Source organism: Xyrauchen texanus, chromosome 44, assembly GCF_025860055.1.
Source record: "Xyrauchen texanus isolate HMW12.3.18 chromosome 44, RBS_HiC_50CHRs, whole genome shotgun sequence".
In the NCBI taxonomy this organism is placed as follows: Eukaryota; Metazoa; Chordata; class Actinopteri; order Cypriniformes; family Catostomidae; genus Xyrauchen; species Xyrauchen texanus.
In genome coordinates, this window is record NC_068319.1 from 22,665,589 (window position 1) to 22,809,767 (window position 144,179).

A 144,179-nucleotide genomic window follows, 5' to 3' on the forward strand; every position below is an offset into this window, starting at 1 on the left:
GTTCTATGACCAGTTTCCTTGAAAGTTCCATTTATATAAAAATGCTGTCGGTTAAGCCATTAACTGATTAGACATCAAGTCAGCTGCCTACGTTTTCAGATCAGCCAGTGAATGTAAATTCATAAAAGTGAATGACCACTATATTCTGTATTGTCTTCAATCTACACGTAACTTATCCAACATGTGCAACATGTTAGTGATTTAATCAAAATTACTTCCAGATATTTACAATGTGTTTTACCCTGTTGTATGTCTATAGCTAGTAATATTTACTATAAAAAATGCAGACTGTCAGGCTTTTTAAGGTGTACAGCTGTGTTAATGCAGCAAACACAGAATGTGAAGTGGGTGAGAAGACAGGAGGGTAATGTGTTAGCTGTACAGGGGTTGGTTGGTGGGTTGCACCTCCTCTTATCAAGGCCTAAATCACAATGAATCTCTTTATACCAGTCTGTCAGTAAGAGCACTAATGATCTCTCACTGAATCAATGGGCACCAGGGGACATTTCAAAAGCATCTTTGTTAGTTCTCCCAAAAATACAATTCTGTCATCATTTAATCACCCTAATTTTGTTCCAAACTCATATAACTTAAAATTCTTTTGTGTTCCATAGAAGAAAGAAAGTCACATGGGTTTGAAACAACATGAGGGTGAGCAACATGAGAGTTTAATTTTTGGGTAAAGAATTTTTATTAACTGAAAAAACAAAAAACAACAACAACATTTCTTTTAGAAGGCACTGATCATTATCAGTTGCTGAAATAGCAGAAAGAGAGAGCGACAAAAGGTATATGGCCTCGTGTTGGTTGATTATCAAATGCTATATTTCCTGTATGCAGCTTTGGCACTTACTCATGCACTGATACAAAGCTCCTGATTACATTTTTATGCACCAATGTTATGTGTCACTGCTATTATTTTAATAGACATCAGTTTGAGTTGATGTTAATGACTGAAGTGAGATCTGTGAAACATGTAGATTATTCCAGTGACATTTTCTCTTCCTGTTTTTTTGGTTACATGAATGACTTAAAAGTGAATTTACTTCAGGTCAGGCATCTTTTATTTGCAGATGACTCTTGGTTTGGTTAAGGTCTGAATATATATATATATATATATATATATATATATATATATATATATATATATATATATATATATATATATATATATATATACATATATACATACACACTGGTGGCCAAAGGTTTGGAATAATGTACAGATTTTGAGCTTATGGAAAGAAATTGGAACTTTTATTCACCAAAGTGGCATTAAACTAATCTCAATGTATAGTCAGAACATTAATAACATGAAGCATTACTATTACAATTAAAAAAAGAAAGAAAAAAGAACAAACTAACTTAAGAAGACTGTAGTGTAAACTCAAAATCCTCCACGTGCAGCAATGACAGCTTTGCAGATTCTTGGCATTCTTGCTGTCCTTTTATCCAGATACTCAGGTGATATTTCCCCCCACACTTCCTGTAACACTTGCCATAGATGTGACTGTCTTGTCGGACACTTCTCACACACCTTACAGTCTATCTGATCCCACAAAAGCTCTATGGGGTTAAGATCCATAACACTCTTTTCCAGTTATCATGTTGTTCAATGTCTGCATTTCTATGCCTACTCTAACCTTTTCTTTTTGTTTTCTGTTTCAAAAGTGTCTTTTTCTTTGCAATTCTTCCCATAAGGCCTGCACCCCTGAGTCTTCTCTTTACTGTCGTTCATTAAACTGGTGTTGGGCAGGTAGAATTAAATGAAGCTGTCAGCGGAGGACATGTGATGAATCTATTTCTCAAACTAGAGACTCTGATGTACTTATCCTCTTGTTTAGTTGTACATCTGGTCCTTCCACATCTCTTTCTGTCCTTGTTAGAGCCAGTTGTCCTTTGTCTTTGAAGACTGTAGTGTACACCTTAGTGTGAAATCTTCAGTTTTCTTGGGGGCAATTTCAAGCATTGTATAGCCTTCATTCCTCAAAACAATGATTGACTGATGAGTTTCTAGAGAAAGCTGTTTTTTTTTTTTTTTTGCCATTTTTGACCTAGTATTGAACTTAAGACATGCCAGTATATTGCATACTGCTCAAAAACAAAAACAAAGACAATATTAAGCTTCATTTAATGAACCAAATAGCTTTCAGCTGTGTTTGATGTAATGACAAGTGATTTTCTAGTATTAAATTAGCAATTTAGCATGATTACTCAAGGATAAGGTGTTGGAGTGATGGCTGCTGGAAATCTAGATTTGATAAAAAAAATACTTTTTCAAATAGTGATGGTGCTGTTTATTACATAAGTAATGTCCTGACTATACTTTGTGATCAGTTGAATGCCACTTTGGTAAATTAAAGTACCAAATTCCTTCTGAAACAGCAAAACCTGCACATTATTCCAAACTTTTGGCCGCCAATGTATATATATATATGAAACCTAAATTAAAACCTTGCCAGGGACTGTTGATATAAAACAGGTTTCTGTAAACACACAACTAGCTTTAACACTGTGGTTAACTACAAAGTTAAGATGTCTGGCTTGAGATAATTTCACTTACCTTGAATATAATGTTTTTGTTCGTGTCAAATGGGCACTCTGGTTACCAGTCGGGGTGTGTGATAACACTGTACAAGAAGTGGAAAGTCTACATCCCCTCGGAGAGCAAAGATACTCAACAACAGACACGCAAAGGATTCGAGACCAGCAAAAATAACAAACAAAGCACATGGCAACTCCAACAGATGCATACAAACCAATGTTCAGTCATATCAAATGATCACAGAGGTTTACCACTAGATGTAGCATATATTACTTCAAAATATTAACCTGAAATCCACATCCTTTGTAGCAGCCCAACCTGAACTGCGTTTACAAAAATCGAGTTCATGGCAAATTTGCCACTCAATATTGAGCATATGAGAATACTCATTGCATATGAGCTTGTGATTCTCCACAAATGTTTGGCACAAGTTTGCAGCTCTTCACCGGTAGTGGTGAACCTGCAGCAAACCTTTGGTAACAATGGACAATTTGTTGCAAGTTTGCAGCTAAACTCATTTGCATGTGTAAATAATCATTGGCGAATTTGCTGCAAGTTTTCAGCAAATTAGCCATGAACTCTCTATTTTTTTAAGGGTGGGGTGTGTCTCATTCCACTCCCAGGTGAGGGCACTAGCAAGGGCCTTAATCCAGTAAACACTGATGACTCAGTTACCTTCGACATGATTATAAAGTTACACATTAAAGGTTCACTCAGTATTTTTTCCCTCATTTAAGAAGTTTGACTTCATTTTTAAACATATGTATAAAATCATGACCACTCATGTGAGATGAAGAGTTCAGTCATATAAGTAACCTTATAAAAGCTCTTTTATTGTACATGGGGCAGGAGCGCATTATCGGGGCTGACATTTTAGAATCACATGATCAGCTGAATACTACTCTATTAATCTAAGTAACTGCCCTGTTACTGGAGACATTCATTCATGGACTAAATTAATTCTGGCTTAATGTGCATAGTGAATTTCTACAATGGCATTTGTAACTGAAAACTACTGTTTGAATGATGCTGCATACAGGCCACTAGGTGTCAGTGTAAGCCAATGTAAGCCACTTAGACATACTTAAAAAAAATTCTGAGCACACATTTAAAACATAGTGGGTACTTATCAAAAGCATCGTTGTATAAAACACCATGCCTCATACCCTTCCTTTATCATTTGTTTTCTTTATTGTGCTTCTTTATTGTAGCTGTTAAACAGTACAGTGCTATTATGAAATCCTCTATTTATGATAACTTGAAGATATGCAGTGTTGTATAAAGTACCCAACTTTCATCCTTAATTAACAGTAAAGATACCTTTATGAAAATGTACTCATTCAAAATAACTAATATTAAAGGTGCTGTAACCGACTTTAGCCGATCTACTTCTACAAGACTGAGCCCTTGAATTAGCCACGCCCCTTCAAACCCTGCACTCCAAAGATTCCAAATGAGCTTTAATGGGACCGACATCATGCAGAAACTGTTTACAGAGTCTAGAGTTGTCACAGAGATTAGTGAGATATCTCACGACACTTCTTTCATTGATATCTTTCAGGGAGTAGAACATTTTTTCATACCTTTCCATGAAGAAAATTGCTTACAGCACCATTAAATGTACTTAAGTAAAAAGTACATGTATGTGGCATAACGAGTTGTCTGAGGTAGCCATTGTGATTCAGATTCGTGAATCGATTCATGAAATTGGAAATGGAAGAGGATGGGAAATGGTTCAGCAAACCTGTTTGAAAACAGTAACATTTTTGCTATTCCATTTGGTTTAAACAACAACAGTAGCTCTTACATTAGTCTGCATAAACATGAGAAATCCAATGGCAAATTTAAAAAATGCAGTAATTGTTACTTGTGATAAGGCCATTAGAACCATTGTGTCTGGGCGTTGGTGAACTGCTGTCAGGAGCTCATGTGCCGGGGCTGCAGGGTTCTGTGGAATCCGGGTGAGCTGACACCGAATCCACCGTTGATATAAGAGCCTGATCAAAGCCACCCTGTTTTGCCTGACCGATTTTCACAGGATTACCGATTAAGGAGACAGGAAGCAATGAGAGAGCCACAGAGACAGAAAGGGAGAGGGGGAAGATGCAGAATGAGAGAGACAGACAAACAGAGCATTAGAAGAAGCTATGATTATATGGAATTAAATACTGACTGCTGAAATGTTGTGTAAAATAATGGTGAAATGTGTATACACTTTTTTTTTCTTCGATTCTGTTGCATTCTGTCTAGCTGTTTTTGAACACAAGAATGCATCTTATGGTCCCCAAAGAAACAAATAAGGATCTGGTGAACCCGAAACCAGCTTATTTATACAGGGCTTTCTTTACCGAATCATTGTTTAACCTGTTTGAAAACAGTAATTATTTTTGCAATTCTGTTTGGTGCCACGAGTGGGGCAGAAATGACATATTTTACCTTCAAATCCAAACAACTGTAACCCTTAACATTGTTTGAAACATCCTGTGTTCTATAAAATCATAATGGATGGTGCAATATCAGGAAGCCATGGACTTCTTGAAAGTATTGCCACAGAAGGCATTTTTCTTGGTTAAGGATCATTGCTCAGTACAGCATCTGTTTTCGGCTGGAAGAATTTCACAATCATTATACTTAACACAATCATATATAGCTTCATAATGAGATGTGTTGGGGAACTACACTACGGATTTCTCAATGTCGGTCTTCACTCTGCTCAATCTGATAAGACACACATGTGCATGTGGTCACGTCTTGCATCTGCTTCCCCTGAAACCCATGCAGCATTGTGAACCTTTATCTATCATGTTAACAGCACTACCACAGGTTCATTAGAATTATGATGCATTCAAAACTGGTAAGAAACTATTAAACATGGTGCAGGCAACTGAAAACCTGTGCAATGAATGGCTCTAATTGAATAAAATGCTGAATGAAATGGAATTGAACCAGGTCCACATTCAGAGTTTCTTAAAAAAACGCATCAAAACATGCATGAGGAGATTATGCATTCAATTTCTCTTTATTTGTGATTGAAGAAAACACAAAAAACAAGATAATGGTTAGCATATTGTGTGTTCTCTTTGCATGGTCCACATGAATAATTTATGACACTTGAGATCAAATTGCATGTGTATTCATATGTACGAACACATCTGATTTGCAGTTACAGTAGAATACACACAGTAAACTAGAAAGATTTACCTGCTATTTCATGGAAATGCAAGAGCCAATGCAACACTATAGTGTGGCATTATGGATTGCAAATAATTTTTCATGTGCCAGACTTTTAATTTCGCCTGCATGGACTGACTGCACATACATCACAACTCCCACAAGAGAGCTGTTTATAGAAATGTACCATAAAATCACCTCCAGCAAGTGAACAAGCCCAACAATGTGTGCCTGGTTAAAAAGCATTTACAGTTCGATAATCTTATACCTCAATTAAGACCCATTCACACTAGACTAATTTAATCAAGCTCTGTACAGTGATTACAGTTGCACACTTGTAATTGTAATCCTACTTAAATTATTCATGGCTGTATTGTTCACGTCTGCAATGTAAAAATTTCAGGTCAATCCTCACCTCCACTTTCTGTTTAGTATGTTGTGGTTCCTTGATCCAATCTGGCTAACAACTAATGCATGTTGCTAAATTGATGACACATTACTCTAGTAAGCATAAAATACTGTACATTGCACACTGACATATTTTGTACACTACAATAGTCTATTTTTAATTTGATTTGATTTTTAATTAGAAATAATATTTAGCAATACTTCTCAACTGAATTAATTATATTTAAAATGTACAGCTCTCTTGCTTCGTCGGCCATCTTGGAAGGACTATTATTTTACTGAAATTTACGGAGTGCAAACTGGATATAAAGGATTGTAAGGGGATTCAGATGGGCAAGGAGGAGGCGAGAACCGGCTTGTCAGTATAAATGATGTTTAATTAAACTAAAAACAAAAAGCACAAACATAAACACACACATGACGGACATGCCCGTAATTCTCTCTCTCTCGAACCGTCATCACCGGCCACCTTTATCCCTCGCGCGCCCCATTAGGCCGATTGGAGATTGAGCGTGCGACATTCCAGCCCGGCCTCGCCCCCCTCCGCTCCACACTCCTCCCGGCGTTTCCTCAGGCCGGGGTGCCACCGGCATGACATACACCCCCCCTTTCCCTGGGGAGGGGCGTGCTTTGCGCCCCGTCCAGTCATCCCCGCCTTCCTCGACCTGGGAGGAGACAGGAGGGGAAAAGAGAGGAGAGAGAGAAGAAGCTCACTCAACCGGTTCTCTGATGTGCCATCGCGTGGTCCTCGAGCACTCCTCCACACTCTTCGGCGGACGACAGCTGCTCCTCCCGGGCGGACCGGAGTCAAACCTCCGACCCCCAGTGGACAGAACGCCCCTCCGCTTTTATGCGCTCCAGGCGGTCAGGGTATCCAGTCCCCAATCACCCCACGGACAACGGCCGTTCCCTATGTCTGGGAGGTCGGGCTACTCCGTCACCCCGCAGATGGCAGCGGCGCTCCCCTGGTGGACGGCAGTGTCGAGGACTCTGCGACGGGCATCCCTCCTCCTTCCTGGGTTTTCGGCACCAATGTAGAGGAGGCGAGAACTGGCTTGTCAATATAAATGATGTTTAATTAAACTCAAAACAAAAAGCACAAACATAAACACACACATGTCGGACATGTCCGTAATTCTCTCTCTCTCGAACCATCGTAACGGGCCGCCTTTATCCCTCGCACGCCCCATTAGGCCGATTGGGGAGCGGGTGTGCACCCGGCCCTGCCCCCCTCCGGTGCACAAGGATGCATTTTATACTGCTAGCAATATTAGTCCTTTTGGAATAAAACAAAATTTTGAAAAAGCCTTCATTTTGGGAATGCTCCTCCGTTGCCTTAAAATGCTGCCAATGAAGGCAGCTCAGTAGGTTTTGCAATAGAGCCAATGAAGTTGTCTAGATTAGATGAATATATAGATGCAATATAACACAGTTTAACATCTCTGACTAATAATATCAGATATAGCAGTGTTCTAATGACAATTTTGTCTAAACCATGATATTTCAGATGACTTCCCTGTTTAAGCTTTAATGAATGACACTCAACATGAAATCACGATGCTGTTACCGAGTGCTGGAACAACAAGTTTGACAGCTGTATACAAGAAGGTCCACTTTTTCCATGTTGTGTAAGGTAACAGGGCAGCGGCGGAATCTGATCAGATCAAGTGTCTGAGTTTGTTCATTAATCATCAACTGCTGCACACACATGGCCAAAGACTGCACGACAGTCCTCATTGGCACTCATAGCAGTCACTTACCTGTCCGGTAAGACCTTTACAAATGTAAAGCTTGGGGTTTATTCTTGAGGTGAATATGAACAAGTTGTGTGTTCAAGAATACCATGTAAGCCAAGACATGACTTTACTCCCCTTTGTATGCGTTGTCTAAATGCACCTTTCCACCATTGGACTCAATGGTTCTCATTGCATAACTGCTGTTCTGTAACAACCTGGGCTCATTGATACAGTTACAGTTTCTTTTTCCACTCTGGCACTGCTGAATCAGGATTAAAATGGACTGACTAAGTGAACAATTGTGAGTCGCCACACACTAAAGCTGTTCCACCAGCACAGTTGAGTATGGTTAGCTGACCATGCTGAGATAGCTGGGCAAGGAATGGTTTGTAATTTTACCATACCAACATGCTCAAATGGAAATGCTACTAGAACCATTACACACCATGCACCATACTCATGAAAAAGTGCTTTAAGTTGACATGTAATTCAGAGGAAAAAGGATGGGTTACACCTTACTATTTCAAATAACCCTGTAAAGGTCTTGCGCAAATCTGCACTAGGACTATTCAAATCTGTTTCAGTTCCGTTTGTGAAGGGTCGTGAATTTCCGAAACGTAGAATGGCAGGGGAAGTGTCACTTATATTCATGAGAAAAGTGATACATGATTGGACGATTCAGTAATATTTATCAGGAAAGTCCTACCTGTTTGGTCGAACAATCTGTAAACCAACCCTAACCTAACCCTAACCAATCAGGTAGAGCTTTACTCGTAAATTTGAATGACTCTTCCTCTGCAACCTTATGTTTGGGGAATCTGCTGAAATGCCACATATCCAGAAAAGTTTACTTCCATCCCTGCTTGTAATTTTTAAGTTATCCTGAAGACCTTTATCAACTGGTTCAGGTGTGTTTGATTAGGGTTGGGGCAAAATTATGCAGGATGGTGGCCTTCCTGAAATGGAATTTAATAACCCTGGCCTAGTGCACCTAAAATTGTGTGAGTTTGTAAGTGTTAAGTGATGTTTGGGATGCAAGTAAATGCACTGGATGTGGTCCTCAGCTGCCTGGGGTGAGGCAGAATCTCATTGTCTCAACAGGGGGGGTGGGAGGTGAGAGGTAGGGTGTTCCATTGGTCCAATCACCCACAAGCTATTGCTGGATATTTTATTTGTCAGCACATCCATCCGTATAAGATGGGGACCAATGGTTGCAGAGGAAATGGTACTTCTGTCACAAAAACAGTTGGCACAAAAGCAACATATTACAGCATTATCCAACCCCCTCCCCGTCGCTTGCCGTCATCTGCTCCCGCCCCTTCCACTCCCTCCTTTTGCTCTCTACCGCAAGCTATATCAGCTATCAATGAAATCGCAGCCAACCCTGTTGTGGACCAACTCTTGCAGCTGTACAATTGCCACAGCACCGCTGCAGAACATCTGTTTACACTGTCATATCTCCTGCTGACACAGATAACCCTCCGTATTCTTCATTCCTATCCATTTCTTTCTTTCCTGTACGGCTTGTATGTGTTTCTCTCAGAGCCTTTTGACAACCCCTTCTGCTTTCTCCTCAGAATTTAATCCTGGCTGTTTTCCCCTCTCCTCTATCCCCATAGACTCCTCCCTCTGTTTCTCTCATGCTCCCTCACTCACTGACGGACACACTCAAACACATACACACACACACACACACACACACACACACACACACACACACCCTCCTCCCCTATTGCTGCAGTGTCTCAGAACTGCCTTGGAGCTAACAAGAGGGGAAATAGCACACCGACAATTATTAGAGGAGGAGAGAGAGCGCAACACAACGAGTGAATGAGTGCATGTGTGAGAGGAGATTCGGGCAGATTCGAGGATGTTGGTGATTCAGGACTAAAGGGACTGTTTGCTTGCTCCCTCTGCCTCCCAAGCGAATGTTTGTCTGCAGCATTGCTGGTGAATGGACGGCAAGCAGTGAAACGGTGAGGCACCTCTTTCTTTTTTTGCAATTCCCTTTGCACACACACACCTTATTCTAGCTTTTGCACCAAGGCTAACTTGCCTGTTAGTGCCCTTGCATTTGTTTTTGGTTGAGATAGGTAAACGTAAGCATTTGTTTAATGCCGTTCAGTGTCTTGGGTAGCAGAATGGTATTTTCCTCCATTTCGGTTAGATGTTGAGGGATGATGCTAAACTAGTTATACAGAGCCCTAGATTGGTTAGCAACTGTATGTTTAAGGACTAAACATCTTACGTTTCTTGCCCACATACCGAACGCCCCACATCAACATTATCCCTAAGGCCGTACCCCTGCTAAGCTTTGACTCACACCGCTCCACGTTAACCAACGACACGTTCACTCTCCATCAATCACTGTCGACCCATGCGTATGCATATGTGTGAAAGGCATGCACGGATTTGTGGTTTGCCCATAGAAAGGCCCCTGCTCCTAAAGTAAGTGTCATATAAAGCATTTTTGCTAAAAATAAAATTGCTGATCATTTTTGCAACTAAAATTCCTGGTATTGTTAATATGGCAGCAGAGGGCGGTGTAGGTTGCGCGTTCATATGTGCATGTTGTGTGTGATGAAACCTGCACAGGGAGGGGTTAGGTGGCTGGGGTGGGGGGTATAATGGTGGAGAGATAGTAGGGAAGAGGGGCGGAGGTTGATGCAGTACAAAGAACGAAAAAAGGAGAGAATGATGAAATGTATCCTAAGAGAGCTTTGCAAAAACCTGCCATAGGCAAAGGAACAGATACAGGACTGCGCACCAAAAGGGGGGTTACAACTTGTTTCTCCTAGACAGCAATGAGAATATAAAGCAAATGGAGATTTTTGTTTAAGACTCTTGTTTCTCAGATATTTTTTTTTTTTTTTTTTTAGAAAAAACTCAAATGTTTGTCCTCTAGATTCAGTTTCAGAAGAGATCCCAGCCATGTCTTAAACTGTGCTTAGATTTCTCATAAAATCCTGTAAACACTGTAAAAATATCAACTTAAATGTCCTCATGTGAAAACATATCAATTAACTGGTTTAGAAGCCAAAATATTATTTAATAGGACTGAATCAACTTAAATTAATTAGGTTACACCAAACGAAAGTAATTCTTAATGGTCAGATCAAGTAGAAAAATCTTTATGGTAAAAACAGCATATATCCACTTTGTATAGTGTATTCACGTTCATTTTATAGCCCTATACTCTTACTGTATGTCAGCAATGGTCTCATTTATATTTCTCCTAAGAAATGTTAAGAGAAATATCTGAGACAAAGCTGATACTTATACTTCAATGAGTTATAAAAGAGTAACCAATGAGCAATATAATTTTTCTCTTGGGAGGGTTGGCAAAGATGGCAGGCATACGAATTGTTATGCTCGTAAACATTTTTTGAAACACAGAGGCCCTTAGTACTGCTCAGTAGAGCACTAATACAGTAAAGATGCTGTTGTACTTACAAAGACAATAAAACAGAATACAACGATCAGCCACAACATTAAAACCACCTGCCTAATATTTTGTAGGTCCTCCTCGTGCCGCCAAAATAGCACCAACCCGCATCTCAGAATATCATTCTGAGATTATATTCTTCTCAACACAATTGTTATCTGAGTTACCGTAGACTTTGTTAGTCCAAACCAGTCTGGCCATTCTCTATTTACCTCTCTCATCAACAAAGCGTTTCTATCCGCAGAACTGCCGCTCACTTGATGTTTTTTGTTTTTGGCACCATTCTGAGTAAATTCTAGAAACTGTTTTCAGGAGTTTCAGAAATTCCAGGAGATCAGCAGTTACAGCAATACTCAAACCAGCCTGTCTGGCACCAACAATCATCCATGCGATTATCTAATCAGCCAATCATGTGGCAGCAGTGAAATGCTTAAAATCATTCAGATACGGGTCAGGAGCTTCAGTTAATGTTCATATCAACCATCAGAATAGGGAAAAAGTTTATTTCAGTGATTTGGAGCGTGGCATGATTGTTTGTGCCAGATTGGTTTGAGTATTTCTGTAACTGATGATCTCCTGGGATTTTCACAAACAACAATCTCTTGGACAGAAACACCTTGTTGATGAGAGAGGTCAACGGAGACTAGCCAGACTGGTTTAAACTGACAAAGTCTACGGTAACTCAGATAACCACTCTGTACAATTGTGGTGAGAAGAATAGCATTGGGGTGGGCCCTGCTTTGGCGGCACTAGGGGGACCTACACAATATTAGGCAGGTGATTTTAATGTTGTGGCTGATTGGTGTATGTGAAGACTTCAGCACTCCCCTCCTCCCACAGCCCACAAACTAACTAAACTGCAGGATGGTTGTGCAACATCAGCTGAGTACCAGTTCATATTTGTACATCCTGTGCTGTCGTCTGATATGATGGCCGTTATGGAAGGCTTACCCTCATTTTGATATTGCTGCTCATTTGCTTATAAGGACGCATGGAAAAATGGTGCTCGTAAAAACACAGACGTTAATATCAGTAATATAACTATAACAATTGTTAAAACAATAAGTGAGTAGAGCTCATAAAATGATGGTTCAAAATAAAACCCTCACAGGAAGGCTTTGATATCAAAGTAGCACGTACATCAAGTATGTGCTGTAAACAAAACCATTAAAGCAGTGAACCACAGATTGTTATGCATTTGGGTCATGTTTTAGGCATAAAAATACCTAATCATGCATACACATGGAAGCCATTTTAATAATTTTTTTACAGAACGAAGTTTGAGCTTTATCATTACACCACATTACATTTATTATTCATGTAGGCTGCTGTCACTGGCAATATATCAAATAGGTTAGGATCTAGACCAAACTGGATTATTTTATTCAGACTTTTGTAGACAAAGTCATTCTATCGATGTTATCGAGAGTATGCACAAAGTTTCTGACACAAAAGCCGAACACATTTTTATACCTGAAAATAATGTAGAGAGTAACATTTTGAGTCACTGTTTAACACTGATTGGAAAATTCTTAAAAAATAAATGACAAAAGATAGCCTACACATGCAACCTTTAGAGTGAATACCTGAACAATAATAACGATCGTGTTTTCTGACAGAGCAACAGTGGTTTGGCAAAACACCTCACCGGTGACCTCGCATGCACTTATAGTCAGCTACTCATTAATGCTGACAAGTTAATTGTTTTACCTGACATATTGTTTAGTTTCTGACTGTTTTGAAGTGACCTGGTTCTCCCTATGTGCACCCCTGAACCTGTTCAAACACCTCAAATCATTGGCTGTTGCTGTTTTTCTGCATTTATTGTCAGTATGATTTTTTTTTATTGTTGGGTGAACTATTCTTTAAATACAAGTTAAGCTCAATAAACAGCATTTGTGTCATCATATTGATTACCACAAAAATTTACTGTGACTTGTCCTTCCTTTTCTTTAAAAAAAGTAACAATTTGGGTTACATTGAGGCACTTACAGCGGAAGTGAATGGGGCCAATCCATCCATCCATCCATCCATCGTCAACCGCTTATCCTGTGTACAGGGTCGCGGGGGGCTGGAGCCTATCCCAGCTAACATTGGGCGAAAGGCGGGGGACACCCTGGACAGGTCGCCAGTCCATCGCAGTGGGGCCAATCCGTAAACGTTAAAATACTATATCAAAATTATAGCCACAAGATGTTAACCATATGCGTGCTAACATGATTTCGCTTAATAAAATCGCTTAATAACCTTTCATGTGTAGAGATAACACCAATTTTACAACTTTATTGCCATGATGATGTATCCTCAACAAACCCTACAATGACTGTAAAAATGTTGATTTAAACAACTTTACAGCTCAAAGAATACATGAGTTTTAACAGAAGAATTAATGTAAGTGCTTTTATAATATTATTAGCTTCACAAAGTGCCAAAATAAGGAAAATAAACAACAAACATTAGTATCTTCTGATGATTCAAATTTACTGTGAAATTCTGGTATTACACAATAGGTAATTAGGAAATAACTAGAAAATCTGATTGATCACTGGAATTCCAAAAATGAATAATAATAATCATTAGTTTCAGCTGGAGTGTCCCTTTTTAGTGATATCATAATGAAGAAATGCAGCATGCGCATTGTGCAAGACTTCTATCCTGACATAGATTGGCTGAAATGAGAGTACTGGATGAAGTCAACTGAAAGGCCTTTTTTTAGTGAGCACAAGGAAAATCTGACACTCTGACAAGTTTGGGGGTCATGAGGTGACCGGGCCCTTATTTTGTGAAAACAAAAAAAATGTGAGAGAAGCCCGTATGTTCAGTTGAAACAAATCATTAGTTATAATCAAGTGATTCATTTGTATGAAGCAGTATGGAATTCTATATGAAATAGATCATATGCAGATTTTCAGTTGGTTGCATTAGGGTGTAAAGGTAAAAACAATAGAGCTTATGCTTATACGGTTTAGGAGGAAAATCGAGGACATGCAGGGAGATGTTTAGTTAGAAAATGATGCTGAATTTTGCTCATAGCATTGCTATAAGTGGAGTAGGCATGACTTTATGTTACTGTGAGATAAAAAATAGAAAAAAAGAAAGAAAAGAGAACAGGTCTTTTCTAAGAAACCATACCACATCTGAGCATTGGACAATTATATTTACATCTGAACCAGCCTTCCAGAGAGGATATGAGCTGTAGACTAAATTCATTCTTTGTGAAACAAGTCTTTGACAACTGAAAATCGAATACAACAGCGACTAACATTGCTAGGATCTAGCTTGTTTTCACTCAGTAATGTGTTCAATGTGAATGGTTGAGTAAGGTTGAACCCACACTGCTACCTACAATCCAACATTTTGGTCTTAACTGAACTATATTAAATGAACAACCCTTATGTTGTGTTTTGACACAGACGACTTTTACAAACATTTTTTACTTAAGCCAACTGGAATAAAAATCCTTGTTTTTGTTCACATATGATATCTGAAAACACACCAAAATACAAAATACAGGAATGTTAAATGCTCAGGAGCATCCCGATCCTTTAGATGAGCACATACGTGGATGTATGTTTGCACACACAAATTCCTGGAACATATAATTTCTACATTTTCAATAAAACGTAGTTTAGTATGTTTTTTTAAGCGATTTAAATTATGGGGACACTAGAAATGTCCTCATAAACCACATTTATAGCATAATACCATTGTAATTACCATTTTGTAACCTAACCAAATGTCCTCGTAAACCACTTAACCCCCCCAGCACGCGCACACACACACACACGCACGCACATACACACACACAGGTGTGTTGAGTGCCCTTTTGTGCATTGTCTTTCCATGTACAGTACACTCTTTGAGGACTATTTCAAGATATATTTATCATATTATGTTGTTTTTGGGCTCGTTTGAATCGTGATAGTCTGCTGTAAGGTACGTTATGTCATTGTCTATGTTATATGTATGTTTGAGGAAGTAATAAGGAAAAACATGATGAAAGACACTCCTGTTTATTATATTTACGTGTGTCAGTGGGAATTTCATACACTAATACTCACTGCAGTTTGTCCTCTGAATGAAACAAATTTGCTCTTTATATTTCACTAATAGAGATCTTTCCAACGATATACTGTATAACACATGGCAATCTTATCTTTTTTATGTTTTTACCAACTCTATGTCTAAACTATGTTTTTTCTTTGTTGCAAATGATTAGATCAAAACTAATTTGTCAGCAAATTAAAGTCCAGATTTTAAGCTTTAAAATGACACCTATAGATCAAGCAAGTGGTTAATAATTTAGAACATAATTATTATTTTTTTATTTTTTATAATAATAATAATAATAATATTTTTATATATATATATATATATATATATATATATATATAATAATTATTATTATTTAATTATTGATAGAATGATTTTAATGAACTTTTACTGGGTTAGTGGAGGGCAAACAACTGTTGAAAAAATGACTTGTGGCATGCACAAAGTAAAACTATAGAAAAAAATAAAATGATGTTTTTGACTCCTTTTCCCTTTATACATATATACATTTGTTAAACGTCATAATTACAAAAAAATAAGAAGCTGACAAAAATATAAAGTTGAAGTCAGATGTTTACATACACTTAAGTTGAAGTCATTAAAAAATTTTTTTGCCACTCCACAGATTTAATATTAGCAAACTATAGTATTGGCAAGTTGTTTAGGACATCTACTTTGTGCATGACACAAATAATTTTTCCAGCAATTGTTTACAGACAGATTGTTTCACTTTTAATTGACTATATCACAATTCCAGCAGGTCAGAAGTTTACACACACACTAAGTTAACTGTGCCTTTATGCAGCTTGGAAAATTCCAGAAAATAATGTCAAGCCTTTAGAAAATTATCTTCTGATAGGAGGTGTTCTGAATGTACATGTGAATATATTTTAAGGCTTACCTTCAAACACAGTACCTCTTTGCTTGACATCATGGGAAAATCAAAAGAAAAGACCTTAGAAAAAAAATGGTAGACCTCCACAAGTCTGGTTCTTCCTTGGGAGCATTTTCCAAACGCCTGAAGGTACCACGTTCATCTGCACAAACAATAGTATGAAAGTATAAACACCATGGAACCATGCAGCCATCATACCGCTCAGGAAGGAGACGCATTCTTTCTCCTAGAGATGAACGTAGTTTGGTGCGAAAAGTACAAATCAATCCCAGAACAACAGCAAAGGACCTTGTGAAGATGCTGGAGGAAGCAGGTAGACAAGTATCTATATCCACAGTAAAATGAGTCCTATATTGACATAACCTGAAAGGCTGCTCAGCAAGGAAGAAGCCACTTCTACAAAAACGCCATAAAAGCCAGACTACAGTTTGCAAATGCACATGGGGATAATCTTACTTTTTGGAGAAATGTCCTCTGGTCTAATGAAAAAAAATTTAACTGTTTGGCCATAATGACCATTGTTATGTTTGGAGGAAAAATGGTGAGGCTTGCAAGCCGAAGAACACCATCCCAACACCATGTATGTAAACTTCTGACCCACTGGGAATGTGATAAGAGAAATAAAAGCTGAAATAAAACATTATCTCTACTATTATTCTGAAATTTCACTATCTTAAAATAAAGTAGTGATCCTAAATGTATAAAAAATTACAAAGTTAAACAAAGTTTAAATGTGTTTGGCTAAGGTGTATGTAAACTTCTGACTTCAACTGTATAATGCTTTATCTTGGTATAATATATGCAATATGAGAGATTTATTAACAATCTTAGTGGGCGGGTCATTTTGGTCCAGGAACACAAAAGATGTTACGACAAACACAACAAAACAAAAGGGTTTAATGACATCACCCTCTCGTTGCTCATGCCAAGTTTGTGTATATACTGTATCACCTTTACAGGTTTGTTTACTACACATTTATGCATGTCCATTCACAAAGCAATGTGGTTCGGCATCAATGCACTATTGTCATGACATCAGCAGAATGAAAAGGATCCGACTGTTAAAACATCAGTCTGGATAAAATTTTGCTGTAGGATGTACTCCGCATCAGCATTTTTGTACATTTATTGTTATCAGCAGAGTTTGTTACACAGTGCAAGGAATGGTCTATTAGCGTTGCATTGAGGTACACAGATCAAGGAAGAGGGTTTAAGCTTTGAGAACTGACATTAGAGGCTCTAATTTGGCTGTTTTAGGAACAATGCTAAATTTGTTCCATCACAAATAGGGGATGTATATGCATTTTATTTTAAATTAAAATGGGTAGTTGACAAAATGATTGTTATAGTCAACTACCCATATTATTTAGTGGCATTTAAATTTTAGTCACAGCCAAACATTTTATCTTTCAAATACACATACTTTGGTTAAAATAGAAACTATACACATCAAACTAAAGGTGTAAAGGTGAACGAGTTGCATTCATCACATTCATTGGTCAAGCTTGACTGCGTGCAACGTCTGCCTCTATCACTCACAAATGGTGCTTACCAAGAAGAGGGAGGTATAGTGTCTTATCTAGGTCAGCAGGTACGGGAGAGGGACCCAGAGGTGTGCGTATCTGTTTGTGTGCACATGCCACCAATGGGAAGGGGAGTTAGGAGCTTTCACAATAACTGGGGGAAAAAAATCACATCAAAATGGGTTCATCACATAATAATGTAATGCATCACAATGGCATGTTTGATTATGAAATCCAGCATATCAAATAGCGCATTCCCTGTTTTTACTTGAAATTATACACATGTGGTCATTTAATAACATTTTCTGCTTGCAAAAACAACATCCAACTTTAATAATGTCCTAAAGCAGATTTAGATGTATCAGTTTGATGAGCATATAGGTATTTATATACAGATTTTATGGATTTTAATGATTATGACTTTTTTTTTCAATCTTGCTTTGATCTAAAGTATTGCCAATATACATATACATACTCATTTATAAAGATATAGATCTCTTTAATATCTAAATTGTTCTCATAGGCAACGATTGGATTAAATGGAGATGTTTGCCTTAGTCACTTGCTTTCTAGATTTTTCTAATGAGACAAACCCTAATAATCTCACATATGTCCATTAGAGTTTCAGAAGAGATTCCAACAAAGTCAAACTGTGCTCAGATCTGCCAAGACGTCAAAATGAACAAAATATTTTTTAAATGCTTCTAATGTTGCATCATTATGTTACAATAACATTTTGTTTCCATCCATTTAACATATTACAATTTCTGTAATTTCGACTCAATTTTATGAGTTTTCAAAGAACATTTTCTACATCTCTATTTAAAAAAATATTCCAATTAATGTATCACTGCAGGTTGGAACCAATTGGAACCACCTTGATTTTACTTTAAAATTTAAGGCAGAAATTAAACATAAACTTTGAGCGAGTCCTTGCGCTAAAAAAAAGCTAGACACGGCATGACAAATAGAACAGAATGCACGTGTCTCATGTTACGCAAGTAACGCTAATGCACAAGATACAAAAAAATCTGCTAGATGTGGCACAACCATCAAATATGTCCAAGGCTGGCATATAAAACAGTCACTGGGTCTGCTCCAGCATACCTAAAAACATTTATGCAGAGCTACGTTCCCACCAGAAGCATGCGGTCGACTAAGGAACGTCGCCTTGTCGTACCAAAACAAAGAGGCACCAAAACACTTTCCCGGACTTTCAGTTTCATCATACCACGGTGGTGGAATGACCTTCCCAACTCAATCCGGGAGGCTAACTCACTCTCTATCTTCAAAAAACGGCTAAAAACACATCTTTTCCAAAAGCACTTAACCGGTCACTACAAAAAAAATATATATATATAAATAAAAATTATTTACATTTCTTGTTGCACTTAAATCTGTTTTGTATACTATTCTGATGATAGTGAAACTTTGTAATATGGCACTTTTTGTACCACTGTCTCCCTAAGATGATTCGCTGATGTTTTTCCTCTTTTGTAAGTCGCTTTGGATAAAAGCGTCTGCCAAATGAATAAATGTCTTGTGCATATTTACATGAACAGAATTGCAAATCGATACAAACCAGACATACATTTTTTTGCTACCCTCCTATCCAATAGTTTATTTTACAGCCTGATCTCATAAAATGTATATGAGATGGCAAAATTTTTGCAAACCAATCTTACGTGCTAAATTATATGTTTGGCTACAGTTTCCCAGGAAAATGTCCAGCGAGGGGCGCCAAAAGTGAGTGAAATGTTGTTGTAATCAGACAACATTTTTAAGGTGAATATTAGATGGATGTTTTAATGCGTAAAACGTACCTTCCTAACCTAAAACTTTAATTTAAACCTACCCACTAGTGTTCTAAAAGATAACTGAGAGGTAAACAAACAGACATCCTTACCCTAAATCAAAGCCTAAACCTAACCGACAGTGCTTTAAAAGCAAATTCGACATGAAAATCACATTTACTGAAGAAAACACAAAATTCTATTCTGGCTTCTATGGCAACTTCACTTCACATTCATTTTCATTTCGAGCATCCTTAGCTGGGCTCAAGCCTTGGTCTCCGAGTACAAAGTCCAACACTCTATCAGGTGTGCTAGAGCAGAAGCTAATCTAATTGGAATAAGTGTGTAAATGTAGGTGTGTCTGTAATATAAGCATTAAAATGCATATCAAAAGTGTTTTGATATAGTAATTACATAGCAGTAGTAAAAGAGTGAAAATAAGTCTTTATAAAGTCACAATCAGCTGCTGTAGTCGTGAATTGTGTAAAAGTGAATAAAAAGCACAGTTTTTGTAGCAAAGAAACTGCAGCAAAATGGTTAGGTTAAGGTTTGTGTTGGGGGTTGCTTAGGATAAATTTTCATATCATTGTTTGTTCGTTTGTTTTTCTCTATGGAAGTAAAAGTTGTCGTTTTTATACAAACCATCTTGTACTATTATTAGAACTTCTCATGAGATTGTGTTGTTTGAAAAATAGCGCAGGAGGACACAAAACGTTAGCAATGCTCCTTAAACCCTTGAGTATTCTACCAAATGTAATGCTACAGCTCTTTATTCTGACTGTAGGTCAACAATTGTCTCAATTGTGTATATTTTTATTTTCCCTAAGGAAGGAGGAAAAAAGTTTTTTTTATGAGAAACCTCAAACGAATCATACAGTAATTGAGATCTCATTTAAGTCTCCCAAATTATTAAAGAGTGACCTCTGAGCAATATATTTTTCTTCTGGGACTATGTTAGAACCATGCTACAGTATTTTTGTACAGGTTTAACCTCCACTGTGGGGACCAAATGTCCCCACATGGATAGTAAAACCTGAGATCACCTACATTGTGGGGCCCAGCCAGCGGTTCCCTCAAGGGAAATGGCTTAGTAAACATACTAAACAATGTTTTTTTTTTTTATGTAAAAATGCCAAAAGAATTCTGTGAGGGTTATGTTAAGGTGTAGGGTTAGGGGATAGAAATTATTGTTAGATCTGTATAAAATCCATAGATGTCTATGGAAAGTCTCCACGATGATATAAAACATAATATGTGTGTGTGGATGAGCTAAGTGGGTCCTCTTTTCTGTTCTCATTACGCACAGAGCATCTTTTTGTTCAGCTGAACAGCCATAACAGCAGTCATATGACTGAGGGGAGGTGGAGGGGTGCCAGCACCCCATGATTTCTCCCTCAGTCATATGACTGCTATACTAGTTCAATACAAGTTAAGCTCTATTGACAGAATTATGTCGATTACTACAGCTAAAAATGAAATGAAATGGGTTTTTTTTCCTGCACGGAAGTATTTGCTGTTTTTCTGCAGAAGGAAGTGACGTTTCAAAGCATTTCTGCTAGCTTTGGCAAATTAGCCAACCTCAGTACAACACTTATCTTAAATAAAGTACAAATTCACACAGCGTGACATTATGGTGAAGCATTCAATGCAAATAATTAAGGTGCTGTCTTCACAGAAGTTTTGGTAGTTGCCACATTCGCTGTGTTGCATGGATGCATGTACATTCCACAAGTAGTCTTTTTAAGAAGTACATCATCAGCATACTAGCAGTACTCTGAGTCTCGTTGCATTTTGCAGTGTGAATACACTATTAACACTACAAAATGGTATAAAACAATGCAGAAGTGTTCGATTTGGGTTGAAGCTACTATCTTTGCAATTCCATTTGGTGACACTTGTGGAGTAGAAATTACACAATACACCTTCAACCTTGCAACCTCACGTCCACATACGTGGATGTAGTATATTGGCTTTGTTATACGCAACGCATACTTTAAATTTAAATAAACGAACTGAATACTATTCACAAGACTCTAGACTGTCATTTATGGGTTATCTTCTGGCGAACCGAGTCACATGACACAACAACATGATATCGAATTTGTGAAGACCTTCTACGGGTGCAGAGCCAACAAAAGTGCCTCTGGTAAGAAACCTCTGTTTGGGTGTGAAGAGGAGAGTCTCTAGTTTTGTTTGATATGCCGCTTTAAAAAATACATTCATTGTTTTTGCTTCAGCTCGCTGATAAACATGATGTTCACATACGTATATTTTGGGACATTATTCCCTCAAAAGTTGAAAAAAACATGTTAGTTACATTGAATAACTTTCAACATGAACACATAACTTCATTTTAATATACATTTTGTTTTATTTTATTTTGTTATCACTGTACAATACGATTCTATTCAATAACTTTAGTTTTTAATTTAGTAAATGCATTCCTATATACAGTATACTGTGCATTATCACATTGGGAGTCAATGGGTTCATCCAAAAGCTGAAATATTTTGCTTTCAGAGTCTTTATATGGAGTTAGGATAAAAATAAGGTGCATGTCAAACTGTTCTGAGACCAGTGCAGACAGACAGCACACTGGAAGTCTTTCTCTAAATAGGGCATTCACTCCTAATATCCAGTCAAGTCAGGGACAACAGTAATCGGTACATATATTCAGAATTTATAATGTTTAATTTTATTTTAACATGGTTGGCAGTGATTGGATGATGTTGACCATTATTTTAATTAATAAACAGAATTAATGATGCTAATTTCTGATGAAATGTCTGTAATGTCTCAAAAACATGTATAACCAGCACTTCTGGAAACATAAACAAATTGCTGATTTTTTTTAATATTTTTTTTACAATCTATAGTATCTAAATGTCACAACTTAGTCCTGCTGTCCACATATGTGGACATTTATTTTTAGGAGAATTATTTCTTCTTGTTTATGTTATGTTATTTTATGTTATGTGCTACTAGTGCCACACAGCAGTCACGCTCATGTCTCATGAGGTTAAAGTACACAGTTTAAAAAAATGGCTACAAGATTTCAAGTCATGTGTGTCAAAATGTGACTATGGAATTGTTTAATAACCTTGTCTGTGCAAAGTTAATTTTGGCAAACAATTGATGTAAGAGATTTAACAACTACATAAACTTAACAGTTCTTCACATTGCTTTTTAACCCTTGAAGTGGCTCCATTTACTTTATAAATACTGAAGGTGTTTTACTGTAACCATGATTTTAGTTTTTTAAAAACAGAGAGATGAGTTGATGGTAACAACATTATGTTATCAACATTATGCAACAAATTTTGGCACATCTTGTATTGACAACAGAACATTCCTTTAGCATTACTGTCTTGTCTGACTACCCCTCGTAAGCATCTTCACAGGCCAGTTTTGAGCTGACACTCCCCCTCATGGTCTGTGTTTACAGTGAATAGTGAAATCACACCCCAGCTAAGTGCAGCATCTCACCCTAGCGAGAGAGATAAACTGGCCCCTCCCTTCACCATCCAGCCCAAAATGGCTCATATCTTATCAGAGTCTGAATTTCAGCAACGCACAACCACAACAGTGCTAGACAGATTAGCAACATGTCACTCTTGAGCTTGATCAGACCTCTTTTGTATTCCTTTATTTGACAGCGATTGCAGTTAACGGCTTATGCACTAGATCGAGCCCAGACAGGCCAATAGAACTCACATTCTAACAAATAGGAATAGCAATCGATTTAAGGAATTTAACGATTCTGGTTTAAATTATGATATCAAATCATGCCATTGATGATAATTTTTTCACTTTTTAACAAGCATCAAATAATTAATCCTAATTAATACCATATACTACACTTTAAATATATTATAAAAAAATTATAATAAAAAAAACTACTTTAGTAAGATTGTTTAAAGTAACAGTAATTACAACCAAACTTTGTTTCCAATGCTTATCTTCAATGTTTATGTCCTCTAACATACTGTATGTCTGAAAACATTCATACACACAAGTGTACACAGACATGCCATTGTCAGGACAAGCAGCCCATGTGACTGAAAATGACACATTTAACAGGGTGCTGGCCATGTCCCTACCTCTCATGGGACAAAAACAGATTTACTGTGTGGTTGCCCACCATGAGCGGTGGTCCAAGCCAACTCAAAAGTCCTCTGTTTTGGGGTCACTGCTGAATGAAACACTGCCACTCATTGTTTGCCTGATGTTTGGACCATTGTATAACAAAACAGTGTCCTTTGAGTGAGACATGCAGGGTCGGTCTTGGGCCATGAACGTACAAAGCCTTGGACAAATGTGATTGTTTGAAGCTCATCATGTGATGCCCTGACACTCATTTACTGTATACGATTCCTTCATCTGGACGTGATGACATGCACAAGCCTGGAACATTCTGAAATTCATTAAAGGGATAGAGCAGAAGAAAGAAAGTCATACACATCTGGGATGGCATTACGGTGTGTAAATGATGAGAGAATTTAAATTTTTGGGTGAACTATTCCTTTAACATCTTAACATTTTAACATTTCTGCTTTCAACCTTTTTTGGCACAACACTGCTTAAATGGCCAGCTTAGAATACATTTTTAGACTGGTTTATAAGTCTTGCTAGTTAAGCCAGTCAGAGCACACTATCATCAGAAATGCTTGTCTTTTAAACAGGGAAGTTACTTTCAATAAACTTTTCACTCTGTGTCCACTTGGTAGAGAAACAGAAGTGAAACCACACCTCTTGGTTCAGTTCCGGAATCTACAGACAGCCATGTCAAAGAAAAATAAGTAATTTATATTTTGAGTAAAAAGAAATCTCCCCAATTTGGAATGCCCAATTTCCAGTGAACTCTAAGTACTGGTGGTGGCATATTGACTTGCCTCAATCCGGGTGGTGGAGGACGAATCTCAGTTGCCTCCGCGTCTGAGACCATCAACCCTTGCATCTTATCACATGGCTTGTTGAGCACATTACCACGGAGACAGCGCGTGTGGAGGCTTCACACTATCCACCGCAGCATTCACGCACAACTCACCACGCACCCCACCGAGAGTGAACCACATTATAGGGACCACAATGAGGTTACACCATGTGACTCTACCATTCCTAGCATTTGGTTGCATAGGAGACCTGGCTGGAGTTACTCAATAAACCCTGGATTCGAACTTGTGACTCCAGGGGTGGTAGTCAGTGTCAATACTCACTGAGATACCCAGGCCCCCTTGAGTAAACATTGTTTAAAATATTGTATTTACATTTATGCATTTGGCTTACAGTGCAATTATTACAAGGACAATCCCCCCCAGAACAACCTGGAGTTAAGTGCCTTGCTCAAGGACACAATGGTGGTGGCCATGGGGTTAGAACCTGTGACCTTCTGATTAATAGCCCTGTGCTTTAACCACTACGCCACCACAACCAAAGGTGGTTAGATGGTCTCCCACTTTGACCAAGCTGGTAAGGCTTGTCTATTTTAATGGTTTTAGGTGGGTTTTGAACAATTTTTAGCTGGTCAGGCTGGGAGACCAACTAGACTGGCTCACCACTGTAGTCTGCTTTAAAGGGATAGTTCACCCAAAAATGTACACACCTTCATGCATCCCAGATGTGTATGACTTTATTTCTTCTGCTGAAAACAAACAAAGAGTTTTAGAAGAATATTTCAGCTCTGTGGGTCCATGCAATGAAGGTGAATGGTGATCAGGCCTTTTGAAAAAAGTGCATAAATTTACATTTATGCATTTGGCAGATGCTTTTATCCAAAGCGACTTACAGTGCACTTATTAAAGGGACAATCCCCCCGAGTAACCTGGAGTTAAGTGCCTTGCTCAAGGACACGATGGTGGTGGCTGTGGGGATTGAACCAGCGACCTTCTGATTACCAGTTATGTGCTTTAGCCCACTACACCACCACCACCACCACTCCTCCCCAGTAATCCACATTTTCTGAGAAACAGATTAATACTCAAGTCATTTTTTACTATAAATCTCCATTTTCACTTCCACATTCTACTACTATTTTTTTTTCTTCACCTACTGGTCAAGGAGGAGAATGTATAAACTTAAAGACTTAAATATTGATCTGTTTCTAACCCACTGTCATAAACATCTGGGATGGCATGTAAATGATGAGAGAATTTAAATCTTTTAAGGGAACATTCCCTTTAACATGTCTTTTCTGCAGAGTTATATATCTGCCTTATATTGGCCTCTATGCGCTGTCTACATAAGGCATTGGTATTGGCCAGTATTTTCCATAGCGTACAGTCTCAAAACTGCCTTTAACATAAAGACTGAGCATTGATCATGCTTTAGCTGATCTAACATGGAGACATATACCTGATGAAGACAAATAATGCTAGGATTTCCAGTGGTTTATTGAAATCCCATGACATCAGATAGAGATAAATGAGAGAAACATTAACCTTCACTGATTTTAGGAATTAGTCATGATGCTGAATTCATATATCCTTATAACCTGGCGTTCTGTCTCTCATAAAGCTTTGTCCCAGTTCCCAATTCGCATTATGCTCTCTGGCAATCTCTACAGTCACTCATATTAAAATCTTTTACCCACAATTACTTACAGTAAAGGGCCTCAACATCTCATCTATCTCTTTGTCTCCTTGATCAAGTACTCTCATCCAGGCCTTGACATGTCTTCAGTCTAAGCAAGGCAAGGTCTTGGAATGCCTAATGTCTTGTCACAGCGAAAAAAGAAAGGAAATTAAGTAGAAGCATGTCATAGAAATTCTATAAATAATCTTAATAAAAGATTGTACTGGTCACCCAGCAGGGCAGGACTTCACTTCACCCAAAAATGAAAATGTTTTCACCCTCATGTCTTTCGAAACCAGGTTGACCTGCTTCTTTCTTCCGTGGAACACAAAAGGAGAATTTCTGAAGATTATACTGGTCGTATTTTCCCCAAGCAGTGACAATGAATAAATACTTTCAAGCTTCAAAAAAGTATGCAAAAGCACTATAAAAGTATCATTAAAGTTAACCATTCGCTGTATTCTAAGTCTTCTGAAGTCATACAATAACTTTGCGTGAGGAACAGACTGAAATTTAAGTCATTATAATCTTCCCCTTCAGTGAGCTGTTGATCGCTGCAACCGAATCATTGAGTCAGTCCAAACTGTGAACGAATCATTCAGACTGGTTTAGAAAATCTGACTCAAAAGAATGATTTGATAATGAATTGAATTTTATTACTTTACTCATGAAGAAGAGCTTGGACAGATGTCAAGATTTCAGTGAATAAAGACTCAAATTTCAGTCTGTTCATCACACATACTCCCTTACAAAAATGGAAAGTTCATGGCAAATTCGCCGCTGATAATTTTCATATGCAAATGAGTTTTGCGGCAAACTTGCAGCAACTTGCCCATTGTTGCCAAAGGTTTGCTGGAGGTTCACCACTACTGCGAAGAGCTGCAAACTTCTGACAAACATTTGTGGCAAATCAAAAGCTCATTCACATGTGAAAATAACAAGCAGCAAATTGGTAAGGGCTGGCATATGGGACACCCCTCACTGCCTTACAAGCCATCTATATCGGCGTTTCTCAAACTATGGATCGCGACCTAAATTGGGTCGCATAGCCATGCATTTTGTGTTGCGACGTATTTTCATGTACGTGTAATTATGTTCTTAGTAAAAGTAACTGAAACTGTTAAGAGCAAATGCGCTCTGTTCAGTTAACTCTTTCATGCTGTTGCGCTTGCCGTGACTGTTTTTCGACTGTTTTCCACAATATAATTTGATATACTCGGTCTCTCACCGCGATATCAAGCGAGGAGGAGGCATGGTCAGGTGCGAAGGTGATTCGGCCAACAGGTCACTCCACTTGACGTCACAACACACTGCTGTTACCGTGCACACTCTCCAAACAGAAAGATTACAAAGTATCTTTCAGCTCAAATAATACACTTGTTTTAACAGAAGAATCAATGTAAGTACTTTTATAAAATTACAAGCTTCACATTTCTGCATTTAAGCCCTCCAAACATTGTCCCCATTCACTTTTATTTTAAGTGCCTCACTGAAACCAAACTTTTTGCCTTATTTAAAAGGAAAGAGGGATGAGTTTAAATAAATTTTTATGGTAATCTACGTTATGCCACAAATGCTGTAGATTGAGCTTAATTTGTACTGAACCCGTAATATTCCATAATTGTTTTTTTTTTACATATTAAAGCATGAACGTCCCTGTCCTCATTCACTTTTATTATATGGAAAACAGTAGACATATACTCTTAAAAATTCACCTTTTGGGTTCAACAGAAAAAATGTTTTATGGTGAACTATTTCTTTAACAAATTTAAATGACGCTATTTGGGCCACATCTAATGTTTTGCATAATGTAATGGTTTAAATATAGAGTGCTGGATATCTCGGCGTCTGCAACCTACATCTAACTTGTTTCTGACGTAGGCAGGTTGCTGTGCACCACCAATGAGTCAGAAGACCAGAAAGAGAATGCCGATGCATCTGTGTGCCTTCATTACATCCTGTCTGTAATTAGTGGCATTTACCAAGTCAAGCATCACTATTGTTATTGCTCATTTCAGGGTTGTTTGAGGTTTCCTGGTACTTTCTGTTGCACAATTGGATGAAAAATCCCATAGACCCACAATGAAAGAGGGACTTGAGCCATATTTAGTGGCAGTAACATCATAGAGACTGGGGGTGGGCTCTTTTGGCTTGATCCAGTAAGCAACCACCTAGCAAAACAGTTAAAAACTGTTACAATGATATTCTGAGCCTTTCTTTCAAATCCAGCACTGATGGTTTTTGCTTAATAAGAGTTTGTAGTTTGAGGTCTTGATATGCTTTGAAAATGTTCCCAATTGGTGTCTCAAATCTCAGAAAAGTTCTCAGAAAAACCCAAAGACCGTTATGTCTCACTTCCAATTCTGGATAACATTTTTGTCATGTGGGTTTATATGTAAGGTCTTGCAGCAGATTGAATTTATCATCTTTTTTCAGCCATTGAGAGCTAAAATAAGATAAGATAGACCGTTTCTGAGGCATTCAGTTCAGAGATTACTAACACACAGGAAGCAAATGTCATTAACACTGCAAAAAAAAGTTGCCAGAAATGAAACCAAGGGTAGCTTTCCTATCTGAATCATTCTGAGGTGTATCAGACTGGCACGTTTTCAGTTATATCTAAGTGGGTACAACCAAAGTGCCTGGAAGACAGGTCAGGTCACTTGGCGGCCATATTCATAATGCCCCAAAACAATTTGTACGTTTCATTCTGAAGGGCTTGTCCCTATGCTCTAATTACTTAGAAGGGTTAACCCTGCAGACTGAGAGCTTTTAAGGGTTGATGGGTGTAGGGCTGAAAAATATCTGTCATTCTGAATGCACTTCACCATCATCTATTCAAGCCAAAGCAGTCCACAAGGCTGATGCTAATGAACATCAGTTGCACCTAATCATAAATCTTTATAAATGATTTTCCCTTACTATTTACTATTTTCAGAATAAAAACAGAAAGGAAACGCTTTAAAACTTTATGAAGAAATGTAAGCTTCATGTTTACATATTTTTAATTATATAATTTTTTTAAATGAACACGTAAACAAATGTACAGCATATGTTCAATACTTAAATATAATGCCACTGTGTATACTTATTTAATTTCAACTCCTTTTTAGAATAACAAGCAAATTTACAGTTTTGCTGAGTGTGCTTGCGGTTGGTTACATTTGGAAAACCTGCAGACTTATGGCGTATGATCCGCTTGTCAGCGAAATGTCCATCAGTTAAAACCTACGGAAACATTAATTTTGAAGCACCCTTTGAAGGAGCTATTTATGAGCACTTAATTTTGGAACGGCCCTTCAACATGTTGGCCATGATTGTTTTCCCTTCGAAGTGCTGATTTATCCTGTTTGAAATGCAGGGGAAGTTCTTGAGAACAACAACAGAACAGAAAACAAGAAAGACAATGACAGAAGAGCACATAGCAAAGAACATAAACAGGAACCATGTGCTCACACACAACATATGAGTCAAGACATAGGTGGTTAGAAAAGGTGATTAGCTCTTTTAACTATAAGGCGGGACTTCCATTCCTGCAACTGCCATATAAAGCATTACGATTTGTCCCATTCATTTGTATACCAGTGACCCAGGGGTTGTGTTGAGCACTGGTGTGTGAATGGAGAGCGAGATCAGGAGATGAGAATGGTAAGGATGATCACATGGCAATGACTGACCCTAACAGCTGTTTGTCATTGCAGTGAGAGTTGGGATGGGCTTTAAGAGCAAGCCAGATGCCAGTGAGATGAAAAGAGTTATGAGACACAAGCCGAAAGAGACTGTGTTAATCGTCTGCTGAAAAGCGCTTTGAAGTGTATCCGCTGAAAAGCTTGTATTTTGAGTGTAAAAATAAACAAACTGTTTGAGTTGGATTTGCCGTCTCCCGCTTCCTCCTTTTCCCTAACTGTGAACATTGTTACAGACCCATTTCAACCTATGTCTCTGGTAGAACCATACTTTGTGATTTATTTACCAATGCAGGGGATTAGTAACCAGCTAGTATCAAAATAAGCAAGTACAACCCCCCCAGTATGCCCATGATCAATGGAAACATGTAGATGCTTCACACTGCAACCCCCCCAATATCCAACCCAGGTCTACACCGTTGCCAGAATGGCATTAATCAGTCAATTTACAGTGAATGGTCTGTTTCACATCGTACACATAAGCAGTGTGAATCTATTTCCAATATTAACAAGTTACGGTATTCATACTTCAAGCATCAGCAGGACAAACCCCTAATATAGGGCAAACCCCTAATATAAACACACTGACTAACCCCTCATGGTGTTACGACCCTCCAGTGTTTATCGTTGTCTAGGGAGTAGGGAGAGCGACATTGTCCCACCCAAAGCACAACACACACTGTTTAAACACTGGGAGTGGGTGAATGAGGCAGACGGAAACAGTGTAGTAAAGTATATACACAGATTTATTTACAATACCAACCGTGTACCGTTTACAATATGAAACAATAAAAAAAAATTTGTTTTTTACTAATATTTACACTATGCACATCAAATAATGCAGACGGGGAGGAAAAGGAACTGGACAATGCCAAATCAAAGAAATGAATAAAAACAAAAATGTCCAATCTTCTTAATCTTTTGATTTAGTAACGTCACACAGGGAGGTAACACCACCACAATAAAGAACAAACATATGCTGTAAAAAAAAAAACGTTTTACATGACAAAACAGATTGCTCACCTGAAACAATTACTCTCTCGAAAGAGCTTCCGCCAAAACATTCTCGGATCCTTTCTTATGTCGGACCTATTGGAGCATTGACTCTGTATGCATCTTGTTTTATAGGTTTCGCACCATCAACATCAATATCATGCCGCAACACATTGGTTTGAGTCGGGATATCCGAAAATAAGGCTGGGAATGCAGTGATAATATGCATTACATCTTGTATCTGACCATCTGACAAATGAGAAAGATGAAAAGGCAAGTTCTTTAGCATAACAGTGTTCTCCAATTTAGCACACTGCTGTGGAGTATTCCTCAGCACTATATCATCTTCATCTGCATCAACCTCAGTATCTGCAACATGAGCAACTTCACAAGTTACCATGATAGGTATAACCTCTACGTTTTCTTTATCAGGTTCATCTCGTGAACTTTCCCAAACATGATATGCTTTAAGCAAATTAATGTGACATACGCGTGAGTCTTGCGCTTTCTCTCTGGGGTGCGGATAATATAATCAGTCTCACAGAGTTTCTTAATCATGTCATAAGGACCAGAAAAATCGGGCTGATAATACAGAGCCTGGAATTGGTAGTAGCACCAACACTTTGTCACCATATTGAAAAGTACGTGCGACCACTTTTACATCATATCGTTTTTTTCATCTCGCCCTGTACATACCTCAACGATTTTTGAGCGAACTCACAGACACCATGAAGCCTTTCTCTAAATTGACTAACAAAGTCTAAAACATTTATTTTAGACCCCGAGTCAATATCCAGCATCTTGTCTTTAAGTACTTTGAGTGGGCCTTGGACACTGTGTCCAAATACCAACTCAGCCGGGCTAAAGCCTAATGACTCCTGTACTGCTTCACGTATGGCAAATAACACTAAAAGAACACCTTCATCCCAATTTTTATCTGTTTCTAGGCAGTATTTTCGGAGCATTGACTTCAAGGTTTGATGAAACCTTTCAATTGCGCCTTGGCTTTCGGGGTGGTATGCACTAGAGACTCGGTGTTCTATGGACAGAGATTTTAATGTTTGATCAAAAACCTGTGACAGAAAATTTGTTCCCTGGTCTGTCTGAATAACTCTCGACAGACCAAAGGTAGAGAAAAATGTTATTAATGTTTTTAAAATGACTGATGCCGTAATTTTACACAGCGGTATGGCCTCAGGAAACCTTGTTGCCTTACACATAATAGTGTACAGATACTGATTACCAGACTTTGTTTTTGGTAACGGCCCAACACAATCAACCAAAACTTCTTCAAATGCTTCACCCATAACTGGAATCGGGAAAAGCGGAGAAGGGGGAATCAATTGATTCAGCTTACCTGTTAACTGACAGGTGTGATAAGTGTGACAAAACTGGGTCACATCACGCTTCAAACCTGGCCAGAAAATTTTTTGGAGGATGCGATTATAGGTTTTAGTCACTCAAAGATGTCCAGATAATACATGTTCATAAGCTATACATAATACACATGAGCGATACCTATCTGGAACAACCACCTGATATACAACATTCCAATCCAAGTCATCTACTCATCTACCCCAGAACACCATTTTCGCATCAGTAATCCATTGTCTACAAAATATGCTGTATGTCTCTCCTTGGCAGCCTCCGGACAGACAACCGCCGAAAAACATGTTTGCATTAACGGATCTTTCTTCTGTGCAGCAATAATCTGAGAATGGGTAATAGGCAAGTTTGAAGAATTAAAACTCTCCGACACACTCTCTGAGTTTTTCAGGCTAGAATTTTGTATAGACTTCAACTTTACCTTAGGTTCAGAAATCAGCACATCATTCACAAAACTTTCCCCCACACAAGTGTCCGTCTGTCATTTTCGCTGCCTGAGCGTGCGTAACTGCACATGCGGGAAAAACTTCAGGATACTTACTAGACCTACTATATCACCTGAAAATAAGCATGCACGTGGAGTGTTTGTTACTTTGGAAATTGGTATGACTTTGTCTCCCGCCAAGTCATTCCCCAAAATAAAGGTGATTCCTTTTACAGGAAGTGAATTATGGACACTGACCTTTACAAAACCCATAACTAGTGTACAGTCCAAGTGTACACAGTGCAAAGGAACTTGTATCACTTGCATTTCGATGCCTCGAACTAGGATACTTGAGCCGCAATATGACTCATCCAGGTCATCTTAGTCGCGCATCCCCTTTTGAACCTGTAGACATAGGAGAGAACGGTTCAAATGGTGGTAACCCGGACCTGACGTCGGTCTCCGGTTCAACCATAATTTCATCCGCACCCATCCTTGTAGGTGATCTATCCTCCGCGCCAACTACCACTGTATCCTCCGACACTGGTAACACGAGCACATTCAACTCAACCAACCTGTTATATATGATTGACCTAATCTCCTTTTTCAAAGATTACTTTGTCACTGCAATCTGATAGTAATTTGCTATTGTCAACAAATCACCTTTTCTAAATTTTTCTAACTGTTCTACAGCCGGGTGCTCAACAAAGTGTTGCAAATTAAATGACATTATGCCACCGCAGAGTCACAGTACACTACCGTGCACTCACCACACCCCCAGTATAAAATAGCAGCAATGCCTCTGAGTGGGGTTAGATCAATTACAATCTAAATTGAAATGTCCAGGACCAATTAAAAATATCTTGGACGAGCCTCCATTAATGTTACGACCCTCCTCTGTTTATCGTTGTCTAGGGAGTAGGGAGAGCGACATTGTCCCACCCAAAGCACAAAACACACCGTTTATACACTGGGAGTGGGTGAATGAGGCAGACGGAAACCGTGTAGTAAAGTATATACACAGATTTATTTACAATATCAGCCATGTACCATTTACAATACGAAACAATAAAAAAAAGGTATTTTACTAATATTTACACTATGCACATCAAATACTGCAGACGGGGAGGAAAAGGAACTGGACAATGCAAAATCAAAGAAATGAATAAAAACTAAAACATCCAATCTTCCTAATATTTTGATTAAGTAAAGCAAAAAAGAAAATGTAGAAACAAAAATCTTCAACGTCTGTGACGTCGTATCTGTACTATACTAACTAACCCAAAAAAGAAATACAGCGGGTGGCACTTGCCCCTGACCTAGTGTGATTATACAGCAAGTCGTTCAAGAGAAACATTCAAAGCATTCGGAAGAATCCGAATGAGGAGCGAGCTGTCAGTGTTGGTGTTGGCGTGCCCTTTTATATAATCGTGGGCTTCCAGTTATGGCCGTAGGCATCACGGTGACATCATCAAGTCGGATGATTGGCAGTAGAGTAAAACAACCAGAATGTTAAACCTGCGAAATGTGAAAGAAAGAAACCGAGAGGAAATGGAGAGAGAAAGAAAAAACTCCAAAAGAAACCCATGAACGTCACACAGGGATGTAACACATGGTGAAGCAAGAGTCTAGTAAATAAAATTGCTCACACTCCTCAACTGTTGACGTATGTCTTGCTCCCTTGAGTACTGTATTGTTGCCGGCATAGTAACACAAAAACGTGCATTAAAGTATGTATTTTAAGTCCATGTGCTTGCAGTAAGTTGGAAAAACATTTTCATCATCAGGTGTGTGTTTTTGTATGTTTCTGGGTTAAGAGTATGGAGAAAAAAGGACAGTTTGTTCTCCAGTTAATTTAATTGCTGTCTAGGGGACACAGTAGAGATGTTAATGCTGAAGTATGTAATTTCTTGTCTTAAAAAAATATTCCCAGCCCAAATTTGGTTCAGCCAATATTGATATGTCAGTCTGGTCAGGACACTTAAACAATGTTTTGATAACGCCACAGAGTCACAGTGTTATCTTTTCAGGGTTCTTTAAGGGTCCCTCCCCTCAAAAATGGCTAATATAAAGATGTCTCTGCACATTAAACTGGGAAAGAAGAAAGTATTTTATTTTTTTTTTTTAAATGCGCACCTCACCTTTAAAGAGATCTTGTTTGCACTAGATAATTTTCCTATGTCCTTTCTGCCTTGATGATAATGGGCGCTCTGCTCTGGAATTCACAAGAACAATTAAATGGCTGATTTGAGTCATGCATGTTCCATCAAACTATCTGATGTCATAATGCGACTCCAAGGGCCGTAGCTCTCCAACATCCAAATTTAAACCCCCTGTCTTGAATCCTTAACTGAGAAAGTCAAGAAACAAAATAATTAGCTGTAAAACAGGAAATTCTCCCCAGCGGCACTTGAAACCGATTGTTACAGTGGTTTTAAAACATTGTGAATTCCCCTCTGATACATATCTCCTAAAACAATGATTGTTTTTGTGACGGATGGTTGAAACCAAGAGGACAAATTAAGGGAAATGATATCTGATTGTAACATCATTCTGTGAATTGTATGAATGTTCACACTGTTGTCAGTATGATCAAAGACTGTTCTGTTCTGGTTTGTATGTGGTCTCAACTACCCACTGACACAGTAACCCAGGGCTCTTCACATAAGCCACTGCAGCTCAACAGACAAAAACACACTTATTTTGATTCCTGATTATAGTTACTTGCTTAAATACTGGCAAATTGCAGATTAAAGGAATAGCTTAGCCAAACAGAATCTGTCATAATTTACTCACTCTTATGTTTTTCCAAACCTGCATTACCTCTTATGCAGGACACAAAAGGAGATGTTTTAATGTATATTGTGAGAGGAGAGGTAAAAAAACAGTTTCTAACTATTTCAGGTTTGGTGGCTTAATGTGGCTACATGGAGTTTGAAAACTTTTGAAAAGAAATATGTAAATATTAAAAAATATGTAAAGGTAAAAGACGTGCGAATCGCAATTTGTATGTATTTGATTGAATTACTTTACTCGGTTAACTCATCATGGGTCAGATTATTAATGGGATTTAAATCATGTTATGTTGCAGCTCTTATTAAATTTGCCGGCAAACTAGTGAGTAAGGCTAGGCGATATAGCCAAAAATATTATCACAATATTTGTTTTCATGTTGTTCAATATTGATATTTATCACAATATACATTTCATACCATTAATGGGGGAGGAAACCCTTGCAAAAAACTAAACTAGCTGCAAACTTGCAGTAAAATTGCTGCTTGTTATTTTCACATGCAAATGGGCTTTTCATTTGCACAAATGTTTGCCAGATGTTGTTCACCGGTAGAGACGAACCTCCGGCAATCTTTTGGCAACAATGGACAATTTGCCGCAAGTTTGCTGCAAAACTCATTTGCATGTGAAAATTATTAGTGGTGAATTTGCGGCAAGTTTGAATTTTGCCAATTTCATCATCTTCAGTCGATATTTGACGCCACTGAAAGACTTTCTTTTGATGCTCCACACTCCAGCTCAGTAGATGGCAGTAATGCACCATACACAATTTTATCATATTAGCCAGACAGCTAGCTAGCGGCTACCGAGCCATATTATTCTTCTCCATGACAGCAGGGCTGGTGGCTAATACTTCCTAACTGGCTGATTTCATGAATGTGATTCAGTTAGCTAGTTTTATATATAACTTTGGCAAAATGCTTGCATTTTTAGCGAGACGTACCTGATCAGATAATCTAGATGTAGAACATATAGAATAAATATAAAACATTTCTCAAATGTTTATCATCTATGTCAAAAATCTATAATTTTTTTTAAAATCTCGATATAATTTTAGCGCCCAGTAATGAGTAACAATGTGCGAGTAACGTTTTATCTACTTGCCAGTTTTATTTACATTTGCCCATTCAGTGAGTGTTCATTTGGGAAACAGCTTTTACATTTGTCCACAGCGAATGAAATATCAGCACTCACGGTTTACATTACTGTGGCTTCCATTTCCATGATGCCTCATTAATAATACAGAGACAGTAGATACGCTAAAATTTATGAGCCTATATGATTGAGCTGGGATACAGTAAAGTGTATGTAAATGGCTTTCAAATGATTCTGCACTGTAATCAATTAATGTCTGTAACTGGGCCATGAGTCATGCAGCGTGGGTGGGGCAAATACAGCAGTATGATTTAGAGCGGAACCCTCCCTCAATAGTGTGCCAGAATACTAAAGTGTGGGTGTGTGGGGGTTAAAGGATTTAAGTCAAGCCCTCATTCAAACTGCTGGCAGACTGAACTCTGAAGTCTCTGGGCCAATTTATTTAGACAGTGAAGAAAACAGTTCAAAAGTTTGTAAGTACAGATGGTTTGTGTAAACCAATATTGTATATTTGGTTTAATATAAAGAGTCAACAAAGTTTATCATTCATGGGTTGATTGCACTAAAATATTTTTGTGGCACTATCGAATAAATTGCTCTTATGATTCAGGTGATTGACTGAAATGCAAATTCTGAAACTTGGTGCCCATGAAGTAAAGTCGCATACTGGATCACATATCATCCGGGTCCATGTGGCAGCTGAGAAACTGCCATTGAGATAAATGGAAATGCTAACAGATACGCTCTCCAGGTATCCTTGGTCCAACCAATTTTGAATGATTTTAAGCTAATATTGCCAGCTAAGCTGCTTTGTTTTTAATGATGTTAGTTTAAACAACGTTGAGTAATGAGTACAAATTGCTCTATCATACATTACTGGCACTGCAATAGCTAGACACTTGGGGACTGTGACAGTGGGCAACTGAGGACAAACTCGGCTAGCACATGCACAGCTACAGACAGAGTGGAGTTTGTAAATAACAATGACAGGAAACGGGAGAGTTTTGATTCTGCAGGTCATAATTTAAAGGGATAGTTCACCCTTAAATAAACCCTCATGTTGTGCCAAAACCTGTATGAACACAAAAGGAGATGTAAGGCAGTATGTTCGTCTCAGTCAGCATTTTTCCATACAATGAAAGTGAATGGTGTTTGAGACTGTCATTTTGCTTAACATTTCCTTTTGTGTTCCATGGAAGAAAGAAAGTCACAAGGGTTTGGAACAACACGATTGTAAGCAAATAATGACAGATATGTAATTGTTGGGAGAACTATCTCTTAAGTATGTGTCGGATTAATACATTTTGAAATACACTGAAGTCCTATTTTCATTGAATTGGTCACCAATGTGACCCTAGCCACTACTGAGTACTTCCCTTCCCCAGAACAAACCCAGCTTTGAACAATAAATAAATTGTTATATAATATGCAGTGGCATCTCTGCCTTAATGATGAATGCTTGTGCTATAGAAGGCTGCCTGCCAGTTGTAACTCTTTGGGATAAACTCTTACCCCACCTCATTTATGTCACATGCATCTTACAGAGTGGGAAACCTATGCATAATTAATTAATGATCACCAATGCGTAATTTTAATACATAAAATTATGTTGGGCGGCTGTGGCTCAGGTGGTAGAGCAGGTTGGCTGCCAATCACAGGGCTGGCAGTTCGATTCCTGGCCCACATGACTCCACATGTCAAAGTGTCCTTGGGCAAGACACTGAACCCCAAGTTGCTCCCAATGGCAGGCTAGCGCCTTGCATGGCAACTCCGCCGCCATTGGTGTATGAGTGTGTGTGTGAATGGGTGATTGGAACACAGTGTAAAGTGCTTTGGTAACCTCTAAGGTTAAAAAAAAGGCACTATATGTGCAGACCATTCTTTCAGTTCTTTTGTTGTTAAAGGGGTACTTTTTGCGTATTTATGTTGTGCAGCAGATTCAGTATCACATAAAATGTGAAGTTCTCTGTTAAGGTGCCGATACACTCATGGTGAAGTTCTTTCTTTGTTCTTCGCTCAGAGCTAGAAAGAAGATAAAATTTAGCAATTGACAAAAAATAAATACATAAGAAAATCACTGAGTGCACCTTTAATATCTTGCTGATCTACAGAGTCGGCAATAACACTGAACAAATATGTTTTTTTGTACAAATCAAACATATTACACAAGAGTATCATACTTAGACTACCTCCCATGTGCAGCTTTATGAAAAAATCATTATAATTATAGGCGTATTAAAAACAGGAAATATGTGAGGCTGACAGCAGCTGATCTCGTGGGATTTTCAAAAAATGAAAATTCTCTCATCATTTACTCATGTCATTCCAGATGTGTATGACATTCTTTCATCTGTAGAATACAGCTGAATATTTTTAGAAGAAAATCTCTGTAGGTCCATACAATACAAGTGAACGGTGACCAGAACTTTGAAGGTCCAAAAGCACATAAATGAAGCATAAAAACAATTATATGACTCTAGTTTTTACATCCATTTCTTCAGAAGCGATATGACAGGTGTGAGTGAGAAACAGATCAATATTTAAGTCCTTTTTTACTATAAATTCTCCTCCCTGCCAAGTGGGTGGTGATATTCACAAAGAAATTATCTTCACAGAATGTGAAAAATGCTGCCTTTATATGCTTTGTGGACCTTCAAAGTTCTAGCCACCATTCACTTGAATTATAAGGACCTACATAGCTGATGTTTTTCTAAAACTATTTGTTTTGTTCAGCAGAAGAAAGAAAGTCTCTTGAGGGTGAGTAAATGATGAGAGAATTTTCCCTTTCCCTTTGAGCTACAGTCAAGCTAGCCTTCTGAAAAAGTAGCTATGTTACAAGCTACAAACAAAAAGTATCCGACTGCACTGATGCCATCTATAAATTAGTTTTTGTGTTATCTGAGCAGTATTTTTTGGCACCAAAAACAAAAAATATATAATCTAATTTAGGGTGTCAGCATTAATCAGATTTAAACAGATACACTTACAAAAAATACTACCAACAATAAAAAAATGTAATAAAACTTTATTATATAACACATATAGTAAAAACATAGTAATAAACATAAGAATTGCACTACAATTAGAGTATACTATTAACAGACTTCCCATGCTTCATATGAGAGAGACAGGACATTGTAGGTGAATGCATTTGCTTCCTACCTCAGTTCAATCAGCTTTAAATATGTGATATTGTAATATTATAAAATATATTGTTTACTGGAAAAACTAGCTAGTTAACTGGAAATGCGACTCTGTTTTAAAAACAGCTGAGCTACTTTACTATCAGGGTACTGAAAAAATTTAGTTAAGTTAGTCGCATTGGAACATTCCGTTAGGTACTCCCCAAACCTACTCACCCAAGACGGGTCAAGTTACAGCGACAATAGTTACACAAGGCTTAGTCTGGAGCATGCTGTATTTCTCAGCAATTCCAGCTGTCAAGGCCTAAGACAATCATACATATATTCCAATAACCTGGATTCCTCTGAAGTAATTATCTAAAATGGTTTTAGCTCTAAATATATATAGCATCACAGTAGACTGATGATGCCGAAAGGAGAATACCGAAGAAATGCAGAAATGTGCTTGTGTAAGCGTTGACTATTTTTGGTCATACAGAAACCGTTCTCTGCTCTGCTAAAACTTGCTGAATGTGAACTAGCTTTGCAAGATTTTAGAAGCATTTATTGAATCATTCCGTGCCATTAAAATACCACCCATCAAAACATATTTGTTTCTTGTTTTCCAGTAAAATAAATTATCTAAACTTTCTAAAATTGTGCAGTGCATTTCTATTTACTATAGTTATTATTTACTCACTCTCATGTTGCTCATAACTGTATGAGTTTCTTTCTTCCATGAAACTCAAAAACGTAATTTTGTTTGAAGAATATCCTGGCCACTATTTTTCATGTAATTATAGTAAATAAGGACTGCAGCTGTCAAATAACAAAACAAACAAACAACAAAAAAGCATCATGAAAGTAACACCAATATGGTCCAAATGGCTTGTGTGCTTTGTTCCAAGTCTTCTGAAGCCATACAATAGACTTTCTTGAGTAACAGACCATGTTTAAGTTGTTATTCATTTAGGACAGAGCATCTTCACATCCACCCTAGCTTCCTTATAGTGTGTGTCTTATGTGTGTCTTATTTTGCTTTGACATTGACCTGTCAAATCCTGCTACACATATTTCTGCAATAATTTTTCTAAGAGCAGATTTCTGTGTATGACAGATCTTGGAGATATAGTCTGTGCGACCGGTCTAGGAAATGTAATCTCTCCACTGAAACTAGGCCATGGCGTGATTTCACATTTTTTACACCGCCAATAGCACACAGCCTGTCACAAAGAGCATCCATTTGTTATGCTGTCCCTCAGGCACTCACTTATGTTCTAAAGCATCACCTTTAGAGCTCATCTTCGCCACTTGAAAATACATATATGAATATTGTGTAAGTGACCACATCATATTGAAGGAGTCATGTCCTTTATCAATATATATTTTGGCATGCCTTTAATAATGGATGACACAATGAATTCAAATGTTGTTACATTGCACATCAAGGTATTATGTAAGGATGTACAAAAATTACATGCTGCTAGGTTTTTTTTGTCATGTTTTATTAAGAAAGTGTGACTAAAGCTTAGACTGAATTAGCATCTTTAGCTTTAATAATGAAGTAGATTTTTGTGGTACATTATTTTGGGTCATTGTTAGCATGTGGTTGATAATATTTCAGAGAGGTTGTTAGGGTGTTGCTCTTCTGTTGTTAGGATGTTGCTATGTGGATACTTGGATGATCTGAGAGGTTAATGCCATTCCTATGATGTTGCAAGGGTGTTCTGGGTGGTTGCTATGGCTGCGTGGTTTATTATCTGTTCTGAGTGTTTGTTAGAGCGTTTTGGCTGTTAGTGGTTGTTATGCTAGCAAGCACAGCTTATTATTTCCACATTTTATCCTTAAAAAAAAAAAAGTTGTACAAACAGCAACATGCTTCTTTATTACTTCTGAATATATGAAAGTGTTCAGAGCATAAGCTTGATTGAACGCAAACAAACTGTCCTGTTTCCTAGTGGCTAATGCAGTGACCAGTAGCAAGTTGCAACAAACCTCTTCAGATATAGGAACAGTTCACCCAAAAATGAAAATTTTGAACCGGCAACGGACGTAAAATTAATCCATCTTGTTTCTCACTAAAACATTTAATATGTCTTCAGAAGACTTGGAATATGACACTCAAATCACATGGACTACTTTTATGATGCTTTTGGGTCTTTTTGTAAGCTTTAAATAAGGCACTATCCACTGCCATTGTATTGAAAAGACAAGACTAAGATATTCATTGAAATGTCTTATTTTTTGATCTGCATAAGAGACAGCCCACTACATTGCAAGTAAATCACCAACATATGCGACTAAATTCCATGCTATGCGATTAAAATATGCTTGTTATTAGTCACTGGCTAGTAAATGTTCTGATTTCACTCACCAGTAGGGCTAAGAATCAATTCCCAAAAGAATCGACTCCTTGATTCCAAGGCATTGGGAATCGAGAATCAACTTGAGCGTTTCGAGACGATTCTCAATTCCCAATGCTTCAGAATCGCTGGAGTCGATTCCTTTTGGGGAAAACAGTTGATATTTTTTCAGACTGTGTTTATTTCCTCGACCACTGAACTACTCCACATTTCAGAAGCCAAACAGCACTAAAACAATTGACAAAAGTCTTATAAATGTCTTTAGTATTGTGTCAGCATCTATAAATCTGCTCTGCTTGAATCAGTGAAGTGATTCAGTGAAGTGTAGTCTGCCGGTATTTTCCTTTGGATTAAACTTATAATGAATGAACATGCCAAATTTGTGATAGTAAATTGTACAATAACAACCTCCCCGATTCTGCAACACGGAGATGGCAGAGTTCAGATAGTATCCTAGTTCACATCAAAAAATTAGTATGGTAAAGTTTAAATGATCAATGTGCTGCACTTAAAAACACTTCTCAACTCGTTCACAGTGCTTTAAAACCTTTTGTATATATATATATATATATATATATATATATATATATATATATATATATATATACATACACACAAAAGGTTTTAAAGGCCTAGCCTAGCCTACATTTTACATTTAAATTATTTGATGAAGACAGAAAAGGTAGTGGAAAATTACTGTACATTATAATTTAAACTTCTTTCTAAACAAGAACTCATGAGTGGTTACAGACAATTTCAATGTAGATAAAATGGTGCTTTTAAGATTATTTGTGGTAGTTCTTCAAAATACAGCTGCATCTACCCAAACTTCCCTCAAATTTATCTCATGGGATTGAAGCATCATGCTTCATATGTTTATGTAGGTCCTGATTTAATTTTAGAATGAACCTATTAACAGTAAATGTTGTTCATGCGATTATAAATAGTGCAAAGAACACTTTGTGAGTGAGCTGTTTATTATGAGATTTAACTTTACCTCCCATTTCTCTCGGAATCGAAATTCGGAATCGGAATTTGTCTGGAATAGATTCCCAAATTTCTGGAATCGGACAGCCCTTCTCACCAGTTATGTAGTTGTATAGTGGATCAGAACTTAAGCACATTGATCATTTTATTGAATAAAAAGCTGGTGTTTAAGAAGTTGGATTTAGCCTCATCTTTTACGGCCTGCTGTGTCTCGTAAGCGCGCATTCTGAAGGAAATTAATTTATTTGGCTGCAGTGGTTTCTGAGGTGTCATGATCGCTTTATTTGAGTGTGATATGCCATAGTTACATTTATATTGCATTTAAAGATGTAAACTCAGACTTTGCTTAAACATTTCACAACATTCACCTTTTTACAGCATGGTTATAGACAAGCGACGCGCCTGTTGGACGTCTGTAAGCAGGTGTAGGGTTTCTTGGTTCAGGTTTGGGGAATGTACAATTAATATTATTGATTGTAATCAATGATTAATCATACGGTTTGAACCAGATACCAATACATTCTAAATTGCCCCAAAATAGGGGTTATATAGCCCAAAAGTCTGCTTCAGATATATATAGATAATTAACACAACGAATTATAATTAATTAGGAATATACGTCATGCAGACTGGCTGTATTAATTTTCAGAACACCTTAATTGAATTGACCCGTACCGCAACCAACCAGTTCGTCCAGCAAACCACTTTGCTCGATACTTCTTGATCAATTCTCGAGAAGGTTTATTCTTAGTATAAGCTTACTTAATCAAAGCACATTAACTTACTTTGATAATATCAGATCGTAGCTTTAGATCGCACATTAAAGAGGCTTTGTTTAATGACCAACAAACACAGACAATCAAGCGTATAATTGGGTTTAATACAAGGAACTAGGATATATCACTACACTTAAACAAACATAGAACACATTTAACAACAAACATTTAACATAGAACAAACAAAGTAAAACAGTAAGGAAAATGATAGCAAACTTGTTACAACAGTTAAACCTTAAGAGCCAGCAAGGGACTTACACACTTTAACGCATTTGAATTTAGATGGGATAATACTTGCAAAATGGACCTTTGTGTCGCTGAACAAGACTGCGTGTGTGCGTGAATGTCCTCGTTGCGTCCGTGAGCTGGAGGATTTCTGTTGGTGCTTCCAGAGCATGGATCGCTCGCGGGAAGTGCAAAGCATCTTAGGAGTAATGGTTGAAACTGAGAGAGAGTCCTTTCACCCGGAGGATATCGGACTGCTCCAAAAACGTAGTGTTGAGCTTTGTCCGAAGACAAGAAAAAGACTGAGATAAACGCCAAATAAAACAAAAGACATGTCTGACGAGAGTTTGAAGAGAAGTTGAAGAAGACTTGAAGAGGTTCAGAAGAGAAAGCAAGAGAGCAAGAGAGATAAAAGCGAGGAGAGAAGACAAAAAGAGAGTGATTCTACACCAGGTCCTGACTTTTAAGGTAGGGAGGTCACGCCTCCTTTGGGAGGAATGACCCAATGAGGCGCCTCAGTTATGGCGCGAGGTGGTTCCCTTTGTCTTGTGAAGGCTACTCATTTGCATAATTTATGACAGGGTCCGGATGTGGTTGGAATCACTCAAAAGATGGTAAAACATAGCAGAATACATTTTAATGTAACCTTATATATATTCAGCTAGGGCGAGTCGTAAGGTTTAATTTGATACCAAGAAACTTGTATTTGGTACACTTAAAAGTGAATATATATTTTAAGATTATTTATATAAGCCCTCAGAGTTTAACTACACAACTAAACAATCTTAACTAGTTTGATATAACAGCAGAAATACCCAAGCATACGGGAATAAAACATATTTCCTTAAAATAAGCCATTTCATGGTTTTAAATGGTATGAGTGTATAGATTTTCAGTGTGTAGATGGCGATATCACGAGTGTCTCTGGAGAGGCTCTTTGGGTTGTAAAAACGTCAAGAAGCATTCTAACTCCCAGACTTGCTGGCACTACCTGGTGATTTAGATGGGGAGTCACAGGGTGTGGGAGTTTTAGAACCCTTAGTAAAAATGTGTGCATTGCATTCAGAATTAATGAGTTCATGATTTTCAGTTCATACTCTACACAGGTGAAAGTGTTGCAAAACTCGAGAGCTTGAAGATTTGAATTTGAGAACTTATACAATAAATACCTAATTTCTGCAGAACTACACGCCCACCAGAAGCCTGCGGTCGGCTAAAGATGCCGCCTTGTCGTACCAACACAAAGAGGCACCAAAACACGTTCCCAGACTCTCAGTTTCATCATACCACGTTGGTGGAATGACCTTCCCAACTCCATCCGTGAGGCTGACTCACTCTCTTTAAAAATTACTTAAAACACATATTTTCCATGAGCACTTAAGCACTTGTTGCACTTTAATCTGTTTTGAATGCTATTCTGATGCTAGTGAAACTTTGTAGTATGGCACTTTTCGTACCACTGTCTCCTTAAGATGATTCGCTTATGTTTTCCTCTTTTTTGTAAGTCGCTTTGGATAAAAGCATCCGCCAAATGAATAAATCTAAATATTTGTACATGTAAGTCAACACACATATTATGCAAGTAAAAGTTTCCTTTTGGCTCGTTCCGTGTATTTTATGTCCAAAGACCAGATCCAAATTTTATTACGTCACTTTTAATACCCTTTCTGTAGGTGATCAAAAGTAAAAAATAAACATTAACTCTAATCATACATTGCACGGATGAGGGACAAACAACCGTGCAACTTATCTGTCCTTAATGTGCACTGTGTTATTTCAACTGTAAACATTTACTAGCAGAATTGCCAGACAGTACCATTTTGGCACTTGTTTTACATATCTATGAAAATGCATGTAAATCGCACAAGCACATATAAACAAACATGTAACAAAATGTAGTAAGTGTAATAAATGTGTACATATTAATATTTGTACACATTGGGCCTATCATACATTATGAAATATTTTAACTTAAACAAATATTGTAAATATGGAAGAATTTGATAGATAGGCTCTTATTTATCTTTTATCTTTTTGCTAAACTAATGTTTTTGCATGGTACTTTTGATATAGTAGCACATAAATTATTATATTTATAATACATTTATTAAATTATTGTAATATGTGGAATTCTATTTTCAATTTTATGTTCCAACCTTGTGAATCGTTTGCTTAAAATGTGTATGAAACTTTTTAACAGTGACAAAAGCTTGTATAATTACTATAAATGCAATTTTATGACATCATATAAATTGACAGAATGCTACATTTTTACTTGTTTAAAAATCTAAAACGCGATTGAAATGTACAATCTCGTATACTATATTGCATGGAGTCATATATATATTTAATATCTTTTCAGTTTTCAGTTGCATTACGCTTACATGTCATTTCAAGTCTGGCGACTAAAAACAAAAATGTAGTAGCATTCGTGATTCTTTCTCTCAACTTGTCCATAGAGGGTTGATATAGAAAGTCATTAAAATGAAACAGGGAAATTATTATCAAGGGATTTCATAACTTAAGGGGTTTGTTGCAACTAGACACAGGCATTGCATTGGAATGAGCAGAATCAGAGTACCTGCTGGTCTAAGCCAGTTATTTTCCACCATGACAGTTAAATAAACAGTCCACCTGCTACCTGTTAGCTTTGTGGTTAGAGGCTTGGAGAAAGAGAGAGTAGAAGGGGGCGTTACCTCTCGCTTCAGGGAAGGACATTCAGCTCACATCTGTTTCCGTTTCACAACCTGCCTGCCTCTGCTCATGTGTCTAAAAACTTTGTGCATTGGATCACCTCTTTGGCTGACCTGAATCTCTGATCAAAGAAAGATGCAGGTGACAAGGGAGTCCATTGTGGGACAGGTTTACTATGGAGGTTAGATTTTTTTATGCATACCAAGATCTGAGGTGCTTAGTGCTTGTCCAGTCCAGTGTGAGAGGTGTGTATGTGAGAAGCAGACTTGTGTAATGTCAACTGTATTTTAAGGCTAAAGGTGCGGTCACACTAGGCTTTGAGTATGCCTCTTTTTGTGTGTGTGTGTTGGGGGGGTTGCACAATGGACCAGGATATGATGTCGCATGGGACGGCTTCTTGTGTAAGTAAATAATACATCACAAATAAAAAATAATAGTATATTAAACATTTTACTCACTTTTCTGCAAAAGTAAAACACGCAGTTTTAAAATATGTATTTTTTGTATTGAGACAAGACGTTTCGATGGATCCACAGATGGATTTGCAGTTCAGAGTTCACTAAACATCCGCAGCTGAAAGTGAATTTCTTGACATGAGCTTGCGTTTCCAGTCTCCCACTTTCAGATGCGTTTGAATGGGAGTGAGTGAAGCGTGAAGTGTAGTGTGACTGCCCCTTAACAAAGGCTGACCGTACTTATCATGTTTTGCTTAAGTTTCCTCAACTTGTGGGCACATGAAGGCAATTGGTTAGATTTTACATGCGTTTTTGATGAGTTCTCACATCTGCAAACCATTTATTTATTCTGCAAGTGTTATTTAAGTGTTTTTGCATGTTGAAACTTTTTTAAAGTTGCCTGTGAAGTGGTCCGTTTTTAAAGAGATAGTTCAACCAAAAATAATAATTATCTCATTTGCTCAACGTCATGCCGTCTCAAATTCATGTGTCTTACTTACTATGGTTCCACTTTATATTAGGTGTTTTTAACTACTACATACTAATGATAAAATACACACAACACAGTACTTATTGTGTAACTACATGCTATTATGCATAATTCTCACAAGATTCAAATTTTCTCCTACTGAGGTTGAAGTACAGGTAGGGTTAGGGTTAAGGTTAGGGGTTAGGGATGGGGTAGGGTTAGATTTAGGGGTAAGGTTAACAGTGTAACTACAGATGTAATTAAATGCAGGTACTTTAAATGTAAGTGCAATGCAACAACACATATGTATATAATAAGTAAACTGTATAAAATGCTTAAGTACAAGTAGTTAAAGATACCTTATATAAAGTGGGTCCCTTTTTTCTGCAGAACATTAACAAAGATATTTTGAGTTCTCGAGTTTGAATCCCAGGGCATGCTGAGTGACTCCAGCCAGGTCTCCTAAGCAACCAAATTGTCCCAGTTGCTAGGGAGGGTAGAGTCACATGGGGTAACCTCCTCGTGGTCGCCATAATGTGGTTCGCTCTCGGTGGGGCATGTGGTGAGTTGAGCATGGATGCCGCGGTGGATAGTGTGAAGCCTCCACACATGCTATGTCGCCGTGGTAACACGCTCAACAAGCCACATGATAAAATGCATGGATTGACGTCTCAGACGCAGAGGCAACTGAGATTTGTCCTCAACCACCCGGATTGAGGCGAGTCGCTACACCACCATGAGGATTTAGTGTGCATTGGGAATTGGGCATTCCAAATTAGGGAGAATTTTTTTTTATAATTTTGAAGGATGTTTTATGTGTTTTTGAATAAAACATTGCAAGTCAATGTGCTCCAACATCTTCAAGGTCCAAAAAGGACATACAGGCAGTATAAAAGTATCCATATGGCATGAGTGGTTTAATCAATTTCTTTTGAAGCAATATGATGAAACGTCTTATTGATGTATAATGATACCAGGATTGAGTTCCTGGCAACCACATGCACCTTTAAAGAATCACAGTCTTGAAGCCTGCACTGTTCCAATTGGGACAGATGTCAATATTTATAGTGAAAAAGGACTTACAGTTTGGTCTGTTTCTCACCCAAAGTGATCGCTTGGATTAAACCACTCAAGTTGTATGGATTACTCTTATGCTGCCTTTATGTACTTTTTGGAGCTTGAAAGTTTTGGACCCAATTGACATATTTTATGGACAAAAACCCCTCATATACCTTTCAAAATACCTTTTGTTGGTGTTTCACAGAAGAAAGTAAATCATACAAGCTTGAAACAAGTTAATGATATGAGAATTATAATTTTGGGATGCAATATCCCTTTAATTTTCTGGGAACTAGTCTGGACCTCTCCAGAGGAGACATACATTTTCACTTTTACTTACCCTGGGCTCCTTCATGATATCTAACGTCATATTTTTTACCAGCAGGAACATGGGCCTGTAGCTACCCCAATGGCTTATGCAGACAGGAGAATATAGTACACAGAAGCCTAAAACATTTAACAAGAACAAAGGTCTGACATTCCAAGCAAGAGAACTTGAGTGAAGACTAAAGGACGGAAGGGGTTATCAACAGATGAACCAGACACGGAAATACAGTGAAGCACACTGGACACCATGAGGAAGGACAGCGAAGGGATTTTATGGTTCCGACCTTCTCTCTCTGAACATTGAACAAGTCAATTTGAAGCCGAACGTGTTCAGGGGTGTGTCCCCTGATGTAAACCTCAAATCCTTGGGATATAAAAGGCAACCACGCCCTTAAATCACGGCCTGAGTGGGTCATCCACCATGTCATGGTAGCATTGTATGCCAAAATACCAAACCTTGAGAAAATCCAAGATGATTGCTAGACTTTGACGATGCAAGTTGTGTAAATTGAATAGGAAACTTGTAGGTCTGACATTTCTAGCTAAATCTTCCCCTAGCATAATTTCGACTCTATCAACGCAACATTTTTACATTGCAAACTTTGTTTTTACTCTGCACCTTCCCACTACCTGGGATTACCAACTCCAGGTGCAGCAAACCATGGGGTGTCGGCAAAGTTCAGAGGAGAAGGAGGCCGCCCGGCGCTCACAGCGCATTGATCGGCACCTTCGCTCGGAAAGCCAGCGGCAGCGCCGTGAGATCAAACTCCTGCTGCTCGGCACCAGCAACTCGGGCAAGAGCACCATCGTGAAGCAAATGAAAATCATCCACAGTGGAGGTTTTAACCTCGAGGCCTGCAAGGAGTACAAGCCCCTGATCCTCTACAATGCAATCGACTCACTCACCCGCATCCTCCGTGCCCTCGCCACCTTGAAGATCGACTTCCACAACCCGGATCGGGCTTACGATGCGGTGCAGCTCTTCGCCCTCACCGGCCCTGCTGAGAGCAAAGGCGAGATCACAACGGAGCTCCTGGGGGTGATGAAGCGCTTGTGGGCTGATCCAGGGGTCCAAGAGTGCTTCTGCCGCTCCAATGAGTACCACTTAGAGGACAACACGGCGTATTATCTGAATGACCTGGACCGCATTTCTGCGGCAGAGTACATCCCGACTGTTGAGGACATTCTGCGCTCACGTGACATGACCACTGGCATTGTGGAGAACAAATTCACCTTCAAGGAGCTCACCTTTAAAATGGTGGACGTGGGTGGCCAGCGTTCAGAGAGGAAAAAGTGGATCCACTGTTTTGAGGGTGTGACTGCCATTATATTCTGTGTGGAGCTCAGTGGCTACGACCTCAAGCTTTACGAAGACAACCAGACGGTAAGAGCATGATTATTTGGTGTATAAAGTCCCAGTGTTTCAATCCCAAGTAAAGTAAATAAATAAATAAAATACGATACCAGTTTTTCTAAAGTGACAGTAGTATAGAGTTTGGTACCTCTACATTTAGTAGCTTGTCCGACTGTTAGGACTGGGCGTCAATTCCAAAAATAATCAATTCTTTTATTCCGAGACGTTGGAAATCGAATATGAAGCTTATATTCTGCCGATTTTAAATAAATTACAACTATTTCTTTTTGACTACTGATAACTAATGTCTCTTTTTCACATTTGCCTTTTCATTTCAATAATGGCAATCTTGCCTAAAGATTGCAGTGAAAATTAATTGTCAAATCATCAATTACATTTTATTTCATTTTAAATTTTTCACACATACTTTGCAGACACCTTTTCATTTTCATGACAGTATTTATTTGTCAGCAAAAATAAACTCCATAAAGTCAACTCTGCTCAGGGAAATCGATTCAACATGGAAAACACGGCCTATTATCCCAACGACCTAGGCCAAAATTTTGCGCCAGTGTACAGCCTGACTGTTGAGGACAGTTTGTGCTGTTTATTTATTTAAAATCGGCAGAAAACAAGCTCCATAATCGAAAGTCGACTCTGCTCAGGGGAATCGATTCCGACCAGGGATGTGACATGATCTTTTGTCATTCATACTATCAATCATACATAGTGTGAAGCTTTATATTGATTACTATCTTTATATTCCACTGTTTATTGTCAGATTTCACTTTGTTTCATTTATTTTCTCAAGAATCAAGATTATTAGTCTGCAATCGACTCGAAAACCAAACTTGGAATTGGAGTTGATCCCAGAACAGCCCTACCGACTGGTAGGCGGCTGCTTTCAAATGCTCACATTCGTATTTGCACACGTGCTCTGTGAAGAGTGCTCGCGGTCTGTCTTGACGAGATATTAAAATGATAGTTCACCCAAAAATAACAAATCTGTCATCATTTACACACACTAATTTTGTTCCAGGACTTCTAAGACTTTCTTTCTACAGTGGAACACAAAAGGGCATGTTAGGCAGTAAGTGAGTATATGTTGACAGAATTTTCATTTTTGTGTGAACTATTCTATAACGGTTTATGTTTTCAATTAATGTATGTTAGTGTAAATAAGTGGGACAAATTTTTTTTGTGTGTGTGTGTGTGTGTGTTCAGATCTGTGCATTAGGCCTTGCAGTGTAAATGCAGCCTTATACCTGCCAGTGTCTACTACGTTTGTTAATATGAATACTGTTGATATAATTTTTTCTGCTTATAATTAGCTTATTTTTTGTTTGATTTATTACTGACTGTTAATTTAATAGCAAAAAACATAAAAGGTTGCCTGCAATTTCTTTTAATTTGTGTTTAATAGGACAATTAATATTTTGCTGTATCGTAATTGGTATCCTTAAATTTGACTGGCATTGCTATCAACTACTGGAATTTTTGTACCATTAAAACCCTAGTTCTGGCCACTGGATACATTACTACATTAGATTACGTACAACTCCACAGTAAATTCATCCCGTCGGTGACGCTGACAAATGATGTTTCACATTTCCTGTGGCACAAAATTACATTTACTGTGTAAACCTGATTTTATATTACTCCAACGCTAATTAAAGATATATTGATGTAAGACATGGAATTAACATTTCTTAATGGTCGTGTAGCGGCATACAATCTCTTGCATTGTGGCAAGGCTAATTTCTTACCAGCGAGTTCAAAGACTACATACCTGTGTGTGTGTTAAGCTAAACCTTTTCCCTCGACTCACAACAAGTACTTCCAAGTAGTGCATTAGCCTGGAATATCAATTAACATTGGGGAGTTAAAAATAAAAGTGTTCTGCAAGTCCTGAGGGGTGGAGATGTACGGGAGTGATAATTGAGTTCACAGTGCAAGGTGTCAGGGTGTACCCGTGTGAATTATTAGATTTAACACAAGGGAAAATTGCTGTTGTGATGGGGGGGTCAGAAAAGTTTTATATGTCTTCAGCTTAAGAGTTGCAAGAAAAAGGAAGTAGCATGTCAAAGAGGAAGTGTGGTAACTGGGGGAAGGAATTAAAGTAAGTAAGCCATTTGTATGTAAAACATTTTTTATAAATCAGTAAACACCATGGCCCAATTTACAACTTACATTAAGATGCGTTTTATGTCCAGATAGTATCTGGATATTCATTAGCTAGATTGCATTTACACCTTGTAATCAAATGTATCTCAAATGTGAGGGAAAACTCTACTTACATATTACATTATAGGCTGTTGTATCCTTAAAATAATTAGTCTTTTATCAAATTTAAAATGATGCATTGATGCATAATTCAAATGACTGTCAAGTGACCATCAAATGACCATCACTTTGACAGTCAAGGTTTTTCCTTCATTAAAATTACAGGCTGAAGCCCCAAAATTTGCAGAAGCAAATTTTATGATATTCATCTCAAGTTCAGTGCTTTGTAAGTGCTAAATATGTTTCTAATCAGAAATGAGTGAAGCCTGGTTTCACATGACTGTCGCATAAACCACATAGTGATAAGAAAACTGGAGAGAGACGCAAAGCGAGTGGAATTTGTGGAGAGAGACGCAAAGCGAGTGGAATTTGTGGAGAGAGATGAGATACTGTATTCCAAGTGTATTCCAATGGAATAATTAATGGGATATTATTCATTGTTCAGGTGACAAGATTGCCAGATGGCAATGTCTGTTGCGTTCTTAATAAATAAACAGAACAAGGCAAGAACCCACAACACAGCACTTTAACAATGGATGACTGTAGCGTATCCTCATCACATAATTAATTACTTGCGTAGTTGTATCCGGATAATGAAAATGCATTTGCATTTATATCTTCTTTGAATGTGGTCAGAATCAGTGCCTGACAACCACCAACTGTGGTTTCAATCCAATCACAATGCATCTTGGGTCCATTTACACCTGGCATTTAATGTGGTCAAGAGCTATCCATTTCTTTTGAGTGTCTAGCTTGACACAACAACACTGACTCAACCAATGAGTTGGGGGCGGGAATGTTTGTGCAGATGGCCATATTCGGAAGGCTGTTAGAAACAAAATAATTTTTACATTTCCATACTGGTCCAAAATGATTTACAGGTCCATAGTTTTCATAAGCAAAACATGCTAGTCAGGCTTGCTATTCAAAATAGCCAAGAAACTTGATAGGGGCTCCAGTATACCAGCATCCAAAACACAACATATGCTGCGTTAAAAAAAGATGAATGAAAAAAAAAGCTCATGAAAATCTGGGCAACATGGGGCCTCACAAGATTCATAAACATACGCTAAAAACTAGAGTGTGTTTGAGCACTGAAATCAGGGTCTGTGGTGATCCTCTGAATTAAATTACTCAGTAAGCACTCATCTCAGAACTGGCCGATATGTGGAACCATTTGCATGCTGCCAGTCTGCTTCAGTTCTGCCAGTACTGACCAGAATTGCCAAAATGACACCCCTCTTCTTGCACATTCACTTACTCACTCAAACATCAGGCACCATGGATCAGTCTGTCTGAATGAGCCTTCAGCAAGAGAGAGAGAGAAAGAGATGAGCATAGTGTTAATGGAAGAAACTCTTGGTGACACTTGAGGGTGTTAAATAGAAAATGTTGACTGAGATGACAGGGTCGGACTAGTGACACTAAAAGCTTTTGTGTTATAGTAGACAAATGCAATAACGCATTAATTATAAAGGATTAATTAAAGGATTAAGTAAAACAGGACACAAAACTTCCAGTTAAACGAACAGAATGTTTACTCTAAAAATTACATTTAGCAGCTTCTTCAGTTTATTAACTTCCTAATACAAATGTCTTGAATATTTTGTCACAACCTTATTTCATTGCATGAAATCAATTTAAATTGTAAAATGGAAGTTTACTTAAAGGTGCACTCAGTAAGTTCAGTTTCAGATGACACTGTAGAAATGCACTTTTCAGTCATTTAATCCATGAGTACAAGTGTCCAATAACAGTGTGGTTACTGAGATTAAATGTATTTGGCTGGTCATGTGATTCTAACATGGCAGCCCCCATGAGGGGACCCTCTCCATGTAGAATAAAACTGCAGTTATAGGGTAACTGAAATTACTGGAATCTTCATCTCATGAGAGTGCTCATGATTTAATACATATGTTTCAAACTGACAATTAATTTCTTAAGGAGTACAACTTTTCTAATGACGAAAAATTGTGTGAGTGCTCATTAAATCCATTTATGAAGGGACTACATGAATAAATCCTGCTGGCCATAACAGAATGTACAGAAACCCAGATCCAGACTGCCACAACACAGTTTGGAATAAATGCTCTCATGTAATGTTTAAAAATAATAATAATAATAATTGCAGATGCCAGATGGTTAAAATTGTGAAAAAAAAGCCAAATATAATTGTGAAAATAAAAGCCAATCTATTGCAAATTATTATATTATGAAGTAATATAATGCAATAATCTAATCAGCCAATCATGTGGCCGCAGTGCAGTTTATAATATCATGCAGATACGGGTCAGGAGCTTCAGGTAATGTTCACATCAACCATCAGAATGGGGGGGGGGGGAAATATGATCACAGTGATTTCGACCGTGGCATGATTGTTGGTGCCAGACAGGCTGGTTTGAGTATATCTGTAACTGCTGATCTCCTGGGATTTTCACGCACAACAATTTCTAGAATTTACCTAGAAAGGTGCTAAAAACAAAAACATCCAGTAAATGGCAGTTCTGCAAATGGAAATGCCTTGTTGATGAGAGAGGTCAACAGAGAATGGTCAGACTGGTTGGAGCTGAAAGAAAAGGTATGGTAACTCAGATAAACACTCTGTACAATTGTAGTGAGCAAAAAAGCATCTCAGAATGCACAACATATCGAACCTTGAGAGCTATGGGCTACAACAGCAGAAGACCATGTCTGGCACATTATTAGGACCATAATAAAGTGCTCAGTGAGTATATGGTGGTGCAGGGTCAAATCCCGCTTTTTTTTTTTTTTTCATTGCATGTAGTAGGCATAACTAAATGAATTCAAGTTTGTAGAACAAGACTGGAACAAATCCGTTCGAGAATATTTTATAGAAAAAGCTGAAAAAAGCTGTTGAATGAAAGATGAATTCATTCAACATTTGTGTGTATGTATGTGATTTGGTAGCATTTCAAACCAGTATAAAAAATACAGTTGCTGGAAACACATTTGTAAGATGTTCCAAGGCAATTTTTTCTCAGACTCAATACCTTCCACAGATAATTAATTACCTACATGTCCATGCTCTTGCAAGTCTCATTTCTAGATGTCGTGAGTTTTGCAAAAAGCATTTTTATTCAGGTTTTAAGTGGAGTGATATTTAATAGGTTGTTTGACCAGAATTCCAGGAAACATTTTAGTACAGCAATAAATCCCACCTAATGATTTGCACCACTCTGCAATGCCTGGCGTCTCGAGCTAACAAAACTGAAAACAAACATTGAAGTTTAAATATTCCTCGAGCAATTTTGTTATCCAATTAATGTTGTGCTAATTCCACCATTTTGCAAAAGGCCTGCAATCCCAAACACACAACATGATTCATAGACAGAGAGCGTTTCCGATTGACTCATTTTCTCATTGGCTTATTAATAATAAGAATACATTTAAAAAAAACACAGGCCATCCCACTGACTCTTTTTTGCTGTTTGTAAGCTATAGCCCCCATGAAATCAAAATTAACGTTTTGCTACTTTTAGTCTATTAGCTTTAAGGTTATCTATATGTGTACTTCCAAACATTGACAAAATTAGTTTTCACAAGATATAAGCATTTTAAATATTCAGTCTCTCTCTTCCAGCTAAAACAGACATAGGCAAACCCATAACGTCACATAATGTTACTTTGACCAATAAAATACTTTCTAGAAGGAAGCGCACCCTTCTCCTACATTTATTCAGCACACATGGCTGTTCTCACCTACGCTGATGATGCCTTCACAGGGCACTTCGAAGGGAGCACAATCCATCCTGTAGGATTGTTCTAAATAGAAATTCCAATAATAATCCCTTAAAATGTGAGTTCTGACTTACCATTATCACCTTTCAGTCCTCTGAAGCTCTCACAGTGGAGGAAAATGTTATTTGAAGGAAATAGGGCATAGGGATGATGCAGGTGCTGGATATGAGGAAAGTCATATGTTTAATGCAGGTTTCTCAGAGGTTTCTTGGGGTGTACAGAACAAGTGCTCTTTATTTATGTTTAAGTATACTGGAATTCAAAACATTTCATAGATCTGGATGATTCTCATTCATCTGCTTTGGACTTGCACAATGGCTCCAGCTCTGTCGTAAGCAAAGGCCGTGTTTGTTTTTGGGTTGGTTATGTAGTAACATGGTCAGTTAGACCATCGTTCGGTTCTCAAGTTGAAAAACAGTTGTACTCTGTATTGAGATTGCTTCTCAGTTTCCCTGACTGAACACCAAATCTGCATGAGAAGCAATAGAGAAATGTGTGGGTTTGCAGGGGCTTCGATGTAAACTAAAACCTATTGTAAGGCTGGACGATATGGCCAAAAATATGATCACAATAGGTTTTTTTTTTCTTTTCATTTTGTTCGAAATCAATATTTATCATGATATAAATTTCATACCATTAATGAATCTCACACGTTTATTAGACCTCAAGAAGGTATGTAAACATAACTTGCTTGTTTACAAGTTAACTCTAGAGGGTAAGCTGCCTTTAAAGTATTTTAATCTGACGTAAGGTGAGTTTGACCTCTTTTTGATTAAATTGAGCTAATTTTGTCATCTTCAGTAGGTGGTGATAACGCACCATAACGCCAGATTCACATACAATCTGTTAGCAGGGCGTGAGCAACGCATCGCATTTGGGCTTTAACATTGGCCGCATCTCTTTTCTAGGTTCCTACAGCAACACTGAGCAATTACTTGCACTTGTTTATCTGTGTACTTGGTTAATATATCAAAGCCCCTTTCAAGGCAAATCAGTCCAGTCTGTGGTCATCTTTGGAGCGCTCTCGGGCAGGCTGGGCATCTTTTTCTTTGTAAACAAGCGGTATAAAACTACAGCTCCTGTCTACTTGAATGGGGAAAGACTGAAATTTCCATTACGCTAAAAAATGCTTTTTTCAGGCTGGATCAGCTAATGCACATGACGTTCTTGAGTTGATTGACAGGTGATGCCTTAATCTAAACAGCGACTAGCTCTTTTAACTGTAAGGCGGGACTTCCTTTCTACATACATTGACCATTGGGTGCTACAGCTTCTTGGTTGGGCGTTCCAATTTCTCCTATTCATTTTAATACCAGTGGTCTGTCTCTGCATATAAACAACATGGCAGATTAATTATTTTCTTTATTTTGTTATTTTGTGTTTGTTTGTATGTAGACCTATTCATTGTAGTGTATAGTAGGTTCGGTTTAAAAACTTTCTATACTCTCCTGATTATTTTGATTTTCCACTACACCCAGAGCCACTGAGTTCAGCATGAGCCACGTGGTACAAATAGGCGCCGAAACCACCCACTCACTGCCGCATCTGGAACGCTTCTGGGACATGTCACCTCTTGACTAACGCTTGCAATGTAAAGGGTCAAATCTGCAAAAATGGGCGCGGAAATTAAAACGTCCCGTTCATGGAGGTTATGTGAAACTGGATGGATTGCCAACTGCCATTAAACATCAAAAGAAGAAGAAAAACTTTCTTGCCTGTGACAGCATTATGGATCATGAAAAACTTTTAACTAAATAGTACGTATATAAACATCAATGGTGTTGATGACAGAGATGGTGTTGTGTTCAGTTGATAGCTGTATTGCTTTGTCAGTGCTGTCTTGTTCGCTACAAAAAATATAATATTAGACAGATGGCTAGCTAGTGGATACCGAGCCTCAGTATCGGTTTTCATGACAGCAGGGCTATGTAGCTGCTTGCCTGCTAATACTTCCAAACCAGCTGATTTCATGACTGTGACTCAATTAGCTAGTCTTATGTATAACTTTGCTGAAATGCTTGCATTTTTAGTAAGACGTACCTGAGCCAATCACCTAGATTTAGAACATATTCTAAATATCGAAATTTACTCAAAATTTTATCATCAACACGTTTTTTTAAATGTATATAATATTTGATAAATACTGATATTGTTTTATCGTCCAACCTTAGTCTACTGACAATTTTTTATCTATTTTGACTATATTAAGTAATTATTTGAACATCCTAATAAAATGTACATTTGCATTTATACATTTGGCAGATGATTTTATCCACAAAACACCTGGAGCATCATGGAGTTAAGTGCATTGCTCAAGTACACAATGGTGGCAGTTGTGGTGATTGAACCGGCAACCTTCTGCTTACCAGTTCTGTACTTTAGCCTACTACACCACCACCACTCATTTAACTAAATAAATGGATCAATTTAATACGCCAAATTTAAACAAATTTGTATTAGAAATGTCCTCACTACTTTAATCCTACAGTCCCTCATTAAGGAAAACACGTATTTCCGTACATCTGGCTCAAAGGCTTTCCAGTAATAGACCACCAGTGATTTAACTTTTTTAGTTGCAATTTGCAAAAAACTACTGGGGACTTCAAGCTACAGTTGTCAATTTCAAGGCACGACATTTTCTATTCTCTTCTTCCCCCCCCTCAACATCCCTTTCGACGTTTCTTTTTTTTTGACCCAACAAAAAAAAAAGAAGAGTTACCATGGTAACTGTTGCCGAGCAACAGAGCAGTCAAAAGCTCCTAATCCTGGGCTGCTGACAATGAGCTGTGACCGAGAGAGGGGGGTTGGGGTGTTTTACATGGCGCTTGGCAACCAGAGATAGAGGATAGAAGTGTGCCTGTGCTAGTGGTGGCGAACGTGTGTTTGTATGGAGTAGGATAGCGTGAGGAACTGTGTTGGGCAATAGTCCATTAAAGCAATGCAGCTCCAATGCAAATCGGCTGGGAGGAGATGGAGAGAGACTGAAGATCTGGGTCATGGGAAGGATGTTTTGACAAATGGAAGGATATTTGCCATTGACAAAGTTCAATACTGGAGAGCTTAAAGCATCTCACCTAAAATATGCAAACATAAATACCAGCCACTGAGCTACATTTGAATTGTTTTGGACAAGAAATCACTGTAACTGCAGTCTAAACAGTCACACAAAGATTTGTGTTAACGCAAGGCTTTAATATTATATCTATACAATACACTTTGAGATTATTTGGAGTGTCAGGATTAATGACAAATTGATGCATATAGCACAAACAATTAAGTATGTTACTATTCCTCATCAAAAAGAACCTCCCCCTTTCTACATTAAGTAGAATTACATGTATTAGTGCCTTTTAATCTGTTGATACGCACCCCCTTTTTGAGCACAAACCATGAAAATGGCATACCTGAACTTAAATGGTTGTATTTACTGGACCCTTTGGAGTATGGACACAGTTGTAGTATCTTTTGAAAGAAGACACTTTTTGCTTTATTTCCCAATAATATATGTTGTTATTTTTAAAGTTAGAGAAGCTGAAGTTTATAGTAATGGAAATATTTTAAGCTGAACATGTTTTTATAATCTATAAAAACAATAATAAAAGTACCATGACAACCCAGAAATACAATGTTCTCAAAGCCAGAAGTAGCTCCTGCAAGCTTTTTTCACTGTAAAATAGCTGGAAGCATACAGAGTAAAATGCAGGCTCCGCCTTTCAAGCCGACACAAAATCTGACTGCACTGCTTGGCTATTATGAATGAAACTACGCTCCATTTTTAAAAATAGACTTTGAAGACAGGCTCGTTTTTTTTATGAGGCTCTAATATATTAGATCATATACATTTTTACAACATGATTGCTGCTCAGATTGCATAGTTTGTTGAAGAACATTGATGAAGGGTAAATCTTTCAGACAAGATCTCATAATATATCAATATTTCTCACATTTATCACTTTTATGGACAAAAAGTGCTATTGGATGTTTTTCAATGAAGGCTTGTCATGGACAATTGACCCAAGTGTGGCGAACTGGATTTTTTTTTCATAACAAAGGTTTGAAGTCACGTTTTGATATTGCATGTTGTCATTTGTACTCCAGGCACAAATAACTAAATTGCTGTTTCTGGAGCGTTGCTATCATGAAACAGAGATCGGATATCAATATTGAACCCTTAGACCTTTGAAAAGATGTATAATTTATTAACATTAATTACATAGACATTATAGACAGTAAATAATATATTAAATGTAAGAAGAGTGACGTCACCACCACTTGTGGGCGATTGCGTATCAACAGGTTAAGTATTAAAAACATGCCTTGTAAAGTAATGCCATGTAAAAGTGTGCTAAGTCAGCACATAATGTGATGCATGCTAACGCTAACCCAATAGAGCACATCAATACTCTCCCACTTTTTCAGCCGCCTGGGTTCCAGAAGTGCTCCCATTTTTTTTCGCCCATATGCTTTTTTATAAAATACTTAATAAAAGAGTTATAACCCATGAACCAAACCAACCAGCTCTGAGTGGATCACAACATTACAAACTTTGATTTGAAGGAAAAAATCATTTAATTAAAAATAAAAAACAGACTAAAAGACAAAGGTATAAAGCTGAGGCTGCAGTGGGCACAGGGTCACCAAAACTGGACAGTTAAAGACTGGAAAAACATAGCTGTATCTGGTGAATCTCGATTTCTGCGGAGATAGACACGGCAGCCTGAACTTCCTGTTCTTGGCTGACAGAAGTGGAACCCAACATAGTCTTCATGCTGTTGTAGCCCATACGCCTCAAAATTTGATGTGTTGTGCATTCTGAGATGATATTCTGCTCACTACAATTGTACAGAGTGTTTATCTGAGTTACCATTCTCCGTTGACCTCTCTCATCATCAAGGCGTTTCCATCTGCAGAACTGAAACTCACTGGATGTTTTTTGTTTTTGGCACCATTCTGAGTAAATTCTAGAGACTGTTTTGAGTGAAAATCCCAGGAGATTAGCTGTTACAGAAATACTCAAACCAGCCTGTCTAGCACCAACAATCATGCCATGGTTAAAATGACTAAGATCACATTTTTTCCCCATTCTGATGGTTGCACATGTGCCCTCACTCACAGCTCTCACATACAGCAGACACTAAAAAATCTAGCCAACTGTCAAGCCAACAGATTTTTCAGTTGTATATAGCTTCACATTTAATTTTGGAATCATAAAACAATTACTGAGGTCTGGACCACTGTAATCTCATAGCTGGTTATGGCCATGGCTGGATCATGGGTAGTGTAGATCTTCTCCAGAAATTCAGCTATTAAACACATTTTATTTAAAACAATGTTGAAATAAAGCAGAATGTTGTGATTTATTGCTGGTGCTTGCTAATGCTAAATAACACAAAACTTGTATTATTTGTACTACATGCATTTACTGATACTTGAAATCATGTGACCAGTTGAGGAAATGTGTACTAATACTTTTCTAAGCAGTCAGACTTACATGGTAGAAGTAGACATACTGTACGAGATCACATAGACTTACATTGAAGGAAGAACCTGAGCCATATCTGGGGACCAGTATATCTTAGTCGCTTGGGGGTGGGCTCTTTTGACTTGGGCCAGTGGGCAACCACCTCGCACCCACCCAGACTGCTATAGTAACCACCTAGCAATACCCTAGTAATCACTTAGAACCCCTTAGCAACCCCCCACAACACATTAGCACTGTAGCTAGTTTTTAATGTAAAATTATAACTGAGCTTTAGTGACGTGGCATCTGCAGACACTGCCAGTAATGAGGGATGCAGAGGGAGCTAGACAGACACGTTCACGTCTTCCAATTACTGATAAATGTGGATGTCAATGAAAAAATCCATAGCATCCCAGGCGACTCAGCCTGCCTGCATTCAATGAAGCTTTGAAGTTAGCCATTTTAGCCACATGATTTGCGATTCAAGTATTTTTTTAGAAGGTTACCTTTTTACATTGATTGAAATGACTCATATTATGTTCAGCTCATCAACAAAATTACTAATAAAAATGTTCGTTGACCAAAGGTTTTTTGATTTTGTCAACGATAACAAGACAAGACAAAAAAGACACATCATGACAGTAATCAAACAGTTTAAATTAAAACATAATGTTGATGAAATTATGACAAGAAACAAGAAATACTACAAAATATTTATAATGCACTAACACATTTATTTTTTTTATTTTTTTATATAAAGAAAGAAAAATCTATAAAGAATTTGCCAAATAATCTAGTTATAGTTATGTTTATAACCAGGGGTGGACTCAGTTAACCTCAGTTTGGTTAGGGATCGCTGCCCCCTTCGGCATTTTTGGCCGTATTATGGCCCATTCTGCACAACACAGCGGCTTGTTTCAGCTTAGTCCTATATACCTGTATGTGACATTAATAAGCTTTATCCACAACATAAACTTAATTTTACAACCTGCACAGAAAATAAAGCTAATGAACAGGTGAACTTGAACTAATTTCCGAAACTGTCTAAACATGAGCAATTCAGAACAGAAACTTCTAAAAAGTAACTAATACTTCAGTATATTCATTGTATGCTATTATTTCAGGAGCTCTGGCTCATGCTGTTTAATCTTACAAATGAAATGTATTATTGTTAATATTTTTGATTGATTTTTAAATAATTGTGAGTAGTTTACAATTTTTTAAAAATATTTGGTTAAAGTTTTGTCTGTTACAGTTGGATATATGTTTTTTGTGATTTTTTTTTTAAATATTATTGTCAACTTAAATATGACATTTTTAACAAATAAAAAACTGTCCAATTTACACTGCTCATCTTACATGGATTCTGAATACATAATGTTTTTAAACAGAATAAATAAAGAAGAAAGAAGAAAAGTGTAATATATAACACACTCACTCACTAAGGGTTTAATTATCCAGAAATGATACAAACAATAGCTTGAGAAGCAGATCTATGCTTTTGATTTTTTTTTTCCTAAAACTGACAAACGTTGTTTTTATGAAAAACTCTAGTAATTTGTACAATAATTGTATAAAAAGAGCTGACAACAAGGAGTGCTCCTTTAAGTTAATAATACAACCAATCTTTGTGTAATGTTCTTATCTTCAACAAAAGGAAATGGAACAGGGTGGGAGGGGGCAGGGGAAAGAGTAGAGACGATTGTGAGGTATAAATCGTAGCAATTTCGAGCAGGTACAGTGTAAATGTACTTTATAGCTCTCCCTTATTGCTGCCGAGGCTATTAGGATACTAGACAAGAGCAATATCCACTGAGCTACAATGAAATGGATTTTCTGGAGCGAGACATTTCAATCCAACAATCCTTATTTACAGGAAATAAAGCATTAATAAATTGTTGAACCTTCTTATTAATATTTAAGCCTAATGAAGGCTTGTGTCTGGAGTGCACACAGAGAGGGAAGGCATCACGCTGTGCTTTGTGTACCTGTGGGGGTACCCCCTCCCTCTGGATAAACTTCTTCTCTCTTTATTTCTCTCTTCTCTCCTTCCATTTCTCTGACTTTTGACTCTGAGAAAATCTTGGTCGGAAACACCCTGAGCCTCAACAAAGCACTTCCACCCAGCCTCCTGGGCTGTCCGATTAATGGACACCCTGAGATCTGCAGGGAGGTTTAGTTAATGGTGTAACCTGATTTTGGAAAGCACTATTCAAGGCCGAACGCTTTCTGCAGGAGGCACCTCTCAAACACGAGTACACACTCAGGATAATTGCAAATCCCAGCCGCTCACATTCAACAGCCAGCCAGACATTTATCTGCTTTTCCAAGACATCAAAGATTATACAGTTTCTCTTAGAATTTCTATATTGCTAACATTTGATGACAAAATAACAAGTATCTGACGTTAGAATATCAAGGAAGTTTACTCAACCTACAAGATATCTAATATGTCACTTCCTGCACAGTGTTTAGCACAACAGCCTATAAAACAGCACATATTCTGCAACGCCAACTGTGGCTTTGCCACAGTAGGATGTGTACCTGGATTAACATCTTTTGTTAGACCTGGAAATACATTTCTATCAACGAATGTCCCTAACCCTATCAATAACAATTATCCCTAGAATCGAGAGAAAATGATTGGCTGATAAAAATGTTGAAGTGCCAACCTCAACCAACACAAGACTTTGAGAATGCAAAATTACTTGGACACCCACAACAACTGAATTTTGTATTTTTTTTTAAATGTCCTTGAAGGGCACTGTGGGAAGGGGACGAGTCTTGAAGGCTTGTTTCAAATGAAAGAAAGAAAATGTTTTTTTTCCCCTTTCCATAAGGCTGTAAGCGAAGTGTACAGTACATTCCTAGAGCAATTCCTTGCTCCCTTTAGAGTGCTCACATCAAGAGCTTTGTCCTTCGGAGTGAGTAGGGCATTGGGATGATCACTTGCAATTGGAATTTGTCGCAAATATGACACAACAGTGACAACAGGATATAATATCATGCTCTATGCCTTAAATTAGAAACAAATAAAATGTAAGAACATACCATCTACTTAATTTCTCACAGCATTGCAAACCACCTTTGACTTTTATATTGAGCCAAGAGGTGATGTTCAAGGTGGAAACTTCCCTACACAAGTACTTGAATGCAGAAGCATCTACCTAAGCAAGCTTAATTTTGTGCGTTGTTGCGTTCCAAAATGTGTCAGAACGCAATTCACAACTCCATGCAAGTATTTCATTCGCATTGCATTCTGAACGTTGACACAAGTGGAGCAATAGCAGAGAATAGTGTGAACTGTTCACTTTGACATTGAGATTTCACTTTCATATCAACTGATGTCATGGTGATGAAAAAGTTTGAAGAGAATCTTGATGAGCAAGTCAATTCAATTCAATACATTTTAGCAACTTACCAGAATAATACAACATCTGGTTTTATGACACAAACTTTTGAAGGAAACTCTATCCACTTTAAGTACTGAAGTTTGTTCCCGCCACATAAACACACATTTAGCATGTTTAACTGCATACACATACTTGTATCAAATATGTTTCTGGCATTAAATTCTCTAATGATTTTACTTTGGTGTAAACAAAGGCTTTTGGTTCTTTTTATTGACAGACAGTTGAGTGAGGACATGAAATCAAAGAGGAAAAAGAGAGGGGTGTGGTATGGGATCATGACACGAGTGGGACTCGAACGCATATATCCCACACAAGCTCCACAGCTCAATACCAAAGCTTCCATAGCACTCTGTCTAGATTCTGTAGTGGTAAAACATATTTTCTATATATAAATTCACAGGTCGGAATTTACCAAACTTTGGTACACAGCATGTACTGGCATTTCCGCTCTCCCACATTAACTGTGTATGAATGAAAGTGAATAGAGTGCAAAGTCTTTTGTGGCCACACCCTAACCCTAAAATCTTAGACAAGGATGTTGATCCAAGAACACATTCAACTTTGTAAAACTGGTCACCATTTAGGAAACACAGCTGAGAAGAGACCTGGGAAGAAGATGACCAAAATGGTTCAGTTAGTGAAAGACGTGGACTAATTTCCACATTCCATAGTTTTTAGTACTTTGCACATTTTTGCCAGCTCTCTCCATTTCACTCCCTCTCTTGAAGAAGATCTTGTGATTTGCTTAAAGCGTGATGATGTTTTGTGTAACCTTTCAAACAGCGGCCCAGTCTTCAGATCAGATTCCTCCCTTGGTCACAAGCTGCTTGTCCCAACCACGTGCCTTCAGCCATTGCAGCTCATGCTCTATGAGGTGGGCAGGAAGGGTCTATACACACACACACACCCCAAAATCCACTTACAGTAAATGCTATAAACATTAAGGATAATCAATCCAATCAACTTTTCACTGTACTTATTCAAACTCTGCATATTTACATATTTTATATTTTATATAACTTACTAAAGCAAGTAACTTTTTCAGAGACCATTTAGCCTGAGACGGAGCATTTGTATTAAAATTAATGGGAGAAATTGGAACATGCAATATGGTGGATGTAAAAAAGGAAATCCAGCCTTACAGGTTAAAGAGTCAATCACCTTTTAGATACAGACAGCACACGCGAAATAGCTGGACCAGCCTGATGAATAGAGTTTGATAGCATGATCTGAGCTAAAGAAGCACAATTTATAAAACCATTGTTGTGATTTGAAATATTTTATTTGATTGTAATCTTGACCAACCGTTTTGGAGATTTCAGACTTTCCCCATTCAAGTAGATAGGAGCTGTAATTTTATACTGCTTGTTTCCATAGAAAATTGCTGCCCGGTAGCATTCCCAAAATGGCCTCTGAGTGGACTACCATACAAAAAATCTAAGAGTTCTGACAAACTTGCCGCAAACATGCCACAAATTATTGAAAATAAATATATTATTTTCACATGCAAATGAGCTTGCGATTCGCTGCAAATGTTTGCCAGAAGCAACAGCAACTGCAACTGCATTGCACAAAATGCCTCCCAAAACACTTCATCAACCACATAGCAACACCCTGTCAACCATTTAAAGATTTACTAAAATCAACTAAGAACACTTTAGCAACCATATAGCACCACCCTTGCAACTACCCACAACACTGAGTCTAGCAACATCATAACTATGCGTTAAAAACCATATTGAACACCTTAGCAGCACCCTAACAACCACCCACAACACCCTAGCAACTAAATAACAGCATGCAAAAATGAAATCACTTAGAACACCTAAGCAACCACATAGCAACTGCCAGGCAAACACCCACAACATCCTAGCATTGTGGTGGTGAGTTTTCCATGGAAAAAACCATTCACATTTTTTCACTTAAAAATATAAAAATGTAGTCTGTTATATTTTGTTCATGTTTTTTGACCTAAGTGTACACTAAAAAGGGTATGGGAAGTTCAAGGTTGTACTCACATCAATACTACAGAGGAGAAAAATCTGTGAGACTATAAATAAGAATAAATGGACCAAACCATTCAAAAAAGTTGAGAGTAGGCAACTCCGTCTCTAAAAGAAACCACCCAGAACACACTAGTAACTGAATAGTAACGCTATAAAATCTTTCCATTTTTGGGTGAACTCACCCTTTGTACATTTTCAGGATTAAAATGTATTGGGAGACTGTATCATAAATGTTACAGCTGATGTTGCCAACAAAAGGGTTCTGCACATTTCACGGGTGTTATTTACATCCTGTCCTCTTTGTCTTTGTTTTATGGGTATTACCCTGGCAAACACAGCAAGGTAATTGTACATGGGCAGGTGACTAATTGAATTAGATTGGGCCAGTCCAAAGAAATAGAGGTTAATAACCTCAGTTGGCCATATGATGCTTGTTGAAATTGAAATGATAAAGTGAGCTGCTTTTGCTTGTTTGTTCTATTCTGACTTGTTGCATTATCGTCATTTACTTTCACTTAATAATTTTAGGATTTATTTGGAAAACTACATTTAATACATACACATTTGGAAGCTTATCTTTGAGATAATATCATATAACAGATATAAAGTACATGTTTTAGTTAACTAAAAATTTACTAATGATTGATCCATACTTAATATTAACAGAAAGTCAGTTCTCTGGTCATCAAATAATCCAAATCAAGGAATAACAGGATATCCATCACCTTTCAAATGATCAAATGTGACCAGCAATGACAATGTTATAGTTTAATTGAGCCATAAACTTTTCAGAATATAAATTTTTCTCTGTGGTTATTAGAGTGTTTAGTATGGTTTCTAGGGCATTACTGGGTGGTTACTAGAGTGTTCTAGGTGGTTGCTTACTTGCCCAAGTCAACAAAGTCCATCCCCAAGTCTCTCTGATGTTCTCTGGTCCTTAGTAATTGCTTGGGTCCTTCCACCAGTGCAAGTCTATGTTTTTTTTTCCCCTGCCCGTTTTGTGACCACCAGATTGTTCAGACCCCTAAATACAAATAGGAGCAAAAGTAATAGTGATGCTTGTCTTTGTGAGCAGGTTATGAGTCTATTTTGTGTGTGTGTGTGCGTGTGTGTGTGTGTGTGTGTGTGTGTGTGTGTGTGTTACGGGTAAGGATTTAAAGCATAGCTCTTTTGTGTTACTTAAGACATTTGTCCTCTATTGCCACAACAATGAATAGCACTGCTGTAGTAATGTGCTGTCTTCACACTGGGTCATCTCCATTGACATTCAGCCCATCGTCTAGATCTAGTGTGTCTCTGTGAACTTAATGTGTTTCCCATTTTACTCTATTCAAGGTTAAAGGGCCACAGATTTCATCAACTCCATTGGATTTCCCCTCGAATGAGCCAGATCGTTTTGTTACAGTCTCGACATACACACGGACCACCCACAATCCGTTCATTGAACGTCTGATGCATATTGTATGCAGAACTGGAAATTGCTCTCTCGATTTTGCAAGCTCTTATCTATTTGGATATTTTACATGACTTCGGAGAGTAAGGGCACATAGGTTTCTTTATTCTGTCTGCTTGGCAATGGATTTACAATATGAGTGCTTTTGAGACTAAAAGTCACTGGAATTTCTTTGTTTAAAATAATCATATTTTGTTTGAGGCACTTACAGTGCATCTGGAAAGTATTCACAGCGCTTCACTTTTTCGACATTTTGTTATGTTACAGCCTTATTCCAAAATGAGTTATATTCATTATTTTCCTCAAAATTTTACAAACAATACCCCATAATGATAACTTGAAAGAAGTTTGTTTGAAATCTTTGCAAATTTATTAAAAATAAAAAAACAAAAAAATCACATGTACATAAGTATTCACAACCTTTGCCAAGACACTCAAAATTGAGCTCAGGTGCATCCTGTTTCCACTGATAATCCTTGAGATGTTTCTACAAATTGATTGGAGTCCACCTGTGGTAAATTCAGTTGATTGGACAGTATTTGGAAAGGCACATACTTGTCTATATTAGGTCCCACAGTTAACAGTGCATGTCAGAGCACAAACTGAGCCATGAAGTCCAAGGAATTGTCTTTAGACCTCCGAGACAGGATTGTATCGAGGCACAGATCTGGGGAAGGGTACAGAAAAATTTCTGCAGCATTGAAGGTCCCAATGAGCACAGAACCCGAAGGTCACTCTGACAGAGCTCCAGCATTTCTCTGTGGAGAGAGGGGAACCTTCCAGAAGAACAACCATCTCTGCAGCACTCCACCAATCAGGCCTGAATGAAGCCACTCCTCAGTAAATCAGGCCAAGAAGGAAGCCACTCCTCAGTAAAAGGCACATGACAGCCCGCCTGGAGTTTGCCAAAAGGCACCTGAAGGACTCTCAGACCATGAGAAACAAAATTCTCTGGTCTGATGAAACAAAGATTGATCTCTTTGGCCTGAATGGCAAGTCTCATGTCTGGAGGAAGCCAGGCACCACTCATCACCTGGCCAATACCATCCCTACAGTGAATAATGCTGGTGGCAGCATCATGCTGTGGGGATGTTTTTCAGCGACAGGAACTGGGAGACTAGTCAGGATCGAGGGAAAAATGAATGCAGCAATGTACATTTGTAGAGACATCCTTGATTAAAACCTGCTCCAGAGAGCTCTGGACCTCAGACTGGGGCGAAGGTTCATCTTCCAACAGGACAACGACCCCAAGCACACAGCCAAGATAACAAAGGAGTGGCTATGGGACAACTCTGTGAATGTCCTTGAGTGGCCCAGCCAGAGCCCAGACTTGACCTGATTGAACATCTCTGGAGAGATCTGAAAATGGCTGTGCACCAACACTCCCCATCCAACCTGATGGAGCTTGAGAGGTCATGCAAAGAAGAATGGAAGAAACTGCACAAAAATAGGTGTGCCAACCTTGTAGCATCATACACAAATAGTCTTGAGGCTGTAATTGGTGCCAAAGGTGCTTCAACAAAGTATGGAGCAAAGGCTGTGAATACATATGTACATGTGTACATTTGTTTTTTATTTGTAATAAATTTGCAAAGATTTCAAACAAATGACTTTCAAGTTGTCTGTGGCAGGGCAGAGTGCGGGGCCGGGTCGTGATCATACACACCCGGTCCCTTATCAGGCTAATTAAGCCTCGGAGAGGGATAAAGGCCGATTGCGGGTGGTGGTGCGAGAGAGAGAGATCGTTTACTGACATGTCCGTCGTGTGTTTGTGACTTTTGTTTAAGTTTATAATTTAAATCTTATTTATATTGACAAGCCGGTTCTCGCCTCCTCCTTTCCATTGAATACGTTACATTGTCATTATGGGGTATTGTTTGTAGAATTTTGAGTAAAATAATGAATTTTAATCCATTATGGAATACTGCTGTAACATGTAACAATGTTGAAAAAGGTGAAGCGCTGTGAATAATTTCCGGATGCACTGTAGTAGCAAGTAAACTCAACCTGGTCTCATACAATCCCATTCCTATACCTACATTTTTCAAAATTATTTTTATGTGGCTTGTTTTTCACATATTGTTGCAGTTTCCAGGTGAAATGAACACTAGAGGCGCTATGACTTGTACGGTGATACACTTTATTGTTTGCATTACATAACTAATTACATTTAGAAGTTTATTCAAATGCGAACAAATTGCATGGTAACTCAACTAATAGAGCATTGCATTTGCGATGTAAAGGACCTAGGTTGACTCGTGAATCAAAAGTGTCATATAAGCACCACAAAATTATGTGGTTGCTTCAGAAAATTGTGTTTTTCACAATGGAGGATGGCTTTGTTGATTTAAAACTCGATAGAGCATTTAACTTAAAGGTGAATTATGTAATTTTTTTATATCAAAATACGTTCTAAGTTTATTGTTCATTGACAACTATAAGTTACCAATTTGTGTGTTTACCTCCACCAAAAGTATAAACACTGAGACTCCCAGACAGTATCAAAACTCTGATGTTTATATTTGAGGGGCCCGCTCAGCTCCAACGATCCCTTTCTAGCTAAAACTATAGCGTGAGTTTGGGGTATGACTACTTGTTCAGCCAGGGGAATATGAACATCCATGGCAGACGCATACAGAGGAATTTTTTTTTAGCTTTGCCAAAATTCGAAAACTTGCTTAAAGACACAGAGACAGAGAACAGGGTAAAACCAGAGTGAACTTTGGCATCACATTTACAAATGTGCTGATTTGCTTCTAGACAGGTAAGATACAATCAAGGTATTGCCACACAAGTTAGCTAATTTCTGTCGAGTTCCAGATAAATTTGTAAGATACACAGAATATGTAATGTTACGCTCGCTAGTTACCAGAAAAACCATCCTACCTCATGTGATGGATCCCCCACACACCCAGCTGCTGTTCAATCTGGCAATGTTGTCATACGATTCCTCTGCCACGCTTTCTGTCTGGTGTGTATATGTCATAGTGGTCTTGTTTATCATGAATTTAAACATTTATCACCTTTTATTTAGTATGGCCTATCTGTTCATAGTGAATCAGAGAGTGCAAAAGGGTGTGATGAGTCTTAGGGGTGTTGGCAAAAGTTGTTTGAAAACATAATTTAGTTTGGTGCCACTAGTAGCGCATAAATTACAACCTCATCTGCTTGGGAGAAAATGTAACTCTCTCTTAGCTCTACACAGTGACATTTCATGTTTTAGATACGTTAAATAACCCATGTAATGTAATTTTTCTAAAAACGTCCTCACAGTCACATAATTTACCTGAGATCATGCTGGATTTATGTCTTTAGATGTTAGACGGCTCTTCCTTGTCCCTCTAAAATCCCTCTATGTGATTTCTTTGACTCCCAATTCAAAGTTTTATCATGCGTACGATTGCATAGTGAGTTGATTTTGCCCAGAATACAGCTATAGTCAAAGGTCTGCCCATGCAAGAAAGACCACCTTTGTTAGTGCATCAAATAATAATTTCTTCTCTCTTTCTGTTTCTCACATATTCTCTAACAGAGTCGCATGGCCGAAAGCCTTCGTTTGTTTGACTCAATCTGCAACAACAACTGGTTCACCAATACCTCACTCATCCTCTTTCTCAACAAGAAGGACCTGCTGGCCGAGAAGATCAAACGTATTCCGTTGACGGTCTGTTTTGCCGACTACAAAGGCCAGAACACCTACGAAGAGGCGGCCGTCTACGTGCAGCGACAGTTTGAGGACCTCAACCGCAACAAGGAGACCAAGGAAATCTACTCGCACTTCACTTGTGCCACTGACACCAGCAACATCCAGTTTGTGTTCGATGCGGTGACGGACGTGATCATCCAAAACAATCTCAAGTACATTGGGTTGTGCTAGGACAAGGGGATAGGGTGAGAGGGGCGGCATGCATGGTAAACAAAAAAAACCATTGTGAAAGACAAGGCCAGCCTGTCGAGCTATCTGGGTTCCCTCACAATCACTTGTCGAAACAGTAAACTGAGATGAGGACAAGAGGAAAGGGCTACATGCTGCCATCCTGCTAGATTTATCAATGTCAAAACTTAAAGGAATAGTTCACCCAAATATGAAAATTCCTTTTGTGTTCCAGGGAAAAAAGAAAGTCATACAGATTTGTAATGAATAGAGGATGAGTAAATGATGACAGAACTTTCATTTTTGGGTGAATTGCCTTTAAAGGTCAAGGTAGATTTTACAAGGTTGGGATAAATGTGTTTGCACTGGACATATGAGTATGTAGACACACACACATTGTTATGTTTGTTCACACACAACAGACTTTGGGATCAGCTGTCAAGCACCTTTGTGACATGGAATCACTGGAAACATCTCTCCATTCCTCTCTTCCCTGAGAAACAGCAGGAATTCCATACCATCAATTAGTTTTCTCTTTCTTTTTAGGGTCTTTGATTTGCCTGAATCAAGATATGCTGCTTTGGAGAGGATATATAGAGTGTATATGAAAACATGCAAGTATATATGAGGTTACAAGTATCCTGGGTCTGAGTCTGAGAGAAAAAAATTAACTGATGTCATTTGGTTCTGTTACAAAGGTGAAAACTGCCTCTGTGTAAAGTTGGAGTCAAATGGCTTTTTACAAAAGTTCACACTGTTGTTTATATTTGGCTGTCTGACCCCAAGGAAGCAATCTATTTTCTTGTTGCTTTTTGTTATGTTTTCTTTTTGTCTAAAATAGGAGTTTTTAGAGCAAGAGTCCTTCTTTCCATGAGAGTGTCACACTGAAGTGAGCGTTAAGTGTTTCATTACGATCATTCCAGAATCAACAAAGAATAAACAGTGCCAATATAATTGTAAATAAAAAAAGGCCCATTAATAATGTTACTTTTTTGTTTTTTTTATAGACAATAAGTATATACATGTATATATTGAAACATTAAAATATGCATGATTTTGTTATTTTGGGATTTTGATAAATTATAGTTTGATTTGCTTTCATATTTTTATTTGTTTTACTAACATGCTCCAAAAAATATATCAAAGTCAAACACTGTGTACGATTGTACATTTGTTTCCAGAGAGGTATTTATTGAAAAGAGTTTTATGAGCGGAAAATGTCATTTACGTCCAGCGCAACCTAAACGCAGCACAAAAATATTAAAAGAGGATTTACTCTTCAAAACAATTCTGCAAAAGAAAAAAAGAGTGGGTGGGGAGGGGGAGAAACGAGCAAATCTTTCTATTCTGGTGTCATTTTAAGTGGACGTTGTCCGCTGTATTTGTAAATACTATGTGAGGTATACTTTGTGAGACAATGAAAAAACAAAGAAACAAATAATTACGAATAAAAGAACAATAATAGTGAATAAATGGAATTATGCAAATGCTGTTTGTGCTGCAGGTTTGTTTTCTTGTGTTGGGGTGAGGCTTAACTTTTCTTAGTGATAGAAGTTACACATAATTGCAGCCTGGTGTCATGAACATTACACGATGGCAACATTTTTGCAAACCAAAATGACATGCTTCATGACATGGGTGGGGGGGGGGGTACCAACATCGAGTGAAATGGTGTGGTAATCAGAATTTTTTTTAGGTTAATAAAAAACCTTGTTACGACTTTTACTTCCTCTAGATCGTCAAGTTTGAACATCTTCTCAGTGCTCCGCCAAGGTCTGCAGGGAGCCCCAGCGGGGCCAATCCGAGGACCTCACTAAACTATCCAATCAGTAGTAACGCCGGGCGGTGTGTACAAAGGGCAGGGACTTAATCAACATAAACTTATGACCCACGCTTTATGGGAATTCCTAGTTGATGGGAAATAGTTGCAAAACCCGATCATGAGTGGGGTTCTCGGCGCAGGGTAGACACACCAGAGCAAAAACAATTTGTGTTTATAAAGTCATAATCAGCCTTTGTAGTCGTGATTTGTTAAAGTGAACAGGGCTGGCCCATCCTATAGGCAAAACAGTGGGCGCCTAGGGCAGATCCAAACTCCTCACCTTTCGGAGAAATTCACCATTTTGAAACCATAATCGGTCACTTTTGTGATAGTGAAGAGCAATGATTAATATGCAAAAGTGACTGATATTTATAGGCATTAAGGGTCTTTCTCGTGACTCGCATCAGCGCTGCAGAATACATTGAAGTCTATGAAGTGACTTTACACCAAAGTGTTTTTCACACATGTTTTTGCTTCACCAGTAATGTCTTTGAGAGTACTAAGCAACAAGAAATATTTAAAAACTGTCCAAATTTGTGGAGACATTGAATGTCTCATAATTTCATTTAATTAAATATTACTGTAACGCTGTTCAATGGAAAGGAGGCGAGAACTGGCTTGTCAATATAAATAATATTTTAATTATAAACTTAAATTAAAGTTACAAACACACATGACGAACATGTCCTCTCTCTCTCGCACCACCGCCCGCAATCGGCCTTTATCCCTCTCGGAGGCTTAATTAGCCCTCCGCCCTGCCACAATTACCTTATCGTTTACGAATATCAAAGACCCCAGTTATTGAACTAATTTAAAATCACCAAGAAAACGCTTAAACCTAAACAAGTCCTTTTATTACTTTCTGCTATCAAAGCAACTGCAAGCTTTTTTCTCTTTTCCAAAAACCTGTTTTCAATGTTTATTGTGCACACATTCCACTTTTTACTTGGCAAACTCGTAAAATAGCACCTCTGTGACGCTTTCTGCAAATCTTGTCATGTGGAGGGCAAAGCGGTGCTTGACGTGGGGTTAAGCCTCCAGAACCAAATTAAAACTGCCACGAGAAGTCGTCTGTCCGAGGCAAAGACACAAAATCTAATGACAATTGCCTCCTCATCAGTCTCCCTTGATGCATTTGATTACGCACATGTGAACACCCATCGATGTGGAGCAGGAGGAAGATTTTAATTGTCGACTGAGTTCTGTTCAGTTAATTTTTTATGTGCTTTGTTAATATTTTAATCGTATTTGTTTTTTTGTAATATTGCGTTGTTCATATGTTGTGTTTTAGTTGCCTCCGCTGTCACTGCGGGGGAAAAAACATTAATCTGCTTCGTGTGGTGTCTCTGTTGTTCATCTGTTCTCTTCATAAATAAATAAATGGATAATCTGCTATATACTCATCCTGTAAATTAATGATTAAAAATTAAAATGTGAATGAAAATAAAAGCTATTAAATGTCTTATTATCATTAAAATATAAAAATTAAAATGACGGGTAATAATAGATTATGACGCAATTTTTATGACACTGTCCGTTAATATGACGGACGATGAGAAGGTCAAATTTTAGAAAATTTTGCATAGGCGAATTTTAAACATTACAAGTAAACACGCTAAGACAGAAAACATTCTTGAAAAAGTTACTGAAAAGGCAAAATATTGACGATGGTTAGCCTATGCGGGATATTGGTGTGCCGCATAATTTTTATTCGTAAAAAGTGTGCCGTGGCAGAAAAAAGGTTGGGAAACACTGGCCTAGGGTCCCGACGTGCCTGGGGGGGCCCCCGCACAGGCGCGGACACATGCAATGTAAATAAACAAGTCATAAGTTTAAGAAACTTTGATAACTTTATTTTGAAATTCTCCACAGTTCAATGGCTTCTATCGTACACTCACTCAGGAGAGCATGCATATGCAACATGGGTGGACCTGATCATTACACGTATGTCACGGCCAGCCCTGAAAGTGAATACAAATCTCAGTTGTTGTAGTGCCTCTAGTGTTCATTTCACCAAGAAACTGCAGCGAAACTTAGAATTCACCATGCAAAATTATAATTATAGTAATGTTCATTCTATGAGACTAGGTTGCATAATTGCTTGAGTTTGACACCATCAAATAGTTTGTGTTTTGCTTATATTTTACAATTAAAAAAACTGGTTGGGTAATAATACAGATTTCAGATTTGGATACATTTCAGTTATAATGACCATTTTCAATATTATGCAAATGCATTTTAAATGAAGGTCGAGAAAATCTATATTTTTACCGAGCCCTAACAAAAACTCTTAAAGATTTCAAGCATCAAGATTAATATTGGGAATTTAAAAATTCAGATTTTGGGTCATATTTCTCCAAAAAATAAAATGAATTTAGCAAAAGAAAATTAAGCCTATTTTAGGAAAACTAAGCCTTTTGGCAAAGTGACATTATTTTCAAAACAATTAAAGTGTTATAATTGTTTCTTGTATCCCATCTTAATATGCATAGAGAACTATAATTATGTCAGTTGTAGGTTGATGTCACATAAAAGTGTAAAACTGTGGCTCTGTGGTGCTATTAAAGCATTCTGACACAGTGACCATTGGCTCAACCAATGGCATGAGTTGGGGAGGGACTTGTTTATACATCCCATGCAAGACAGGGGAGTTTTCAGGAATTTGTTTAAAAACAGTGATTATATTCTTGATTCTGTTTGGTGACAATACAGATACAAAAAAAGTGTGCAGATATTACACATTTTAACTTTAAATAATTTTAACACCTTGCATACAGAAAAATATAAGCCCTGATATTATTTGCTGGCAATGTTGTTCGCTAAAGTTGGATCCTACTAACATTACCACACATATTTCATGCACTAATTATTTAGGCACTATGTTTTCAAGTATTTGAGTGTTATCACTCCAATTTATCCACATCAATTTGGTGTATGACTTTTACATTCTAGGAAGTACCTGAAACTGGAAGTCTTCTCAGTCAAGGTAGTCCACTCCGGCAACTCTAGAAAATCAATGCTTGCAGTGGTGTATTGCACAACTGGCAATCAACATAATTAAATGTGCAAAATATTTTTTTATTATTACTTAGGTCTGAAGAGAGTCAGAAAACGATCTGAGAGAGTGGAGTGTAAATGGTAAAGTAAAGTTGCCAAAAAGTGTATAAAAGGAGTACAATCTTAAGTTAAATTGCATTGCCTTGTTCAAAGGTAATTAGAGACATCAAAATGTGAATAAAATGCCCTCTGAGAATGGTGGAAATATTCAGTATTCAGAGTGTTTAACACTTGCTTTGCTGGGCACGAATCACATGCACAGCCCCTCACGATTGTAGGTGTTAATGAGATAATCGGGTAAGCTTTCCTGCAGCCTAATTGCTGATGAAATTTTGGACATAACATAAGGCAGATGACATGGGTGTAGTCACATGCTCATGATGTTGTAAAATTCAACTCGGATGAATGAATCAAAATGAGAGAGATAAGGAGTTTTGGTGTGTCTAACAGATTTTGAGTCCTGAAGACTGTGGTTGCAATTGCTGCTGGTTTTTGCCTCATAAGTGAGAATACAAGACCAAAGACAGACCATGAATTATTAAAAGTGGACGTTTGTCATGAAAAACAGAAATAAATGAATGCTACAGCAGAGCTGAGCAGGAGGGCTGGCCAAAGGAAGACCTTGTGACTGTCATGAGCAACAGGGAAGGAAACACAGCAAACAGAGATGAGGAAAGCACTCATGCACACATGCACACAATTGAATCTCATTGTTAAGAATGGTAAACAGCAGTTTTAAGCCGTAAAGGCTTGATGACAAATTGGATTCACCATCCAAATCATTTACAAGGATGAATATGGCCTCTCACTCTAATGAAAGGGATATGTTTAGGTGAGTCTCCTGAAAACATATCCTGGTCATATTTCAGCCCAAAATAAAAATATATATTTGTATGAAGAACATCAAGCCTAATAGGAACATTATGTTTTTTGGGGGAAATATTTTCAAGAGCAGTGTGGGTTGTAATCTGATTGTGAAGTAATTAGATACTGTAATCTAATTACGCACTGAAAATAAGTAAAGCAGCTCTATTGAAAATACTAAACCAGTACACTTGAAATCAACTTAATTTATGTTTGAGATGAGAACATAATTATATTGCATAAAGTTCAGGTAATTTTCAACCCAGACAACAAAAAGTTAAATGATCACATTGCTATTAAATGTTAAAATGGATTGATGTTGAGTGTTTACTTAACATGGTTTTTACTACTTGCTCAATTCAATTATTTAAAATGAGCTAATGCTACACAATTCTTTAACATTTTGTCTCAACTTAATTTCATTGTGTATAATTAATCTACAGTATGCTCACTTAATCCAATTGTGGTGGGACTATGTGAATAATATTTGCTGCATCAATGCACTGCTGAAATGGGGCAGGGGATTTCCAGTTCTCAGCATGCTTTGCTTGTTGTAAAACTTTTGCATGCTTTTGTGTGATTACTTTATTAGTGTATTACAAATATGTTCTTACATTTGCGTTTATAATGGCAAGAGTGAAAACTAGACAACATATGTCTCCCACCTGCCAAATGCAGCAATTTTTATACCACTATTTTAGCTGGCATTAGTGTACTCAGTTCCATAAACAAGTTGGACTTGTGTGCAGCCTGAATTCTTGTTTAATTTTAATTAAAAAAGAGTAGGTCAACTGTAAGTTAATTGATCTCCACTGCATTTTATGAACAGTAGGGTAAGCTACACTGAAAATTTTACCAGCATCAAATAAACAAAAGACATGTTTGAATATGCATCATAATGTACATCACAGCCTGGGCAGACATACTGTAGGTAGAAGTTAATCGATACTGCCAGCATGTCAATCATCATTGATCTTTGAGAAATGGAATACCACCCCAGGCAAGACTGAACTATTCAGATTAGGCACATTTAGCTTTAGCATCCATTAAAAGGATTTTTGCTGTAGGGTTGTTATTACAAGCTAAAAATCTGACCTACTGACATTGACTTATCTGAGGCCAACATCAAGATTATTTAATGTAATGTGAAAATTACAATCCTCGTGCTTATTTTAAGTAAACGATTAAGTAAAAACAACTTTTAGAAATGTGTTCCTAAGGGATATTTCTTCAAGTGTGTCAAATAAACATACCTGAAGCACCATGCATGGAGAGCACGATCTAACTTGCTTGGCATGACGCAGCACTCTCAGGCAACACAAGCGATCTGCTACCATCCTGTGGTTATTCAAAGTATTGCGTCACTACAAAGTAAATGCAGAGATGTGTCACAAATGACGAACTATACACTACAATATACTCTATAAACTTATACTATGCACTCTGCCATCTAGTGTATGCATTTTCAAAGTGTAGTGCTGTCTCAAATGAGACACTAAACTTTTTTTTTACACAAATTAATTCACATTTTTCAGTTTATGTAAATTACGTTTCAAAAGCACACAATGTCCCTTACAAAAAATCTAAACTAGCTGTAAATTTGCTGCTTGATTTTTTTCACATGCAAAATGAGCTTTTGATTCGCTGCAAATATTTACAAGATATTCGCAGCTCTTTGCCAGTAGTGGTGAACCTCCATCAAACCTTTGGCAACAATGGACATTTTGCAGTAAGTTTGCCACAAAGACCTTTCATTTGTGAAAATTATTTTTTTGTGGCAAATATGCCACGAACTCTTAATTTTTCTGTTTTTGGCTTGATTAGGCACTTTAGCCAAACTCAGTTCAACGCTTATGTCTCAAATAATGTACATATTCCCAGTGTGGAGGCGATGCCGGTAACACTTGTTCTCACATTTAAAGTGTTGTTTTCACAGAAATTTCACTAGTTGCAACATTCACCATTAATTACAGTTGTTTTGCCAATTTAGCATCACGTTTAGGTAATTGCACCCTTTCCGCTACCTACAGCAAGTTGCGACCATTTATGCGTTCCATTCACCTTGGAAAATCGGATTCTCCAACTTCCTACTAGTTACAGAAAAGTACAATGTTATGCCTCTTGAAGTTGTATTTCCAACTTGGAAAGTTGTCTGGAAATTTGAATCTCCGAGATGCAGGTGCGTGACGTCACACAAACAAGTCACCACCCAGGAAGATGTACAAAATAAGTGATAAACATTAACTTTTATTAAATAATAACAATAAATAAGTCAAAGTTCCTACATTACATGATATTAAAGCTTGCTTAACAAACGTTAGCAGAGTAGCAGGTGTTCAAAATATGGTACATTATACTCTTTTGATAATCGTACATCTGTAGCATAAATGCTAGCGCTGCAGAACAATAGGTTACTATCGTAACCCCAGTTCTCTGAAACATCGAGTGGAGAGATCCACCTATGGGAAGGGCATCCGCACCTGACCTCTGCAGAAGCATCCAATTGCACCAAGTCTGGCCTGACAGACAGAAGCGCGTGTCCAATGCTCGGTAAGGGACCCGCCCCTTACCAAGTGCATAAAACACTCGTACGCGCTATCTTACCTCAGTGAGCATATTCGCTTCTCGTGCAGCAAGCGGGGCAAGCTTGGTGGATCTTTCCACTCGATGTTTCAGAGAACCGGGGTTACGATAGTAACCTATTGTTCTCTTTCATCATCTCGTGTTCGAGATCCACCTATGGGAGATATGGACAGCTCCCGATTGCCCAATACACTACAATGAGGCCCTGAAAGCCAGAGGGCGGTCACCTCGAAGGCGGTGCATGACACGTCACATGGAAACCACCCCACAAAGTGAGGAAGCCACTTTAGCAACAAAGAATAGCATATGGTAACATGCATTCGTGAATAAACCTGACCACACTCTCATGGTGAATATATGGTGGCAGGTGTAGAGTAGAAACATGCCTAGTGACTTTAAAGTGCTGGACTAGGCAGCCCAGACTTAAGGAGGGGTGGAGGGTCTAAGAGCACAAAGCTACAAAGAGCTGACAACCAGGACAGAATGAGCTACCGGGGTTCTGGTGACATCTAGCCGGTAGTATCTGGCAAACGTATGGGGAGAGGCCCAGCTTGCAGCGGCACATATGTCCTGCAAAGAGACTCCCTTAAATAGAGCCCAAGAGGCAGCCATACCTCTAATGGAGTGAGCTCTGATGCCCTCTGGGGGCTGCACTCCCTTTGATTCATATGTCAAAGATATAGCTTCCACAAGCCAATGAGAAAAGCGTTGCTTGGAAATGGGGTTCCCTGAGTGCGGGGGGCCCCAAGAGATGAAAAGCTGGTCGCTTTTTCTAAACGAGCTGGTCCTGTCTAAGTATGCCCGCAGGGCACGTACAAGACACAAAGCGTTCAACCTCTGATCCTCTGTGGAGGAGAAAGGAGCTGGGTGGAACGCGGAGAGCTCAATCACCTCACACGTGAATGCCGGGAAGCATTTTGGCATAAAGGCCGGGTTGGGCCTGAGAAAAACCTTATCTCCACTGAGAGAGAATTTAGTGCACGAGGGATGAACAGAGAGTGCATGCATATTACTGACCCGCTTGGCAGATGCCAAGGCCAAGAGCAAAGCTGTCTTGAAAGACAAATTCTTAAGGGAACTACTCCCCAGGGGCTCAAACGGCTGTTGAGACATTGCGTCCAGCACCATGGAGAGGTCCCATTCAGGAACGACTCTCCTGGGGACTGGAAGAGAGCGGCGTCGCCCTTCATAAACCTACTGAATAAGGGGTGTTGCCCCACCGTAGCGCTGTCGAACCCCACATGACATGCAGCGATAGCCGCTAAATAGACCTTAATAGTGGAAAAGGATCTTCCCTTGTCCATAAGGTCCTGCAAAAAGCATAAGATGTCGGTGACTGAGCACTGATATGACGTTACCCGTTGCCCTTCACACCACTCTTCGAACACACGCCACTTACAGTCGTAAAGAGACCGTGTCGAAGAGGCTCTGGCACACTGAATGGTGGCCACAACACGTGGGGGGAGCCCCAATGTGTTTAAGTTGGCCCTCTCATGGGCCAGGCCCAGAGGGCCACTCTGTCCGGGTGTGGGTGATAAATTTCCCCGTTCGCTTGAGACAAAAGGTCTGTGCGAAGTGGGAGGGGCCATGGCTCCCATAACCGAATTCAGCTCCAGGCCCAGAAAAGTAACTCTCTGCGTGGGAGTGAAATTGCTCTTGCTCACGTTCACTCTGAAGCCGAGCGCTGTGATGTGAGCGAGCACACGGGCAGTGTTTTGCAATACGATCTCTTTCGAATCGGCTATAATCAGCCAATCATCTATGTAAGTCAGGATTTTGAGCCCCGCTATTCTCAGCGCACACGTACAAAACACTTCCGCACACGTACAAAACACTCTTGGACTGAGTGCTAGGCCAAATGGAAGTACTGTAAATTCGTAACATATGCCTTGGAAGGTGAAACGAAGAAACTTCCTGTGTGGCGGGTAAATGTTGATGTGGAAAAACGCATCTTTCAGATCGATTGACGTGAACCAATCGCTCTGTTTTATTGCACAAGAGAGAACGTTGTGGGTTAACATTCTGAAATTGTATTTCCTTAAATGTTTGTTCAACACTCTGAGATCCAGAATAGGACGAAGTGAACCGTCCTTTTTTGGAATCAGGAAATAAAGGGAGTAAAAACCCTGTTGACATTGATGCGGAGGCACCGCTCGCACCGCCCCCTTCTCGAGAAGAGAAGAGATCTCGTCTTTCAGAATGTGCGCGGAGCTCTCTTCTGTGTGAAGATAACTCCGCTGAAACGTGGGGGTTTCCTGGCAAACTGAAGTCTGTAGCCCTTCGATATGGTGCGAATCACCCATTCTGGGGCAGACACAGACTGCCAGGCTGTCACGTGTGACGTAAGAGAGCCCACACTCACCGGCGAGTTGCCTAGGGCAGGCAATACAACCGGATTGTTCATTTGTGATACAATGGCGCCATCTAGTGGACAACTTAGGGGCGACATGTAGAATTTCAGAGGAACAACAGTACTTGGAAGAGCTTTCGCTCTCAGTGTTTGATATTTTTGTTGTTCTTGTTTTTTTGTTATTTTTGAAACACACACAGGGAATTGAACCTTTATTGAATGTGTGTGAAGTGGTTTGTGCAAACTGTGAAGAGACTGTGGTTGAGCACTTTTCAACAGTGGTAGGGCACTCTTGGACAGTGAATTTCCCCAGTTCTGGAACTGGAAGCTGGGAGGGAATTCTTTTATGGACCACACCTGAACTTGTGACATGTCCATATTGAACTGGGGTTGGGCACCCGAACGAGGGAAAAGGGGCCCTCGAGCTGAGGACTTCCTCCTTTTGGGTAAAGGGGAAAAACTCAAGCTTGTGTCCACTGGGCTGGTCAGCCTGAAAACCTGGACCGAGAAGCCCCTGGAGCTGAGCATCAGGTAGGCCTCTTCCTCTTCCCGTCCGGACGGGGTAGAGTGGGTGGGCTTTTTCAGCTGCAGCCGCCTGAAGGATGTCTTACCCCAGGGCTTAGGAGGATGGTTGGGCTGCTGGCTAGGCTGCTGGCTGGGTGGCCTGCTGCGAGCCTTAGGCCTGGCTGTGTTATGGTACGGCCATCCTGTGGCTGGGGCCTGAGGGGGCCGTGCGGGGGGCTGGTGTGGAGTGGCCTTTCTAGGCAGGCACAGTTTAAACGCCTCATCCTCCTTCTTCTTATCATCGCACTGCTGTTGCATAAGTGCAACAGCAGGGCCAAAAACAGCCTGGCCTGGTTCCACTGGGGCTCCTGCTATGCGTCTTTTCTCGCTGTCGGGCAGACCAGAGAGATTGAGCCAGAGGGCCCGTTCCCCCACAACACATAGGGCCATGGAGCGTCCGCCCGGCTTGGACGGCCTGGCGGGCGCTACGAAGGACCAGGTCGTTCACGGTAACGATCTCCTTCCACAGCGTCGGCGATGGCACGCCTTTCTCCAAATGAGTACTCATGTCCTCCAACAGCTTCGGCCTGGTAGGCCGAGAGGAGGGAGGAAACATTTAGAAGCCCGTGCACGCGAGAGCCGAGGCCTTGTACTGAGGCCTGGAAGACAGGTGCTGAGAAGCGGTCCATCTTATTAGGGAGAACTGGCTTAGGAGGGGCCAGTAACCCTCCCTCGCGAGGGGTTAAGGTGTCTGGCGATCGAGGGCTCGATGGTGGGAGGGTCGCCCATGCCACACGCTGCCATATCCTTAACCTCCAGACCCGCTAAGCCGTGCTTAAGATCTAGCGGGTCCTTCCAATAGTGTCGCATGTGCTTAGCGCACGCAGGGAGTACAGGCATGAGCTGCTTCCTAGGACCGGGAGTGGGACCTAGGAGTTTGCCGTCATACACATCCCTCTCTTGGTCGGCGGCGTTCTGGAGGGCCGGCCATTCCATGCCGAGACGAGCGGCCGCTCGCTCACACACCTCGAGAATGACCGCGTGCGGCAGTGTAGCCGAGCCGCTAACCGGGGGAGCTTGGGCAGACGGGGTGGTTTCCTCGTCGTCCGAGCCCTCAAGTATAGCGTGGTCCTCGTCCTCGCCTGAGCCGGGCGGCTCGTAGTCGAACGAGGAAATACCGGGAAGGATTTCCTCGAGTAGGCCCTCGTTAGACTGGTCAGCCCAACTGAGAGCAGGCATGCTCTGGGAAGTCCCCGGAGCTGTAACGCTTTCACCTACTCCAGCGTCCGAGTCGTAATGTTCGTCCGTGCTTTGGGAGGATGCAACTTTGAGTCTTCGTCGAAGAAGCTTCCTAGGCAGGGCGAGGCAATGGGTGCAGTTCTCAGGAAGTGAAAGCGCTTCCTGCGCGTGTCTTAGTCCCATGCACACCACGCAGAAGGGATGGGCATCCCTCGCGGCAATGAGTGAACCGCAGGCGGCAGGGCATGCACGCGACTGCACGTCCGGTGGGTTAGTGGGACCGGAGAGCTTGTGACCATCAGAGAGGTGAAAGCTGAGAAACAGGCGGGCAGCCTCAGCAAATCCAGGTAGCGAGCGTGTGTGGCTTGCAACCCGAAATAATCGCAATTAAACGCAACCATCTGACAATCACGCCTGGCGGAGGCTGATCAAATGGATATTTCCTCCTGTTGACTGTGGTGAAGTCAGCGAAAACCGTAGAGCTGCGAAGCAAAGAGGTCGTGAGAAGCGAATAACAACTGAGGTAAGATAGCGCGTACAAGTGTTTTATGACCTTGGTAAGGGGCGGGTCCCTTACCGAGCATTGGACACGCGCTTCTGTCTGTCAGGCCAGACTTGGTGCAATTGGATGCTTCTGCAGAGGTCAGGTGCGGATGCCCTTCCCATAGGTGGATCTCGAACATGAGATGATGAAAGAGAACTGTTTATGAATTGGGTTGTTAGGAGGCATCTCTGGTGACAGTCAAACCCCTGTTAAGCTAACAGGAGCATTATAGTTACACTTATCTTTGTAGCAATTATAGTGTAAACATCCTACTATCACTACTTACACTTCAAAATGACGTAGAATAGTGCAGAAGTGATTAGGATCTTCGGCAATGATCCTATTTTTAATGCATAACATATTTTGTACAATAACAGTAAACCAATTTGCATTATGTGTTGGAATATGTAAATGACGATATCTTCAAAGTCAAAGCTTTTTTATTGTCATGTGTACAAAGTACAGAGTACCAAGTACAATTAAATTCTTACTAGGGTGCTTCTCGCAAAACTGAGACAACATGTACAGTAATGTGCAAAAGTTTTAGGCACTTGTGAAAAATGTTGCATAGTGAGGATGTCTTCAAAAATAATTACATATATAGTTTTCATTTATCACTTTATGTCATACAAAGTCCAGTAAACATAAAAAAGCTAAATCAATATTTGGTGTGAGCACCTTTGACTTTAAAACAGCCCCAGTTCTCCTAGGTACACCTAGACCGTTTTTCTTGGTTGTTGGCTGATAGGATGTTTTTATAGAATTTGCCACAGGTCTTCTATCTGTTTAGGCTGTCCCAATTACTTCTGTCTCTTTATGTAATCTCAGACTGACACGATGTTCAGTGGGGGGCTTTTTGGGGGCCATGACATCTGTTGCAGGGCTCCCTGTTCTTCTATTCTACTCTTTTCTATTTGCAAAAGTTTGGGAGTCTAACATTTATATTTCCTATTGACACACTAAAGCTGAAGCTAAACATCTTATGACTTTTGCACAGTACTGTATATGTAGTCAAAAGTTAATGCATGTAATTAAATAAGGTTTTGTGTTATTTTTATATTTCATAATTTGGGGGCCAAAATAAGTGGTTGTGACTTTTAATTAGTACAAAGAGAAGACAGATCACCCTACACCATTCAGATTCTAAACAAATATAATAATACAAGGCACAATATGCTTACCTTTAAGGTACAATCAGTAATTTTGTCGTTGTGTCATTTTGGAATGTGTTATAATCTCTTCGTCAACGAACGCTTTCGTCAGTTTTAAGTTTTTTGTTTGTTTTTGTCAACGATAACAGGTGAGACGAAAAAGGCGCGTTGTCACAAAAATTAAACGATTTTATTAAAGCATAGCCTACTACTATTGACGAAAATATGACGAGACAAAAAATAATACTGCAAGAAAATTGAACGCTTCAAAACGGGGTAAATACCTTATTCAAACGCATCCTATTTATTACTTTCACTATAGTAGCCTATACACAACATATATGTTATATAACAACTTACAAGCAAATTAACATGGGCACTTTAACTAAATGGCGCGCAATCAGAATATGCGTAATTTACGTTGCGTAATTTACGTTGCGTAACCGTACGTTCACACCAGAGGCGGCAAGAGCGTCAAATCGACCGGAAGTCATTCATTTTCAATGACATCCAGCGTCTCTCCGCGGCGAGAAGCGGCGCGGCGAGTCTTGGGCGGCGTGGGCGTCAGATGGAAGTTCAAGTGCAGTCAACATTATGGTAATGAGCTGTGACGCGGTTCGGCGGCAACCTATTGGAATATAGAAGTGCTCCGCTCTAGCGAAGTCTAGAGAACACAACCGTGTAAACTTTGGTTCCCACCAAGCATTCGTTCCGAAGATAAAATGGAGGAGAAACGAATTATTGCCGTGACAGGTTTCCCTGTAATATATGACCAAGACCACAGTTATTACTACAAATGTATTTTATTTTTTATAACAAACAGTTATAATTTTAATAACTTACTGCCATCGATCGATTAATTATTTTCACATTTTAAAGAGTACATGAGGATATACGCTACTTGTGATAGGTCGGCAAAAAGTAAATGGTCGACATGTCTGGATGTTTAAATTGCGGCCCCTTTAAATATAGTAAACAAAACAAAGCATTCTGAACAAACGTTGCCGCCTATTTCAACTACGTCAGAGCGTCCACGAGCGTCCTTGAGCGTCGAAGGCAGGGCAGCCAGAGCGAATTTTGACACTCTCGCCGCTTCTGGTGTGAACGTACAGTAACTTGCGCTGTGAATGCGCCGTAAGAAACACACTACAAGCAATAACCTTTCAAGGAAAATGAATACGTTTATAAAGCATGAAGAATTCAGAGTAATAGGCTAGTTATATGTTTGATACGTTTTTAAATTAGAAAATGTTTATGAAGTGTTTTCCCTAAATGTTTGAATATTTGATTAAAGTTTATTCTGTTGCAGTTTGACACAGGTTTTTGTCCATTTTGCACATCGTCATCAACTAAAGGTTTTATTTTCGACAGACTAAAATGGACAAAAACTAATGAATATGAGACGACGAAATGTTGAATAATTTTAAAGGACATTTTCGTCAAAAGACTAAAACTATGACTAAAACAAAAAACTGTGAAAAATAAACACTGCCCGGTGGCTTGGATGCAGCATCATTTAATTGTAGAAATGTCGTGTTCACAGACAGCCATGATTACTTTAATCAATGAGTGAAAGTGTCAAATAACAGGACAGTTACTGAGCTCAAGTAAGTAGGATTCGGCTGGTCATGTGATTCTAACATGGCAGCCCCCATGTGTGGACACACTCCATGTAGAATAAAACAGCTTTTATAAGATTACAGATATGTCTTAATTTTAATGTGAATTTCCTGCAAAATTACAATAAATGTTTTTCATATGTTTAATGAGGAAACAATTACTGAGTGCACCTTTAAAAAACCTAACCTGAAATCTATATAAAATTCAATAAAACATAAATTTTTATCATACAATAACATATATAATACAGTATGTTACTGTATGGTATATATCCTCCCCAAAAGCATTTGAATATACATAATAAAAGAATATCTGTTGTCTCGACTCGACATCTCAACAAAAAATTAAAAAAAATAAATGTACTCGTTGCCTTAGCGGCGTAGCTCCTGCATCACGTGACAGCGGGCTCCGGCTCGTGGTTGCTATGGAGATGACGGCAGAATTTGATGCAGTACGTCAGTGCGCGTTCGGCAGGAATCAGAAAGACTGCGCTACGGGAATATACGTGAGTTTACGCCTGAACATGATATTCATTTTATACAAATTCAACAGTACACATCCTAGTAGGATACAACGATTATTAGAGATGTTTTTAAAACGAAGTTTCCTTTTTATAAAGAGCCAAATACGCCGTTAGGGCACTGTGTTTTGTGGCAATTCCCGTTCATTAAATATTGTGCTACTGTTTCATGGTAACTTATTTAACCTTAATTCAACTTCTGCATGTACTATGAGGTAAAGAGCTGTGTTAAAAGATATCTGCTAGCATATCTAAAAATATCTTTAAAAACACACTACAGAGTAATTTGAGCAATGTTATTAACAGCTTGACTTTCTGATTAAGTATACTCTATATAGACATTATATTCATCATAAAGTATTTACAGTATGTGGATGGAAATGTACAGAATAAACACATAGGTTAGGCTTATCTGGTTATGCTGACAAAGTATGTGCGTGTCTTTTAGGCAAGAGGTTCCCCGGACAACCTGCTGACAATACAATGCATTTCGCCCCTCCTGTCAGCAGAGACAGGGTCATATCTAAATTTCCCAAGGTACACATCATTCTAAAGTCACATAATGTTCATAATAGATCATTCCACATTTCTTAAATGTATATTTTCTGCAACATGTCTTATTTGCCTTGATATGCATCCATCTGCTGAATATTTATATCATGGAAGGGGCTAAAAGATGTTGATTTAAAACAGTTAAATCATCCAGCATGAAGCATGTTGCATCTCATGCTACAGGACATTCGGCAAACATCCTGTAACTGAACCAAGTGAAGTAGATTACGTTTTTGAGAATGCGTGACATCCAAAGAGGGGCCTCACCTGTAGACTGATGCTTACAGGATCACAGGACTTCTGAAGAAATACAAATAAATGTTTCATTTAGATGCTTATGTGTTCAATTTGTTTCTTCATTATTGATGTCATGTGGGGATTTAATGTCAACATGAAATCAAAACTGCTTCTATTTACTGCTTTATCCTCCTGTGACCCTGCGTCCGTCATGTGTGGACATTACGTTTTTGTTTCGCTATAGGCTATGGATATATGACTGATCTCAGTTTAGAAGAATCTGGGCTGTCATTAAAGGGTTAAACGTTTGAAGGATGGAGTCAGGTGACAAAACAACATGGTGCCGATCTCAGCTGAGTTTGTTTTTGGGAGAAACAGCAACAAAACTACATCTCTTAAGAAAACTCATTATGTTTTTACATTTAAATCTGAGTCAAAAAATTAAAGGGGTCATGACATGGGTTTTTTTTTATTGTATTATTATGTTCCCTTAGGTGCAATTATAGTATTAATATATTTTTTTTAAGAAAAACTTTTAAAATCTAGTGATTTATGACCTTTTCCCACCCTGTTTCTCATCCTCTGATTCAAACAGTCTGTTTTGGGGGCGTTTTCCATTTAAGACTTTAGTGTTAACGCCCACTGTTATGATTGGCTAACGTCAGTGCCTATGTATCAATTATTGACGCCCCAGCCAGAACAATATGCAAGTAAACTAAGTAAAAACACTGTGATTATTCATAATGAATGAAATTGTGCTTTAAAAAGTATTTTAAAGTTTAAAATAGATTACTTACAATTTAGCGTCGTCGTTGTTCCCAGAATAGTCGGCACGGACTTATCTTTGAGCAACAGTTTTCTGGCAAAGCCAGCATCATATTGAGATTTGTTCTCAAAACAGTCATCCTTAAAATGTACAGAACAAACGCTCAAGTTAACACTTAACTGGGACGTCCGCAAAAAATAAACTGCATCCATTTTTCCCTGACGTCTGGATCTTTCGGCAGCTTATTCAGAGGTTTTGTTTGACCACAGCCAGGAACAGCACATCTGTGTGGCATCGTAATTTTCCTGTGCACAAGTAGTCTCTGTCAGAGCTCGCTGTCCATCGACTGAACACTTGTGAGGCGCACGGCGATACTGAAATGAGCGTAGTTGTCTTGCGCTTAAAGCGTAGTTATCTTGTGCTGGAGGCGGTCATATGCAAACGCTGGTACGTCACTTCTAACCGTCACGTCACTTCTAACCATGAATCCAGAACGAGCTGTATTTTGAGCTTGATTAAATAAATGATTCGTTTAGAATGGGGAGGACGTCTTAAAATATTAAACTTGCAGGACGTTTTAATGATACAAAGACCTCTTATATACCAAAAGATCAAGGCAAATTTGGTTTCTCACGTCATGACCCCTTTAAAGCCTCTAGTTTCATCCAATCTGCCATTTTAAATATTTTATCGATTTATCATAAAATGGCACACTGTTAAACACAATGACCACGTATGTGGACTATAGGCTCAGTTTCCTTAAAATATCCTATATTTACTGTGCATTATCACATTGAGACTCAATTGATGCATCCAAAAGCTGGAACATGTTGCTTTCAGAGGCTTTATATGGAGTTAGGATGAAAATAAGGTGCATTTCAAACTGTTCTGAGACCAGTGCAGACAGACAGCACACTGGAGGCTTACTTAAGTTATTTACTAATTAGGGAGCAAGGGAGCCTATAGCTTTCCAGGCAGCCAAGTGCATTCACTTCTGACATCTGGACAAAAGTTCAGTTTCAGGCTGCACATGATGTTTGGACTACTTAACATGTTTGGCAGACATGGTACAATGTTAAACAGTACTTAGATTCAGAATGTATAACGTCTAATTCAATTTTAACATGGTTGGCAGTGATTGGATGATGCTGGCCAATACTTTGAATCAAAAAGTAATTTGATTTCTGATGTAATGTATGTCGTAACGTCTCAAAAACATGACTAACCAAAATCTTTCTATAGCATGGTATTATTTAAAATTTCACAAATTAGTCCTGCTGTCCACATATGAGGACATACATTTTTAGGAAAACTATTTGGTCTTTCTTATGGCCTACTAGTTACAAATCAAAAAGGGGAATGGAAAATTCACACAGGAGTCACACTCGAGTCTCAGGAGGATATATATATATATATATATATATATATATGTATATGTATATATATTTACACACTGATATGTCACAATATTAAAACCACTACCGGGTAAAGTGAATAACATTGATTATCTCGTTACAATGGCACCTGTCAAGGGATGGGATATATTAGGCCGCAAGTGAACAGTCGGTTCTTCAATTTCATGTGTTGGAAGCAGGAAAAATGGGCAAGTGTAAGGATCTGAGAGATTTCACAAGGGCTAAATTGTGATGGCTAGACGACTGGGTCAGAGCATCTCCAAAACAGCAGGTCTTCTGGGGTGTTCCTGGTATACATTGGTTAGTACGTAACAAAAGTGAACCAAAGAAGGACAACTGGTGAACCGGCAACAAGGTCATGGGCGCCCAAGGCTCATTGATGCGTGTGGGGAGTGAAGGCTAGCCTGTCTGGTCCGATCCCACAGAAAAGCTACGGTAGCAAAAATTGCTGAAAAACTTAATGCTGACCATGATAGAAAGGTGTCAAAACAAAAGTGCATCGTAGCGTGCTGCGTATGGGGCTGCATAGCCACAGACCGATCAGAATGCCCATGCTGAGCCCTGTCCACCACCGAAAGCTCCTACAATGGGCACGTGAGTGTCAGAACTGGACGGTGGAGCAATAGAAGAAGATGGCCTGGTCTGATGAATCATGTTTTCTTTTAGATCATGTGGATGGCCGGGTGCGTCATTTACCAGGGGAAGAGATGACAGCAGGATGCACCATGGGAAGAAGGCAGGCTGGCGGAGGCAGTGTGATGCTCTGGGCAATGTTCTGCTGGGAAACCTGGCATTCATGTGGATGTTACTTTGACACATACCACCTACCTAAAGATTGTTGTAGACCACGTTCACCCCTTCATGGCAACAGTGTTCTCTGATGTCAATGGTCTCTTTAAGCAGGATAATGTGCCCAGTCACACTGCAAAAAGGGTTCAGGATTGAGCATCTATGGGATGTGCTGGACCAACAAGTCCAATCTATGGAGGCCCCACCTCACATGTCTTGGTGCCAGATACCACAGGACACCTTCAGATGTCCATGCCTTGAAGGGTCAGAACTGTTTTGGCAGCATGAGGGGGATTTAAACTATAATTGTCTTGTAATTGTTGTTGTTCATGTTCAGAAGAGTTGTTCATTCAGCATTTATTAGTTCTTATTTTATTAGTAGCCTTAACTGTTCTTTTATTCTCTAGTGTTATAATCCACAAGCTTGCCTACAGATGAAGGATGACTGGAATTCCAAAGCCAAGCTGGCTTGCAAAGACAGGGCTGCTCGCCTACAAGAGTAGGTTATCAGATGAGTATATTGGTAAATTATATATGGCAGAGGCTATATGCACTAAGTGCAAATAGTGATAGATGCTATTTACACCCCTATATAAATACTACCGTACAATAAAGGGCTTCGCTGCAGTGTGTTTATTAGATTTATTTAGAATCAGACAGACACCCTACACAAACTCCTTACCCTAAACCTAACCCTAGCCTTCACTTACAAAAATTAACTATGATTTTACTACAGTAACCATGGGATAACCATGGTAATTTGTGGTAAAATCATAGCAAACCACAATATTAAACATGGTTACTATATTAACACCATATTGTGTACAATATTGTAGTAACACCATGATTAATTGCATCAAAACTACGGCTTCCACAACATGGTTACTACAATATTACTATAGCAAACCCATTGTATATAGTACTCCCTGACATTCACTGTGACAAAAATATTAAGACTGGAGTCAGGAAACAGGATGGGAAATGTGGGACAAATGGTGGAATCTTAACACGGTCATCTGCATGGAAAAATATCGACACCACCGTTACACCCCACACTAATGCAGCAAAAGAAGTGAGTGCAGTTTGTCTTCAATATGTGTGTTTCTACTAGACTATTGGAGAGCAAACAGATGCACTGTCTGGCAGGTGCTATTTACACTTAGTGCAAATATTCACTCTGATTATATATTGATCAAATATACAGTATATATGCCACATAAAACAAGGCAAATATTAAAAAAAAATTTTTTTATTATGTTTGTTCCATTTTTAATTATTTTGTAGATATGACAGGCTTAAGATGTCGAAAGCAGTAGTGGTTGGAGACCTCAATGTGGGAAAGACATGCTTAATTAACAGGTAAAGTTTATTGATTTCCTTTCCACACTAATAAAACATTGTGAAACTCTTTAGGAGTTTGTCAATTAAAATAGAGGCAAACATTTTAAGTTGTCAGCAGGTTTTCACCGCCCCTGTGTGATTTAATGTCGCCTGTTTAATGTAGATTGAAGCCCATTACGATTCTTGTATATTGTAGGTTCTGTAAAGATGTCTTTGAGAGAGACTACAAGGCTACTATTGGGGTTGACTTTGAAATCGAGAGGTTTGAACTGTCTGGGCTGCCATATTCTCTTCAAATGTGAGTAATGATGTTTCTGAATTACACATTAGCTTAAAGGACAAGCAACCAATCTTATCCTGACAATGTTAGTTGTTTGATATTTGATTTTGCACATGCTACATAGATGGGACACTGCAGGCCAGGAAAAGTTCAAATGCATCGCATCAGCATACTACAGAGGGGCTCAGGGTAGGTAGTGTAGGTCCATTCTTAAAGTTATAGTTCACTCAAAAATGAAAATTATCTTTAATTTACCTCATGCCATTCCAGATGTGTATGACTTTCTTTCTTCTGATAAACACAAAAAAAGATTTTTAGAAGAATATTTCAGATCTGTATGTCCATACAATGCAATTATATGGTGGCCAGAACTCTGACGGTCCAAAAAGCATATAAAGGCTGCATAAAAGTAATCCATAAAACTCCAGTTGTTAAATCCATATCTTCAGAAGTGATTCAGAAGTGTGGTGATATGCACAAAGAATTCAAATCGACCAAAAACAAAAGAAGAATACAGTGAAAGTGGAGATTTATAGTAAATAAGGACTTCAATATTGATCTGTTTCTCAACCAAATCAATCATAGCACTTCTGAAGGTATAGATTTAAGCACTGGAGTCGTATGGATTATTTTATGCTACCTTTACTGTATGTGCTTTTTGGACCTGCAAAGTTCTGGTCACCTTTCACTTGAATTGCATGGACCTACAGAGCTGAAATATTCTTTGATATATCTTTATTTGTGTTCAGCAGAGGAAAGAAAGTCATACACATCTGGGACGGAATGAGGGCGAGTAAATTAAGATAATTTTCCATTTTGGGTGAACTATCCCTTTAAAACTGAAGATACGACAGTTCAAACCTCTATATAATCATTTCTGTTTTTGCTTTAAAGTTATCATTACTGTTTTCGACATGGCAGATATCAAGACCTTGGAACACACACGGTAAGTAAAGTCTTGATAGAAGTGGAAATGTCTCAAGCATTTTGAATGCCTGTCAAAATGTCTCAAGCATTTTGAATGCCCCCCCCCGGAATAGTAATATGTATTGTGTTTCTCAGGCAATGGTTACTGGATGCTCTGAATGAAAATGAACCAAACTCTTGTTTTGTTTTCTTGGTTGGCACAAAAAGAGACCTCCTGGTGAGAATGATTGCCCACACACACATGCACATGTACACTCACAACTTGTAAAAGCTATTGAAAGGTCCCCGCTGTCTTTATCTGAAGTCTGCAGAAGAGTGCCAGAGAACTGAGAGAGATGCCATACAAATGGCAGCTGAGATGAAGGCTGAGTTCTGGTCGTTGTCATCAAAAACAGGTACAATCTGTAAGGCTACAATGATACAAATGTGAATATCAATGTACCTGTTGATGGTTATGTCAGTTCACATTTTATTTGAAAACAGTTAGACTTTAGCTGTGGGGCTAGGGTGGACATTGGCCCTATATTTCTTTAAAGATACACCCCCTCCCCCAACGATCAAGGGGCACTTGACCCACTAAAGATTGTATACAAGTTCCGTTCTTGCAAGAAGTTCAAGATTGTTTCTATGTGGAACTACCATGTAACTATTACTACATTGGTTTTTCCATAGGGGAGAATGTGCAGGAGTTTTTCTTTCGTGTGGCAGCTCTGGCCTTTGAAGATACCATTCTGAAAGACCTGGAGACAGAAAACAGCACCGCTCAGATCGGAGATGGAAGCATTCTGAGTAAGTGATTACACTTTAAAATCCTTATACAGAGATGGTTAGAAAAACATTGGAAGGTGGGGAAATGAAATATGAAGGTATTGTTAGGTACAAGATAAAGAAGATTAAAAGGAAAAGTTTGTTAGAAAGTAACATGCCCGCTAAATAGCAATATGGCTTTGTTATTTCAGATAATAAAGCAATGGAGGATGCTCAAGCAAAGCTAATGAAGAAATCCTGCTGTTGACCCTCAAGGAATTTTAAGGGTTGAAGAGGAAAAAGTAACTAGTGTGCTAATGATAGGAAGGAACCGAAGAAATATGTAACATAGTGGACAAAGGGAATTGTTTTCCTGACATAACCAACCTCTAAGTTGGTTCATCACTAATTTACTGCATATTGTTCATCCTCTCTGAGAGTGACCAGAAGAGAACAGCATTAAAAATTTAGACTGATTGCACAAGCAACAAATTATGATTCAGACTGTAGTATTAATGTCAGTATTGTGTAATGTTGCATAAATCACTGCCATTTGATGGTTATATTATGTTATATATCAAAGTTTTGTTTCATTTTTCATTTTTTTTTTTTGCCATATAAATAAATGCAAATCATAATTAAGCACAGCACATGAAATTGTTGATCAGTATTTGTGTATCCTAGCTCGAGAAAAATATGTAGAACAACGATAGAATAAAAACATGCTGAATGTGTGGAAAGATGTACAATGTAAAATCTTATGATTCATCATTGATTATAAAGTGTAACACATGGTGGCATAGTATATTTATTATTTGCAGCTTTTTCTACAAATAAAGTAAAATACCATACCATATATAGTATGTTAAATGGCAAGATATTTTACTTTAAATTGGTAGTTTTGGTGTAGGCTGAAAAAAATATTATGTTGGCTTGAGAAAGCCAGTATTCTGTCCTACTTAGAGGTGTACTTCGAAACTTTTGTCTTTGAGTCATCTTGGACTTACACTGACACCTATCGGCTTGGATGCATTATTATTTAAAATCAATAGTTTTCAGTTTCAAAAATGTAGTTGTAGAAATATTTATTTGTAGAATTGTAGAATGTAGTATTCACAGTCAGCCATTAGTACTTTAATCAATGAGTAAAAGTGTCAAATAACAGGACAGTTACTGAGGTGGTATTCGGCTGGTCATGTGATTCCAACATGGCAGCCTCCATGAAGGGACCCTCTCCATGGCTGCATTCCACTTCACTTTTAACATCCACTGGCTAACTCCCCTAAACACTTCCCCGCCATTTTGGAAGTCCATTCCACTTCGTTCAGTGAGCGAGGGAGGTTTCTACTGACAGACCCTCAACCCCTTGATTTTAACTGAGGTAGAGAGCCTACTCTGATGTACGCTTCAGATGGCTCCATATCCCACAATGCAACTCGATTGTTACATGAAAGCAGATGGCACTTCATCAACCCCACCCCCACACAACTCTAATGTATGATGAAAGTGAAGTTTAGAGAAGTTATATTGAGATTTAACAGCAAAATACTTGTAGCTACCTGAAACTGTTTATCACACAGTTATAGCTTATGTGTTCATTGTTATGTTAACATTTTTGTTTTTGTAAATCTTGATGAATTCTTTCTAACAATTCATTATAATAAAACAAAAATTAAACATATGAAATTTACACCTAAGCCTCTGAAATTACAACTAAACCTGAATCTGTGTGCATCAATCTCAGAAAAACATTGTTTTCTCAGGTGCAAAAATCACAAAATAATTCCACAAATTGACATCAGACTTCAACATGCTCCAAGTGATCAAGGGTTAAGTGTTTTCCAGTTTAACCCATTGCACAGGTTCCGCCAGTAGTGGACAAATCGACACTCAGAAGTAAAGATTTAAAGATAAAAATGTTTAATTATCGATGTGTTTCTTACACACACTTTTGGATTTGCTTCAGAAGACATTAATTGACCGACTGGAGTCTGTCTATCGGTCAGTCTTACAGTCTTAATAAGGTCTGTTATACCTTCAAACCCCAAGATTTCTTTTTTTTACAACTCTCAGGCCAGCCTTTGTCATGCCAGCAATAAAGTTTGTATCTACAAACTTTACCTATCTAGTTATATTATATTATATTATGTCTTTATGTATTTTATATTCTTGAGACAGTTTTTGTGCGTTGCATGTGAATCTCCAATACGCTAGGCGGCGCTGTGTTCTGTCTGCTGAAATAAACCTGTGGAAGTCAATGGCCCAGTTAGTTTAGAATCAATACTTATGCAATAAAAGGCATTTGAGGCAGATAAAATGTAAACATTGAGATGTCAGGTTATAAACAAATATTAAATTTTTACTTCATAAACTAAGTTGGAAAAGGTACTTGAGGCAGGACACATGCGTCACGCGACATGTAAATAAACAAGATGACAGATTGTCATGAGTTTGACTTGTTCTTCATTTCTCCTGTGTCTCTGATCCAGCTAAGCACTCCATCTACTATTTAAATAGGCAGTTGCAACTCTTTTGATGCTTTTTCATGAATATATTGTCGATTGGGTCAAAGCAGCACTGAAGATGTTGATATTCTGTAGATTGGTTCAACATTGGACAACCTTTTGCATCTAAATGTGTGTATAATTGTATATTTACCATGAAGGCAAAGAAGTCCTACAAGCATGTCGTGCACAAGAAGGGCTTTGGGGGTAGTAGTGAGTATGCTGTCAATAGTTTAGTTGTTTAATAGAGCTATACATTAAATTACTGATCTCAGCACTTGTAATGCAAATTAATGTATGCCTTTGCATGCATTTTTTAACACTAACTGGTTTTCCACAGATGATGAGTTGATGATGAATCCAGGTTAAACTGGGGGATGTCGTTGAGACTGCACATCCAAATGCTGAATAAAAGTGAGAGGACATGTTGGAAAAAACATTTATAGACAGAGTCTGAAAGAAAAAATATTATGTTATTGTTTTTTCTGCTGCTGTGGTCTTATCATATCCCTTGTAATGTTATGAAATATATAAATACATGAATAAAAGTACATGTACATCTTATAATAAATGTAAATTATACTCTCGTCACCTATCTGTCATTCCTTTAGTCCTCTCCTGTTGCAGGTACAAAGTTTGAAAGTTCAGCTTTGTGTTGAAATCAATTTTGCAGAATTTCACAGAAAATGCAATAAAAGTATGCATATTTTAACTTGTGTTCCCCCTCCTACAACAACATAAACTATCAGGGTAGATCAGACAGGCCTTCAAGCTGCATGCCTACCAGGATGTCATCATCAACATTGTGGATCCTAGGGTCTTTAATACAAAAATACACTTTTTAAATTTTATTATACATTTTTCCAGTCATTTCATGTTAATACAATTAAAATTTAGCAGGATGTGACTCTGGATCTGGTGGAGCTCACCTTCAAAGATCAGTACATTGGACAAGAAGACATGTGGAGACTGAAGAAGTGTTTAGTGAGTTCATCACTCTCTAGCTCCTGTGGGTTATATTAAAATGGGCATAAAATGGTAATATTTGATGTCTCATGGAAGTTTTTTTCTTCATGATGTTTCTCTGCTTCCCTCAGGTAAGCACATGTGCATATGTCACATAAAAAGTAGAGTGAGCAGGCATCAGGTAACATCATCAATAAAGTGTGCATAACATATGTGTTATGTTAAATAACAGTTTTATCATGGTTTCAGGGCCCAGGCCAGTGAATTGTGCGTTAAAGGAGAGCAGGTCACTTGTGGCTACATTAGTGAAGATACAATGGTGAGAAGAACATTGCCATGGGAATAACATTTTATTAGTTCTTTACCTTAATTGCATATAGTTAATGTTTCCTCTTTCTAGTTGGTGTTTCGGTCCACATCAGATGTGAGATGTGGGACTTTGATACAAAGTCTTTGATAACAAAGAGTTACCACTGAATCAATAACCTGTTATTAGGGGTCCAAGCACAGATGGTGCTGGAACCCTATTGTATTGTACTGATTTTCTTCTTTTTCTTCTTCATCTATTTTTTTTTTTTTTTTTGCCCTAAAAGTGTATCTGTGTAAAAGTGTATGATATCTCTGATTTCATTTCCGTCTATAATTTTTTTCCGGCATTTATATTTATTTTAAAAAATTTTTAAACTACTTTTTCGAACTCCTCCTAGACCATTAGTCCGATTGGCATGGACTTTGGTATACATCATCTAAAGATCCCCCTGACAAAAAGTTGTTCAAAGAACAATTCCTTCAGTTTAACACGATTTGAGAAATGTATCAATATCTCCTCAAAACAAATTCCAAACGTAACAAAACTCGGTACACATAGTCAACAGGATGTTTAGAAAATGTCAGCAAACAATTACACCCCTAGAGGCACTACATCAAAAAACTGTTAACTTCGCAGCCTTTGAGCGACAACGTTCAAATTAAATATACATCTTCTATGGTTCAAATGCTAACATATTCTTAAAAAATTGGTTTGACAAATTACCAAAAATGGCCACCAACGGCCAATCAAATTTGAGCACCTAATAACTTGTATTGGGAATGGCCGAGGGTTATGAAAATTACTATGCACAAGCAGGGTATCTACACAAAGCTGCATATAACATTTTAATTTGCTAATTCGTATTTTTGCTAATAACTCTGGAACGTATAGGCTACAATAAAAATGTGAAGCTTCTCTCAATCCACCAGTGCCCCCATATCATATGGTCACTTGAATTTCCATTTTCGCAAGAAACATTATCTCCAATTCCGATTTATTTGAAAAACCTACTTTTTCGAACTCATCCTAGGCCATTTGCCCGATTCTCATGAAACTTGATTTACAGACCCTCCTGACAAAAAGTTATCAAAAACATTTTTATATGTCATATCATTCTGAAGATATAAGCAAATATGTTTTATGGTGTGGCCTATAATGACTAATTGGCCTGTATCTTGTGAGTGCAATATTCAAACTTAACAAAACTTTGTACACATCAGAGAACACTCTGAGGTAACAATAATTTGTTTAAAAAATAGCTTGAACCCCTAATTAATAATCAGGGTTATATTTAAATCATCATTTTGAAACTGATTTAAATTTCACAGTAAATCTGAATGAACTTTAAACCTGTTGCTCCATTACTTTAAACTCTGATTTAAATCTTAGTTATGTATTAACTTTAAACTTCCAGCTGAGGTGGTTTAAATATTACATTGACCTACAATAAAACATTAATGTTTGTGGAGTTTATCCTCAAGTTCAGTTTTTCCTGATTTAATTGCCCAACAATTACAAATCTAATTTATTCATGGTTAATCAATGATGTATTACCAATTTTATCCACTAGATCGAGCACCAAGACTAAAAATCCTTGAAAACCCTCTTTGACTTTGAAAGAGCTTTTTGCTCTTGTAATGTGCTGTTGTCCAGTAATCCAAAATCTATTCTTCTACTACTTCTTCATCTTCTATTGTCATTCTGTCATCCTAATAAAATTCAAATTTTGCAACATTGATAAAAAATCTTTTGGAAGAAATTTTACACAAAAACAGCTGTGCCCACAGCATCCACATGTTCTATTGTGTCCAATTTAATTATTTTAGCCATGTCCTGGTCATACGTGCTTGGGCCACTTGCAGCTGTATTTTATTATTGTATTTATGGTATGTAAATTTGAAGTGTGAATCTGTTGTATAAGCTGCCATCTTCATTTACAGGTGATCTTTACATTGAGAAAGCTGTCAATGGTTTCCTTTCTGATCTGTTTGCCAAATGGTAAGCTTAAAAGTGCCAGCTTAATCACTGACCAGTTGTAATATGTTGTAGCACATTATGCTGTGGCTTTATGGGGTTTGATTTGTTAACATTTTGCCACTTTGACAAATTTTAGGAGAAAAACTGCAGCAATGAGGTCACAGTAGTGTTGTTTTCTCGTACCTTTTACACCACCAAATCACTGAGTGAGTATATATATATATATATATATATATATATATATATATATATATATATATATATATATATATATATATTAAAAACATTAAGTGCTAATGTCCCATGTTTTTTTAAATAACAGCAGTCAATGATACCTTAATAATGTCGTATTATAAGGAATAATTCCCAAAAATGAAAATGACTCACCCTCATGCCATCCCAGATGTGTAAGTCTTTCTTTCTTCTGCTGAAAACAAATAAATATTTGTAGAAATGTCAGCTTTGTAGGTCCATACAATGCAAGCTTGTCTGAGTGAGCAACGGTAACCAAGAGCTTAGCAAATGGCAATTTTTTTTTATATGCCCCGCTATAATGACCACAGTGCAAAAAGTAATGCATGTGGCTAAAGTAAAATTGACATCACAACTCCATCTTGTGTAGGCGACACCGTTGTGTCAGGTGTTTGAGGAGTTCATCTGTCAGAGGCTAATGCAGGGCTACCAGATCATCGCACAGACCAATATCAGGAAGCCACAGCCCACTATGGCCCCGGCGCTCAGCAGCAGTCCCATCTATTCCAGAGGTACATTACGTTCCACTTCACTGCTAGACATCTCACAGGATTTTTCAGAACTGCTAAATGAAATGCATGCTTACCACCTACAGTGACCGTGTTTAGATGCACTTAAGAATACAGTGTTGTTTATTCCAGGGTTTTTGCAGAAAACTGCGTTCTGAAACGTCAAGTAAACTAGAATGCCAATTTCCATTGAAGGGATTAAGAGAACACAGTTTAACACATCCAGGTTTCTCCCGGAGAATACGGCTTTATGTGATCCTGTAAACACTTAATGCAGTTATTACAAGTATTTGAGGAGTGTGCATGTGCGTGAACACACCGAATAACAAATGTCATAGGATGGAGCCAAACAACAAGTCAACAAATTAGAAAGAATTCAAAAGCAGTTTTGTGGAAATCTGTGTTCACAGTCAAGTCACATTAGATACTAATCTACAAGCAATAGCTGTGTGTTTAACCCTCTATAGGGCCATCACATTGAATTCCATGTACTTGCCACCAGATACACTTCAAGATCTAAACAATCTTGCTGATCAACTCCCAACTCCCTGCATAATTGCAGGTGACTTCAACGGTCACAGCCCATAGACTTCATCAGTAACAATGAACTGTGTATCCTCAATGACGACTCAGACACTTACCTGCACCCAGGACATGGAACATATTCAAAAAATTATTTAACAATATGCAAACCTAATCTCTTGCTTGATTTCTCATTGCGCACCTGGGACGATCTATGTGGAAGTGATCATTTTCCCCTAATCATTACATCTACAAGATTGAATATCCAACATAATATTCCAAGATGGCATCTCAAGAAAGCCAACTGGTACCTGTTCCAGACCCAATGTTATGATAAACTTAATTCAGCAACCCAAGACAGCCAAGACCCAGTTACAAGTTTCCCAGACAAGCTGATCGAAATCACAAATGAAACTATCCATAAGACGTCACCAAAACCAAGTCGCAGGCATAACCCATGGTTCAATGACAACTGCAAAAAAGCCATAAAAGCTCAGAAAAAAGCAGAGAGAATCTTCAACAGATACCCAACAGAAGAAAATCTAGTAAGATTTAAGATATACCGAGCACAATCACGAAGGATTATTAATGATGCAAAAAGACAAAGTTGGAGAAAATATGTATCTAACCTAACAGCAAATACACCATCACAAAAAATTTGGAACCTGATTTGAAAGATGAGAAACAAAGATGAAGAATCTCAAATTCAACACATCAAGCATCAAGGCACTCTCGGATCTACGATTCAAGAAATAACCAATATACTAGCAAAATCTTTTGAAAAGAACTCTTCATTAGACAACTGCCATCCAGAATTCAATAAGATACGTCATATACAACAGGAATAGAAACTTCAGAATTTCCACTCAAATAACACTGATTCATATAATCAACCCTTCACTATAGTGGAACTTAAAAGGGCTATCAAACATTCCCATAATACTGCAGTTGGACCAGACAGAATCCATTACGAATTTCTGAATCACTTACCACATACTATTACACCTATTATTCCTCCTGGAGATTTTTAGTAATGTTTGGAAAACAGGAAATATACCACCTTCGTGGCAAGAAGCAATAATTATTCCCATCCCTGATCCAAGTAAAGATCATTCTGACATAAACAACTACCGTCCAATAGCTCTGACTAGCTGTCTCTCAAAACCATTGAGAAAATGATCAATTACCATCTGATATGGATTCTGGAATTTAAGATTAGTGATTACCAGTGTTGGTTTAGAAAAGGTAAAAGCACCTTGGACCACCTTATCAGACTTGAATCGTTTGTCCGGGACAGCTTCATTAAAAAAGAACAGGCTGTAGTTGTCTTCTTTGACCTTGAGGTGGCCTATGATACTACCTGGAAATATGGAGTATTCAAAGACCTGTACGAACTTGGGCTCAGAGGCAACCTACACATCTTTATCTCCAATTTCTTGACAAAGAGATTTTTCAAGTAGGTTTTCAAGTAGGAACTACACTATCAAACCCACATGTACAAGAGCTAGGAGTTCCACAAGGAAGCATTCTTTCAGTGACTTTATTCAGTATTTATATGTTAACGACCTATGCATATGCTATAGAGGGAAATACATGAATATAATTGAATGACAGCTACAACTATGCATAATTAAAATAAACAACTGGTCAATAAAGAATGGATTCAGATTTTCCAAAACAAAGTCAGTATGCATGCATTTTTGCCTTCTCTGTTCCTTACACCCTGACCCAGAGTTGAGTATGGAGGGAGAACCCATTAAATTAGTGAATGATTTCAAATTATAAGGCCTTGTCTGTGAAAATAACTTCACATATATCACACATATGAAGATGTTGAGTATTTTTTTTTTAAACAGTTAATATTTTAAAAGTGCTGGCCAATACAAAATGGGGTGCGGACACTACCATTATTTTACATCTCTACAGAGCATTAACTAGATCCCTAAGACACTTGGAAAAGAGCGAGGACAGTTCTAGGAGAGTGTGCTCAGTGTCTGCAAGATCTGGTCTGTGCATGTGACTGTGCATTGGCGCGTTCAGTATATTATGCATTTGCGCGTCTTTGCGAGATTATATACTCGCGCTCGCTCCTTGGTTAGAAGACTTTGTTCGCTCTGTGTAATTAAAATAAAAATTTAAGTTATTGAAATAAGGCCATATAACATACTAAACATTTGTCCACAAGACTTTTGAGAACTGGATCTTGTAGCCTAGAGTTTTGCTACAAAATGAGGTGAAAACCATCCTGATCACTCATTCATACAAAACAATATAGTCATTTAACTTTTGTAAGACAATTTTACTGTTAGAAAGGTCATATGCGAGGAGGCGTGAACTATCATGCATATTGAGGTAATTCACACCTGAGGACACAAAAGACCTCTCCCCTGGGCCCATCGATGAGGAATGTGACAGAAAGAGAATGAATGTGAGGAGACTTAATGATTAAAATCATTAATCAAAGTTTTAAGTTAAAAGAAGTAATTTATTTACATAAAGACTTTTCTTAATTTTAGACTTACACTACCGTTTAAAAGAAGTCTCTTCTGCTCACTAAGATTTGATCCAAAATACAGTAAAAACATTGTGTGAACTGATTTTACAGTTTTCTATTTGAATATATTGTAAAATGCAATTTGTAATCAAAGCTGAATTTTCAGCATCATTACTGCAGTCTTCAGTGTCACATGATCCTTTAGAAATCATTATAAGATGGTGATTTTCTAATATGGTCATATTTAAAGTGCATTTTACTCATTTACACCTGAACAGATATTTGCAAGCACAAGCTTCACTGACGATAATGATGTTGTTGATGTTGATGATAATGAGGCAGCATAAACACTAGATAACATATATTCTAAACATTCATATTATTTTTATACCATATTACATATCATATTTATATCATACAGCATACAATTTAAATACCTGCTTTAACTGAAACAGCATTTATATGTAACTAAAACTTGCTTATTAGGACATATTTCAAATGTCAATACTCTGAATCCTGTCTGTCAAGTCTGGAAACAGTCCCACTATTAAAATATGTACATGTTTATATAAAATAACATGTCAACTAAAGAAAACTAAATTACTTACTCATCTAAAATTGTATCCTTGGGTGGATCAAATCTCTCTTCAAAATACAAACGTTCATCGGAGTCTCGCTCTTCTTCTGAGGAAAATGTTAACTCTTCCTTACTATCCAGAAGTTTCCTCACCTGTGTATCATTACAAACGCGCAGAAAAATGAATGAATTTTGTTTAAATCAAACCTCACTGTCGGGGGCATTCACCATTTGCATTGATCGTCTCAGCACATTAGCGTATGAATGGCGCGCTCTGCTGGTGGTTGGGATCACATTATCTATAATTAGATGAACTGGTAAAACATGTAAATCGCTTTGTTTCATACAGATTACATTGCAGGAGAATATTTGTTTTCAATGTGAATTATTTTATTTAAAAGTAGACATTTTAAGCTTTCTTTAGGCATATGTTTCATGTTTGTGTGATAAGTTTCAGTTCATTTTTGTGACGTGTTTCAGAATGATGCTTACAGAGACAGAGACAGCTGAAAGCTCACCCTTTTTATTTTCTTTATTTTACAAAAGCACAAGGTTTTGTTGTTATTGTGAGTGTATACAAATAAAAGAAGACCCTTTATAGTCTCTAATGATGTCTTACACTTATCTGTATACCCAAAAATGACGGAGTATTTTAAGTTGTTTCTGCTGTAATGACAAAAATATCCAGCAGGACGTGCCGGCGTGTACGTCGACCCCAGAGGTTTAACATAGTACTCGACTCACCTTGAATGCATTTTTTTCACTAAAAAGCTAGATAATGGTAATTGCAGAGGCAAAATTTTTAGTAAAATAATTTTTTTCACAGTCTTATTTACTCTCTGAAGTTCTGACATAAACACTTCACGTTTCTTCCAGTGGGTGGAGCCAGGCGAGTGGCGGACGGTGAGAGTCACTGGGATGTGTATGGGAAGAGAATGGCAGTGAGGCGGGATGGCCTCTCTGGCAGTGCGGACTGGTCTCTTTTGGATGGATTTATCCGCTTCTTGGAAGGCCTGAACAGGATTCGTTGCCTGCATCGATCTGATTGAATTATTTGTGTGAGTGCACAGGTACAGTAAAACACAAATGCCTAATTAAAGGGGTAGTTCACTCAATTTAAATATTACTCACCCTTATTTGTTTGTTTCAAACCAGTATGACTTTCTTTTGTTAAAAGAATTTTACAAGATTGTCCTTGGTGCTCTTTGCCAAACAATGAATGGGGTTGGATGGGGTCTAAAAATGACAAAATAGAACCATGAAATTACCATAAAAATTGTCTATATGACTATATGCTTTATGTTCCAAGTAATTTATAATACCTTTTTTTGAGGAACAGACTAAAATTTAAGTTGTTATTCTCTGAAAATCTTCCATTCGCCATAAGACTTATGTCTCATTTGTGTTTGTGCATATTCAATCACCATCATGCCAGGTTTGGTGTCAGTAATGTCGAACACCATTGGTCATTGTGTGTCGTAATCAAGGACGTTTTTTTTTGTATAAATGTGATATATTAAATATACATAAGTATAAATGAGATTTTGAGTGAATAGTAACTTTAATTTTAAAATTAAAGTTGTTCTTCAAGCTATCGTATCATTTCAAAAGACTTGGAATATGTAGTCGTATTGACTATTTGAGATAATAAAATATATGCTTTTATTGTATGGAAAAGAACACCCGGGAAGTATTTCTTTGGTGCTCCATGAAAGACTCTCATTTGAGTTTTGAACAATATGAGGGTGTGTAAATGGTGACAATTTTATTTAATTTTTTTGTACATTTGACTGTCTGAAAACGTTCAATGACGTATTCAACAAAAATTTAATGCATTAGGGGTTGTAGACCCATCTGAGCAAAGAATAACAATTGCTTTGTTTAATGCAGAAAGGACCTACCATAAAATGATTGCATGTGTCAGGAACCCTCTCATCTTACACTCCAGAGCCTATAGTGCCCCAAGTGGGGGAAAAAGGCAACTCTGCCCTCACTGCACTCCTGGAGCTCGACCAGACTCAGAAGTGAGTTGAGCTGAATGATTTCTAAAAACCAACACTGCAAAATCAATCTGAACCAAGTGTTTGACTGCCCATGCAAAAAAACAAATCGATATGGACTTATAGTTCCACATATGGTAAGGGTTTTTAAAAAATGCCAGAGATTCCAGGCCTTTTCTTAATGTCTTTGATCTGCAGGACTGTAGAAGAGCAGCAGCTTGCTGCCCAGCAGGCCGGGAAAGCATGTGGCCCTTACAGTGAAGCTGCCAACGTTACCCTGGCAACCACCTATGTCGATAGCCCTCTTAAGGTGAGAACCTGAGGCAGCCCATTGAAGGGACTATGCTGTTGTATAATTCCTGGCGTCCTGTGTGTTTGTCTTTGATTTTGAGTGGGGAAAAGGGCTCTTCTATTTGTATAATGTGTATTACTTGCCTGCTCTTTGATTTTGTCTAATTTTTTAAGAGTTTAATCAAATTACACACCATATGGCGTTTGATAACATCTCAAAAAGTTTGCAAATATACAGTGTAAATATACACTATATAAAAGGGCTGTCAATCGATTAAAAGTTTTAATCGAATTAATTACATGGTGTCCGGATTAATTAATCGTGTTTAATCGCATATACAAATATTTGCTGAAAGCCCCTCATATAACAATAATTCAATATATAATGATGAAATAATTATACATGGTTATATTTAAATATATATATAAAAGCAAATATAAAAAACAAATACACATGGCTACCAACATATCTCCAATCATGGTTTTTGGGAGAAAAGATGGGTTTTTAACCGAGATTTAAAAGATACTAGTGTAGGAGCTGTTCTAATGTGCAGAGGCAATCTATTCCAGAGCTTTGAGGCCAATACTGCAAAGACGCAGTCACCCCTCAGCTTAAGTGTGGCCCTTGGAACAGTCAATATTTTCTGATCTCCGGACCTGAGGGATCTAGATGGTGTGTGCAAGTGCAAAAGGTCTGAAAGATAAGAAGGTGCAAGAATTTAAAAACAAACAAACAAGCAAATCTTAAAATCTATCCTGTAACGGACTGGCAGCCAGGGTAGAGAACACTAAATGAAGATTTTTAGAAGAATGTCTCAACTCTGTAGGTCCATACAATACAAGTGAATGGTGGCTAGAACTTTGAACATCCAAAAAGCATATAAAGGCAGAATAAAAATAATCCATATGACTCCAGTTGTTAAATTAATATCTTCTAAAGCGATACATTGCTTTGGGTGAAAAAAACAATCAATATTTAAGTGATTTTTTACCTCAGATGTTCACTTCCGAATGCACTATCATGAGAGGACCGAGTTCACTCGGCCTTTCACGTTTCACGTGAGAACTGACCCATGCTTTTTGGACCTTCATAGGTCTGGTCACCATTCACTTGCATTGTATGGGCATACAGAGCTGAGTCATACATGTATGGGATGGCATGAGAGTGAGTAAATAATGAGAGAATTTTTATTTTTGGGTGAACTATCCCTTTAACGTCCTTAATGAGGGACTGAACTACAATCCCATGATGTCACCTCTTTGCACTGCATCAAAGCATTCTGTGTGCGATACCTGTGCTTTGTCATACCTCTCATCTGTTGTGTGACCCCTTTGAGACTAGTACGGCAAAGATGCATTTCTGCTAGTCACTAGATACTGATACTTAAAAATGTCCTTATTTTTGCCCCTCTTGTGATCACCTGTGACATGCTGACCTCTGTGGAACCTCATGCCAAACCTTGTGTAGTTCTGTCTTTAGACTTTTTTTGCATAGAACTACTAGAACTAGTTAATTGTAAATACTGTGGTTCTTCAGCTGCCAGCTGAACTGTCTCCAGCCAATACCATTGAAGGTGGGTTGACGGACAAAGGAGGCAACTGCTCTCTGTTCAGAGATGAGTTAAGGAAGCTACTCAAAATATTCCAAATATTGCTGCAGATACTGTATATTCTTGTCAGAACATCTCACTTTTGTGGTGCAATGCAGAGTGCATTCAGGCTCCATTTCATAGAGGCTCTCCTCATCATCCACACCGATGGAGATCCTGGAAGCCATTAAGCATCCCATGTGAGAGCCTTTGTGTGCTTAATTATTTAATAGTATTCTATAATGTCACACGTGTGAAATAAATGGACTGCCTATGCTTACAGCACTGGAGTGCAGCTTCTACCAGAGCAGAGGGGCCTGACACCCAACTGCTTTGTCAGTGCTGAGGTCGTACACTGGCTTGTCAGCACTGAGGAGAATGTGGCCAGACAAGGCATTGCTGTAATAATCATGCAGGTAAAATTAACAGCAGGACCGACAGGTTTTTCAGGTTTCCAAGGCGTAAGTCACTTGTCCAAAAGCAAAAAAAGTGTCAATACAGCTTCAATACATTAAAATTTTCAGCAAAGTGTGACGAGTCATCAAGAATATAATGTCAGTCTCATAGTGTTACAGAAATTGTGCACAATTAACACTGCATGGCCTCATGAGATCACTACAGACTTTTAATATTTTTATTAATGTTATCTTATTACAGTGTATTTGATTATTATTATTATATTGAAAATTATTTAGTCTTATTATACAATACGAATATATTGCAAATAGTTCATTAACTTTATATTTGGAATTACACAAATGTGAAATTAAAATTATTAGTGCTGTCAGTCTATTACATTTTTTAATCGGGATTAATTGCATAATTATTTGTAGTTAATCATGATAAATCACAGATTTTAAAGTGCTGACATTTTACTCTAAATATAATTATTTCCCATCAAAATGCATTTATTTCCTTCTTATGAAAGAAAACGAAACAATACGTAACAAAATAATGCTTTACATTATCCAATCAAAGCTTTCCACGGTATAAAGCTAGAAATGCACTAAAATAGCACCAATTCAAGTAACATTAAACATTTCCCAAAGTCTAAGTGGGAGTTTCACTAATTAAAATAACTAGTCTCCCCAAAGGTTGCATTTTCATTGCAATGAGCATTAAATCTCTTATATTCACATCCTATAATAATAATGAGCTGGCAGACTGTGGCTATCCACTTTGCTAGAGCAATCATAAAGCTGTGTTCATGATTTGCATCAGGGTGTCAGTGTCAAGCCCTGATTTGAACTCCACATGAAAAGCGCTTGCAGACAAAAATGTCTCATTCTGCGTTTTGGTGATAGTGAAGATTTGATGTGCTTCTGTGGTAATTAAAATGCACCTTACATAGGCTTAAAAATACTTAATTTCTGTCACAAGTCCCACCTGGGCTTGTTTTGTACAACAAATAAGGTCAAGAGTGAATTTCCCCATCACTTTATCACTGACATGGAATCACTGTGGATTGTGTGTGTTAGTGGTGTGTGTGTCAGTGTAATGACTCAGGGCAGACACATCGCAAAGGTTCAAAGGTGTCCAATTTTTCTTGTGGTTTTCCCGGCAAAACAGACAACTGTCAAGCCCTGAACATTGCAGCTCACAAGTCAATATTCTATGTGTATTTATATTCAAAACTTTTGTCTCCTTGGTGCCCCTGTAGAAGATGCTGCATGAAGGTCTAATCACTCATGCCTCTGGTGATGCCATGCAGACGTTTGTCTATGGGTTCTACCCTTACCGGATTGTCGAAAAAGACAGTGTGAAGGGTAAGAAAAAACTTTACTCGAAATGGGCATTCATAATTAAATCACTGGAAGTCGCCAAGCCGTTGTTCTCTTAGTTAGTTCTCTAGTAGGTTTTCCTACTTCACAGCTTTATCCAGTGGCATCAGGTAGCCGATTGCATGAGTTTCACTGTCTGCACTCCCATTGGTAGTCACTTTATCACTGCGCATTTGCAGGAAGTTGAATTCTGCTCACATTTCTGTTACATTGGCAACTCTCATTGAACTTGAATGACTTGGCATAGTGTCTGGTGCACATTGCAGCTTCTTTACACTAAGAACCTCTGAAAACAGAACACTATTCCCTACAGGTCTATCTACTCTGCCCCCAGCTGGAGCCAATGTGTGGTCTGTAGCAGCTTTGGAGGACTTCACCCTTTTCCAAATGAAGTGGTTTGAGGTGGCCTTTGTTCTGGAGGAACGTTGGCCCTGTGACTTACCTGCCTTCCTGCTGCCTCATAAGCAAGCAGGCATAGCTCCTTCAGCCGCAGCTTCGGAAGACACAGCCGGCTCTGCATTATAGCAGCATGCCACACATCCTCCCTAATAGGTCTGAAAGGCTTGCTGAGAGCCACACAGAGTCAAAATCCAAATCGTTCCTCTCATAATACTAAAGCACACAGAAACCGTACCATCTTCTAGTCACCCAACAACCATTACACAGTTCCTGTATGCTGTTACGGTTCTAAAATTTGACTAAAATCTTAGCACGAGGTTGACTTTGTAACATCATTGAATGACCATATACATCATTATATTCTTCTCATAAAACAGTAAGCCAAGCATTTTGATTCAACCACTAACATTTACAGTAACTTGTCATAAACTTAACCAATGCAAATCTAATTCTTCTTTATGACTTTGAGTGACTCCTCTGTTCCAGAACCGCATGCTGTCATAGAAAAACAGTTCATCTTTTAATATATCCTGTCCATTCCCACAAATTCCCAAACCATCATGAGTCCCCTTTTGATTGATTGATGTACAGACATTGTTTGCGATTCTGTTGCAAAAATCCCAATTAGTCATTAACTGATGTGGGGGTACATACACACTACAGTTGGTTACATCTACTCTAGCCAATCTGGGCCCAGAATGCTTTGACAATGAGCTTATACAATCAGACCATGGACTGATGCTCCAATACACCAATCAAAGCGCTGTGTTGGGTGGGCTAACAGTAGTAGTGAGTTGCATGTAGCACATGCTGTGGTGTAGTTGCTGTGGTCCAGTAGTGCTGTGGAATGGGTTCTTCTTGCTTTCCTTCATCTATCCCGCTGGATGAATGACGTTCCAACAGTGTTCCCAAACCTGAGCAAACCTCTGCTGCCAGCCCATCTCCAGTCTTACTTTGCCTACTGCTCTGATGCACTCTGCTTTCAGTCATTTGCTGCCATGGAAAGCTTCATACATTATGCAAAAATGTATTCATGCTTTTATTGCCTTAAAGAACCCATGAAATAAAAAATTAATATGCTATTGTACTCCGTCTTAACATCGTATACTAACCAGATATGATGCTATTAAGTAGCAATTGATTAAAGGTTTTTGTCTTAATAAGCTGCGACAAGCAACTCTGTCCATCATGTTCCAACGTAAAACTGTAAATCACAGAGATCCCAAACTTAACCAGATGGTCCCAATTCCCTGTCACTACTCAGGCGCATACACAAACCCCCATTTGACCCTAGGCGGTGCTATAATAAATATTTTTACATTAGTAATATCTCCGCAACCGTAAGGGCTTCCCTCTGATTCTTGAGTCAAGCCCAACAAATGTATATCTCCGATTTAATTTGCGTCTGTAAAAATTCCATCTTTTTTAATTTTCTGAAAAGCATACTTTTTCAAACTCGTCCTAGGCCATTTGAACGATTTGCATGAAAATTGGTATGCATCATCTACAGACCCTCCTGACAAAAAGAATAGTGATATGTCATATTGTTCTGAAGATATTAGCGATATAATTCTGCCAGTGGAAATATTTTGAGTGATATATTACAAGAAAATACACACAAAAGATGCACTTTTAACGAAACATGATTATATTTTTAATCACAAATGAAAGAAAAATGCCAATGCGATTCTGATTTGATATGTGTGCGATGAAAGCGCTTCTCCAAGACACGCACATGCATTGAGTTCTAGGCCTCGTTTCCCAGTAACTATTGATCTTAGTGGTTAAGAGCATTTTATAGGAGCGATTTTATGAACATTCATTATTTTTTATGTGCACTGGGTTTGAAATAGCATCCGCCACCCTCAAAATGCAGCGAGGCTCAGCTTGACCTTTAAGATGTCTCGGAGTGACATATGACAAGAAATGCTGTTGAAGAAACACACTTTATTATATTTTAAAGAACACTCAAAAACTAGCTGTCAATGCTCGTGTCTGATTCGCTGTTTTTTCAGAGGCGTGCATCAGGACCCTGTCTCGTGGAACAAGCTCATGTAAAGAGTTATCACTCCTTTTTCTCTGTTTCGTTCGACTGAAAACTGTTTGCAAGTATATTGTGGTCTATGAGAATGCTGCAAATAATCTCCGATCACCTCCTGAGGTGGTGTGAGTTTAGTTTGCTTTATTTACATGGAGCAGTTCTCTCTTACACATTGTGAACGCAACTCTGCAGTTTCAGTAATATAGACAGGTATCTTTGTATCAAAGAAACAAAGATGAAAGTGATTATATCATAAAGAAATACAAGACACGTTCACCTTGAACCTAAAATTGAGTTCTATTCACTTTTCTTTAGGCAGCATAAACTGTATTACCAAAACGCAATACAAACACATTCGATAAGAACACACATTTGACAGCATTTTTTGGGAACACAAGGGAATTTATTAGGCTTGTTTATTATGATGATTATTAATTATTATCTTTACATTTATAGTTGTCTTTAGTTCTTAATTTGCAGGCTATTAGTAATTTTTTACCTGGTGTCATTGTCAGATGCCTGTGTGATAGCAACTTGGGCCATTGGAGATGGAAATTTTTGGATTTGGGGAGGTGGTTATATATAAGATTTTTTAATCACTTTGTAATGTTAATTGCATTTTTAATTTCGTTTAAAGGGCATTTAATTTAAAGTGCATTTCGTTTCAATAAAATAATTACATTTGCAAAAATATTCACCCTTGGCAGGGGGGTTGACCATACAGTATAATCGGATATCGTGATATTTTAAATGTGATTATCGTTCATATTGTCCAGCCCAAAAGGGAAGTTAAATTTCATATTGCAACATGTTACCGATTAATTTTTGCATATTTGATGGTTTTGTGTTTTTGAGTAGCCTATGGGCAATATAAACATTTTATTTTCTTGAAAAACGTTGTTTTTGAAAATAGTTAATTATTTGTTTGTGGTATGGCTCTTTCGAAACAAATGCATCAACCAAAAATAAGAAAACTGGCTCCTTAGTGAAAAAAGGTTCCCGACCCCTGCATCAGAGAGTATTAATGTAAAATATGAATGACTCATGTTGCACTACAATGTTTTGTCCAATAAAATGCTGTCTAGAATTAGAATGCCCTTCCCCCTAATGCCATCTGTCTAGCAAAAGCAAGTAGCTAATCGTAGTTCCTGGCTGTAACGTACTTAAAGCCTATTGGCTGGGGACCAATATGTCCTCCGATATGTCCCAACCAAACTTTCTTTTTTAACAGGAAATAGGTCAACACAGTAAAGAAACTGTTTTCATCAAGCCATAGGTTGCACGATGGGAAATTTTCCTAAATCTTGAAATTATTATTTAGCATTACTCTAAACCAATTTGGATTGGTTTAAACATCAACTAAGAACTGCCTTAAACTCATTTTACAATTACCCTCCATTTCTGTCTTTGACTCAGTTATGACCTTAATAACTCTATGCTTCCTCAATGTTATTTCATCCTCTTGTCCATTTCTAATCTATCACCCTCGGTCTTTCACTCTCTTTTTTTTGGCCCCTCCCCTCTCAGCTGCCACAGTTCCAGAGCAGAAAACAGTCACCTTGGACGTTGATGTAAACAATTGCAGTGATCGGACGGAATGGTGCAGTTGCTATTTCCATGGCAGCTTCTCCCTCAATGCTGCCTTTGACATTAAGCAGCAGTGGAAGGCTGTCATTGCAGCCGTACTCTTTGAAATGGTGAGCATAGGATGAACATAGTTGACTGTAAACATTCTGAAATAGTTGGTAAGGTGCTGAATCACATTTGTATAATAGATTGAGGACTATCAGTGTTATCAAATGTAGTCAACTACATGGAAAAGGGCACACATACACTCACCTAAAGGATTATTAGGAACACCATATTAATACTGTGTTTGACCCCCTTTTGCCTTCAGAACTGCCTTAATTCTACGTGGCATTGATTCAACAATGTGCTGAAAGCATTCTTTAGAAATGTTGGCCCATATTGATAGGATAGCATCTTGCAGTTGATGGAGATTTGTGGGATGCACATCCAGGGCACGAAGCTCCCGTTCCACCACATCCCAAATATGCTCTATTGGGTTGAGATCTGGTGAATGTGGGGGCCATTTTAGTACAGTGAACTCATTGTCATGTTCAAGAAACCAATTTGAAATGATTCGAGCTTTGTGACATGGTGCATTATCCTGCTGGAAGTAGCCATCAGAGGATGGGTACATGGTGCCCATAAAGGGATGGACATGGTCAGAAACAATGCTCAGGTAGGCCGTGGCATTTAAACGATGCCCAATTGGCACTAAGGGGCCTAAAGTGTGCCAAGAAAACATCCCCCACAACATTACACCACCACCACCAGCCTGCACAGTGGTAACAAGGCATGATGGATCCATGTTCTCATTCTGTTTACGCCAAATTCTGACTCTACCATCTGAATGTCTCAACAGAAATCGAGACTCATCAGACCAGGCAACATTTTTCCAGTCTTCAACTGTCCAATTTTGGTGAGCTCTTGCCAATTGTAGCCTCTTTTTCCTCTTTGTAGTGGAGATGAGTGGTACCCGGTGGGGTCTTCTGCTGTTGTAGCCCATCCGCCTCAAGGTTGTACATGTTGTGGCTTCACAAATGCTTTGCTGCATACCTCGGTTGTAACGAGTGGTTATTTCAGGCAAAGTTGCTCTTCTATCAGCTTGAATCAGTCGGCCCATTCTCCTCTGACCTCTAGCATCAACAAGGTATTTTCGCCCACAGGACTGCCGCATACTGGATGTTTTTCCCTTTTCACACCATTCTTTGTAAACCCTAGAAATGGTGCGTGAAAATCCCAGTAACTGAGCAGATTGTGAAATACTCAGACCGGCCCGTCTGGCACCAACAACCATGCCACGCTCTTTCCCATTCTGACATTCAGTTTGGAGTTCAGGAGATTGTCTTGACCAGGACCACACCCCTAAATGCATTGAAGCAAATGCCATGTGATTGGTTGATTATTTATTTATTTATTTATTTATAAACATATCTTTATTACGAGGATTAACCCCTTGAGATGAAGCATCTCGTTTTCGAGGGGGTCCTCCAATACATCAAAGCAAAAAAAGAACCAAAACAGCAGAGCAAATATCACGGTCAAAAACCGCACAACAAAACACAACAACACACACACACCAGCTCACAATGCTCAACCCCACCCTACCCAACACGATCCCTATAGATAACATGATAGAGAAACAACCACATGACTAGCATTGCACAAGGTCAAGGACTAAGAGTAATACAAAAAGAAAAAAAATTACAAATAAATTGAGGATAAAAATAACAATAATAATAAATAAATGAATAAAAATGAAGACATAAAAATTAGAATTAATAAACACATGACCAATGAAGCCCATGGTCAAACAAACAAAACTAGAAACAAAGACAAATATTCCGAAGATATTCCCCGAGAGCCCTTCAAAACGCTGTAAGTGAAGTTAAAGAACGGATAAAAAGAGGAAGATTGTTCCAATCATATGGAGCCTTAAAACAAAATGCATACTTGCCTACTTGTTTTTTAACTCTAGGAACAACAAAAAAAATCTGATCATTGTATCGCAGGCTGTATAGCGAATTATAAAGCACCAAGTGTTGCTTGAGATAAACTGGATAATTCAAGTAAAAACTTTTAAAAATAAACTGTAACCAGTGAGACTGTCTCCTGGCCGAAGGGGCCAACCAGGACAACTGTCTGTATAACACACAGTGGTGTGTCCTGAAGGGACAACGGAGAACAAAACGGCAAAGACTGTTGTAGACCACATCAATGGAATGCAAACAAGAAGCAGGAGAGTTCTGATAAATAATGTCGGCATAGTCCAAAATAGGCAGAAGCAGCTGTAAGACTATTCTTTTCCTGACCGGAAAATTAAAACATTTAACAGATTGATAAAGTATTTTAAGACGAGAGTAAAGTTTGTTTGTCAATGCTTGTACATGAGTTTTGAAAGATAAATCAGTTTCCAACCAAACACCAAGATATTTAAAGGTCTCAGTTGACTCTAAAGGAGAGGATTCAAGAAAACAAAGATTAAGGTTGTTTTCACCTATATCCAAGGTTTTTCTATGGAATAATAAAGAGTAGGACTTTGATTTATTAAGGAGAAGTTTATTTGCCAATAGCCACTGCTGTATAGAATTAAAGTCATACTGTAAAGCGAGGTTTATCCGGAGATAGTGGGTTTACTACAGTAAATGACTGTATCATCGGCATAAAGATGAATATTACAGTCTGTACAACATAAGGGCATGTCATTAACAAAAATAGAAAATAATAATGGTCCCAAAGAAGAACCTTGAGGGATGCCTTTTACTATACCTGTATACTCTGACTGACAACCCCTGTAGGACACCCCTGACTGACGATGATGAAAATAGCTATTAAACCAGAGTAAAGATGATCTCATGAGACCAATAGCATGCAATTTATCTAATAGAATATAGTGATCAACTAAATCAAAGGCTTTGGAGAGATCTAAGAAAATGGCACCGGTACACAGATTGTCATCAAAACTAGAAAATATATCATTAGAGAGTTTTAAGAGAGCAGTGGTAGTGGAAAAGTGTTTTCTGAAACCTGATTGGCATTGAGTAAGTAAATTATTATCAGATAAATAACCAGATAATTGATTAAAAATTATTTTCTCAAAAACTTTAACCACACTATTAATTATTGATATTGGCCTATAATTGTTCAGAATTTGTGAGTCTCCACCTTTGTGCAAAGGAATAACTTTAGTACATTTCCAAGCAAGAGGCACTTCACATGTATCAAATGACATATTAAAAAGCACAGCCAATGGTGGTGCTAGTACATGCGAGGCAAGTTTAATAAACTTACCCTCAAGACCATCAGGGCCAGGACTACTGCTATTGGAAAGCTTATTAATAGCCTGTTGATTAGATAATTGCATTAATGAGAAATTGACCAGGTGTTCCTAATAATCCTTTAGGTGAGTGTATAACACCAGCATACTAACAGTGGTATGTTCATCAACATCATGATATTCCTAAAGCACTGCACTCTTTCAGGTGCAAGGCTGGCAAAGGAAGGCAGCATCTTGTGGCTTCCTGTTGGTACCTGTGTTGGAGGTGGCCTTCACTCTGCCATCATACCTGTATGGTGACCCTCTGCATGCCCAGTTGTTTATACCTCTCAACATCCAGTGCCTGCTAAAGGAGGGCAGTGATAACATCTTCGAGGGTGAGGGGAGATAATTTTTTTATTCTGAACAGCAGTGTTGCTAGAAGTCTGAAAATCCACAAATTTAGCAAATACATTGTAAACCTCTAGGTCAAGTCAAGATCATGTATTTTAAACATTTATTTATTAAACAATGTATTTATTACAATAAATATATTATTATATTATTATGCAATGCTTCTAGAGAGATGTGAGATATGGATACTCTACTGTACATTTGCCAAAGAAAACATGATAAAATACATGAAAGTGTTACTGTAATATCACAGCGCTGCTTTACTCTTTTAGGTTTTTAAACAGAGTCATAATGGAACAGAATGCAGCTGTTTCAGGTGGCCATACTCTATAGGTAAAGAGAACAAGCATCAAAAATCTAGTTTATTTACCATGGTGTTATGGTCTTAGATGCTGTCATATTGACACTCTTCGTCTTCGTCCCTTTTTCTCTTTAGAAGATTTGGCTTCATTCAAGACAAACTCTCAGCATCGGCTTATATCAGAAAACAAACCTCAGTATATCCATTTAACAGGCATGTGCTTTTGTGAATGACTTTAGTTGATGTTTTGAAAACTACAATAGAAACCTTGCATTTTTTACTCAATTTGTCATCTCTTTATCCAGGTACCGTTTTTCTTCAGCTGCTTTACTCAAAAAGGAAATACTCAAGTGGACAGCGACGGCGCCGTAACTCCACCACCTCAGCCAATAAGAGCTTGTGTGGCTCTGAGGAGTGGGTGGGTTAAAATTGGGCCTACAACACCATGCTGGCTAAAGCCTGGAGGACCGGCATGCTGAGGACGAGAAACTGGCCAACCACCTACTGCAAGATTTTACAGACTTTTGTACCGACAAGGATAATCGACTGGTGACCTTCTGGAAAAGTTGTGTGGAGAAAATTAACGCCAGTGCCCCTTGAGAAAAGACATTGGAGGAAGTAGATACTATTTCAAAGAAGAGCTAATGTACTGCTGCTGCCATCTAATCAGTAAGATAAATAAAGGAAACAGCCTCATCATCAAACACTCAAATGGATGAGTCACATGTTTACAGAGTGTCAGCAAATGGACCTGCAGTGCTTTCAGTCTCGAAGCCATAAAACTTTGATTGGGTTTGAGTGAATGGTAGGTTTCACCTTAATGTATATAGCAATAATAATCAGGAAAATGATCCCTCACTAAGCCCAGCCTTAAATATTTTACTAATACACAGATTGGATACATACTAGTAATTAGGGCTGTCAATCTATTAAAATGTTAATACATTTAAACGCCTTTATTACACGAGCTGCCTATTAATGAAATGAATTGCAAATATCAGTATTTGCTGAAAATGCCCTTGATTTAAACATAATTCATGTATATTTATTTGATATAAATGTACATTTTAAATATTATTTATATTTTAGTGAAGTTTCAGGAAGTAAAAAAGGATACTGCATTAATTGTGTTCATTTGTTAACACGTTAAAAATTATATATTGCAATTTTTTGTGATTGTATGGAGAAGAGCACTCTTATTCATTATGCGTGACGCATGTCCCAGCCAAAATAAACACGGGAGTGGATTTACTGTATGGAGAATGGAGAATTCACCCACAAGCGGTGAGCCAGGTGTGGGAGAGATACGGCCAAGATGTCGTATCTCTTTGCATCGCCCTAAACGCTCACTCATTATCATCTGAACCAGTGTCAAAAGCGAAACCTCATGAGAGAGACCCAGCGTATGCACGGTAGAGACTGAGAAGGACCTGGCCGAACGCAAGTTGTAGCCAGGTATACTTGTAGACTGAACGGAAAGAAAATAATAGTTTTGAGATTTTAAACTTTAGCTAATTAAACTTCAGCATTCAATTTGTTTTATATCTGTATGTATAATGTCTAATAATGCATTGGCGATGTACACTTAAGTTTATCTTGCCAGTTCAGCTTGACATAAATTGAATCTGCCCATTTGATCTTATTATTTAAAAAAGACCACTGTAAAATTCCATAAAAGGATGTTCACTGATTTTATGGCATATATACAAAAACTTAAAATTTTAGCATGTACCTACATATTTAAATTATTAAAATAAATGATGACTAACCTATTTCTTGCAAGTTCTTGGAGACAAAGTAAAAAGTAGATATACTTATGATTTTTTTTTTTTATGATGTAATGTATCATCTACCATGATAAATTACACATTACATCAATTGTGACAGTTGAGTAAAGCATTGATTAGACTGTACAAAAAGCGGCTTTAGAAGTCAATATATTGTTTGTTTTATTTCCATTGAACATAACATAGAAGAATTTATTGAACATAAACATATCACTGGCCCACAGTCTGGTCAGTCATCAATCTGAGGTAGACTTGAGCTTTCCTCATAGGACACATTCTTGCATTCCGGCTCCACATATCTGTCAGATGGAAGCTCTGACCTCTGACTGCGATTCGCAAAAACATGTTGCATTATTTTGAATATATACTGAATTATTGTGTTAAATCTACAGCCTTTGTAAATGCTATTAATTAACGCTTTCCTCTTTCTAGTTGAATACAATGAGTTTTGTCTGGATTCTTATCCACTGTAGCAGATAGTTTTTTAACAATTTCCTTCAAAGGGATAGTTCACCCAAAAATAAAGAAATTCTCTCATTATTTATTCACCCTCATGCATCCCAGATGTGTATAAACTTTCTTCTACTGAACACAATGATGTTTAGAAAAAGTAATCCATACAACTCCAGTTGTTGAATCTAGATATTCAGAAGCGATATGATAAGTGTGGGTGAGAAACTATAAATCTCCACTTTCACATTCTGAAAGTGAAAGTGGAGATTTATAGCACAAAACATGATTGAAATATTGATCTGTTTGCGTGAGTACTGAGTGATTGCATCACCTCAGAAGACATAGATTCAACCACTGGAGTCATATGGATTACTTTTATGCTGACATTATGTGATTTACAGAGTTTGAAAGTTTTGGTCACCATTCACTTGCATTGTATGGACCTACAGAACTGAAATATTCTTCTAAAAAAATCTTTGTGTTCAGCAGAAAAAATTCAAACACATCTGAGAAGTTAATCTATGAATGTAAGCAAGCAGAATTGTAATATCTGTCATTCACAAAAGATTTACATATCTACCACCCCTTGCATGTTTGTTTATTAAATATTTCAGCTAATTTGACAATGTTTTCAGCTATGAAAAAAAAGTATAGTACTTTCAGCCCCATTTAACACATTTTACTACATTTAAATCCCTTCCTGGAGAATTCTGCAGATTTTCCCTCAAAATCAGTGGAGGAAAAAAGGCCACGGATTCCATCTGGGCCTACTTCATAATTTGGAAATTTTTAATTTGAAAAATGCCACACTTCCTCTTGGCCCACACTGACATTAATTACTGGCACCATGTTTTGGGGAGAAAATGGAAAATGATGGTATTGTGTGTCATGTAGGACATAATATGTCATCTGTAAAAAATAACATGTGCAAAAATATCCAATCACAACAATTCTAAAGAGCAGCTTTTTCTTAACATTATCCCCAAGGTCAGATAGATTCATTTAAGCCCTAATGTTATAATGCAGTAACTGCATCTCTTCAGCTGTCACACTGTCAGCCAGTGCATGGATAAAACTTGACCTTTGTTCTCATTGAAAACACGTATCTGCCATACTCAATACAGAGTCCAGTCTGGACAACCACGGTCAAGATATAACCAGAAAGAGGCATGTCCATGCATCATATTATCCTTTCATCAGCCTTAATAAACAGAAGCTTTGCTTCATTTGAATGCGGAAGAGTCTCTTATCACGCGCATGTCCGTTGCGCCGCTGCAATGAACAATGCAGCAAACTTCAGTGCGCAGGTGCGCGCCTGCAGGACACGCGGCTATTTTTAGTAAATGACGTCATCGTGAAATAGCGCGAGCGCACCCCCCCCCCCCTCCTCCTCCTCCCCTCCCCTTACACAGCTTTGGACTGACAGGACGCTTGCAGCAGCAGTACCCCACAAGCCGCCTGCCATCGGGGACATAAGAAAAAAAAAATAGTCAGCCGAAACTTGGAGGACACAGGGCTGGGAGGGGAATTCAAGCTTTAAAAAAATATTTCGATTTACAAAAAATATAAATCTGCACCTTTCAACCCTTGGCTTGCCGTTGCACCCTCACGTGCGCTGCTGCTCCAGATTCTGCTCGCACTTGTGTATTCTGACCGGAGCGCGCGTGTTCTGCTGAAAACTGACCGAACACCGGTGCGATCGAACCCGACCAGAGAGGATGGCTGACAGGGAACAACTGATCCAAAGAGCCCGTCTGGCTGAGCAGGCGGAGCGTTACGATGACATGGCCTCCGCGATGAAGCTGGTGGGTCATTATTACAATGCATGCATTAATGCAGCATTAATCCTAAACGATCCGATCACAATAGAAATGTATAAACGATATTATTTATTTATTTATTTTTAGACAAATTCATGAAGCAATGTTGAAAGCAAGGTGAAATTCTACTCTGTGCAATTGCAGAAGCTCTCGCCTTTGTCCTGGACAGGATCTCTTTGTTATATATTAAATATGCTTTGTAAAACGTAAGAAACAGGCAAATGTGCATTTAACATTAAGATAAGTTATAATAAATAGGCTAATCAATAGTGAAAAGGACGAATGACGGTACAGAAAGATAATAAATTGTAGGTTTCGGTTCAATATCGTACACACCAATCGTTCCTATAGTGTTTGAACAGGGGCGGCGCATCGTGCATCTGTCTCTCTGAGAAAATAGTACAATAAACCACAGTAGATCTCAATTTTAAGTCATAAACTGTGTAATGTGATTAAATAAAACGTGCACAGCCTTGACAGGTGATGTTTAATTGTTCTAATGTGACAAAGTAAAATATGTAACTCAACAGCGTAGCATCAGCTGTCTAGTTTGACATCCAAGCACAAAGGATGAAAGTCAGTCAGGACACAATGGCTTTTGTCAATTTATGTGTTAATTATTATTTCCACTATTAGTATAATTATACATTTAATGTATTTTGATAAGATATGGCCATTACTATGTGACTTTGACTCTTTGTCCCCCCTCAATGTCTGTGGTGATTACGGCCCTGAAATCAGCCATAATAATGGTAGGAATGTCATAAAATATGGATACATCGATTATTGATCTGCACCTTATTTGAGGCATTGCTATTTTAACATTAGCCGTAATTTAATTAGAAGACTAATTTGTGTGCTTTCCAATTCACTGTCAGTTGGCCCTCTGTTTAATGTCATCTGGAATAATAGCTTTGGGAGATAAACATCTGGTGATATAACATTTACTCAGTACTGAAGCCGGTCGAACACTGGACAAGAAGCACCGCATCGCGGGTAGGAAAATGCAAAGGTATGACACACAGGACTCGTCTAAAGGATTTGTTCTTCTTCAAGAATGAATAAATTGACGTTGATATGTTGGTAGGTTAGTATATGGAACTGGTGTAAATGCACAATCTGAATGCATAATTAGAATTGGAATTTCTCTGTATGTAGTTTTGAATAGGTTTCATTTCAGCTGTCAAACCACAAAATACATATTTGTTACTAAAAAAAATACATTGTGTAGGCTATATGAAAGATAATCCACTAATGGCTAGAGATGTCCTTTAAAAATGATTTGGGTAAAATTTTATGGAAAACTATGCGAGTTGCGCTTAATGGCGATGTCGAATTTTGAGCAGCCTACGGAATCGTAGCTGGGCGCTGCCGAGAGATGCCGAGCTACAGTGTGCGTACATTCTTAGAAAATAATTGTTTTACATTTAAGAATGCACTATGTGGTCTGCCAGGGGTGCAACCCCCATTAATTGACCCTGCCACTCACACTTTACCAAAGTTGTGTTGAGAAATATGTATGAAGAGACAAAGACTCTATTTATATTTGAAAAATGCCAATATAGATATATAATCAATAAGCATCTGGAAACTTTTCTGATTATCAATGTGTGAAAAAGACAGATCCCAAGCCTACATATTGGTAATCTGCTATAATAACAAAGAATCTGTAGTGGAAAACAAATCAATATCTGCCCTTCCCTACATTGCATACATGTTTGGCCATGCATTCATACATTTAAAACCTATATTGGGCAAACACTAATCTGAATATTGGAGGGGACATGCCTGTCTCAATGTCTATGGTGGTTGCAGCCCTGATATCAGCCATCATATTGGTTATCGGCCATAATAACAAATAATTATTGACTATCTGTGTTGGCCAAAATTTCAGTCCATCCCTACAATACGTACAATGTTGGGTTTAACTATTCATAGGCCTTTTATTGGTCAGGAGGCCTTTGTACTGCACCCTAATTTCAATATGTATGTACCAGTTTCTAACTGTTCGTTTTATACAGTACGTTATAAACAAAAAAACACAAAATGTTTTAACTCAACATCTCTCTTGCTTTCTGTACCATCAGGTAACAGAACTGAACGAGCCACTGTCCAACGAAGACCGCAACCTGCTCTCGGTGGCTTACAAGAATGTGGTGGGCGCCCGACGATCATCTTGGCGTGTAATATCCAGCATAGAGCAGAAGACAGCAGCGGATGGCAACGAGAAGAAGCTGGAACTGGTTCGTGTCTACCGAGAGACCGTCGAGAAGGAGCTAGAGTCGGTGTGCCAGGACGTTCTCACCCTGCTGGACCAGTACCTCATAAAGAACTGTGATGAGACCCAGGTAGAGAGCAAGGTCTTCTACTTGAAGATGAAGGGTGACTACTTCCGGTACCTGGCCGAGGTGGCCACTGGCGAAAAGAGGGCCTCTGCTGTCGAATCATCCGAAGGGGCCTACAAGGAGGCTTTCGATATTAGCAAGGGCATGCCGGCCACCCATCCCATCCGCTTAGGCCTGGCACTCAACTTCTCTGTGTTCTACTATGAGATCCAAAATGCGCCCGAGCAGGCCTGTCAACTAGCCAAGGAGGCTTTTGATGATGCTATCGGCCAACTGGACAATCTGAACGAGGACTCCTATAAGGACTCCACGCTCATCATGCAGCTCCTGAGGGACAACCTCACCCTGTGGACCAGCGACCAGCAGGACAGCGAAGGAGGGGACGCCAATAACTGAGAGATCTGCTCTGTCTGCTCTCACTTCTAGCTGTAGTAGCACCCATCTATCCCTCCTACAATGTCTTTATACTATAACTTATTTCTCTCTTTCTACTTATTCAATCGTTTTCTTCTCCGTTTCATCCTTTCTGACTCTTTCTGACATATAGATGCTCCTTTTTGGTTTCTCAGGGCTGCACTTTAGATCCTTGTTAGTAGGGATGGGAATTGTAACGAATTTAACAGTTCTGGTTCTGATTCCAGTTTAATTTAACGATTCTGGTTCCACTTCCAATTGTGCTTAATCTGATTTAAATTCCACTTAATAATTAACAATTCTAATTGCTGTTAACGATTCTGGTTTAGATTCCAATTCCACTTAAAGAAAAAGAATGGTTGTAATGTTTGGTAACAAATTTTTGATAACAAGTATATTTACTCCATCTAGTGGCTTGCCTGTCTTGTAAACCCATACTTTGGATGAGAGTTTTGTGGCTTTAAATCCATGTGTGTTTAGCTTTGAGGCCATCTGTATTCTAGTATACTTGTAAATGTTGACAAAATTTACTTTTCGTAGATATTCGCATTTAAAGTTTTAAGTCTTTCTCTTCTGTGAAAATATTGATGGCTCCTGTTGCATAACACAGATTTTTTTCTCCATCCCCTAATACCAACTTCACCCAAATAGTAAGCAGCAATGTTAAATAGCCTGTTGGCTATTACAAATGGTGTCTTTTGGAAGTATTCAGATGTCCCAGAATCATTAGGGGACCGTACATCATGAAAATCATCAGGTTCCAGTGTCTTTTAAGCAATGGTTCTCAATTCCCAATCCTACTTGTTAGTTCTTTTTCTCTGTTGACTATCTCTTTTTGTTTTGTCTTTTTCTTTGTTTTCCTGTCTTTCACTGTTTTCTTCCACCTCTGTCCGTGACCTATTTTTCTGTATGCCCTTTGCTTCCTCCTCCACTTGATGAGTTGCAGATAATTAGCCTACTGGTCTTCATGTGACATTTACTTAATGTGTACTTGTAAGGACTCAATCTTTGTAGAAACACTGTAATACTTATTACAGGTTGAGGTCTTCAGTATGTGGCACAGTACAGTGCTGATGTTACACCTTTACCAATTACGTTGTTCTTCTTCACTTGTCCTTGATCTATTCCTCCATCACTGCTTAGATGTGTTTGTCTGTCGACCCCCAATGAAGCTCACCTTGTACACCTTGCTAGCCCTGTGAATTGTGTATGTCTGCTGATCTCAGAACAGTACGTCGTTATTTAAAATGTAGGCGGCACTGTCATGAGATGCAGTGATTCAAGGGTCTTTTGATTAGGATTACATATGCAAGGTTATGGCAAAATGACATTAAAGACATTGCATATCCATGGGTACAAATCTCAATATGAAGTCTATCTCGAGCCCTTTATTATGGTTTTACAGATGTCTAATTGTCTTTTTACTATGTTTAATTGTTTTATACACTTTCACGCACAACATGACAATTTGGGCTGGGCGATAAGACGATGTAATTGGATATTAGCATTCAGCAATATTTGACAAATACCCTGATGCCTACTTTGACAGACAATGATTGAGGATATCGGGGAAATAACAAACTATGGAGCTGTGAAGTTTCCATATATATTTAATAGTAGCCTGATAGTTATCATGCACTTACGTTTTTAGATACTAATCAAATTCTTAAAACAATAAAAGCATTAAGAGATTGGCAAGGCTAGATGGCTAAACGGTACTGATGCTGCTAGATGGCACTGGAAGTTGTCAGTTAATTATTTTCACTATTACACTTTTCAATACTTTGTATGAAAATATAAAGCAAAACGTAAATTTTTAAATAAAGTACTGTCATGTTAATGTTACTTTTTTTAATATAATGAGTAAGTGCAATTAAAAGGCGGATATCTGGAATGGAGGTATACAAAGTTTAATTTTACATCAGACCATGCATGCTTTCGCTCCAGGGCCGTAACTAATGGGGTGAACGGTGTTAACGATTCCAGGGGGGCCCCACGATGAATTTTATTTCCTCTTGCAAGAAGAGCAAAGACAGGCAGAGGCTTATCCCAGCTCTATTTACTCGATTTACAAGTCACATTATACATGTCTTTCTCAAGAGGTGCACTAGCGACTAACGCAAGGGGCTGTTGTCTTTAGCCTCCTCGTTAGCACGCCTGCCTCCCATGTCGGAGATGCCAGTTCGAATCCCGCTCAGAGCGGGTCGAGTAGGACTGGTAACATGGTCTGAGTAAGTACTTCATGTTTTTTTTTTTTTTTACATAATTTTTTACCCTGCCAGTTCATCAAATATATCTTATATTCTGTAATTTGATGTCAAGTTTTAGGACAATATATTAGGTTTACACTTCACATAGGCATTTTTTTCTGTCCTAGCTATTTTTTCGGCTCGGCAGAGAGGGCAGTGGGTTTCCTTTTTGTTGTTTTTTTTTTAAATATTGTGAAAATATTTCCTTGCAAATCACCCAACCCTAATGACAATAAGGATATCCTTTATAAAGTGATAGTTTACCTAAAAATTTCATTGTATGGATAATGCAGTGAAAAGATGCAATGAATATGAATAGAGACTTGGGCTGTCATTCCTCCCTTTCACAAACACAAATAAAGTCACAGATTAGGAACAACATGAGAGTGAGTAAATGATAACAGACTTTTCATTTTTCTGTGAACTACACCATGAAAAAAGAAATACTTAGATTTTTGGTTTTTAGTCTACTTAAATTCGAAGCCTAGATATGTTTGTGAACTCCTAAAAGTTGTCCAATCAAATGCTCTGTAAACAAAAAAATATTCCTCCCCTGTGCAACAGCGCCCGCCCGCTTTTTCAGCCGTTTTGGTTCCGTAAGTATTTTTTCCATAGTGATTTCATTAAATTCTTCATCAAATAGTTCTAAGCCATGAACCAAACCAACCAACCAGCCTTGAGAAGACCATTACACACTTTGATGTGCGAACTGAATTTCTTTCACAATAATATTTTTTTTTAGCCCTGTACTTGTTACATTTTATCCTAATTCCCATAATATCCCAATTTTATCCTTTAACTAAACAAATTAATACTTTTTTTTTTATCAATGGAGTAGGTAGGCCTGTTAATGTATCAACATCATTAGTCATAAAATTGTATTACATTATTTCGTAATTATTGAACCAATGTGAATAAAGGATAATATGTCTGACTTCATGCAAATCACAAACAGATTTAAGTAGACTGCTGATTTTGTGAAATAGATTTGCATATCATCACAGGAGCATTTACTGGACCAATTATTGAAATATAAATGACATATAGGCTCACAAAATAAAAAAACGTCTCGGTTACTTTCGTAACCTCCGTTCCCTGATGGAGGGAACGAGACATTGTGTCGATCATGAGGTCCCAGACACCTTCAAATCTTTGAGAAAAGGCCAATGAGAATTGGCGAGTAGAATTTGCATTCCACTCGGGTATAAAAGGGAGCTGGATTGTGGATTCATTCAAGTTCTGCACTGAGGAGCCAAGACAAGGTCACGGCTATTACAGTGGTGTAGTACAGCCTGTGGCAAGAGTGACACAATGTCTCGTACCCTCCATCAGGGAACGGAGATTAAGACAGTAACCGAGATGTTCCCCTCCTGTCACTCACTCAACATTGTGTCAATGTATTGACAGTAAGGGTCCCTATATGAAACGCCACATGGCTGAACTGTGTTACATGAACTGCTGATGCAGGTGTATGCAAGCTACTGTGAGTGTAGGAACAGATGCACTCTGACTGCACCTCCTCTGGGGGCAGCGCTTGCAGGCTCACCACCTGATCCCTAAATGGTGTCGTGGGAACCTTGGACACATAGCCCGGTCATGGTCTCAGGATCACGTGAGAGTCTTCTGGACCGAACTCTAGGAACTCTTCGCTGACAGAGAATGCTTGCAGGTCCCCGACCCTCTTGATGGAAGTGAGCGTGGTCAGGAGAGCGGTCTTCAATGAGACGGCCTTTAACTCAACTGACTCTAGGGGCTCGAACGGGGCTCTCCGTAGGACTAAAAGGAGCACAGAGGTCCCATGAGGGTCCACAGAGAGGTCCCATGAGGGAAAGAGTTTCAAAGTAGGGTTCAACCTCCTGGCGCCTCTCAGGAACCTGATGATCAGGTCATGCTTACCGAGAGACTTACCTTCAACAGCATTGTGGTGTGCTGCTCTAGCAGTTACATAGACCTTGAGAGTGGCGGGGGACAGCCGCCCGTACAACTTCTCTTGCAGGAAGGAAAGCACTGACCCGACTGCACACCTCTGGAGGTCTGTGCTATGGGGAGAACACCACTTAGCGAAGATACGCCACTTCAAGTAATACAGCTGCCTTGTAGAAGGAGCTCTGGCCTGAGTGATCGTGTTAACCACTGTGGGCGGTAGACCAGTTAGGTTTTCTGCGTCCCATCTAGGGACTAGATCTGGAGATTCCAGAGGTCTGGGCTTGCGTGCCAAAGGGTGCCCTGTCCCTGAGAAAGAAGGTCCTGCCTATGGGGAATTTGCCAGGGAGGTGCTGTCGCAAGGAGCGTGAGGTCCAAGAATGACCTTCTCCTCGTCCTCCCTGACTTTGCACAGAACCAGTGCAAGTAGGTTCTCTGGGTGAACACGTATTTGTGCAGCCGCCAGGGCCAGCTGTGTGCCAATGTGTCTGTACGCGTCTCTGGTATGCCCTGAGCTCCCGTCAGGGCATACCAGAGTGGGCAGTTGGAGGATTCCCGTTGAGGCGAACAGGTCTATCTGTGCCTTGCCGAATCGACTCCAAATCAGCTGGACCACCTGGGGGTGGAATCTCAGCTCACTTGCTGCGACAGAGCATCTGCTGTGGCGTTGAGGTTGTCAGGGATATGAGTGGCCCGCAGCAGCCTGAGTTGCCACTGATTCTTGCTACATGCGATAAGAGCATTAACCACCTTGGCTCGAGGCAGTTGATGTGCCACCGCAGGCGAGGTCCTGTCCAGGCGGCAGTGACTGCATGCCCATTGCACAAATATTGGAGGCCGTCCGTTGTAACCACGACACGCCTGGACACTTGCTGTATGGGGACTCCAGCCCGCAGGAACGCAAGGTCTGTCCAAGGGCTGAAAAGGCAGCGGGAAGTCACAAACCATAGGAAGGTTCTATGTTGAGGTCAAAATGAGACGTGAAAGTACATGTCCTTAAGGTCTACCGCCGCGAACCAATCTTGATGCCGGATACACGTCAAAATGTGCTTTTGCATCAGCTTCTTGAACAGGATTCTGTGCAAGGACCGGTTCAGAACTCGCAGGTCCAGGATTGGCCACTACCCACCACCCTTCTTGGGAACGATGAAGTAAGGGCTGTAAGGGCGAACCCTTGCCCTATCACGCCATTCTGCAGAAGCGATCTCTGCCCTCAGGATGGTGGCGCTCTCGCTGACGTGAATGCCACTGAACATGGGCGGGTGCCTGGCGAATTGAATCGCACAGCCATCTCGGATGGTTGTTGCCAACCAGCGAGACGGGTTAAATAGCAGATAGCCACACGTCCAAACTCAGAGCAAGAGGCAAGATGTGCTGGATGGCCTCCGTCTGTTGCTTCACCACCGAGAACTACAAGCTGTGACCTTAGTCGCACAGAGGGCGAAGTCGGTTGCCGAGCACAGCTCTTGAAGCACACCGGGATCAGAACTACCCTTGTGCAGCTCTTTCAAAGCCTTGGCCGGATGGACATGTAAGAGGGCCATGGTGTGCAGGGCAGAGGTGGCCTGACTGTAGGCTTTGGTCACCAGAGATGATGTCGTCCTACAGGCTTGGGAAGGGAGTGCCAGGAAACTCCGCCAGGTGGCAGTGCTCTGCGGGCACAGGTGTGCCGCAATCTCCCTATCCTCAGACTGAGCTGCCATACACGAAGGCGGCAGGCAGCCTGGTCGAATCTTCATGTCCGACACCACCAAGGCGTTCTCCAATGCAGCGATCGACGGTGATCTCATGATGGCTCAGCGATCATTACAGTCAGAGGCGGAGAGGTAATGACCGCATCCAAGAACTGCACAGAGACAGGAGGGCATCTTTTAAAAGACATTCAACATCAATGTGCCTGCTCTAATAGAGGAAATATACTCTTTAGAGGAAATATACTCTTTTAAAGTGCTGTCAAAGCGTCCAGGGGCGCAGTCTGCAGTGGAGTGCAGAGTGGAGAGAAAGCCGTTGGAATGCGCTGTATATTCACCAGCACACACTTCTGAAGAGGTGAATGTAATATTAGTAGTACTCAGCTTGCTTATACAGGTGAAACTCGAAAAATTTGAATATCGTGCAAAAGTTCATTAATTTCAGTAATTCAACTTAAAAGGTGAAATTAATATATTATATAGACTCATTACAAGAAAAGTAAGATATTTCAAGCCTTTATTTGATATAATTTTGATGATTATGGCTTACAGCTTATGAAAACCCCAAATTCAGAATCTCAGAAAATTAGAATATTACATGAAATCAATAAAAAAAAAGGATTTTAAATACAGAAATGTCCGCCCTCTGAAAAGTATAATCATGCATATGTACTCAGTACTTGGTTTGGGCCCCTTTTGCATTAATTACTGCCTCAATGCGGCGTGGCATGGATGCTATCAGCCTCGTGGCACTGCTGAGGTGTTATGGAAGACCAAGATGCTTCAATAGCGGCCTTCAGCTCTTCTGCATTGTTTGGTCTCATGTCTCTCATCTTTCTCTTGGCAATGCCCCATAGATTCTCTATGGGGTTCAGGTCAGGCGAGTTTGCTGGCCAATCAAGCACAGTAATACCATGGTCATTGAACCAGGTTTTGGTACTTTTGGCAGTCTGGGCAGGTGCCAAGTCCTGCTGGAAAATGAAGTCAGCATCTCCATAAAGCTTGTCTGCTGAAGGAAGCATGAAGTGCTCTAAAATGTCCCGGTAGACGGCTGCGTTGACTCTGGACTTCATAAAGCACAGTGGACCAACACCAGCTGATGACATGGCTCCCCAAACCAACACAGACTGTGGAAACTTCACACTGGACTTCAAGCATCTTGGATTGTGTGCCTCTCCATTCTTCCTCCAGACTCTGGGACCTTGGTTTCCAAATGAGATGCAAAATTTGCTCTCATCAGAAAAGAGGACTTTGGACCACTGAGCAACAGACCAGTTCTTTTTTTCTTTAGCCCAGGTAAGACGTTTGACATTTGAAGCCCATGTCCAGGACCCGTCTGTGTGTGGTGGCTCTTGATGCAGTAACTCCAGCCTCAGTCCACTCCTTGTGAAGCTCCCCACACATTTGAATGGCCTTTTCCTGACAATCCTCTCCAGGCTACGGTCATCCCTGCTGCTTGTGCTCCTTTTAATTCCACACTTTTCCCTTCCACTTAACTTTCTATTAATGTGCTTTGATACAGCACTTTGAAAACATCCAACTTCTTTTGCAATTACCTTTTGAGGCTTTCCCTCCTTGTGGAGGGTGTCAGTGATGGTTTTCTGCACAACTGTCAGGTCAGCAGTCTTCCCCATGATTGTGAATTCAACTGAACCAGACTGCGAGACCATTTAAAGGCTCAGGAACCCTTTGCAGGTGTTTAGCTGATTAGAGTGTGACACTTTGAGCCTACAATACTGAACCTTTTCACAATATTCTAATTTTCTGAGATTCTGAATTTGGGGTTTTCATAAGCTGTAAGCCATAATCATCAAAATTATATCAAATAAAGGCTTGAAATATCTTACTTTGCTTGTAATGAGTCTATATAATATATTAGTTTCACCTTTTAAGTTGAATTACTGAAATTAATGAACTTTTGCACGATATTCAAATTTTTCGAGTTTCACCTGTATACTACCATGACGGCTCGAAGAAGAAATCTGAATTAATCCGCATTCCAGCTCCTGTTTATACCCGTATGGGGAGTGGCATGCAAATTCTACTCACCAATTCTCATTGGCCTTTTCTCAAAGATCTGAAGGTGTCTGGGGCTCTCAAGATCGACCCCAAGTGTCACTACATTGACACAACATCGAGTGAGTGACAGAAGGGGAACTTAATGGTGTGGAACACAAATAATAACAAACAAATAATGATTGTGAGTAAAGGCACAGGACAGGATTGCCTACCTTTCTCCAAATATTCCACAATATGCATAATATATCATAATCGGGAAGAAAAGAACAACAATGAAGGTATATTGCTTTTATAAAATGGATAGTTCCAGTCCTGGATGCTGATTGGTCAACAGCCATGCTTTATTCATATTAAACAAAGTCCCTCTAGCAAGTCAGTCGAGTAGCATGATCCTGCAATAGCGGAGGCTGCAGTTTTAGGACCACCTTTCTTGGACATTCATCTTCAACAGTGCCACCTATCGAATTGAGTGACCAAAAAGGGGAACCCAGGCAGTATTCCCTCCAAGTACTAAAAGCGTATAATTTTAAAGGTTTATTCTACCCAAATCCTACTTTCTGTCTTGCAATTCAACTTGGTCTCTAAGAGCTGCATGTTGAGTAATTTGTGTAACTAATTACGTATTGAATAAATACGGGACGTGATTTGTCCCGTATTTAAGCTGGTCAGATGGCATCAAGGTGAAATCATTCCAGATTGCCAATTTAACATTGAGTTAAGTTGAAACATTTGCCGACGGTGGGTTAGGGACCATCTGAAAAGTCCACAAATGGTGGTATAAGTGTGGAGTTTTTTCTATATAAATGTTCAATAAGATAAAACAATGTATGAATAAAATCATAAAGACAAGTACAGGTGAAGGAAAAAAAAGAACAAATAAGTTAAATAAAAAATTAATAAAAAAACAAATGAAAACCCCAAATTCAGAATCTCAGAAAATTAGAATATTACATGAAATCAATAAAAAAAAAGGATTTTAAATACAGAAATGTCCGCCCTCTGAAAAGTATAATCATGCATATGTACTCAGTACTTGGTTTGGGCCCCTTTGCATTAATTACTGCCTCAATGCGGCGTGGCATGGATGCTATCAGCCTGTGGCACTGCTGAGGTGTTATGGAAGACCAAGATGCTTCAATAGCTGCCTTCAGCTCTTCTGCATTGTTTGGTCTCATGTCTCTCATCTTTCTCTTAGTAATGCCCCATAGATTCTCTATGGGGTTCAGGTCAAGCGAGTTTGCTGGCCAATCAAGCACAGTAATACCATGGTCATTGAACCAGGTTTTGGTACTTTTGGCAGTCTGGGCAGGTGCCAAGTCCTGCTGGAAAATGAAGTCAGCATCTCCATAAAGCTTGTCTGCTGAAGGAAGCATGAAGTGCTCTAAAATGTCCCGGTAGACGGCTGCGTTGACTCTGGACTTCATAAAGCACAGTGGACCAACACCAGCTGATGACATGGCTCCCCAAACCAACACAGACTGTGGAAACTTCACACTGGACTTCAAGCATCTTGGATTGTGTGCCTCTCCATTCTTCCTCCAGACTCTGGGACCTTGGTTTCCAAATGAGATGCAAAATTTGCTCTCATCAGAAAAGAGGACTTTGGACCACTGAGCAACAGACCAGTTCTTTTTTTCTTTAGCCCAGGTAAGACGTTTGACATTTGAAGCCCATGTCCAGGACCCGTCTGTGTGTGGTGGCTCTTGATGCAGTAACTCCAGCCTCAGTCCACTCCTTGTGAAGCTCCCCACACATTTGAATGGCCTTTTCCTGACAATCCTCTCCAGGCTACGGTCATCCCTGCTGCTTGTGCTCCTTTTAATTCCACACTTTTCCCTTCCACTTAACTTTCTATTAATGTGCTTTGATACAGCACTTTGAAAACATCCAACTTCTTTTGCAATTACCTTTTGAGGCTTTCCCTCCTTGTGGAGGGTGTCAGTGATGGTTTTCTGCACAACTGTCAGGTCAGCAGTCTTCCCCATGATTGTGAATTCAACTGAACCAGACTGCGAGACCATTTAAAGGCTCAGGAACCCTTTGCAGGTGTTTAGCTGATTAGAGTGTGACACTTTGAGCCTACAATACTGAACCTTTTCACAATATTCTAATTTTCTGAGATTCTGAATTTGGGGTTTTCATAAGCTGTAAGCCATAATCATCAAAATTATATCAAATAAAGGCTTGAAATATCTTACTTTGCTTGTAATGAGTCTATATAATATATTAGTTTCACCTTTTAAGTTGAATTACTGAAATTAATGAACTTTTGCACGATATTCAAATTTTTCGAGTTTCACCTGTATACTACCATGACGGCTCGAAGAAGAAATCTGAATTAATCCGCATTCCAGCTCCTGTTTATACCCGTATGGGGAGTGGCATGCAAATTCTACTCACCAATTCTCATTGGCCTTTTCTCAAAGATCTGAAGGTGTCTGGGGCTCTCAAGATCGACCCCAAGTGTCACTACATTGACACAACATCGAGTGAGTGACAGAAGGGGAACTTAATGGTGTGGAACACAAATAATAACAAACAAATAATGATTGTGAGTAAAGGCACAGGACAGGATTGCCTACCTTTCTCCAAATATTCCACAATATGCATAATATATCATAATCGGGGAAGAAAAGAACAACAATGAAGGTATATTGCTTTTATAAAATGGATAGTTCCAGTCCTGGATGCTGATTGGTCAACAGCCATGCTTTATTCATATTAAACAAAGTCCCTCTAGCAAGTCAGTCGAGTAGCATGATCCTGCAATAGCGGAGGCTGCAGTTTTAGGACCACCTTTCTTGGACATTCATCTTCAACAGTGCCACCTATCGAATTGAGTGACCAAAAAAGGGGAACCCAGGCAGTATTCCCTCCAAGTACTAAAAACGTATAATTTTAAAGGTTTATTCTACCCAAATCCTACTTTCTGTCTTGCAATTCAACTTGGTCTCTAAGAGCTGCATGTTGAGTAATTTGTGTAACTAATTACGTATTGAATAAATACGGGACGTGATTTGTCCCGTATTTAAGCTGGTCAGATGGCATCAAGGTGAAATCATTCCAGATTGCCAATTTAACATTGAGTTAAGTTGGAACATTTGCCGACGGTGGGTTAGGGACCATCTGAAAAGTCCACAAATGGTGGTATAAGTGTGGAGTTTTTTCTATATAAATGTTCAATAAGATAAAACAATGTATGAATAAAATCATAAAGACAAGTACAGGTGAAGGAAAAAAAAGAACAAATAAGTTAAATAAAAAATTAATAAAAAAACAAATATGTATAAACCATCCAAAATGTATACATAAATAAGAAAATTTTAATAAATATATTTGTAACATATAAATTATGTATTTTTTTATAAGTCATGTGTCAGGAAAGTTCTCATTTTAGAAAATAAGAAAGGATATAATTTTTTTTTATTAATAACGCATATGAACTCAATGCATTATTTGCTAAAACTGTCGAGGATGTGTTAAGTGCCGTGTAAAGGGGTTAAAGGAAAGGAGGTGGCGAGAACCGGCTTGACAATATAAATAATAGTTTAATATAAAACTGAAACAAAAAGACAAACACTCACAGGCGTCGGAGAGCTGTCCGTAAATCTCTCTCTGTGTCATACTGCAGCTTTCAGTCGGCCTTTCTCCCTCTCTGAGGCTTGATTAGCCTGATTAGGGGCCGGGTGTGCGGAATCACGACCCGGCCCCGCCCTCTGCCCTGCCACATTCCTCCCTCTTTCTCTTAGGCCGGGGAGTCCCCGGCATGACATACAACGCCCCCTTTCCTGGGAAGGGGTGTGCCTTCCACACCGACTGCCAGCAGGTCATCCCCATCTACCTGGATGAGGGAGGAGACAAGGGGAGGGAAAAAAAAGGTGGCACCTACACGCGTAACGGCAATTGTGCCAAATTAACAAAACATTTTAAAAAGAGAAAGGCCAACATGGAGCGGCAGTGGCAGAGAGAGAGGACAGAGAGAGCGAAAAAAAACACTTACTCACGTGTTCTCCGATACGCCGTAGCTTGGTCCTCGGCCACTCCTCCACCCTCTAATGGACGATAGCCACACCTCCCCGGACGGATCGGAGGCAGACCTCTGGCCCCTGACAGACGGAACGCCCCCACCGTGTTTTTGGTGGATGGTAGGGGTCTCCCGGCAGCGGTAACCGCTCCTGGCTGTTGGTTGGGAGCCCCTCCTCCCCTCGCGGTTGGCGGCTGTTCGTCCTCCAGGGAATGGCAGCGGCTGCTCAGTTGGGCTGGATGGTAGTGGAGAGGAGTCTACTACGGCACATCCCTCCTCCTAAAAGGTGATTGGCTCTTTTACCTGTAAGGCGGGACTTCCTATCTACATCTGTTGACTATTGGCTGCCGTTGGGCATTCTAATTTCTCCCATTTTAATAGAAGTGGCCCATCTCTAAATAGCCTCTGTGATAAAACACAGCTCTGACCTCTTCACAGAACTTCCATTTGTATCACTCCACAGCACCAGTGTCAGCATCAGGATGAATTAGGGGGGCATTTGAAATTTCTAGGTTGGCACACATTCAATTTACCATAACTCTGTAGCTACTGTAACGTGACTAAAATAACTGGTGCTGATTAGGGATGTCGTCATTATATGGTTTCACCATTAACCGTGATTAAAAATGGCACGGTTAAAGGTTAAAGGTTATTTTTTGTGGTAATCAATATTATGCCACAAATGCTGTCAATTAAGCTTAACTTGTATTGAACCTGGAATAATCCCTTAATGAAATGTGCAAAGAGCTGTATCTTTTTTCTAGGCAATAGCTTTTGATAGCCAAGACTTCATGGAACATAGCAGAAAATTACAGAAATAAAACCTACTGTGAGTAATGCAACTTGCCCAGTGTCCCCTATATTTAATTAAAATTGTATTTTGTCAAAATACAGTAGATGGCTACTTTTGAATGGATGTCAATGGTGAAAGATGCCTTTTGGGTTAAGATAATGTAGTTATTACAGCATCTACCTGCTAGGCAGCCAAACCTTGACCCCTTGCTGCTAGCACCCTAAATCTTCCTCTTCAAAATTCTACTTGATTGAGGTCTTATCTTTCTGTAGTCATTTTCATGTTCTTTTGTCTACCTGCAATGCCCAGCAGCACCTCACGGTGTCCTTATAACCATGTTACAGTGTGATGCACAAATCTGTACACCAAAAATTGCACACATGGACCCACTTGACATTGTTGATGCAGGTGATGTGGCTAATGACTATATGTAAATTGTACTCTTAATTCTACTGGAACCCAATCTCACGCTTCCACTTTCTGCTTAGTTGACCATTAATACTTCCCTTGTACACAATCGCAGATTTTTGATAGCTCTAAGACACAAACACACTTTTATAATTAACTCTGAGAAAGTGTGACACATGAACACACAGTGACTCTCCTGCAGGTGTAAGTGAGTGTGCCAGGTATCTTTATCATCAGACACGTGTCAGAGAGGGACGCAGTGTGGTGGTCAGCTTGCTCTCCTGAAACACCATGAAAATGGGTGCAGATTATTTTGGATTCTCTTATGTCCGAAATGAGAATAAAAGGAATGTGACCATAGCTGTTAACAATCCAGCGGACATCTCTGTGATTGTTATATATTTTCTGGTGGTTCTGGCAGTGGGAATATGGGTAAGTGACCATTATATTCTATCCACTAGTAAAACATTTTAATAGTGTTGAGAGACATTTGTGAATTGTTAACCTTGCATCAACATGTACATATAAAAGTACAATGGTTATGTGAGATAAGCCTTTAGAAGACACGAGGACAGTGTGCGTGATTTCATGGAGAAAAACAAAACTAAATAACAAAGCAAAAAGTAAAGTGTCTTTAGGAAATGTAATTACTCAAATAATATAAACTAAAAAAATAATACTAATTCTTTATATGACAAATATATTTTATGTGGCTTAACAGTAACTTTAAATGGATAAAATAAAAAAAATATATTATTACTTTATTAATACTTTCTATTATTAAATTACTCTGAATTTCTTAAAGAAATTATTTACAGAAAATAGTTCTTAACAGTAGTTTTTACACTAGGGGATATTTCTCAGGGTTTGTTTTATTGTTTTAAGTACATTTCTGTACAGGTCCATACCTTAAAATCTTGGCTACAAAGAGCTATGGAACATTTCCACTGTTGCCCAAAAGTCAGCAGAAACAAATAGAGAGAGAAAAAAAATATTTTAAAAGAAGTTGATTTGTGACCCACTATTGGGGCATGTTGTCACACTATATGGGGTAAATTGTCTATATGGGGTAAATTGTAATATTATAATATATATACTGTATATATTAGAGCTGTAAGGCTTAGCGTGTTAAAGCATGCGATTAATTTAAAAGTCATTACACTAACACACACTTCACAACACACACACAACAGCGCTTCCATGTCAGTGATAAAACAATGCTATTTGATGTACAAAACAAGCCCAGATGGGGCTTGAGGCTGGCACCCTGAGGCAAACCCTGAATGCGGCAGCACAATTGCTGTAGCTAAGCGGATAGCCACAGTCTAACGGCTGATTAATATTGAGATTTATATATATTAGGGCTGTTGATTTAACACGTTAATTCAGTGTGATTAATTTTACCACAAATAATGCGTTAAAAAAAATTATGCAATTAATCGCAATGCCCCCGGACCATAATAAGGAAGATTCCTGAGAAATACAAGCCTAGTACCACCTGTTTACTCCAGAGGGCAGTAAGTAAAATTTTAGCTGTGTGAGCAACACGCCGTTTATACAGTGAAGAAAACGAATCGGTTACCTTACGTAACCTCGGTTCTCTCTAGAAGAGGGAACGAGTATTGCGTAAGCTAGCTTACGCTACGGGAAAGATTAATCTTTTCTGAGATATTGAAGCCAAAAAATTATCCTTAATTTTGTATCCATTGTCAACGCAGTGCAGCAACTGCATACCTTGAGCGGGCTAGCTAGCGAGCTCATAGGTTGCTCTGCGGCAACTGCTGCAGCCTATAGATGAATTTGAGTGAACTTGCGTCCAATGACAGGCGCCCGCGCCGTCACTGCATCAAAGCCCGCCAAAATGGCCGTGGCTAGAGTGCATATAAGCGTAAGTTCGTAGGCTGGAACCCTGGTTTTCATTGAATGAAGCGAAAATCGCTGCGTGGCGCGAAGCACGGCCGACTACGCAATACTCGTTCCCTCTTCTAGAGAGAACCGAGGTTACGTAAGGTAACCGATTCGTTCTCTTACGAGAGGTTCTCTCGTATTGCATAAGCTAGCTTACGCTCACGGGAATCCATTGTCAACGCCGTGCGCTCAAGCATCCACTGCATGAGCCCCGGGGTGGGGGACCCGGGGAGCCCTTGCGAGTGGGGAATAATATTTGGCCGGCAAGAGTGCGGGCCAGTGTGTGTGTAATACATAAGCACATAGTGGGAAGGAAAAGACAGAGCGGCGGTGCCGGTCTGTGTGGAATGTGTCCCATCAGTGCAGCTCACTAGGGGAGCTGTAGCGTGATTAAACCGCTAGTAGTTTCAGCCTGCAGGGCGGGCACTTCCAGATTGTAAAATCTGACAAAGGTGGAGGGGAAGCCCAGCCCGCTGCCACACATATGTCGTGAATGGAAATCCCGCTGGACCATGCCCACGAGGAGGCCATGCCTCTAGTGGAGTGAGCCCTAATGCCTAACGGGCATGGTAGGTCTTTGACGCCGTATGCGGCAGCAATAGCGTCCACTATCCATCTAGACAGTGTCTGTTTCGAGGCGGCGAAACCCTTGGTGCGCCCTCGAGCGAAACGAAAAGCTGCTCAGAGCATCTGAAAGAGGCGAGCGCGCAGTATACAATCTCAGTGCTCTGACTGGGCAAAGGAGATTGGCGTCGCGTTCGCTATCGGATGCTGGCAGCGCCGATAGGGAAATGATTTGTGCTCTGAAAGGAGTACCGATCACCTTGGGGACATAGCCGTGTCTAGGCTTTAAAATGACTTTGGAGTCACTTGGTCCAAACTCAAGCCGCCACGTACACTTTGAGCGTGGATGGGGATCTGCCCTTATCCAGCAGCTCTTGTAAAAACACGAGCAGCGACGACACCCCACATGTTCGTGGGTCCAGGTCTCTGTCGGTGCACCATTTTGAAAACACAGACCATTTGGACGCATAGAGTCTTCTCGTGGAAGGGGCTCTAGCGTGTATGATAGTGTTTATTACTCCTTCTGGCAAAGCGATGGGTAGTCGTTGATCACCCACGCGTGCAGCGCCCAACGCTCTGGGTGGGGATGCCAGATCGTGCCGCGAGCTTGAGAGAGGAGATCTGCTCTCACTGGAATGGGCCACGGGGCTGTCAGTGACAGCCGCGTAAGCTCCGGGAACCATGTCTGATTCTCCCAGCGGGGCTATGAGGAGCACCGAGTGGCCGCTTCCCTGATCCTCTGCATTACCTGTGGCAATAGCGAGGCGGGAGGGAAGGCGTAAAGCGGGCGGTTGGGCCAGTCCTGGGCCAGTGCGTCCTCGCTTCGAGAAAAATACTGGGCAGTGAGAGTTCTCTTCTGGCGCTAAAGAGGTCTATCTCTGCTCTGCCGAATATACTCCATAACTTCTGGACTGTTTGAGCGTGCAGGGACCATTCCCCTGGGGAAATATTGTCTCTGGACAGTCTGTCTGGGCCGTCGTTCAGGTGGCCTGGCACGTCACGTCGCCTCAGCGGCGCAGGTGGCACTGGGACCAACTCAGTATGCGTTTTGTCAGATGGAAGAGGTTCCTGGATCTGACACCGCCCTGACGGTTTAGATAGGAAACCACAGATCTGTTGTCCGAACGGACCAGGGCGTGGTGACCCTGAATGACCGGGAGGAAGCGCCGCGGCGTACTCGACCGCTATCATTTCCAGACAATTTATGTGAAGGAGCTTTTCCTGAACTGACCATAGGCCAAAACCGGAGAGCCCTGCGCAGACCGCCCCAACCCGTGTTGGACGCGTCTGTCGAGATGACTTTTCGGCAAGATACAGCTCCCATCGTCACGCCCCGCTGATACCATTCGGCCACTGCCCAGGGCTACAGAGCTGAGATACAGGTCTGAGTCACTCTGATCGCGCGACGCGCGGGTGTTTAGCCAATGCTGAAGCGGGCGCATGCACAGTAAGCCCAGCTGAAGTACTGCTGCGGCTGAGGCCATGTAACCTAGCATTCTCTGAAATTTTTTCAGAGGCGTGAGGCTGTTCATCTGAAAAGACGCGGCTAGTCAGCTGAACACGGCGCTGGCTGTGTAGATAAGCGAGCCGTCATCGCCATGGAGTCTAGTTCTATTCCAAGGAAGGAAATTGCCTGACTGGGCTGTAGTGAGCTCTTGGTCCAATTGACTGCAAGACCCAAACTGTTCAGATGACTGAGGAGAACTGTCCTGTGAGACAGAAGCTCCGTATGTGATTGTGCCAAAATCAGCCAATCGTCCAAATAGTTCAGAATTCGCAAGCCCTGACGCCGCAGGGGTGCGGCGCCGCATCCATGCACTTCGTGAAAGTACGAGGTGCTAAAGACAGGCCGAGCGGAAGGACGGTGTATTGATAAACCTGGCCGTCGAGGCGAATCTCAAGAATGGCCTGTGGCGTGGATTTATCTGAATCTGAAAGTAGGCATCTTTCAGATCGAGAGAAATAAACCAGTCCCCTGGCGCATCAGGAGTTTCCTGATTGTAAGCATTTTGAGCGGTCTTTTTGCGAGCACCTTGTTCAAAACCCTGAGATCTAATATTGGTCTGAGGCTGCCGTCTTTCTTGGGGACAAGAAAATAACGGCTGTAAAACCGCGACTTCGCTCAGAG

At 39.0% G+C, this 144,179-nt stretch overlaps 4 protein-coding genes and 1 long non-coding RNA gene across 9 annotated transcripts; 4 read left to right on the forward strand and 1 right to left on the reverse strand.

Annotated features, from left to right (window-relative positions):
- Nucleotides 1–4,478: 4,478 nt before the first annotated feature.
- Nucleotides 4,479–86,864, reverse strand: LOC127636701 (uncharacterized). The gene is made up of 3 exons (XR_007969631.1): nt 86,741–86,864; nt 79,593–79,703; nt 4,479–4,566 (listed from the first exon to the last, which is right to left on the reverse strand). It is a non-coding gene; the product is annotated as an uncharacterized LOC127636701 (long non-coding RNA).
- gnaz (guanine nucleotide binding protein (G protein), alpha z polypeptide) lies at nt 9,534–74,208 on the forward strand. 4 transcript variants are annotated; one of them, XM_052117360.1, is made up of 3 exons: nt 9,534–9,836; nt 49,049–50,377; nt 72,255–74,208. In XM_052117360.1, the coding sequence occupies exons 2-3, from the start codon at nt 49,655–49,657 to the stop codon at nt 72,597–72,599; spliced, it is 1,068 nt and encodes a 355-aa protein (XP_051973320.1). In that variant the 5' UTR covers nt 9,534–9,836; nt 49,049–49,654; the 3' UTR covers nt 72,600–74,208. The 4 variants fall into 4 exon arrangements, with proteins under 4 accessions (XP_051973320.1, XP_051973321.1, XP_051973322.1 ...); XM_052117361.1 differs by having other exon boundaries at nt 49,052–50,377; XM_052117362.1 differs by lacking the exon at nt 9,534–9,836 and adding an exon at nt 46,746–46,864.
- A 294-nt stretch (nt 86,865–87,158) lies between the features above and the next one.
- On the forward strand, nt 87,159–96,747 carry rab36 (RAB36, member RAS oncogene family). 2 transcript variants are annotated; one of them, XM_052117365.1, is made up of 11 exons: nt 87,159–87,307; nt 89,299–89,387; nt 93,017–93,108; nt 93,894–93,968; nt 94,147–94,248; nt 94,355–94,419; nt 95,125–95,176; nt 95,293–95,374; nt 95,462–95,552; nt 95,830–95,946; nt 96,117–96,747. In XM_052117365.1, the coding sequence occupies exons 1-11, from the start codon at nt 87,214–87,216 to the stop codon at nt 96,170–96,172; spliced, it is 915 nt and encodes a 304-aa protein (XP_051973325.1). In that variant the 5' UTR covers nt 87,159–87,213; the 3' UTR covers nt 96,173–96,747. The 2 variants fall into 2 exon arrangements, with proteins under 2 accessions (XP_051973325.1, XP_051973326.1); XM_052117366.1 differs by lacking the exon at nt 87,159–87,307 and adding an exon at nt 88,767–88,835.
- A 1,816-nt stretch (nt 96,748–98,563) lies between these two features.
- On the forward strand, nt 98,564–120,394 carry depdc5 (DEP domain containing 5, GATOR1 subcomplex subunit). Its single transcript, XM_052117299.1, is given in 28 exon segments — nt 98,564–98,621; nt 98,749–98,770; nt 98,772–98,822; nt 99,020–99,072; nt 99,146–99,225; nt 99,309–99,392; nt 99,506–99,555; nt 99,624–99,693; nt 99,775–99,793; nt 99,796–99,819; nt 101,619–101,686; nt 101,798–101,871; nt 106,875–107,073; nt 107,906–108,039; nt 108,214–108,325; nt 109,844–109,926; nt 110,015–110,095; nt 110,179–110,311; nt 111,556–111,661; nt 111,990–112,136; nt 112,139–112,228; nt 115,644–115,813; nt 119,165–119,336; nt 119,625–119,685; nt 119,792–119,830; nt 119,832–119,866; nt 119,959–120,129; nt 120,132–120,394. Coding segments are annotated over 28 exon segments (2,508 nt in total). The 3' UTR covers nt 120,254–120,394.
- A 2,906-nt stretch (nt 120,395–123,300) lies between these two features.
- On the forward strand, nt 123,301–128,592 carry ywhah (tyrosine 3-monooxygenase/tryptophan 5-monooxygenase activation protein, eta polypeptide). The gene is made up of 2 exons (XM_052117754.1): nt 123,301–123,698; nt 125,801–128,592. Exons 1-2 carry the CDS (start codon nt 123,612–123,614, stop codon nt 126,452–126,454), a joined length of 741 nt encoding a protein of 246 aa, XP_051973714.1. The 5' UTR covers nt 123,301–123,611; the 3' UTR covers nt 126,455–128,592.
- The last annotated feature ends 15,587 nt before the right edge of the window (nt 128,593–144,179 follow it).

Excerpts from the sequence above, each read along its gene's own strand:
- gnaz (XM_052117360.1), top strand. The coding sequence starts at position 49,655 with ATGGGGTGTCGGCAAAGTTCAGAGGAGAAGGAGGCCGCCCGGCGCTCA. Across the intron at positions 50,378-72,254 it reads TTTACGAAGACAACCAGACG|AGTCGCATGGCCGAAAGCCT; the intron begins GTAAGAGCATGA and ends ATTCTCTAACAG.
- rab36 (XM_052117365.1), top strand. The coding sequence starts at position 87,214 with ATGACATCCAGCGTCTCTCCGCGGCGAGAAGCGGCGCGGCGAGTCTTG. Across the intron at positions 93,969-94,146 it reads AAGACATGCTTAATTAACAG|GTTCTGTAAAGATGTCTTTG; the intron begins GTAAAGTTTATT and ends TGTATATTGTAG. Across the intron at positions 95,553-95,829 it reads GTCGTTGTCATCAAAAACAG|GGGAGAATGTGCAGGAGTTT; the intron begins GTACAATCTGTA and ends GTTTTTCCATAG.
- ywhah (XM_052117754.1), top strand. The coding sequence starts at position 123,612 with ATGGCTGACAGGGAACAACTGATCCAAAGAGCCCGTCTGGCTGAGCAG. Across the intron at positions 123,699-125,800 it reads TGGCCTCCGCGATGAAGCTG|GTAACAGAACTGAACGAGCC; the intron begins GTGGGTCATTAT and ends CTGTACCATCAG.